The 142,533-nt window shown below is 45.7% G+C and overlaps 12 protein-coding genes and 1 pseudogene across 14 annotated transcripts in view; 8 read left to right on the forward strand and 5 right to left on the reverse strand.

The window, feature by feature from the left end:
* The first annotated feature begins 631 nt into the window (after positions 1-631).
* On the forward strand, positions 632-50,450 carry LOC131281910 (uncharacterized). Its single transcript, XM_058311273.1, has 2 exons — positions 632-1,343; positions 45,577-50,450. Exons 1-2 carry the CDS (start codon positions 632-634, stop codon positions 50,448-50,450), a joined length of 5,586 nt encoding a protein of 1,861 aa, XP_058167256.1.
* Positions 50,451-53,965: 3,515 nt separating this feature from the next.
* Positions 53,966-56,204, forward strand: LOC131287236 (eEF1A lysine and N-terminal methyltransferase homolog). Its single transcript, XM_058316272.1, has 3 exons — positions 53,966-54,086; positions 54,161-54,283; positions 54,347-56,204. Exons 1-3 carry the CDS (start codon positions 53,995-53,997, stop codon positions 56,202-56,204), a joined length of 2,073 nt encoding a protein of 690 aa, XP_058172255.1. The 5' UTR covers positions 53,966-53,994.
* A 327-nt stretch (positions 56,205-56,531) lies between these two features.
* Positions 56,532-76,836, reverse strand: LOC131282261 (uncharacterized). The gene is made up of 7 exons (XM_058311674.1): positions 76,394-76,836; positions 75,658-76,143; positions 62,354-62,710; positions 61,582-62,263; positions 61,290-61,503; positions 60,217-61,226; positions 56,532-59,572 (listed from the first exon to the last, which is right to left on the reverse strand). The coding sequence occupies exons 1-7, from the start codon at positions 76,450-76,452 to the stop codon at positions 57,770-57,772; spliced, it is 4,611 nt and encodes a 1,536-aa protein (XP_058167657.1). The 5' UTR covers positions 76,453-76,836; the 3' UTR covers positions 56,532-57,769.
* Positions 76,837-77,311: 475 nt separating this feature from the next.
* LOC131282444 (calcium and integrin-binding protein 1-like) lies at positions 77,312-78,369 on the forward strand. Its single transcript, XM_058311918.1, has 5 exons — positions 77,312-77,458; positions 77,550-77,797; positions 77,869-77,978; positions 78,037-78,128; positions 78,188-78,369. The coding sequence occupies exons 1-5, from the start codon at positions 77,373-77,375 to the stop codon at positions 78,207-78,209; spliced, it is 558 nt and encodes a 185-aa protein (XP_058167901.1). The 5' UTR covers positions 77,312-77,372; the 3' UTR covers positions 78,210-78,369.
* Positions 78,324-78,976, reverse strand: LOC131282453 (putative oligosaccharyltransferase complex subunit CG9662). Its single transcript, XM_058311929.1, has 2 exons — positions 78,764-78,976; positions 78,324-78,700 (listed from the first exon to the last, which is right to left on the reverse strand). Exons 1-2 carry the CDS (start codon positions 78,903-78,905, stop codon positions 78,390-78,392), a joined length of 453 nt encoding a protein of 150 aa, XP_058167912.1. The 5' UTR covers positions 78,906-78,976; the 3' UTR covers positions 78,324-78,389.
* Positions 78,977-81,526: 2,550 nt separating this feature from the next.
* On the forward strand, positions 81,527-87,560 carry LOC131294839 (casein kinase I). Of its 3 annotated transcripts, none has more exons than XM_058322887.1 (2): positions 81,527-81,921; positions 84,638-87,560. In XM_058322887.1, exon 2 carries the CDS (start codon positions 84,921-84,923, stop codon positions 86,508-86,510), a length of 1,590 nt encoding a protein of 529 aa, XP_058178870.1. In that variant the 5' UTR covers positions 81,527-81,921; positions 84,638-84,920; the 3' UTR covers positions 86,511-87,560. The 3 variants fall into 3 exon arrangements, with proteins under 3 accessions (XP_058178870.1, XP_058178871.1, XP_058178872.1); XM_058322888.1 differs by having other exon boundaries at positions 84,641-87,560; XM_058322889.1 differs by having other exon boundaries at positions 81,527-81,798; positions 84,641-87,560.
* A 4,295-nt stretch (positions 87,561-91,855) lies between these two features.
* On the reverse strand, positions 91,856-92,481 carry LOC131293429 (uncharacterized). Its single transcript, XM_058321507.1, has 2 exons — positions 92,476-92,481; positions 91,856-92,416 (listed from the first exon to the last, which is right to left on the reverse strand). The coding sequence occupies exons 1-2, from the start codon at positions 92,479-92,481 to the stop codon at positions 91,856-91,858; spliced, it is 567 nt and encodes a 188-aa protein (XP_058177490.1).
* Positions 92,482-92,775: 294 nt separating this feature from the next.
* LOC131293430 (shematrin-like protein 1) lies at positions 92,776-96,719 on the forward strand. Its single transcript, XM_058321508.1, has 3 exons — positions 92,776-92,781; positions 92,852-93,272; positions 96,208-96,719. Exons 1-3 carry the CDS (start codon positions 92,776-92,778, stop codon positions 96,717-96,719), a joined length of 939 nt encoding a protein of 312 aa, XP_058177491.1.
* Positions 96,720-97,572: 853 nt separating this feature from the next.
* On the reverse strand, positions 97,573-98,409 carry LOC131293431 (adult cuticle protein 1-like). Its single transcript, XM_058321509.1, has 2 exons — positions 98,405-98,409; positions 97,573-98,053 (listed from the first exon to the last, which is right to left on the reverse strand). Exons 1-2 carry the CDS (start codon positions 98,407-98,409, stop codon positions 97,573-97,575), a joined length of 486 nt encoding a protein of 161 aa, XP_058177492.1.
* A 32-nt stretch (positions 98,410-98,441) lies between these two features.
* Positions 98,442-99,388, reverse strand: LOC131293432 (uncharacterized; annotated as a pseudogene).
* Positions 99,387-100,044, forward strand: LOC131293433 (glycine-rich protein-like). The gene is made up of 3 exons (XM_058321510.1): positions 99,387-99,392; positions 99,460-99,762; positions 99,847-100,044. The coding sequence occupies exons 1-3, from the start codon at positions 99,387-99,389 to the stop codon at positions 100,042-100,044; spliced, it is 507 nt and encodes a 168-aa protein (XP_058177493.1).
* A 1,649-nt stretch (positions 100,045-101,693) lies between these two features.
* On the forward strand, positions 101,694-103,444 carry LOC131293434 (ribonuclease P protein subunit p30). Its single transcript, XM_058321511.1, has 5 exons — positions 101,694-101,943; positions 102,002-102,108; positions 102,167-102,591; positions 102,661-102,957; positions 103,420-103,444. Exons 1-5 carry the CDS (start codon positions 101,856-101,858, stop codon positions 103,442-103,444), a joined length of 942 nt encoding a protein of 313 aa, XP_058177494.1. The 5' UTR covers positions 101,694-101,855.
* A 28,164-nt stretch (positions 103,445-131,608) lies between these two features.
* The window catches only part of LOC131294941 (uncharacterized), a 29,359-nt gene continuing 18,434 nt past the window's right edge, over positions 131,609-142,533 (forward strand). The window contains exons 1-4 of the mRNA XM_058322996.1: positions 131,609-131,829; positions 132,386-132,721; positions 132,982-139,207; positions 139,599-142,533. The exon at positions 139,599-142,533 is cut by the window's right edge and continues 490 nt beyond it. Of these exons, the coding sequence (XP_058178979.1) occupies positions 131,828-131,829; positions 132,386-132,721; positions 132,982-139,207; positions 139,599-142,533 (9,499 nt within the window). The 5' untranslated portion in view covers positions 131,609-131,827. The remainder of the gene's footprint in view (positions 131,830-132,385; positions 132,722-132,981; positions 139,208-139,598) is intronic.

A 142,533-nucleotide genomic window follows, 5' to 3' on the forward strand; every position in this document is an offset into this window, starting at 1 on the left:
AGGGGTGTTCTTTTTTTTTCTTTTCGATTCGCGCGTCTTCGACGGCACGACAAGAAAAGCGAACGAGGAGTTCCGCCGGGGCTGGCAAGCGAACCGCGGTTCCGATAGTCTGTCGCGAGATGGTCCTCCGTGCGGCAGGACACGACGAGGACATCGCACTGGCCGGCGGCTCCAGCAACGCCAACAAGCAGGTCAACCCGGACGGTGTTTTTGTTTTCGGCAACGTTCGTTAGATTAGCTTCCGTTTTGCGAAATTCGAACCAAATGGGAAATCAGGTTTCCCTTTTTTGGACGGTAGATAAAGTCAAAGATACGTTTCAATTTACCGCGTAAGATGTGCTCTCAAAATATTAACCGTTTTAGATGTAGGATTAGAGTCGGAGAAGCGAAAATTCTTCAGTGATTATGTAAATTCTGATAACAAAAACCAAAGCTAGAATCGTAGTGAAGTGAAGTGGTAAAAAATCAAAACTAGTTCAAGTAACAAAACAAGTATTCAACTCCACTGGATCCTCGAGGGGAAGTAGCGCCCAACGCCATGGCATTACGAGACCGCAGGCAGCCACCTGAGGGGCTCACACTGATACTCTAGATGGCGGCACCGGAAGTGCCGGCCAGTGCCGGTGCCAGCATGCTGTTCGAGGCCGTCCAGAGCGGCGACCTCGACCGGGTGCGCCAGCTGCTGGACGGCGGAGCGGACGTGAACGCGCGCGACGACAAGTTCTTCAACACGGCGCTCCACCGGGCGGTGTTCGCTCGCCAGCACCGGCTTCCCCTCATCGAGCTGCTGGTGGCCCGCGGTGCCGACTGCGATGCGCTCAACAAGAAGCGCCAGACGGCGGCCGAACTCGCCCTCGCCAACGGGCTCGAGGAGGTGGCCAAGCAGCTGGTGCGCTGCGAAACCGAACCGCTCGACGACCACCGGGCGTACTATCGGCTGATCCGGCGCGGCAACCTGCAGCTGTTCGAGTACCTGATCTCGCTCAAGCGGCTCCGGTACGAGGACGAGATCCTGATCATTGCCCGCGCGTACGGCGAGCTGCGGCTGAAGAACGTGCCGCTCGACGAGCCGATGGAGTCGTATCTGACCGAGATCCTGATCAACCACGACTACTGGCTGCGCAACGACGGTGCGACGCGGGCGGACGTCCGGCGGGAGAATGTGCGTCGCCTGCGGGCTATCGTCGAGAACGTGCAGGAGCTGTGCCGGGCCTACACCGGCCACAATCTGATGGACGTCGACAGCCTGTTCCTGCTGCGACTGTCCTACATCCTCGAGAATCTGTTCTTCGTGCGAAACCACTACAAACAGTTGCCCCTGCATCACATGGAATTCTGTATCGGTGAGTTAAACGTTTCCTAAATCTTCAAAACTTTAAATGATCTGGAAAAAATGGCTACCATGCTCATACTTTGTTGTACAGCCGTGCGTTAGAAACTCGACATAACAGTCCCGAGTTCAATTTCAGCTAATCCTACCACGAAAATGAGCTGGTTTTATTTATGTCATTTTAAAAAGCTACCCCTCGAAAGCTTTTCGTTAATTTTAAATTTTTCACAATTCTCTGTAAATAAGATACGAAAGTTTGAGAGATTGTTAAAAAATCGAATGCAAATATTTTACGTACCCAATGCCTGAATATGAACAATATTACTTCAATCAAGGCAGCATAAAGTTGGCTTTCCAAATCGCATAGTTTAAAATGTATTTTTCTACAATGATTGCTCTTGTGTGAAACACTAAATGTAAAATACTGAAAAAAAACGTGAGAAATAACTCGTAGAAGTATTGTCTCTTCTCACTTAAAAATGTTTTTTTTACTAATTTTTATGTTGATACAGATATAAAGGGATAGATTAAAAGATGCTTTAAAAGAAAACACCGTGACGCTTGTGACATGTAAACCTCCATGATATCTGAACTACTTTTTCCAATTCTTTCCATAGTCGTTTTGGGTATGTGAAAAATCTGGTCTTGCTCTATGGTATTTCTTAAGAAATATATCCATTAATAAAATGCTTAAATTAAATGTCAAAGCAAAAGAAATCAAACGTCGTTTATCGAAAACCTATTAAATTTTCTTTTCCGTCACTCATGTATGCTAAAATGTAAAAATGTCCCAGGCTTCCAAAACTGCGTGTACATGTGAAAACTACCATGTTCTTGAATAATTCATACGCCACGGATCGATTAATTGAAAATTCTAGAACTGTTCAACCCCACCCTCGGCCGAGCTGCCTCAGCCCCCGCGGACTGCGGGGAAATGAAACTAATTTTTTCCCCCTACGCACTGCGCAAAGTCATTCGAAGCGCGAGCACCGCGAGGAATTAGAGTTTTAGAGTAGTATCGGCCGTTATATTGCCCTCTTTCGTCCCGTGGTTTGGGCTCTTATTTAAACAACTTTCGCTGCCTCGAACGCCAAGAAAGGGTGGGAAGCACAGAATCGTCATCATCGCTAGCGCCATCGTCATCATCATCATTATCCATCAAAAGTTATGGCAGTTACAGACCTCCACAATCTCGCACTCACCTTTTCTTTCGGCACGCGATCGACGGCTTTTCTTGCGTTCGTTTCTTACCCGGGAGAAGAATGCTTCCTGCCAAGCTTCAATTGGGGTTATGTATTTCTTCTCGGAATGTGTATGGCATATCTTGAATCTCTCTTATCCTAGGAGGCTTATTTAAAAACCGAATGGGGGAAATTCTAAAAATTATTGTTCCATATCTATTTTTGAGCAATTGTTCAAAAGCGACCCCATGCCAATGGAACTATAATTTTTTTCCCTTTTTAATCAACAAAGTTGTTTCAAATGGGGACTTTTGAATACCAACTTGTTTGATAATTTTAAAGAAACTTAATGATTTTAATTTTAATTTTACCTGTGGTCTATTGCTCAAGAACCATATGCACGGTTTAAAATATCTAACAAGATGGTTACTCACGTTCGGCTGCCTGCCAGTATGCAGTTCGTTTGTTTTACTTCTAAGACACTTGCCTTTCCTTTCGAGCATTTTTCGTTTCGTTTATCACCCTCAGAAGCCCGGTGCTGTGCATCACACTGCGTTAAACAACCTCCGCGAGATTTTTAAAAAATCCTTCCATCCCGTCGTGGGACGCGAAACTGACTCGCGCTCACTCGCGCCATCTCACTCATACACCCGAGAGCAGTCCCCTGGCATCCTCGGTCCCGGATGCGAACAAGGAACTATTCTATTTCCCAGCAGCCGGGGGCTGGGCCTTTGCGCGTCCCGGTTCCGTTTACAAAGGCGAGGCTGGTGGCAAGCTCCTTTTTTTCTCCCCCCTTCCTTTCCTTCCACCGACGTGGAGGAACAAGTGCAAAGGGTTTATTTTATACGGCACGTGTACTGCTATCGGAAACTAGTTTCCTTTACTTACCTCTTTCTAATGTGGAAAGCCTCAATTGATGGAAATTTCTGATTAAATACAAGCTAATTCGTGCATTCGTTTGTCGTACATGATTAGTAAACCGAACACGCTTCACGCTTAGTTTTTAAGTTATTTATGTTTATGTATCACAGTTAAATCTACAATTTAACTTGTTTTAGTTCGTTTGTTTCATTCAATTTCTTTTCCAAACTTGGCTTACACAGAGCATCTAAACCCATTCCTAGATACCCCAAATGATACCATTTTAAAAATGTCCGTACCGGAATGAGTCAGGCGGTGTATAAAAATACCATTGATCACAGAACCCGGGGTGGGACGTCCCGACACTACAACACTCCATCGTTCCCGTCCCAAACAAACGAACGGAGCGAGTTAGTATTTTCTGCGGTCCCTTCAGTCGTCGTACGGTGCATATGCAATTGCATTACACATTCCAACTACCCCTCCGACGAATCCATTTCCCTGCGGACAAATGCAGAAGACGACGACCTCTCCCAATGGGTGAAGTAACGTCGGACGTTATCTTGGCGAATGTATCGAACGGTGAAAGATAATCTTGTTCAGGTAGATTGTTTTTCCAACTTAACTAGATTAAAATTCGTTTCGCCAAATAAATCAATGGTACGGTGACGTTACGGCACGCCTCAGTGTAACATTATTTTTGGGCAATTACTTCAATTGAAATCCAACCCGATACGGAGGGTCGCCGATTGACGAATGATAATTAACATAAACAGCTGACGAAATGGAACGTATTTTTCGTAATCATGAATATGAAACAGCAATCCATTCACGGGTGAAAAAAAGAACTCCGATGAAAACCTGCACCCCTAGAGTATGTAATTGACTCTCCCCAAGCATGCATACGTTTAACAGGAAAAAAAAAATGAAACATACACAAACAGATCGCTAAAAAATACTCGCACGTGTGCCCTTTTTTCGCAACAAAATAAAAAACAACACGAATCATTCATTGATGACAGTGTGGCAAAAAGATAAAATAAAAATATGCACCCAGCGTCGGGACGAATCCGACCCCGCCCCGTGCTCCGAGCAACAATTTTGCTTGCCGGCTTGCGGATGGTCAGTTTTGTTTGGAACCGATGCCCACGATGGGACACGATGATGGCCCCCTTTCCCTCCGGCAGTAACTTTTTCACCCTCCCAATCTCCGCCTCACATCTCGCACTCTGTCGGCCGCACAGCACACACAAATCATTCAACTTTTCCCGAACCGAAACAGCTGTTCCGGGTGCCGGCAGGTTGGACCCCGTTCTTCCCCCGTGCGATCCGGACCTAACGGAAGGTTAGGGATGGGAAAGGGTTGAAAAACATGAACCAAACAAAAAAAATTGAAACCTGAAATCATTGGAAGGTTCATCGTCCTTTAGTGTGGAACCCTTCCCACGGCCCGCTAAAGGACCGTGTTTTCCCTCGGCTTTCCGACCGCACCCCGGCTGCCACGGGAGTTTCCGGGACAGTAATCAGATTACCGATTTTTCCGGCCCGAAAAATGGTCAAAACATAATCTGTTGCAACGAATGGCGGGTTCGGGCGTGGGGAGGGGGAGCACAAATTTGGGGTTGATTTGGTGGTTAACCCCGTTAACCGTGAGACATCCTTCGCCGAATCGCATCCCAACCTCGGACGGATGGCCACCCGGCGTGGCGTGGTCGTTCACTCCTTCCATGAACGGACAGCTGTCCGGCGCAAAACGGCGAAAAATCCCTGGGAAATAGGGGGAACCCCTTTTTGGCTCGTCCTTTTTTCGGCAGGTTCCCCGCAATCCCTTAGGTTGCTCCTCCCCCGAGCCCTGTCCAGCATCGGTTGTTGTTGTTGTTGTTGATGGTAGCAGGCATAAAGATGAAAGAAAGCGTAACGGGATTTTGGGGAAGGTTGGACAGTTGGTTCATCCTGGCCGGCTCAATCTGGCACCACGAGTGCCGAAAGGAACCCCTTTCCGTCAGCTTCGAACTGAAAAAGGGATCATGGGCGGTTTCGTCGCTGTCAGTTTGGGTAGCGGGGAGGGGATTTAATTGACTCGCTTCCCGGTCGGCTAAATGACCAGCGCAGGAAACGTTTTCGGGGATTGCTTACTAATTGGTGCATGACGCATGTGATGCGATGTAGTGCCGAAATGAGGTGTGAAGCACACTTCAAGTGCTGAGGGGAGCGGTTGCTCTTAATAAAGTGATTATGTGTTTCTGGGTGAGAAGGTGAATTTCACCTCAATTATCGGTCCTTTATGATGTTGACTATCGTAAGGTTTTCATCTTACTTTTAACGCACGAGCATCGGGCATTTGTATTATATACATTTAGTTTGTAACGCACGATGCCTTTAATCAAGCTAAATTTAAAATATTGTCGTAAATTAAATATTAAACACTTATATGAGAAACGATCAATGTTAATATCAATTGACAATATTATTCCCTATAGAGTTGATGCAAAAAACCTCTTATTTGAAACATAAACCTTAACCGATTTAGTAGGTTGAATAAGTATGATCGGTAATTTAAAAAAAACTCCGTTATACACAGAGGCAGATTAAGCATACTAGAGGCCCCAAACACCTTTAATTTGAAGCCTCTGAAACATACACAATACAACATTTTGAAAAAGAAAAAAAATCAAATTTTAAGCATCATTTCTATTTTTTAAATGTGCTACTACTTTCGCTAATCCATATACATTGAGTGTAATGTTTGTTCATTGTACTCAAGTTATTCTGAAATATTATACTTCGCAGTATTATGAAACTAATCACTCAAATATACGTTAGTGAATCAGTCTTTTCATTTTAACCCCAACAAAACAAAGAGAAGGCGATGTTTGGTAACCTTTTCTTCATTACAACTCAATTCTGAAAGTTCATTTGCATCATTCTCATCTTTTCATATTCTTTTTTTATTTTCATTCGGAAGATAATCCAAAAACTCGTCACGCTTTTGATAAGACAAGCATTTGTTTGGTAAAATAATTCCAACACTAAAATTTGAAAAAAATATGGACAAAAATTACGGGTCCCCCAACAGCTCGGGTCCCAAGCAGCTGCTTAGTTTGCTTAGCCTTTGATCCGCATCTGGTTATACATTTTAATCTTTTTTTGAAAATCAAAAGAGTTGTATAAACCTTTCCGAAATATTGCAACATATTTGATTTTCTTTTGGATTTGAAGCAATCAATAGATTTGTATAATTATTTCCAAATCTCACCCTCCATAAGGAAAATATAAAAATGATACTTTGTTGTGTTCTGCTATCAAGAAATTGAGGCACGAAACAATGGATTCACATCTGCGCTTTACTTTTGCCTTATCTTATAACGACTCTGGCAAAGATTACGGTACATTTTTGCTTTCTTTTTTCGCTTTCCTACCTACCCCTTGTGTAGGTCATCAGCATCCGTGCGCGCCTGAGACGGTGTGTGTGTGTATCAACATCTCCCTACGCGTACCATAATTCACACTCTTCCAACCCCTTTCTCCCACCGGCCACCGAAGGCCAGTAGGTGTGGGAAAAATAATATCAGTAAGAAAAAACCTACAGATATATTCACAAACCAACCGTTCGAATAAAACAAAAGCAAAAATCAACCTCACAAGATAGAGAGGCCCGGAGTACGGGAGTAAAAGTGCATCAGACAGTTGCATCTCGACTGGACGCGTATGCGTATGTGCAATGAATGAAAAATAAAATAAACAAAAGCGGAGCACGAGAAGACAACACAACCGGGTAGCCAAAAAGAAAAGGAAGAGAAAATCGCATACGCGCAAATCGACTCTAAATGCATCCGCCAACAAAACGGCTTCGCGAGCTACGACGACAACAACAACAACACACAGACAGAGGACCATCGGCGGATCGGCGTGGCTGGATGCAGACGCAGAAATGACGGCCACGTCTTAAACCGCCGCAACACATGACTTTTTTTCCACCACTCTACGTCGCGGCCATCGTAATCCGTAAGCAAATTTGCGAACCGAACGACATAAAAAGTGCATTGCTGCAATTGCACTGTTTGCTGAAGCTATGAAAGTGGAAAAGAGATGGAATCAAAGATAGAGAGAGAAAGAGAAAATTGTGTGTACGGTAAAGTGCAATATTTTTATAAGTTTTTTCTTATTTTGTTTCTCGTTTCAATTCGCAGCTGCTCTATCATTTTGCCGTCAGTAAACTCTTCTCTTTGCGATCTTCTCTCTTTCACTCTGTCTTACTTTTTTTTTACCACACACACACACGCTGGGTCGCTAGTTGAGATTGGTCATGAGGAAAAAAAAGTAATTTAACTCCAAGGAAGGCAGTTCACGGGCCGAAGCGTCAAGCGAGCAATGTAACGAATGGAAAACAATAAAATAAAACAAACCCGGGAGAGATGCACCGAAGAGGAGGAAACAAAACGAAACCCACACACAAACGCACACAAAACCATCCTGCGGTAACGCATCCAACGTGTTCAACGTGCATCTTGCTCGAATGCGGCTGCAAAACTGCAACCGAATGTGGCTGTTCGAGCAAGCAATTGGATGCATTCTGTGACCCAAGAGATGCAGTTGCACTTTGGTTGCCTTTTGCTTGGTCATCGCAGGGCGCACGAAAGGGGTTGGGGGATGGGGAGCAAATGTAGCAAAAATCATATATAAAAATAGTCACCGGCGCATGTAGTTCAAGCAAAGGCAAGCCTAGAAAGGCAAAATTATAAGCAGAAAAAAAACACGTGTCTTAGAGGTGACTTATGTTTCTTTGTTCCCGTTTCAGATTTAAGGAAGATGTTTGCTATGAGCTGTTGCTTCGTTTTTTATTTCTTACAGCTTTTCAAGGCAGTTAAATCTACAAACTATTTGCTATTGTTTTGCAAATAACAAAAGTGTAAATTTAGTTTTTTTTTTTAAACTAACCTTTTGCTAACTAAATTTGAACCATTTTAATAAAAAACGAATGAACCTTTTCCTGGACAAGGGATGGTAAACGAGACACAAAACTATTCTCCATTCGGCATCACTTGCACCAGAGCGGGCTGGCGTGTGTTAGATAAAATAAATAAAAAAAAGACAGGAAAACTTACCTCACCACGGCGTGAAATGCACACTATTCGCGCCATGTAGAGCGAAAGCCGGAGCCGACTGCAGAAAGATAGATAAACAAATGGGTAGCCGCCGTGCAGTATTATATTCTCGCCCGTTGGAAGATCTTCAAAGGTGCCCAGCTTGGAGCAGCTAGAAGGGAAAGACATGGGGCGGAAAAATGGGACCAGTCAAAGGATTGGTGTTGTAGAATCAACGCTGTTGATGAATAAAAAGTAGGTAAAAGTCGTGGAAAATCTACCTCCATACAGCTCTATGGTGGTGGTTGCATTTGGACGCTGAAGCAAAACTGAATATGTTACTCACACATTGCATAAAGGGAAAAAATCTTTCACACCCAAATCAAACACGGCTAGGATTATGCCGGTGCTATTTAAAAGTACTGGAGAGAAAGAAGTGAAAGCAAACTGGTTTGCTCGCGAAAAACTAGAAATCAGGGTGCAAGAATTAAAAATAAACATGCGCCATCATTGTTTCCAATGCATCGCACTGACTGCAGCAATTGGTGCATTGCGCATTCTTTATCTGGGCGATTTAAGTCCCGCTGGAAGACAGCGTTAATCAGCAGTAACCATGATATGCCTTGCTTACGGTTTAATATAGAATATCGGTAAGCCCCTTTAAAACCACAACAGGTCAGTGGGTCTATTCTAACTTAGTCGTTTTTGGAACTTATGAGTCAAAATAGGTGTGATTATAGTTTGCTAATTTTCCGTTATTGTCTTAGGGCTACCAAGGCGCTTCTGACGTCTTCTTGGCGGACGCTGGTGTTTATTCCCGCTTTTTATGAGATGCTCATTTTTCAGTTGTGTTTATTTTCTCCCATCCATTGCATTATTTTTGCAGCACTCCCTGCTGGTATGCAGCACATTCGCAACGAGCGCAATTGGCTCGGTACGTGTCTAACGTTAGCCGTTGCAATTTATAACGATTTGATTTTCCGGAAAACTGTTCCTCCACAATGTAACAGTTGAGACAGGAGGAAAAAAGAACAAATCTCCCACTGCATATCGGAGAAGAAATGTTCATTTCGAATGGGGGTTTTTCTTAATTTGAATAATCATGATTACTTTTGGAAAAAATGGGTCTTTTTAAAGTAAGATAAAGGATTGAAGATTTAGCATAAGCTGAATGTGGAGAAAAGTTGCTGGTCCAATTCCGTTTCACGACTTTTCTTGCGACTCCGTTTACGCCATTTTTCCACCTCCTTCCTCAATTTATAATTTTTCAATTTCCACCTCAATTGCTTCACACATACGACGCCAAAAATCCTCCTGAGCATCTTCCTCTCGAGCACGGCTATAAGGGTCTCGTCAGATCTGGACAGAGTTCATGTCTCGGAGGCGTATGTGAGCACATGTCCGGTATAGTCTCAGCTTCAATTGTCTTGTAATATGATCCGTTAGCTGCCAGCGCCCAAGCGCGAATTTCTTCTTCAATATTGTTGTCGTCGGTACTGACCTTCGACCCAAGATAGGTGGAGTTCGAGTTTATTCATTGCTTACACAATCCTTCGGTATGCTTATGAAACATAGGAGAGTCTTCTACCAATAATATCAATATCATCATTTCACATTAAAAATACTTAACATTACTTACATCAGAAATTACAAATGAGTGAATTGAATATGCCTAGATATTCAACCGTAAAGTAAATTGCCCATTAAGTTTTAATTTATAAACGACAGTTTTCATAAGATCGAAATTGAACATTTCAACGGTGAAGCATTTCAATATGCTACAATTTAATTTTGTAATACGATACAATCGCTTTGGGCAAGCCGAGAGAAGAAAATTAAATTCATTCCGCAGTCGTTCAGCGCTATATCTCCAATTAGCAAACGGATCAAGCCATCATCATCGCCATGGCGGGACATACCTCCGGGACATAATTAACGACTTCGATCGATGGGTCGTTCAAATCCCGCTTCCCGCCACCGGGCAATGTTTACTCAACACATCTCGTGGCAGGCATTCGGACGCTTTTCCCGGGATCTGTGTTGTTTAATGAGATGTCCGACCGAAGAGCTGAAGAAAAAGCTCTCGGTGGGTTGTGTTTTACAATACACTAATTTGCACCAATACTTGCCCGGCAAAACTCGGCCTATCGAGCCCAAGCTTAATCCTGTCTAAATCCGTATGCCCGCATAAGCCCACATCTTCCCTACCCCCAGTGTCTTTTGAAGGTGGAATTTTCTTCGAGTTCCTCTCCCACTGATCGATATCCAATTTGGGACATAAAATGCAACCTAATCCTTCGGTTCAAATTTTAATGCCTTCGGCCCCGAGGTCCTTTCCGTTTACTTTTGCTCACCCCCCTCCCCCGTTCGCTTTGCCGACCAAGTCATCCGATTATTTTCTTACGCTAAGAATATGCGCGTCTTCGAAGCCTATCTCGCCTAAGAAATCTGGAAATGGAGATGAAAAGACAAAATTTAAAAAAAAAATTCCCCCCCCACACACACACACACTCACCCCCTCCGAACGTGTTTGAACGTCCGCATGCATTATGCACAAAACCCATCGCCCGGCCAGTGCGCACACGTGCCAGCTACACGGCCCACATACACACCGGCACAAATACACCATCAACTTTCGATAATCTCGACCCGGGTACGACCCGGGTGCGAGGCGTAGCGAATTGCACTGAAATATGCACGCGTTTCGAAATCGTCACCAACCAAAGCCCCCATCCTTGGGATGTAAGTGTGCGTTGTGCGTCTTTGCGCCGGTGTGTACGTGTGCCTCGTATGTGGCTAGTTTGTGCCAAAGATTTCCTTAAGAAAACCTACCCACCCTCCGTGCGAGAGAGCGTCTTAGCTTGCCTGTCCTGTCTCCTCCACCCCCCCCCCCCCCCCCCCACCGCCGTTTCCCGTTCCATGTGTGGGTGCGTGTATGTGTGTATATGACATGTGCTTATGTGCTCCGGTGGGAGTCGATCCGAAAAAGGGAAGCCCCCGGGAGCCAAGAAAACGATTGTGTCCAAGAAAGCAGGACCTCCACATTTCTTATCGCTCGGTAGTGTTTTATATTTGCATAAGACAACCGAACCCAGGCCTTCCCTACCCCCCGTTCCCTATTGCCGTTTCACAAACAATTCGGAACCATTTTCCATTGCTCCCTTTGCAAAGAGGATAGAGGAAGGGAGTAGTGTGAGTTCCGCTGGTGAAGGTGGTTGAGCAAAGAAAACGCCATTCTTCTCACACCCCGGTGCACCTTTGCCTCCGGCACACATACAAAACTACACCTACAGCCAGGCCCCACACACGGACACACACGTGTTGCGGTGGCATCTTAATAAAGGATCTCGAGTCCTTTTTCTCATTATTCGTCCGTTGCGTCCCCAAGCGCTTCGTTGTACATTATTAGCACACGTTCCGTTCGTTCGTTCGTTCGTTCGTTCGTTCGTTCGTAGCGTAACAGTTCCTTCCAAGTTTTGACCCTCCACCGCTAGCACTACCTCCATCTTCCTTGCGAAGACGAGCTTCATTATCCCTCAACCTCAAGGATTATGGCCGACCAGAGGAGGGACGGAAGCGGGAAAAGGGAAACGGGGATCGTCTCTGGTGCGAGATTTTCCTCGTGGTTTTGTGGAGGCCACTCGGAAACAATTTCGACTTTCGAATCTCGACCCCGGGTCGAACCTGCCTTTTGTAGGTGTATGTGTTTGTGTGCTACTCGGTGTATGTGTGTGTGGGTAGGTGGGTGGACTGTACGTGTGTCAGCCCGGCCGTTACCACCCACTCTTGCCGTATGTGAAATGCATGCATTAAAGATAAGACGTGTACACACACATAAAATGTCTAAGAAAATGTTAAGACACAACCCCTCCGCTCTCTGCCTTTCTGTTCGTGCTCCTCAGACACATGAATATGTGGATAAATATGTATTCCAGCACACTTACGCGCACACACACATACAGCATACTGGCGCGCTCTTCGTGGCTGCTGGACAGCCGCCCGGGAAACATTCTGCACCTTTGTTTCCTTGACCATGGAGCATGACGGGTGTGTGGGTGGAGTGCTTTTGTGCTTTTGTCGAAAATATACCCTACATCCTTCTCTTTCTCCCCTCGCCTTAAGCAAAGTGGATTCAATGTTTAACCTTAAAGTTTGCAATTTCGGAGAATCGAAGTTTAAAAAATTATACAAAAAAACTTTAATGTGTTCTTTTTTATTTTTTTATAATAAATTAGTTTACGAGAAAAACTTCAATTAGTTTTCTTATGTGTCACTTAAAATTTAAAATTCAACAACTTGAAAACTAAAATGGCCAAATAGCAACGCTAGTAAGCCCACTGTGTGCCAGGTTTGGATTGGTATGTACCGGTCAGAAAGGGCACTCAGTCCGAGGAGGGGGAGAGGGAGAAGTCCTTCGCAAAATTTCCCGAACCCTTTCGAGATGGGGGAAGAAAGCAACGCACCCTCCCAAAGGGGTGCTTATCTCGGTGTATCACACTCCGAGGAGGTGGAATGTTCCATGTGCTCCCCTTTCCCGGGCAGCCACGCTCAGAGTGGACCTTACGCAACCCGCCATATCCACCCACCGGTTGAACCATCCAAGGAACAATAAAGATTTTGGAAATCCTTGCGCAAGGAGAGAATTGTGCGAAGAAAGTAGCTGGGCGGCACAGGGAAAGATTTTCATCCGGTGGAAAGTGGAGGAAAAAAGAAAAGAGAAAAGCAGTTGATGATGAGTAGAAAGGGACGCAAGAAATCGTTTCGCGCAGCACATATGGATGGGGTGTTGGATGTGCAACGTCTTAAACAACCGTCCCACCGTAACGCTGGGGTTGTGCTACCCATTTGAAGTCTTTCTCAAGACCTGCGCCAACCCGGTGGACTCCCCCCGAGGGGGTTGTTGCCATGGAAAATCTGCTATAATGAGAAAATAAGGGGTGGCAGTGGGTGGCTTGGGAAGGTTTTTCTGCCCTGAGAGGGGAAAGCAACGACCCAGCGAAGGCGACTCGGCTCGGCCACCCGAGTGGGAGTGGGACCGGCTCTGGCTTCCTGCTCGGTCCAGCAAAACCATCCATCGTCCCAGCCCAGCCACCCTCGAACGAAACCACCCGGCAATCGAAATCTCCCCCTCTCGAGGGTGGTTGGAGCAGAGGATTCGATTTGAAATTCAAAACCGCTCACAAACATTACCTTCATCATGGCAGGTTTCCGATACCTGCTGTTGCTTTCCATACCGTCGGCCATCCATCGGCCGTCGAGAGTCCGACCGACGGACGAGAGAGGGGAGGGTAGGAGTTTCCGAAGCAGGACAACCGGAAGGGTATATTATGTGCAGTGAAAAGGGTTCTCAAGGAACACCAGTTTGTTGTCTCGGAGCATGTTCGTAAGACGCTCGGCCCCGCTTTCTAAGACGTTCCACCCAAGACGCCGCTTGGATCCGTCCCACCAGCCTCGGTCCGGGGTGGGCCTCCCAGGGCCTGTTTTTCCACCTCGTTTGGCTTTCTCGAACGTCCGTCGCAGGCCGGCGGTCCCTTTTCACCCGCTCCGAGTGAACCGAACCGTGTCCCGGACCCGGTCTCCGATGGCGTCAGCAAAACAAAGCACTATTTCCTTGGTCGTGTATGGGAGGGATAAAGGGGGGTGGCCAGGGTGTTGCCAAGAAAACCCATTCCAGCACGACACGATGGAGGCGCATGGTGGCTGTTGTTGTTGCTGCTACTGCCTGGTCTCGCCGGAGCTCGGAGAAGAAATTGTGCGAACGCAAGGAAAAACGCAATGTGCAGTGGCAGCAGAAGTGTTTTTAATGGCCGCAAGCTCGGAAAGCCGGCGTCATCGGAGGGCACCGTTATGTTGGAGCCCATTTTCTGCCCAGTTCCGGAGACCGCCCTCGAGGAAGCGGCAAGGAAGCGGCAACGCTTTCATTTCCCTCGTGAGTGAGTTCCCTCTACAACCGGTGAGTGCCCGTATATTGCTGGCTGGCGGTAGCTTGATGTCCATCGGATCGACATCTCGAGCCGCCGAGGCAATGACGCACGATGAACCGGCGAGCCTTGATGTGCATGTACTTATACGAACTGGGAATAATAATTATGCTCCATCCTTCCCGCTTTGCAAAGTGGGGATTTCCTGCCACCCACCGAAACGCACGCACACAGAAGCCTACCGGTGTGTGGAAATGGCAGAACTCGATAACTGAGCACGCACACTTCACTAGCGTCGAGAGGAGGAGGGAATTTAGGAAAATGGAGGAATTTATGTAAAGGGGGCGCCATAATAGTTCATTTAAAGATTTCTGGGGGAAGAGGTTTTAGATATAATTGATATTACAGACCTAACATTCAACTCTTCACCGCAATCAGAGTCAAATAATTTAGTAAAAGGAATTTAGTTTTAAAGGAAATTATTAGGAGAAAGGTAACGGAATGTTTTTGTGTTTAAATTGCATACATTCGGGCGCATTAAATATAAGCATAGCACAAGTGTAAATTATTGTCTTTCCTAAATTTGTATTCCTCAGAATAAAAAGTGATCAATTAAAAATTGTCAACTGTTTACATTCATCTTGTGGTAACCTCCCAAAATATGTATGAATTTTTAGCAACATTAAATATTTTCCAATTGTAAATTATGCCCTTTTTTCTGCTATTGCCACTAGCCACTCCTGATAACATATGCAACGATTAGCTGCAGTCCCACAAATCTTCTGCTAAGCCTTTCCAACAGAATGTTACCGTTACAAACTCCGTCCACCCTTCCTTCACGGTCACCGTGCTTCTGGCAGGCCTAAGGCCCTAGGTTAGTAGTTATGTTTGATTTACAACGTTACTTACAGACGTTCTGTCCGGTTTCAATCCAAACCGTTGGAGGGCGGTGTGTCCCAGGAACACCTCCCTCCGTCGGCCAAGAAGGCCGCTTTCGCTTGCCCTCTTGCACACCACAACAATGTTGCAAACGCATGCTAAAGCTTGCCGTCTTTGCTCTGCTTTGCGAGCTGTACGGACAAATTTCCTTCCCAACCGCACGCTGAAAAAATAAAGGATGGTAAAGCACACCACCACCACCACCACCAACGTTATGCATCATAAAAGGTTGGCCGCCTTTTCGGAACGTCAATGACAAACCCCCCCCCCCCCCCCGATACGCTACGGCGACGGTCGGGTTGAGGCAGAAAAGGTCCTGAGCGCCTCGGAACACTCGGAAGGGTTTTGGGATGAGCCCTCGGTGGATAATAAAACGCACATCGAGTTTGATTTAATGCCATAAAGGGAGGGATGGAATAAGGGGGGGAGGGGGGAGGTCAACCGGGGTCGGGTGGACGAGCTGCGTACATGTATCTTCGTTTTGCCCTTTTATGACCCCTCGGGCCAGGAACGGGGAACGGGAAAATCACCATTGCAATCGTCCATCTTCGACCCGCCCCAAGGAGGAGGTGCGGGAGTTTTGTTTTGTCGATTTTAACTTCTTTGACCTCGCGAATGGTGGACAGGTAGGGAGTGGAAGAGGCCAAGGAAAGATAAATGATAAACTTTGTAACTTATGTAAACTGTTACCCTTTTTTATGTGTATTATTAAAAGAGAGGGACCCATTTTTTTCGTTACCCTGAGACACCTTAACAACATCTTTTATTATCTAAACAAGTGCGTCTCCGAACGATAGAAACTGCTTGATAATTGAAATACAAAAACTGGTTTAAAGTGACTTGTATAACTTCAAAATTTTTGTCTTTTATATTTACTAAAAATTGTTTGTATTTTACATACCAAAAATGATAAAATTATCGTTTTGAACATTTGCAGTTCCAAGATTTATTCATTCAGAATAATTTATTATAACCGGCACAAATTTTTATAGTTATGAAATAAGTTAAGAAATTAAGTGGTTCATTCATTTATTCAATAAAATGTACCAATGTTTGTATGAAATTGCAGGATTTTAGTTACAAAAAAATTGGTTCATTTTGTAGTGAACGTTTCTCTATCAACATTGAGTAAAACACAATTTGAGATATTTGATTAAAACTATCCCTTTAAATGTTTAACACCAATAGCTTTAATTCTAAAATTTACCAAGTCTTCCATTTAAATTGTTCACTATATTGTAATGCCGCCGCTGTTTTTGCTTTCCTTTAAGGGTTAAGGATGAAATGAACAATGAACCAGTGCAAACATTGTTACAGGCTAACAACACACCGTATCTTCACCGAAGTAAACAATCTTGAGTATCGTAAAACACAACACCACATGGAACCGATGGATCGTTCTCATGTACTTTTGTTTGCCTGAGGTTATAAGACTCTGCTTTATCACCCGGAGCTGGTTACCGTATCTCGTCATCGATAGGCCGAAGCGACGCCATCGCGGTCTTCCAGCCCACCGCCCTCCTCTCCTCGCACCCAAACTCATTAGTCATCCTTAGGAGGTTAAGTTAACACACCCCAAGTGGACGTTCGACCGGTTCGTTACATCGGCTCGGGATAGTCTCGTGACGATTGCTGTGCTGTGCCTTCTTCGAAGGGATATTGCGAACGCTGAGAAAAGCGGCTCGTCCCGGCGTCGACTTCGGAACACGTTTGGACACCTTGCAGCCCGTACAGCCCGTCTCACAGGTGAGCGACACGGTCTGGGTCGACGCTCCAAGTTCAATCTCCCAACTGTTGGACCGTTGCCGTCCCTGGGAAATCTCTTTCCCGGCCACACCACGCAACTTGCCCCACCGTCTGGTGGTCTGGTGAACGCGCCCACCGAACGTCAGCCGGCACTAGATCGACCTCGACCTCGGAACGCTCGGGCCCCGACAAGGTGCTTCTCCGGGGTTCCATTTTCCACGTGCCAGATAGCGAAACTGTGCCATCCGACACACGCGGTCGCTTTCCCGCGACACCGCCGCCTCCAACAGCCTCCCTCAATGAATGGCCCGCGATGCTCCGAAGGGAGCATCATTGGCAAATAATACCGGGACCGACCCGAGGAGCAATCCGTCCCATTGGGCACCAACGCTATCGTCGTCGTCGTCGTCGACGACGTTATGCGAAGATGTTCTCGGGCGTCTACCTCCTTGCCACCGTTTTGGTCGACCGTGGAACCCATAATGTATGTGTGTTTGTGAGTGTTTTTGTGTGTTTGCGTGCTGCTTTAATGAAGTGCTGAAACGATAATCCAATCCCCCGGAACGGCCGATTTCGGTTTCAGCATCCCCCGGAGCGCTCCTGCCACGCTCCAGTAAGGGAGGGAAATTCTTGGCAATTCATCAAATCGCAGTGAAAGTGATCCGTAGCGATCCAACCGAATTTGCGCCGCACAAGATGATGATACACCCGTTCTTCGCCGACGACCGCCATTAAGCTTTCCTTGCTCTCGGTGGGAAGAACGGGCGATCAAAATTAAACGATTTTCGGAAAGCGTCAGCCCCACGCCATTTTCGGTGAGCTGGTAATCGATACCGGGTGGCAAAGTTTTTAAATGTTGTTGGATGAACGGAAAAGTTTCCGCAAAGAAATGCCACATGCCTTAGCACATTTGTAAACAGCATGTAAATTTTCTTCAATAGACCATTTTTAAAAGCTACGTTTCCTTTTGTTTTAACACCAAAAATTAAACGAGTGTGTTCAATTTATTTCTCCACTCCAGTGGTAAGCAATTTGTTTGAAGGCACTCCAATTACACCCAACTAGCGTTTAGGTTTTCCGCTCGACCGAAGGGCTGATGCAGCTGTCCGGACGCGTTAGTTCGAACGCCAAGAGCCACCGGGAAATGTGTGGACTGTTCCTTTCCGACCACAGAGCGCTGTGTAAATATGATATCGATCGGCGCCACACGTCACAGATGGTCGCTCTCGAGGGTGGAAAATTGCATTTCTAACCTTGTGCATGTCCAAACTGTGCACATTCACTTCGGTGTTCGGTAATATAAACTCCACTCTCAAATGATATCCTTTTCAGACGAGACTGAGAAGTTCATTTTGTTGGATTGCAGTAATTTTTCTTGCTGTTTTAAAATGATTGTAATCGAAGTAAAAACCAACACATTTTCATTGAGGGGAAAATATAGGATTAAAAAATGGCGTCACCGTTTCTTGGTAGGGAAACTCACTGAGCCATGAACCACGTCCATTTCCACGATTTCCCGACACAAGGCGGAAAACGGTATGAGCAAGAAAAATCTGAACATTCGACCGAAGAGAAGCGGGAACGCAAAGGCAGTGGAAATTCTCACTCCGTAAGGATTCATTTCACCCGATCTCTCTTTCCTTCGTCCCTCCCAAAAAAGAACACAGACTAGGAGCTCGAAAAAATCTTGCCAACTCAGTATATTTTTAACCCGTGTGGAGCAACGATTTTTTTACCGTTCCAAACGGGGACGCCATACTGACTTCTTTACCGACGCTATGTTCGAGCACAATCGTGATTCACATTCTCCCGTTATGTGTGTATCCTTTTTGCATGTCCTACCCGGGTTTGCAAGAAAGAAAAAAAACCTTTCACAGGTAACGGTGAGGATGTTTTTTCTTCCCCGGTTCAACCATGGACAGCAAACTGCGGAAACCGTCCATCCTGCAGCCGGTTGGCGTAATGGTGGAGTTGCCCTTGTTTTCGCTCCTTCTTTCCTTCAGTCGGTTGGTGGTAGGATTTTTATATGCTTCCTTGCTGCACATACTGTCTGCCACACCGCAGACAGCGCTGGGGATGAGTTCCCGATGGCCTACTACCGCTCTGCTCACATTCGACCACCCATACAGGCTCGAGGCACATATCGTACCGTCCGGCACATACCAGCAATAAAGTGTGCTGAACTTCTTTGCCACCATCCTTGCGGAAGTCTTGCGACCTTTGCAAAAAATAAGTTGAAAGAACGGGAAGGAGTTAAAGAAGAAAATGTTACTTTGCAGTTTTATGTAGCATGGAAAAAAATACTCATCTTGCATTATTTTTTAAGTAAAGTTACATAAACAATATAAACATATTGCTAAAATTTGTGTATAAAAAAACGCTCGATACGACACTTACAACAATAGAAGTCGACCTGTAAAATTCAACATGGAGCAGGTTAAGTTACATGAGTTTCCTATGGGTGAGTTTCCACCCCTCCCACCCCTTAAGCTTCCCACTTAACACCATCTTGGTGTGGCTCTGTTGTTTCGTGCTTTTCTTTTCCTATTTCACGCCATTTTCTTTGCTTTTTCTTCGCACCACATCAACACATTACTTGTTAACACACACCGCAACCGTAGCTCACGCGCAAGGCGCTAACAATGTTGTACCAACGGCCGTTTGCTTTCTTTTCCCTTTTTTTATATTTTCCCATCCTACGGGGGGGCAAACTGGGGTGAGAGTGAAATGTGTATGTAGGAAAAAAACAACGAATCAAACGGTCCACACACGGTTCCACCCTTACGAAACCAACACAGACAGCAATACGAAACGGCTCGGCTCGGGTAAGGCTGATATAATTCCCTGATACACTACAACGACCGCAATATACTCTATTTTTTCTCTCCACCTTCTTTGTTGGCCACTATATCTTGGGTTTCATTTTTTTTCCTTTCCTTGCCTTTTCTCCCCCCCTTGGGTGGCGCGTCCACAGACGCGCGCGCACGTCCTTTCCATGTTCCTGCCCCGGGAGTGGTTCAAAGCCGAGCGAGGAGAAGACCTTTGGAGATCCTTCTGGTTTTTTTTTTATTTCCTCCCCGTCCAAGTCTCTTTGCCCATTTGCTGCTTTTACTGCTGCTCGAATGCGGTCGACTTTTGGTCGGAATGTACCGGTGTGGGTATTTCCCTTCTTTCTGCGCCAATTTTGTTATCCTTGTCTTGTCGGGAGGATTTTTTTGCGCTCCGTAACATACTGCTATCCTTTTTTTCGTTATCGATCCATTTTTTTTATTTTGTATTTGTGGTCCATTGGACGTTTTATAACAATTGCTGTCCCTTTATTTAAAAAAAAGAGACGTATATATAACATGTTATTTGTGGAAAGTTATTTTGAGAGGATAGCAGAACGTCCTTAAATTACACTCAATTAAAGTCTTAATTTTTTAAGCTTGTCATCCACTATTAAATTTATATTTTATACAAGTCTCCCATACCAGCGTTAAGAAAGACTAGGATTTATTCCTACATGTTACTTCTTCTTTTCAATTCGAATTAGAAAAAGCCAACAGCATTGTAATATGCTGCTGACACGTCAGTAAAACCAGAATTTCAAACTTTATATTTATAAATTCAAAGTCTTCCTAGTAGAGTTATGGAGGAAAAAGTAATCAACAGAATTCCACACTGCACATCGCAGGACTATTTCGCTAAACAAACGATACAAAAAACGCCCGAAATGCAGCAGAGCGCTGTGAAGCTGTCGGGAAATTTATAGAATATCGGAAAAAGCACTAACCCCCTATCGTACTGTCTTTCCCCCCTCCCCCACATCGCTTGGTTACTCAGTTTGGTGTTGCGCTTTTTCACGGCTCTACCCCCATCTCGGTTTCCTATTTCTCTTTTTTCCAAACATTTCCTTTTGGGAAAACCCAACCGGGATGAGATTTAATGAGAACAAACAGTCCGTATCCTTTCTACGTTATGCTGCTTACAATATCCTCCTTGGAGCGAAAGGGGATTCGGTTTGGTGTTCGGACGCATTTTTCAACAACCCCTTCTTTCCTCTGCTCTACACTCGCCGGTAAAAGGATCACCGGGCAAGGACCCGGGATGGGAGCTGGCGTCTCTTTTTTCCATGGAAATCGAATACCTTTTTTAAGCTCGCCATTGCTCCACAGCTGAACCACTGCACGGGGCGAGAGGAAAGGAGTGGAAATATCACATGGAGGAAAAAAGAACCATTGCGAAGCCAATACGCTCTCCATCTCATCCTTTCCCACAGCTTCCCTTCGTGGGAGTTCGTACCGCAAATCTCGCCAGAAATAAAATTCGAAATGAAGCACCTTTCTACCGAAATAAAAAATAAAACAAAGGACGAAGAAAGGACCAACGGGCCACTGCCAGACGGTTGCGGTTCAAAAAACCCTCCCCCTCCTCTTTCTAGGGGTGGGTGGGCAAAGTCAGCTCGGTACGCCATGCCACCGATGTTAGCTTCGGTGTGTATAATTTGAAAAATAACTGCTTATTTTTTACGTCAGCAAGCGCCATCGTCGTCGTCTTCGTTCTGTGGCGTCCCGTGGACACATCGACGATCCATGTGTTGTCCTGCATTGTTGGCGCGTTCCCTCGGCAGAAGAAAGAAAGAAAGACAAAAGTTTTCCCACCACCGAAATAATACAGAATGGCAACGAAGGCGGTTGAGTTAGAACGAAGGAGCGACTGAAGTTACGTGAAAATTTCCAGTTTTCCCTCAAGCCAGCTCAAGCACAACTCGAAACCGCTTTCATTCGGGAGGGAAAGTGTTTTCTCACCTTTTCCTCCCACCTCTTCTCTCCGCCCCCTCCTTTGCGAAAAAGTCACTTTGTCTTGGCTGTGAAGGGTTGATTCATATCATGCGCTCTGCGGGATCAAATGACAGCGATTCATGATAGCGAAAGTCAGGACAAGCGAAAAATGGGAAAATGTATGTTTATAAAAGAGAAATTACAGACACACGGGAGTTGGGCCGCGGGAAGACGTTGTTCGTTTACCCGTTGGAAGGATTTTATTTTCGCATGCATACCCGTCATGATTTATTGCAACTCTTGACACGTGCCTGTGCGTTCTCTCACCATTCCTAGGCTCTTGTGTTTGCAGTGGAGGTTTCTTTTTCGGTTACATTTTAATTGATCAACTTGTATCCTTCTTTTATCGCATGGTTGAGATAATCAGATGCTCTCTTTATTTTTATTCAAAGCTTTATGTAACCAGGTGTCGATGTCAAATCGAGCATCTTGAAAAGCGAAATGAAGAAAATTATTCCGAAAGGGTAATGGTTTTCTTTGACTTGAACGTTGGTTCATTTCGTCATAACTTAAAATAAGCTTGAATATTGTCTAAGTTAGACCATCTAATTGATCGTTTCTTGCTTAATTTATGTAATGAGTTCCCTCGTCGCTAAAACTGTAAACTTATTTGAATGTTTCCACATTTTGGTAACCTTCCCCCCATCCACCCCACCATCAACCATGAACTGTCTGCACGTCTGACTATTTAACTCGCTTTTTGAACCGTCTAGCCGCAAACAACCCCTAATTTCCATTCATCACGCCCAACATTATTCCTATTCATCACTTTCGAACCCGTCCGAAACTGCAGCGTTTTTGCACCGAGCCAAAACGCTGTGAAATCTCACCAGGTGCCATTAATCACAAGGTTGTTGGTTGTTTTTACTAAGATGTGCTGCGTCCGTTCAACGTTCGCAACTTTCGACCACAACCGGTTCTCATGATTGGTGGCCGGACTGCGCCAAAACTCATTAGATGAACCGAAGGCCCGAAGGACCACCGACGGGCGACAAAAAAAAGTCTAAGCATTGCGACGACTAATGCTGACCAGCAGTGCAACCCATCGTGCATCGTCATAAAAGGAGTCCCGAGTAAAACTTTTACTTCGACCAAGGTTGTGCTCAGGTTGGAGATAAAAAGTTGAACTCACCTCACTTAAACTGGACGAGTTGATTCGGTCATTTTCACATGCCATGGATTCGAATCCATATCCTTCGGTAGGATAAAATATATTCGAATTTAAATTGTTTGCCGAAGAATTCACTTAACTTGCCTGCTCTTGAGTGGAATATTGTGTACCTTTTTAACCTTTTCTTTGCTATTTGAAAAAAAAATTGTGACACTAAAAAGATGGCAAAAGTCTCATGTTAGCTGTCTGAGTAATATTAAACGACTTATTTTTGCTGTGTGAGAAGAGATAAAAAAAATTAAAATAAATAGTTAATAAAAATCTTTTCTCAGGATTAATGATAATGTTTTACATAATGATTTCAAGTAAAACTTTTCATTAAAAATGTATGTAATTCTATTTACTTAAAGCGACTCGGTTTCGTTTGAAAACTATACGGTGGAAAACGATAATCATTATTTTGGAACCCATATTTTTCTATACCAGTAAATTTATGTATTCTGTTCCATGAAGCGAAAATGCACAAAATGGTGCGTGGTTCGTCTTCATTTTCCCCATTTATTTATCGCAATACGGGCGCAAAAACCTCCGAGTCACGTTAGGTCAAAGGAAGGACGCCCACTTCTTTGTAATGTCTGGCTAGGAGAAGGAGTTTTTATATCATTTTCTTGCCTCAAGCCACCGCTTTCTTTCCCTCCCCAGCCATTTCCACCCGTTATCGAAACGCAGCGAGCCTTCCTGAGAAGTCCTGATGGTCCTTTTTTGGGAGAGGTTGGGAGAAGTCGGAGCGAAGGAATAGAACAAAAAAGAAACGGCCATTACGCTGTGGAATGGAAAAGCAACCCACCCGTTCCCCATTGGTCCATTCGATGGCTTCAGCATAATGGTGGAGGTGGTGGTGGCCATCAGTGGCGCAAGGGAAGCTTCCACAGGGGTTTTCCACCGAGGCAGGGCAACGGGCAGAGAGAAAACCCCTAACGAAGCACCACAAACAAAGCCCTTTGATGGATGGACACAGCAGTAGCAGAAGTAATACGGAAAAAGGCACCGAGTATTTCGAAAGGAAAAGAAAAACACCTCCTCGCTCCGGCACGACATGCGGGTGGAAAATGCGACGCGAACGAGGGGTGGCAAAAATGACCGAGAGCAGAAAAGGCGGGAAACAGCCAACTGGCAGGCGTGGAATGGCCAGGGTTGGGGCTTGTCAGTTGAGACATAAAATGCGACGGCGAGAGGGCCTGGAGCCTGGGATGAAAAACTGCGGGGAGGGTGGTTTGAAAAAAAAAAAATAATCGGAAGCTACAAAAGAGAGCTACGGGCTTTTTATGATTCGGAACAATTTCTGTTTCTGTCTTGCATTTTTTCTCCGATTTGTTTGGCTCGTCCCGAACCCGGACTTCCTTCCCCCCTGGCAGATCCTTCACTTTGGGCAGCGCTTTTTCCTCCTACAAAGGCGTTGCTGGTTTGCTTCTTGAGTGTTCAGTTTGCCAGCGAACCGGGGCTCCATTACTCGAGCTTTTTGCCGACTGATGAAGCCAGCCGAGCGTAATGGAAGGCTGTTTCTTGCGACTTGCCAAGCTCAAACCAAACACCAAAGATGCCTGCCCCCCGCCGGCCGGAGAATGATTATTATTCCATACATTTTTTACCCCACCCTCGCCTCCATCCGGTCTCGGTCCCCCCCACACCGGCATTTGTTGTAAGATGATTCATACTTTTATTTACATTTCTTCACGAGAAACAACCCGTTAGACAACGTCCCGTTTGATTAATTAGCGCCAGGCTGCGGAACCGTTCCACTGTCTCCGCCGGTCTGTCGTCGCCCGGAGCAACCGAATGGATGCTTTACGGTGCAATATTTTGTGATTTTATATGCTTTTCGTGGCCGGGGGTCGGGGAATAAATTAAATTAAATGCTTCATCCAGCCCTGCGAAGACGCCGTGCGATTGTGAATAAATTTCATAAAAACCAACCAAACATCTCGGAACTTGTGTCCGGCAACGGTGCGCAAAACCGTGTACATTGTATGCATGTTGCATTGTCCACAGTTTCACGTTTATATAAAAGTTTAAACAGAACAGAGTAGGAAGCAAAAATAAAAGTTGGACCTCTTCCCAGATTGGAAGTGATTTTGTTGCGCACCGGGAGAGGAGCAAAAAATCGTTATTTTTAATTACGAAAACCACCTCCACTCGCCCACAACAATGCTCGCAACGTTCTACCAATGCGTCAGGTCCAGACTTGGAAAAACCCGAACCGACCGGCATGGTTTGCCCGCACCGACACCGATTTTTACGCCTCCGAACGCCCACTTGAGCTCGTTTGGGTGCTCGCTTTTTTTACCGCTTTCGTTACGAAAGAAAGTGAGTTTTTCAAACAATATAAAAAAGGGCATCTCCCGCCCAGAGTCGCTCGACTCAACCATCGACATCTTCGTCCTTCCGGTCGACGACATCCTTCTTCCGGCAGAGAGACCGGCGAGCACCCAGCACTGAAGCAGGATTCGAGGCCAAATGGCGACGATGGACGCCGCAACGGAAAGTCTTGCGCGGACAAACGTTTTAATTTTTTGCCTAATTAAAAAATAACACAATTAAAACCTCATCATCGTCGTCGTTTGTCCATCGGAAAGGGATGGTGGACAGGGTGGGGCGGGATGACCGGGAGGGCAGGACACCGGTCGGTGCTCTTGGGCTGGTGAGCAAAACCCTCAATTCCACGCCCGACTGGTTCGGTGTACGGAAATCAACGGAAAATAATTAGAGACCAGAAGAACTGAAGGAGGAAATACTGTAATTTTTTAAAGAAACGAAAAAAAATCTTCCGTTTGTACCAAAGCTTAGAGTCAAAAATATTGAAAACGTGTACTGAACACATTTATTTATGTTTTTCTTCACGATTTTCTAAATTAATTATTACTGACACGTAAAAATCGTTTCGTAATTGAGTAAATCTTGCAATCAATTTGAGATAATTTCAAAAAAACCCAATCCAACGAGCAAAAACGTTAAAGATTCTTATTAAAATGACGTTCATTAGTCCAATCATCAAATCGTATTCGTAAGACGTTACCTAGCGCCTCCAAAACCGTCCACTTGATTTTTTGTTCTAATTGTGCGGGAGTAAGAGAAACACTTGAGAAAAATCACCAAAAAATGCTATTAGGGTAACGTAATTACGCGGACGAACAGGCAAAAAAACAACGCATCAACCCAACATTGCGCGAAGTTGAATTTAATTGAAGGAAAGATAATTAATTCATGGCGCGTCGAGCGTCCAGAACCGAACTGGACCGGAATTGATGCCACCGAAAGTGGGCATGATGGGGAAATGCACAATTTCCCGCACGGAGCGCAAGTGTCTTGTCCACTGCAAAATGCCATTACCCGATTAACGATGGGGAAATGTAGCGCTAGTTCGGTTTTATTTCGTCCCCTAATGACAACGTGCCATGGCCGAAGAGTATTTTTCTTTCGGCAGAATGGCCGCAATTAATGAAGGCGTAACAAGTTTATACTTGCACGAATCACATAAGAAAACGGGTATTTTACGAGTGGAAACGCAAGGATTGAGCAACGTTTAAGGAGATGAACATCTTAAATGTCTACGTCTCGTTAAACACCTTGAGAATTTTTAATCGATTAAAACACTCACAAAGTGAGGGTTAAGAGCTGCTAATGGACGCACGTTTATTCTCTGAGGACTCTTGGCCAACAGGTGAACACTTTCTGAGCGGGTTTGAAACCGATACGGGCACTACCAATTGCATCACCTTTGTATCAACGACGATCTAAAACTCAATGCGCACCGAAGGCCATTTCCCATAAGGACGCCAGTTTTAAACCCGGAAGCTCCGACTCGAGCAACGTGAGAAAAAGTGAACGAAGATTGAAAGGCGTGTTTTGTTGAACGTTAAAAGAGTTTATGTGTTCACAGCAGTGCTCGGGTTGCCGTTCCCCACACCGATGTGCCCCGGCCAGGGTTATCTTTTTCCCAAGCCGAAGCTGCCGTTGCAAAAATCTCCCTCCCTTCCCGGCAGCCAGGAAGTGAGCTGACCCGTTTAGAGGGTGCAGAGATGAAACCTTTTTAATATTCAACCAACTTTAATTTATACTTACTTCCCCCGGCCTCGCTGGCTCCTCGATCCTGGCGACCTAGATGTCCGTTCGTTCCTTAGTTTTTAAGCGAATGCCCGGTAGTTCCTTTTTTGTACGTTTGCGTTAATGTTTGTTCTTTTTTCCACCCATACCCATGCCGCAACTCTCCGTTCCGGCAAAGTGCAAGTGAGTGACAGCGGAAACATTCACCGAGAAAAAAAAACCTTCCTCCGGTAGAAAAAGGACAACAACGGACGGGAAAAGTTTGCTTCTGGTCCATCCGAGGACGATAGTGTTCCCCCCCCCCCCTCCACATCCTCTCCCCATACCCTGCGTTTTCCTTTATGTTGGAAAATAGAATGGGAAAATCGAGAAAACGTTAGATTGGATGGAACCTCGGTCCGCGGACGGCTCAAGGTGTTCCTCGTCTCATCAAATGCTTGCTTTTTCTCCCCCCCCCCCCCCCCTCTCTCGCTTTCTCTCTCCTCCCATCATCAAGGCCCACCTTTGACCATTCTGATTTCATCCTCCCACCCGAATTCCGCTCATCGTTCGGTCGCCCACACTGAAGTTATTCCCGGCGCGGAACTTTTGCTTGGGAGAGGTCGGAAAAACCCCACCACCACCAACGACGACGCTCGGCGAGCTTTTTTCGTTCAGTTTTTCCCATTTTGTTTGTTGTTTTTTTTCTCAATTTTTGTTTCACTCAGCGAGAAATAAATTAATTTTTCTCTTTTCTTTCACTTTTCGCTGACTCGCCCTGCTCGTCTGCACTTGGATGGATTTTATCCCATCATTTCCACTTCTTAGATGTTCCACCCTCGGGTCCTCTAGCCTTTATCTCGGACTTCCCGCTTCCCACGGTGGAAAGGGGTAGAAAATGCAAATGGTAAATGAAAATGTGAAAATTAATACAAACTGTCGGACCACCCAAAACAGCACCAACCCCGAGTACTCTGTGGAGTGTACTGGAAAAAAAAGAAACCAATAGTGGGGACCGGGGAAAGAAAATGGAAAATCGGTACACTAGTGGGAAATGGGAGCCTGCAATTGGAGCGGAGAGCGAAAAATAGCTTTGAGGAAAAATGATCCGCTGCACACTGTTGTGAACCCATCGTCGTCAATGGTCGCTAAACCAACGTCATCATCGCCATCATCATCATCATCATCGTCGTCTCCCTCTTCAGCCATCGTCAATGCAATCATCAACTCTTTCTTCGTCGCAAGACCAACAGCACAAGACCCGATGAAAGGTTTCTTTCAACCGATCGGACCCGATAACCCACACCTGAGGCCGCCTCAGCGCCCCGTCCCGCCCCCCGGGGCGACGAGTGACAAAGTGAACGAAATGGAAAAATGGAAAACTCAACCGCCCAACCAGCCCCCAAACCTTGGGCAGGTTCTTTTGTTTCTTCCCCGCGCCGGCGTAAGCAGAGCACAGTCTCGGACGACATCAACATCAACTCCACTGTCATTATCGTATTTTCATTGCTCAACTCTCGAGCTGAGTCTCCTTTCCTGTGCTGTGCTTTGTGTCCACGGCGGGGATATTTATTGCTAAAATAACATTTCACCACCCTCCAAAAGGGGTTCTTTGGGGTGGGGGTTTCGGGTGTCGCTTGAGACACGGTCCGAGAACGAGAGTAATAGAATATTTTCATTTGAAAAATGTCACCGCCCGACCGGGAGGGAAGCTTTTTACGCAAAATGCTCCGCAAACTGTAAAGCAAAGGCGCCCTCGCCCTGGACGAAGAGCGTGCCGATGTTTCGCTTTCGCAGAGTTGCTAAATCATAAAAGTGTACTCTGCTTTGAAATGTGAAAAATTGACGAGCGCAACCGAGGGAGGTTTCCATGATGAGGATTAATTTAGTATGAGTCGCGTCCATTTCACGGAGTGGGTTTATGGAAGTGTACGAAAAATCACTCCGAAAGCTCTATATTTTGTCTGGGAATTTGCGGTGTCAGATAAATTAGATTATTTAAATTTTACAGTATTTAAAATAAATGGCATTTCACGAATTTTCATGCTGAGCACATATTTTCATGGTACAGTTTTATTAAGTTCCGTAAAAAATATTTTGCTGGTCAAAATGATAAAAATATCAACCAGCACCAAAAAATGTAAATGGAATGAAAACTACATTATCCGTTTTCGTTGCATATTTTTCACAATGTTCCAACCTTATCGCGTTCTTATGATTTAGGGTTTTCCTCTCGTCAGCGGAAGTATTTCGGTTCAAAAAAAACCCCCGTTCGTCGGTAAAAAAAAGTGAACCAAAACGCTACGAAACCGGAATGGAAGCTTCGAGTCTGGAGTGGCGATTTCGGGATGCTGCACCAAACGATAAACGATGTCGGAGCAGCAGCTTTTTTCCCCCCTTTCCTATTCCGGTCGTTCGTATGTCCGGAAAAAACTGTGTGGAATAACTTGCAAAAAAAATAACAGGAAGCAGTATATAAAGAATATTTCTCTTTCAGCACCTCAACCTGCTTCGGAGCGGTTTTCATTGTATGTACTTACACTTTTTTGCTGCTCCGGTTTCGGACTTGCTTGGATTTAGCTCCACTTCGTCTGGGATTCGCTCTAGGATGTAGGAAATATCATGGTGAGGGAGTGGGAGGGAAACTTCGTCTGCTTTTGAATCCCATTCCGGCACTGGCATTATCATTGTATGCCATATTTTTCCACCACGAACCTTCCGCTGAACACTCTGTCCAGCAAACTATGGTTTAGAATAAGTATGTATGTGTGTGTGTGTGCGTGTGAGCCACATATGGTCATCTTCAATTAAAATAAATAATTCATCAAACTCTTTTTACTTGCACAGGCATTAAAAGGATGGGAAAACGGAGTAGATCGACGCTGCCCGTTTTCCGTGTATCGAAAAATTTTAAATTGTTTTCAAACTTTATTACTCTATGGCCCTTGCTTAACTTCGGCAGGATTCATTTTTTCTGCTAACAACCCCATCTATGTACCACCAAGCACAAGCTTGAAGCAAGCGCGAGGAAAGAGAGTCACACCGAGCGAGTTCTTTTCTATTTTTATTTCATCCTCCCGTTTCCCTTGTCCGGTCCGACTTGGAAGAATAACTTTTTCGCCAGTAATTGAAAGCTCGACAAGGGAGAGTCTGGATTAAGGTTATAACACTACGGAAGTCGCCATAAACCCACTCCCGTGCAACCCACCCACCCTTCTCTCCTCCTTTTTGGTTGCAGTTTAAAGTTTCTTTCTGCATTTTCCACCTCCAGCTGCTTTTCCATCACAGCAGCGCCGAGGGGACAACACTTTTTATTATTCTCTTTTCCTCCTTACATTCGCAAATACACACATTATATACGGCTCTTTTTTGTATGGCTTAGCTATGGTGTCCTGCTCATTATCCGTTTCGCTTCACCCGGTTATAGGCAAAAAAAAACCCAAGAGTTGTCTGTCCCTAGTTATAACGTTTTAAGCGACGTAAAGTTATTTTATGGTACCAACCCAAAAGGATGGAGCCGTGGAGGTGTGTCGTTTTGCTCTCCTTTTTTCTTTTGGTGCCATTGTTACACTCCACAGTAAAAATTTTCTCGCTTACCTTTTTCCATCTGCCAACATTGTCGCCAAAATCGTCAATGGTTTTAATATTTTCCAGCCATTCTCTTGCCAAACGGTTTTAAGCTCCATATTTTTACGTCTCATATTATTCGTTCTTCCATCGATTTATTTACTTTGTTAGCTGGAGCATATTTTACCTCTGAGTAGGCATGAAAAACGACCAGTTCGAAGGAAAAACCGAACGCCGTGAGATAAAGGTGGCACAATATTAAAAACTTCCTCGCCCATGCGTTTTCCTTTGTCATGACATCCTTTCGGTTCAGCTTGCTTCGATTCGGGAAACAAGAACAAATGATGCCTGTTTTATTTTTGTCATTTTCCTCGAAGCCCATCTGCCTTACAGAGTATATAAAAATCCACAACCCCGGATGGTCGAGCGTCAAATAGGGATGCAAAATGGGGGAAATATATAAGGAAGGCAAGTTTTTCCCAACGAAAACTAACAAGAAAACACGAACAGATAAATTGAAAAGGAGGAGAAAAAATCCATACTCGTGAAAGAACCAAACTCACAGAAAATCCTTGTACTGGACTGGAAATGGTAAGGCAAAGAAAACCCCTCCTGCTGGTGTTTGTTTCGATAGGCTTCTTTGGAGCGAAACAGATAAAAAGTGAGACACTAGCGTGGACACAAACAAAAACATGAGCTCAGTGTTTGAAACAGCTCAAGCTATAGAACTGACTCCAAACAGCAAGAATCCGATGGGGAAGAGAGAGGAAGAAAATATCGTACACTTTTGTTATTTAAACACCTTTTTTTATCTGACAGCATGCTCGCAACGAAGCTCTTGATGCTGTTGTGGATGTTGGTATTTTTGCTGTTTTTCCCTTTTATCCTTGCGCCGTTCTAAGAGCTTCTAAGGGTCTCTTCGCCAACGGCCAAGAAAACTCCCTACTTTTTTTGTGCCCGTCCCTCAATGAAGATGGTTTTTCATTTTCTGATATCCTTAACATTCTTTCCGATTCATTTTCTCGCTTACTCTTTTACGTTCTATCCTTCTTCCATCACGTTTTGGCCCCGCAAAGAATGTCCTGCTGGGTTGTGTGTGTTTTGAGATGGTCTGTACAATTTTTTTATCTGGTACTCTGTTTCCATCCTTCCGCTCGAATCAGGTTGAACTTTTTCCGCGCCTGGCATTCATTTTGCTATCGCAGCTTCTGTTTTTTTTGCCGACATTTTTTGTGTAAGTTTAACTTGGACGGTTTGAGTATTTTCCATGGCAAAAGGGAAATAGAAACGAAAAATAAACACCCAGCTAGTGCAAGCGTTCCGATCTCTCTTTCTTGTTCCACCCGCCTCAAACCTCAGGTGGTTCCCAGGAGTTTTCATTTTAAGAACAAATTTTCACCATCGAAACGGAAACGAACAAACAAAATGGAGATGAACGCCGAAACCTTTCGCACTCGCCAACGGATCGTGGAAAAACAAACGTCCCGGCCAGTAGTCCCCTGGTCGTACCCTTCCCCCCCTGCCGCTCGCACCTATCGGTGTACGTAATTGTATCCGTGGCAAACGAGCTATGTATACGTCTGGGTTTGGCCTTTTATTTTTTGCTCTTCACCGCTCCTTTTCTTCCTCGAGCAGAGCTTCATTCAATTTGCCTTCGCTCCGCTGGCGAATGATGGGTGGAAATTATAGCTTTGGAATATTTTAAAATTTTCTTAATTACGGGATGCACACTCTCGGGTCGGCGTTGGCAGCAGGACTCGTTTTTCCTAACCGGCGACCGGTGGGTACGGAAGGAAATCGCCATGGAGGGAAAAAGTATCTCGCGCTTCTACGGGCCGTGCTGATAATGTCAGTTAAAGAAGTACATTTTTGGCGTCCGACAAAATAGAAATAACCATCCTGCCAAGAAGTGGGAAAGTACAGTTGACAAATATATTTGAATTATTGAAACACTTGTTTCATATTAAAATAACTCATAAAACATAGTTTTCTCCACAAAAATGTTTTTAAAACAAGCATTTCTTCCTCTTCCAATACAATAATTAATTATTTGGGAATAACTAAGCTCAACCACCGGGCGTCTCCATTGGATAAAATGAATACACCATGCGCCTCCATCAGTGCATGCCAAGCTCGTGTTTCAATTAAAAGTATTTTTCAGCGGGTTTCAATATGTATGATATTTTAGCTCCCAACGGCAACGGGTACTACTTTCGATTCATGTCGCCAATTTTGCGATAGTGATTACCCGACCCCGGAAGAGACCTAACAAATCCCCCGGTGCGTTGATGTGGGATTGGTGTATGTGTTTATTTTTTCTCCACTCCGCTCCCTTTCTCTTTCTGGTAACTAAAACGAAACACGACATCGCACAGCTGTATCTTTTTCTATTTTCTCAAAACACCCTTTTGATGTGCCGTTCGATGCAGTGGCGTTAATTTTTGCATCCAACATTTATGTGCCCGCCTCACTGAGCAGGACCATTTTTCACTTGCATCCTCGTCGTCGCAGTTCCACCCTCTTGCCGCCACGGTAAACACACGTATTCCCGACGCACTGTGTGGCTTGTTTGCCCGGCCGTTACCGCTTAGTAGGCAAATTTCGATTTTTCCTATTGATTAGAATTAGCGGCAGAAAAACCGCGCCAACCTCAGACCACCGGCCGCGCGTAAAACGCACGAACCGCCCGGGCTACCCCCATTCCCTCAGCTCTCACCACCCTCTGTCCCTCGTGACCGCGGGCAAACGAAAACAATTAGACAGGGCCTCTGTATGTCTGTGTGCATGCACGCACCGTCCTGCGTCTGGGCTTGGATCCGAGTGCCTTGCCTATTGTTGGGTTGGTGGCCTTTCCGTCGAATGACACACGCAACCCCCATCCCTCGCTTACCCCACCAAGACCCCTTCTTCCCGGGATGAGAGCTAACGCTGCGAGCCAGTGTGTTTTATGAGCTTTCCCCAAGCCCCCAACACTGTTCCCCACTACTGGCCAAAGGGAAAATAATTTTACAGATGAAACGCACGAGCGGCACAAAAAAAAGGAAATAAAAGCATACAAAATACTAACTCCATCTATTTCAACACCAACAAACGCGACCAGGCCGAGTCGAGAGAGCTCAACAGAGCAAAGAACAAAAACAGTAAAACAAAAAAGGCGGGTTGGGGTGGGAAACACATACGCACCCCCCCCCGGGGATGAGTCCCGGTGGACAGACAAACGGACGGTGGAGGGGGTTTCTAAACGATGCGCATCGCACGATAGTGTGCACCGACCGGGCACATCGCGACCGGACACCTCCCAGATAAACGAGGATATACATGGACCCACCCTTCACTCGATGACACGAAAGAAAACTCCAGCGATGCAGCTGGACGGGCGCAGTCATGCAGTTTTTCTGGGAAGAAGAGAGGGGGGGTAAACGGGATGCTTGCAATATAGATTTTATTTATATTAATTCTCGCGATAAATAATGGATTTTGCCTCAGGTTTTTCTCGAGTCCAACCGCCGCAACCGCCGCCCGGATGTGCAGCCCGGACATACACCAACGCACATAATTTAATAGAGATCAATGGGCTTAAGGAAAGGTGGTTGGTGGTAGAACTAAGCAGCGATAAAAGAGGGTAAGGTAATTTTTAAAACATACATGGGGAAAATAATTGCATCCCACCGTAACTCTAATGCACGCATGGAAAACAAGCTCCCAAACAGGAAAATTAAGCATTTCAAAAGTAGCAGAGAAAAGTTTAACTTAACCGTCCCTTTTAGTTGAGAGAAAAATGTACCAATCAATGGGGAGATTTTGTCGCCAGCGAGGAAAAGTCCAGCAGGTGGATGTTGTACAACCCTCCAGAGATCCCGACTCCATTCGTTCCCGCGCGAACATAGATAATGATTTCGGTCCAGTGGAAAAGACCACTTTACACCCGTAACCCCCCTCGAGGTGGGAGTAGTGCACATTTTCCTGACGCTATTTTAATTTTCCCCACTTCTTTTTCCCGAGCGTCCAAGAGCTCACCAAAGCCGGGAGTGACGGTTCACTTGAACCTGGAAATTATTTCAGTTTCTAAACTAACTGGAATGGAGGAAAGGGAGATGGTTGGAAAAATAACGAGCAGGGAGGTGGCTGACACACGGTACTGGGGAAATCCTTTCCGGGGCTAGTAGGAAGCGGTCTCCCGGACGAATTGTTTGTTCGGAGCTGTTATTATTTTCTATGCTTCCCGGGCCACATTTTTTTATGTGTTTGTCTGTTTGCCTCCTGTTGTTGTTATTCTTGTCTGCCGTTAAAACTATCCTCACTTCACCCCCAAACACACAAAAAACGCACACATACACACACCCTCCCACTCACCCTTCGGTTGGCCGGAAGGGAATGTTAGAAATATGTATAGTTTCTGCTTTTTAATGAAAGGCAACACCGCCGCCAAGGCTCGCGAAAAAAAGAGACCGAGACAATGGGTGATGGAATGGGCAAAAACCGAGCATGGGAGGACGTGCGTGTATGTATGTGTTTATGTGTGCTACTAGCCCTGCGTTCGGTTCACAATGGGGACGTGATGATGATTATGGGGCACAATGATAGTGATGGTAATGGGCTCGCAAAATCTCGCGAATCTGCATGCGACCAATGTATCTACGAGCCTTACGCATGTGTATGCACATGTGTGGGTGTGTATGTGTGTGGGTGGTATATTTTTTAGTGCGTGTGGCGGTGCGTATTTATATTAGTGAAAGTGGGAGAACACATGCAATAGATCTAAAACTAACCACCCTTCGGAATCGTAGTCGCTTTATGTTCCCTCAACCACAAATTCTAAACAAGCAGCGCCCGCCCGGTGGGTGTTGTTCGCTATGTGCTTGCTGAAGGAGGAGGAGGGAGAGAGCTGGTGTGAAGGGAGCTCGGGGGGTTGACGGGAATGTTAAAGGGCGCGAGGTTTTCCGGTAGAAACCGTCGCTGCGTTCGCTCATTAGCACACAAACTCTAAACCTCTAAACAGCAGCAGCAGTAGCACACGCACACCCGATGGAAGCATACATACAAACGCACACATCTTTGCACGGTTTATCCCCATACTCCGTTGCAAAACTTTTCCTGTTTACCGCCGAGCCATCAAACTACACGCACCCACACACACACACGCACGCAGGAAGCACTCATGACGATATTTGAAATGATACTCGATTAAAACGTGAGTGAGCTGGTTTACGGTAAAGTGTAGGTGGACGGAGGCGGGAAGAAAGACTCCTTCACCAACACCCCAACCTCGACACATACACTCGGTATACACACATATCCTTTCGATCGCAACAATCGAACCCGCCGGGACTCGAGTGAAGCCGGACCGAAACCGTTTTCCGGAGTGGTCCGACGTGCCCTGTCCACTGGCTCAACTCGACGCACTGTACCGCACGTCATCCAGGAGTCACACCAAACCGTCATCTTTTTGATTTCAATGCGTTTTCGCATGCCAAATGGGGGGAACATTTTGCCCTCGCCCTTTTTTATCGCACGATTTGCTCATTCTGCTGTGCATTCTGAGTGGAAAGGAATAGCATTTCGACGTCGAGTGTCATGGTTTGAAGAAGTATTTTAATCCTTTTGACGACTTCATTACTTATTTAGCTAAAAAAAGATAAAAATCAAAAACAAAAAGCAAATGATTGTTTGTTTTCCCCAGAACGTCAATAGATGTGAATCACCAACATTTGCAACATTTTTTTTATCAGGATCTCACTGTTGAAACTAAGGTGTTTTCAATTGTCATGAAATTTTTAAAATTGTTTTCCTCTTTTATATTCTCAGCGTTTGTGCATTTTTCGCTTTGTAATGATAGAAAAAATGACAAAAAAGCAATGCACTCTTCATTATATTTGTGTTTTGAAAGGACATCAGTTTACAATTAATATTGAATAGTATAAAAACCAACATTCATGTTACAAATCTATTGACACTTAATATTAAATTTTGGGTTAAACTAAACTCTCAACTTTTTAAGTTGCTGTGACCAGCATAAGTTAGAAAATGTTGAGTTAAAGTTAAAAAAACCTTATTATGTCGATGTTTATTTCATAAAGTTTATCAAAAAAATTCTGTGTTACCTTTATTGTAAATACACCTTATCATATTATGTAGTTTAAATTAGAAAATTAAATGTGCTTTACCATCACTTCCACTTGCATCGCTAGTATCACACCATATGGTAAAAAAACGGGGGGTAAAATGAAACCACATCGTTGCAAACCGAGACTCACTGTAACACATGTTGATCGAATTTCGCTTACGCACCTTCACCAGGTCGGGGAAGCGGGAGAAAGTTGCAACATGGGCAACATCCCATGCTGCTCCAGTTCGCCCCCATGCCATCCAGCATCCTTTCCATGACGGCGCGGCGCGAACACCGTTCTCCTGCCTAACACATAGAAACAACCGCCGAACAGAATAGTAAACCGCGCCAGCCCGTCAATTCCACCGTGTTTCGTAAAGCAATGCTCAGATGCTTAGAAAGAGAGATGGGAAAAGAGAACTAAAAGAGAAAGAGAATAAAAGAAGGAGAAAGATAGACGGGAAGAGAGAGAGAGAGAACAAAAGAGAAACAGATAGTGGGAGAGGGAGAGCAGACGATAAAGTGAGCTAAAAAGGAAAGAACAGGAAAGAGTAACACATAAAGTCAGCTAGTTCCACACCGAACTAACCCCAGGACTTTTACCGCCCGGCCATCAAATCCTCCTGCTCCTTGCCAGCATCCCTTCCATCCTTTCTCCTCCTCTTCCTCACCCCTTTCCAGCTTAAAGAATGGCCACCAACGTGGTGATGTATGGCACGTGGAGAAGCGCCCATCCTCCGGCGGCGATGACGTCGACGGTATTTATTATTATTTTAAGGGAAGAGAAGCTTCGCCAGCAGCTGAGGGGTGGTTGGGAGGGCCGACTAGCTTCTAAACTACCATCGACACTCACACACACACATACAACCCACCTACACCAGGAAGGCGCGGACGATGGCAAAACTATCTACAGAAACACGCGCGCGCGATGCCTCGACGCCTCGAAGTGTTGGTGTACGTGTGCCACCTCCGTCGGAATGTGGGAAAAGACGATGGGGTTGGGTAAGAAGATTGCCACCGCACTCCACCCTCCCACCCCCATAGCCATCTTCCTTCGCGCGCCCATTTGAGCCCGCCGTCGTCGCGCTTCTCGGCGCGCGGTTTTGAAGCAATTGAAAGTTGTTTAAAAAAGGTTGTTTAAAAAAAGGCCACACCAGTGCCAGCGAGAAAAGGTTGTTTAAAAAAGACGCTTTCCCTCATCTTCTTCCATCTTCCACCCACCAAGGAAGGGTGGGATGGGGGGAGGCAAAGTTCGCGGAACCACCGGCGGAAGTCCTGGCTGGCGGTGGCTTTAACGAGCGAACCGACCGAACCGTGACCGAAACCCGGGGATCAATTGGGAAAGGGCTGGGAAATCTCCTTCCGAGCGATGCATCGGGAAACACGTACACGATCTGAACCGACGGTCGGCCGGTTTGGTGCTGGGAAGAAAGTAACCAGACGTCCTTTTTTTAATTCACCATTCAGCAGATGTTTGTTGAACGGTTGTTTGTTCGTAGGGAAATTGAGAAGAAGGAAAAAAGGCCCTCTTCCCGATGAAAGGTAAATTCTTCAAGTGAATGCTCCTTGATTGCTTCCTCGTACCGATGTCCCGTTACACGGGGTGTGGAGCAGTAAAATCCGGCTTCCTGTGTGAGTACAACCCCCACCGGGAGCGGAATGTGTGCCATCTGGAACGAGAAACGGAAGTAAAACGGGGAACCGAAAAAAAATTCCTCTGAAGGACCTTCCGGTTCACTCGACCGTGTGCCGTTTGGTCGGCGACCGAATGTGGGTCTCTCCGATTTTGAAGGTCTCCTGCACGCTTCATCCAACGGTACCATTTCCCTCCCTGTGTGTGTGTGTGTGTTTGTGTGCATTTCTCTTCAACCATCGCACGTTTCGATTGTCTATAGCCCCGTTTAAAGAAAGGACCATCGGGACGAGCCTTTCCCGCTCCCAATGGCCCATCGGCACTCGCTGAGCCTTCTGCAACATCGTAGGCAACCGAGGACGATGTCCGGCAATGTTCGGCAAACGTGCCAGACTTTAGGGAAAGCGGTTCGACGTTCGAAGTACGGGAAGTGCGGACCTGGTCGGTATCCTTTGCAGCAATACCACCGGTAGTCTGGGGCGTTAGAGGACGCGTTCTCCGGCACACGAGTGTGCATCTTTGTGTACGTGTGTATGCCTGTGTGGTACACCAGGATTCAGTCGACGCAACAACAAAGCCTAGCGAAAGGGAAAGCTAAGCCGGTTGGTTTGAGGCCAGTACTACGTTAAAAGTCAAACTGAGGCGAAAGGAATCCGGTACACTTTTTAAGGTCGCCGAAGGAGACGGGCCTCCATCGAGGGAACAGTGTTTAACCAACTAATTGCAGCAGTCTGTTTGATATGGGAATCCCGGCATAGAATTTTGGATTGCTGTTGTTTTAAATATTTTCAATATAAACGAGATTACCTAAAGTAACATATCGAATAGGTATTTGTTGTTCAAAGTTGACAAGATAGTGGGTTTTCTTTTCAAAACTTTTACTTTGAACTTGACTTTTATGTGATATCTTTTATTTTCTGAGTATTAAGCTCTTTATTTGGGTTAATGACATGAAATAATTGTTTTTTATTATTTGCCATCTTATTTGTTAAACAACTCTGCATTTGATTCATTTTTTATGTTCGGATAATCGGCCTTTAGTAAAAAATTTACCAATTGTATATCTGACCATTTTCCAACAGTATGCACCTTAATGATTATGTGGGTCATATATCGTATGAAATAAAAATCGTTGAACTAAAGCTTCAACTTTAACTTTTTTGGTCGAGTTCGAAAAAAAAAATCTCCGTTAATCGAAATCTTGCAAATCGAATAACGTTCATCGATCAGAGAGAAAAAAAAATCCTTTGAACAAATGCAGCCTAGAATGTTTTTGTTAATTGCATTCCCAACGCCGGTATTTTCTACTTTTATCCACTGCAATGTATTTAAAATGCATCCAACACTGTAACGAGCGGAACGATTGCATTCAAAGAAAACGGGTTGCTTGCTGGGAAATGTAATCATTCCTGCTCCAACTTATAGCCGGGAAAGAAGTGCCGATTAATGCGAGGAAGCTGGACCAACCCTAGCCCTTCCCCCTGAGGTTGAATCGACCACTTAACACTTGCATACTTTGCTCGAGGGCCATTTTGTTTCCCCGCCCCAAACCCCAGCGTTTCGCCGATGATGGACTGCCATCGACACCTCCAAGCGCCGGCAACTCCGGCAGGAAAGGAATCGTATTCGGGGAAGCCAACCTTGATTCGAAAATGTTATATACTTTGAAGAGAATATTCTTTTTTTCTACTGCTTGTTTACCTTAAACAGGTTCATTTCTATCGGTTCCCCGCCAGGATAACGGTCAGCCAATCGGGGGACTTGGTTGATATTTAAAACAAAAAAATAAAAACCGGAAACAAACTCGTGGTCGAACGTGTTAACGGGAGGAAAAAAAATTAACAACACAGGGGCAAAAGTGGGGAAAAAAAACTTCCAAATTACGCTGAACAGCGATGAAATATCGCGCAAGACCACGCGAGCCCGTTTTTTTCATTCCTCCTCATTTACTACCGTCATAGCAACCGTGAAAACACTGACAGAGAATGTTTAAAAAAAACAAGGATCCAAGCACACAAAGGAAAAAAGAAGTATTTCTCTAGGTGTTTCCGATACGTGTGTGTCTGTGCGCTACGATATAAGAGAGCCGTGGTCAGCTAAAATCGAGGTTGGCGGAGCGAGAAAAATCGCTGCGAAAAAACGAGACGCACAATAAAAGGAAAATGTCGGAAGGGGTGGGAGGTGAGCTGGGTGGGTAAAAAAACATCCCTCTCGCCATCGGTGTACAGATAACGGCCAGCCGATGATAGGAAACGGCCACCCCACAGACAAACACACACACACGCACGCACACTCGGTGGTGCTCGTTGCATCGTTGTTGCGTAGCGATTTGGAAAAAAAATACGGGCAGGATGAAAAGGACGAAACCGTTACGTATTGGACGGAGGATAGAAAAAAAAGGTCACGGGTCCGTGGTGAAAAGTGGGCGTATTTTTTTTTTTTGCTTTCACTTTTGCTCCGTTCTGTTTCGAATCGCTACTGGCTTTTTTTTGTTCCAGGCGGTTCCCGGTGGTCCCGGAGAGTAAACCGTATTCCGGATGGCGAATGTCCTGGCCATCATCGCCGTCGTCGTCGTCGTCGTCGTTGTCGTCGTTGGCGCGCGCGTCCTTCGCTCCATCCTTTTCATATTCGCGATGCAACACGACGGACGGTCACGCACTTGCTGTATTTTTACTGACCGTTTGCTGCCCCACCCTCCCCTGAGGCTGGGTATGGTGGGTTGGGGCGAGTTCGTTTTTCCTTTTTTCGAGGAAAGCGCCCGTTCCCGGGGATGGCTCCGATTCCGACGAATCAGAGGACGTGCCCGCGGACGTGGCATTCGTTGGGTGTTCGGTGTGCGTCTGCGAGACAGAGTGGGTTTGTGTTTCGTTTCGAGATCGAGAGTTCTTTCCTGCCGAACGCCCGACGCGCCAGGGCCTGTTTTTTTCTTCCCTCGCATGCGTGAAAGAGCACCGCGTCGTTGGCCGAATGTGTGTGGTACGATTGAAAAACCGGGCCCACCTATGCGTGTGGAGCCCTGGGGAGAGGGAGCGGGGTGGGAGGGTTGCATGCGGTGGACACGCACTTTTCGCACGGCGCGATTCGTGCGTCCCTTCGCCGCGCGGTTGCTATATGGCAACGGCGACCGCCATCATCGGGAGGAAAAATGAACAAGAAAAAAAAACAAGGAAAAAGCTACACTGATGCTTTCCTCCTCCATCGAGAGTGGGGAGAAAAAAGACAACAGAGGGAGAATTGAAAAAAATACATATGCACACACATACCCAGACGCACGCACGGAAGGCAACAGCGACCATCGTCATGAATATAAATCGAGCACTTTCTCCACAAACAGCGCCAACGGGGCAGGCACACGGGAGTGGGCAGGAACCCGGGGAGGGAACTGCCACGGAAGGCTGGAACATATTACCATAAACGGACGGCACAATATTGACGGATATTTTTCCACCCACGCGCCAACGATGATTTTCCATTTCCATTGAACTGCAATAGTGGTGCTGGGCGATTTTGCTGAAAAATTGCCGATACGGCCCCCGATTACTCAAACTGCCGGCCCTGGCGAATGCATTATGTACTTTCCGCTTGGGAAAACCGTACGCGCAGTGTGGGGCTGGAGCCAGCCGGATGCATTTTGCTCCTTCCGTGCGCGCCGAGGGAGTGGTTTAGCGAACCCAGGGTATGTGTTTGATGATTTGTCCGTTTCTTTTTTTTTTTGTTTTTTGTTCCATCCACCCCCTGTGAACGTTATGCCTGAGGTTTTTTTCAATTTTCCCTTTTTTGGACGCCTTTATCTCCTGCCGATCGGTAATGAGCGCACCTATCAGCGATAAGGAAGTAGACAAGCACGTGCGAGTTTCAAAATGGCGATGAGTTCAACTTTTTTTGGCAACGAAAAGTTTTTTTACGATTATATTTCTAACATCATTTAGCTTCCAATTGAATGGTTTCTGTTAAAAATAAACAAAAATGTGAAAAATTTAACGAGAAATCTAATTGATGAACACAACCGTAAAGATTACCGATAAAATATTTTACTTAAATACTGAACAGTGATATTTATTGTTTCGAAATATTTTTTCTCAATCTTATCAAAATGATACCGAAGCCGAAATACAAAACCTTGCTCGTCCTTTATTCATGAAGTTTCCCGTAATAAAATTGACTTAAATCTATGCTTCAGGGATGTAGTAATTTAAAATCTATTTCGGGATAAAGTTCAAAACCAAATTTGTATTCAGCTAAGCTATCTTTGATGTGATATGAAAAACTACACAAATATATGAAACATGTTGAAACAGTTATTTCGTTCCCTTGAGGAGCAAAAAAAGGTGCTCGCATTGTAAATATATAATAAAAGAGCACGCTTTTTTCCCAGGAATCAATAAAAAACGCCGCTAAGACACCAGTAAAAACCGTTGTAAAGTAGTTGCAAAATTCTGCTAAAATATTTAAAACAAAAGCCGAGCAATGTTTCCTCATTGTTAATCCATTGTTTGCATCCGTGCCAGCAAAAATGGAAGAAGACTGGAAAGCATGATAACGCCGTACGAAAGGGCTAGAAAAAACGCGGGAAACGTTTGAAAAACTTCGCAACAAACTTTGTAAAATCATCCCAGCGTTCATTTTTTTTCCTCATCTCTCTTTATCGTTTTTCATTTCACCCATAAGCCCCTTTGCTTCTTGGCGCAAACGGCGCTCGAAATGCTGCGTCTTGGCCCCGAAACGGCATTCTTTTGGCCATTTGTTTGTTTCGGTTTCATTTCTTGTTTTTCCTTTCGGCCCAACAAAAAAAGGACCAAAGCTTAACAACAACAAAAGAATGTGCACAACGATGTACAACACAAAAAGCCCTCTCAATCTTGTCGGAACAAAGCGTTGCGAAAGTCATTGCAAAACCCCGAAAAAGAAATAGAAATAAAGCTGGAGGATACTTTGGCAGAAAATCCGGCATCTTTTCTTCGGGCTTTTGATTTCTGCTGGGCGCACAAAAGTGCACAATCCGAAAGGCACCACCTGAGGTCGATTTTGTGCCAAGAAAAAGTCCAGCCGAATGCTCCAAGCTTCCAATCCGTTCCTCGGATGTGGAGAAAGGGAGGAAGTTTTCAACGAACGCTGGAAAAAGGTATGCCATTTGTGCGAATTTACGGCGGTCATTCGATGGGTGCCGAACGGGGGAACCAAGAGCGGGGGGGGGGGGGAAAGATGATGACGATGGCCGAAAGGTAAACTCCTTCGAGAGAGATTTAATCGGTAAAATTTTAAATTATTTTCCATCCCCAGTGGAAGGGAACGGGGGCAGCACACAAAAGAGGAAAAGGAGATCCATTGGGATTTTCTTTTTCTAAAGATAGAAATGAATATCGATGGATGAATCCCCTCCTCTCGCAAGGGAAGCGAAAGGTGTAAGGATGCTGATCCAACAGAACTTTTCTTCTCTTCCATCCCTTCACTGCCGGACTGGGAAAACAAGTTCAGGATGGTGGCAAATGAATTGCTGCAATAGTTTCTCCCACCGTTTGCTCTCCTGCAGCTCACTCGAGATCAGAATGGACACACGAAAAGCTTCGCCCCATTTTCAGGACCCCATTTGGTACACAAAATACCCCGATTTCCATACCCGGTCGAGTCTTCTTTTGGGTTGGGGACAGGACTTTAAAGTTTCCCTGTGCCCATCGAGAAGATAGGTTAAACTCTGTTTTGAAAGAAAGAAATCTTGCTGTTAAATGCGAGGAGGTTTGCAACAATTTAGCAGACAGGGAAGTGAAACGGTTCGTATGCATCCTGATGACGAGCATTAAAACCCCCCATTGGCACACTTCATGCCAAGGGCGCTCCTTTGCCGGAAGGAAAGTGGACGTGTCGAAGTCTTGTTTAGTAAACAGACGGACGATTACCGAGGCACACCAGACTCCGAACGGGGTTTCCGGTATACCTTCCGTCCGGCAATTTGGTTAAGCCGGCCAGGGTGTAGAAAAAGATGCCGGCAGAGTGGATTATCGCCATTTCTTTTCTATCGAAACCAATTCCCTGCGAAAATGTACAAGCTCGTTTGAATACTTATTTAAAGATCGGTTGAAGTTATTTTTGCCATGCCATTTTTGTATGTTATGGATGAGGAAATGAGCTGTCATTCTTGAATTCTTGAAAAGAACAATCTATTGCAAGAAAATTGTTTTGATCGAGTAAAAGCTTTTAAAGTTAAAAGCTTTTTATAAACAAATAAATAAATAAACAAATAACAGCTTTTAACTTGTGGTCCATTCATTGATCCGTTAGTATTCTTACCTAAACACGTTTAAATTGTTATTGTTTTTAATATTGATCTTTATATGGTTTGATTGCGAATAAAATATTCTCTAAAAACCAATGAAACCCCTTTTTTCCAGTGCAAGGTAAAATAGGGCAATATACAGCTAAAAACAATCTTAAACTCTTTTACAGATCAATTCTTTAGCATTTAATCATTAAACAAGCTTATCAAAACAACAGTATTGAAATTGTAACTAACCCCAGGATCTCTCTTCTTCGATTTCAAAAAAAGGTGGATGATTAAAAGAATTTAAAAAAATATATTTCCATCACCAAATAAAAATTTGCTTTATTTCAACGAATTATATTACCAAATAAAATATGTCAAAAAACAATTCATTTGCGAGTTATAAATGTAGAATAGGTACAACCTACAGATTATTTAGTTTAGACATGACCAAATTTAAATTTTTTTAATGCGGATTTTCATGTTACCAACATAAACCGATGCTTATTACTCCAGGATGAAGATGTTTAAGTTTTATTTTGCACAACTAGGATTCTAGAATTGTGAATTCAAATGTTTTTAGAATTATATTTTTCGTTTAATAGCATATTGAGGCACTTTATGGATGTCTTATTTCACATTCCAACACAGCGTACACTACGGTAGTGAAATCTTCCACGGTGTTGAATTTTATGTCGATGCACCAGTGCAATTTGCCCTACATTCTCATATCCTCATTTTTCAATTATTTTATTCCTCTTTTCTTTAAGATGATTTTGAGGAAACTTCAAAAAATTGCAGTCTTAAATGCAAATATGTTCCTTCAAAGATCGTTAAGCCATTAAAGAACGAAAATTGTATCCAACAAATTCCTCCTAAAATAAATTCTATTGAAATAAATATACTAAATTTAGCACCTCTCGTTTCTTTTCGCACAGGTATATTCCTGCACATCTGGAAAAATCCACCCCGGTATGACATCTACAAAATGCTCGTTGACAAGCGGAAGTTGCTCCTTTATCTGAGCGCCGTTGCTGGCGAGCTTAAGAAGATCCTCGCCCTTCCCGGCAACGCGGTTCCCGATGGTGCCATGCGTACGTCCAGCCTTTCGTCGTCATCGGAAGAACGCAGCGGCTCCACTGGAAGCTGCTCGAGCACGACGACAAGTGCGACCAGCGTACCGAAGCAGCGTCCCGGAAAGTTTCGCTGGACGACCGAACGGAACCGTGAGCTCATGTTTTGCCACTACGTAGTCGTTGCTGGCGGTGAGAGTGATGGAAGTTCCGATGGTCAACGATATCGCACGCGATTGCACGAACTCTGGACCGAACGGCAGCGTACGTTGGCCTGCTCAAGCTCGTCCGGCGACGACAGTGCGTTTGATGAGCCCGCCTGCGAGCTGTCCGAGCAGAACCTTCTGACGCAGCAGCGGAAGATCGTGCGCGAACAGCTACTGCCCGAGGACGTGCAGCGGAAGGTAGAGATGGAAGCGGTGGGGTACCGGTATTATCTGCACTCCGCACGCCCGAAGCTGTCCGACAAGCACCGGAAGGTGTTCCGTAAGCTGGCTAAGAGCTATCGGAGAATGAAGGAACTGCACGCCATCAACCGGGCGCTCAGTTACATCGATTCGGTGTTCGACCTCGATTGGGCGTCCGATCGTGAAATCAAAACGCTAGCCATGAAGCGAGTGGTGCAAGTGATCTGCGAGACGTTACGAGGTGGACGTGATACACCAACCATCACGAGGCATGCGGAAAGCTTCATAAACATCGTGACACCACAACGAATCCTTGCCAGTGCGAAGATCCGGGACTATCTGTCCCACTACCGTCGGGGTGGAGATCTACTCTCGCTCCTGCCAACCGGCTGCACCTCAGAACACTCCCCAGAGCAGCTTCACATTAGCGACGACACGCTGGACTACGAGGAGGTGCACCGTAACCTCAAGATCCTACGGTCTCTGTTCCTGTTCGCACAGAACCTGCAGTACATACTCGCAATCAAAACACTCATCAACCGCCTGTACGATAGCAAGAGCCTGCAGGAGATCAAGTCCTACTATGCGTACCTCTTCCGCCATAATTCGTCCGACTATCTGCAGGATCTGGAGTTCGCTCCGTTCACACTGCTCGAGATCGGTACGCTGTTGGACGCGATCGCCGACGAGTACCGCCGGCACGAGCTTCCCCCAAACGAGCGGCTCGAACGGATGCGCACCCGTTTGGCCAACGAAATCGACAGCTACAAGGTGCTGCACCGACAGTTCAGCAACACGATCCTCATGGTGGACTGTCTGATATCGAAGATCAAATCGAACCACAACCACGACAAAATCCGACACACGTTCCGCTCGCACCTACAAGTCTTCCAGCGGAATCAGTCGATCGATCGGCAAGTGTTGGTGCAGTTGCGCAACGCCCTGCTGGGATACTTCTACGAGGATCTACCGGAACTGCGGCGGAGAAGCACCCTCGAGCAACGGCTAGCGCTGCTTGTAGTTCGCGTGTTGTACACAATCGATGCTCAACTGTACAGAAAACTTGCTGACCCTCGAGAACCACCCGTCCTGCAGCTCACGAGCAGTGGGAGCGTCCTGCTGAAGCGACTGGAAGAAACGACCGGCGTTCGCCTACCGGTACCCATCAACGATCCCATCTTCAGCAAGATGCGAGACAACCCGTCAAAGCGGTATGATCTACTAAGGCAACTTCTCCGGAGGCATCGGGTGGCCTACGGTGGTAATCTGCTTGCCGATCTGCGCCGCGAAGAAGAACGTGCGACCGAGGAGAAGGTAGCCCAGCTGCAGAAACTGTTTCTCGATCAAAACATGAACATGAAAACGTTCGACCGCACGGATGAGATCGCGTTCGAGATGCTAATGCTGGAAGCGACGAACGCACTGTCGGGAAAGTTGGCGAACAATCGGGACAGTCTATGCAACTACGTGCCAGTGCTGACGGGGCGCAACCTGCGAAACTACCTCGCGCACGGACACATCACCTACGAGATACTGATACCGAACGTGAGCCCCAAAACGATCATTCTGAATGCGCTCAGCGTGATCAAGCTTTCGAAGAACATCATCTCCGAGATCTACGAGCGGCATCGGTGGAGCTTCGAGGATAAGGTGACCCTGCTGAAGCATCAAGAAACCATCCTGGGAGGTTTCCGGTATCAGAGTTGCAGCGAGGCACGGGCAACGATCCGTGCGGAAGCGTACCTACTGGGACAAAGTCACCTGGGCTACGGGATCATCGATCATCTGATACAGCAGCAGAGCTGCATGCTGCTCGGTCATCTGCTGGACTTTGACCGGGTGGACGAGTTCCTGAAACCGTTGGCCTACCTTATGGAGCCGGTTACTGCCATACCGGGTGGGCGCCCACTGCATAGCGTACTCGGGGATGTGAGGGCACGTCGGGAGTTCTGCTACAACCTAGCGGTGCTGAGTAATGACGAGGACATCCTATCAAAGATCGTAGCCGACTTCGGCTACGGCCAGATCGACGCCATCCCGATGGTGTACAACTTCGACCGATTGTTCGCCAGCTTCCTTGAAACGCACCCCGATTACGACGTGAACGCGGACAGCAACACCGAAATCCTTCACTACGCCGTGCAGTCGGGAAATGTGGAGTTGCTGAACCTCCTGCTCGATCAGTGCCACGATCTGAACTTGCGCGACGCCTTCGGCCAAACCCCGCTCGATGTGGCCTGCAAGCTGAGCAACGTAGAGATGGTGAAAGCGTTGACAAACGCCGGGGCCAAGTGGTACACCAACGGTGAGCACGGCTGCAGTCAGTACTCGTGGATCTTCCTCAACAACGACCAGGACACAATCGTGTTTCTCAAAAACAACGATCTACTCAGTGCGAAGGTGGCGAGTGCGTGCATCGACCTGTTCCTTCAGTACTGCGACGACACGAACGAAGAGATCGTCGAGTTTATGCTGGCCAACAATGGTGTCGAGTATGGCGATCTGTACACCAAAGCGGCCACCTTCCGCCGGTTGCACGTGCTGCAGTTTCTGTTCGAGAGTGATCGCAAGGCAAAGTTCAATGTGAACCGAAAAGATTCGACCGGCCAGGGGATGACACCGTTACACGCCGCTTCAAGCCGAGGGTACGTCGATGTGGTGGAACTACTGCTACGCCATGGGGCCAACGTTCAGGCGAAGGATACGAACGGAAACAGTGCGCTCCACTTTGCGGTGGAGTGTGGAAACGTACGCATAGTGAGGGCACTTTTGCGCCACGGTGCTTCGATCGGTGTACGGAACTCGCTCGGTAAAAGTCCTCTCGAGCTATCACTGGATGGTGCACCGGCACGGCTTACCCGAACGCTTCTCGGCAGTGGACAACCGGTGGAGAATGTTATCCTACCGGAGTACCTCGACAATTGCACCCTGGTGGAGAGGCTTCAGAAGTTAACGGGCAAGTTCGAGTATTGTCTTTCCCCGGCAGACAGTTTTGGCGATAGTTTCACTCCACTCCACCAAGCGTCCAACGAGCGGGTATTCGAAAAGTTCTTAAAGCTATACGACATTGACGTGCCCAGCCCACGGTACGCAACCACTCCGCTTCATCTGGCCTGCCTCTGTAATGAGCTACGGCGTGTGAAACTCCTCCTCAAGCATGGCGCAAACCCTACGCTCGAGAATAGTGAAGGAGTTACACCACTCCAGCTGGCCGTAGGTAACCGCAACACGCCACTGGTGCGGACTCTTCTCGAGCACAATAGCCGCAACGGCAAACTGACCGAAGACCTCGATGTAGTGCTTGCGATCGCCGTCAAGAAGTGTGCCCTCGACATCGCAAACCTATTGCTCCAGAAAGGGGCCTCGATAGAGACGATCGGCAAAACGTTGATCGCACTCTCACCTCCACCTCGGGGCGGTAAGACATCTCTGCAGCAACAACAACAACAACAACTACCATCACAGCATCAGCTTCTCTTTGGGGCCGCCCGTGAAGGCTACAGTCGGATATTGGAGTACTTGCTAGAGAGTGGACTGTTCGATGTCAACAGTAAGGATACAATCGGATCGACACCCTTGTTCCACGCGCTTGCCGGCGCTCCACTAGAAACACTTGACATCCTGCTCCAACATGGCGCCGACGTGGAACATCGGAATCGATTCGGTCACAATGTGCTCTCGATTGCAACGATGGCCGGACGGTTGGATGTGATCCGGTACTGCGTCAACAACTGTCCGGAAGTTGTGCGGTTCGTAGTGGACGCCGAATGCGACACGGACAACACCGTCCTGCACATGGCCGTTCTACGAGGTGCCCTCGACATTGTGCGCTACTGCGTCGACCTGCATCTCGCCAACGGGTACGGATTGAACGCACAAAACCAGGAAGGCTTCACCGCCCTCCACATCAGCGCCCAAACGGGTGCCGAAGCGATCTTTCGTCACCTTCTAGGGGCCGGTGCCGACCCGTCCATTACCTCTGCCAACGGTCAGTCAATCCTACATACAGCGATCTGCAATCAAAACCTCGCGATCGTTTGTGCGATCCTCGGAACGCCGGTGCAACCGATCGAACGAGAACTTCTGCTCGATCTGGAACAACGATCTCCTCTGCACTACGCTGTCTTCTCCCGTAACGTTACGGTCGTACGGGAGATTCTCAAGCTTCCACAACTCCCGCTAAACCACTGCGACGCACGGGGCAACACGGCGCTGCATCTAGCGGCCGAATTTCAAGCCATCGACATCTACAACCTACTCCAGAAACGTGTCGACAACGAGCTGCGCAATGCCAATGGGAAGCGCGCCATCGATATACTGCTACGCAAGTGAAGCTAGCAATAGAGCTCCCCAAAGGAAGTTCCACACTAAGCTTTCGACGATGCTCGTCTGTACATTAACGATGTGTGTGGCGATAAAAGGTAGCAGAGACGAAACGGAAAAAATACTCACACACCGGTGCAATGTTTTTGTTTAAATGTGGAGGAGTGTAAAAATGAGCAGCAAAGTAATTACTAGCTAGTGGCAATCACACGAAGAAAGAAAGCTTTTGGAAAGTTTGTCCAACCACTCGTACCGTGCCAGTCTCGCCAAAATCGCCATGCAGCTGTGACACGAAAGTCTTGAAAATTCGAAAATGAACCCCCGCCACCCGTGGGTGAACCCCCGCCACCCGTTATATGAAAGAGATAAATTCATACCAGAGGACAAACTTACAAAAGCCATTCTTTCAAGGTTTTATTTCTGTTTCCGATGCGATATGCAATGGTTGGCATATCCGCAAAGGTGAACGAAATAAATTCCGCATACCGTCTGCCAAACGAATGCGAGAAGAAGATAGCAAAAATTTTATTGTCTATTAAAAGCTACCCATTATTTGTAAAGAAATCATATATAGTATATTAAAAATATATATATATTCGTGTACGTGTATCTATTCGATGCTGAATGTCGGCCCCAAAGGTCGAGCATGTCCTAGTTAAAGCGGTATAGTAGAACAGCAAAGAATGTTTGTAATGTCCCAGTTTAATTCAATGAAAGGGAAACCCATTTACACGACAACCTTTCCACAAGCAAACGAAAAAAATAAAATAAAACCGGAATAAGTGAAAATTTCAATTTGAGGCGCACACAACTTTGGTCGATCAAACCGGAAACACAACCGACACATATTGTCCACCTTACCGTTTACTACAATCATACCCAGCATACCCCGGGAGGATCAGACTTCCGCCGCAGAGCAAGTGGTACACACCAGGAGCACGCTTCCGTTTGCCATCGGTCGGTAGATAGTAGGCGCAATAGTTCATAAGCTAAACCAACCAATCCGAGCAACAGTTAAGAAAGCGGCGGAACCAGCCCTGCCCCAAGCCAAAACCGGAAACCAGCCACTGCAATAGCACAGAGAGGAAACAGGACGCAGATGCTACAATCTAAACCACAACGCATACTCGCAATAGGAAATAGCTACACACGCGCACACACACATACACACATCCACACAAATACAGCCACCTCGAAGGCCAAAAACGGTGAGACATCGCATTGAAAATCGCCAGTCAAAATCGCAGCACAAATGCGGATGCTCTTCGTTCTAATACCAAAAACACCGTTATCGAAGATGAATGGCCTAAAGATTGAACAGAGAGATAGGGACTAGGTGGGGCGCTAGTTGGCTCGGTCACCGTGTTTGTCCAGTAGTGGTGGAAACCAATAGAACCGGTCTACAATCATATGAAATCGCAGTGGAAACGGAATTCTCTCAGTTGCAGAACTACCCCATTTCTTCTGTTTAAGCAGCTACAAACAACAGATCAACAATTTAATGTCACTTATATAACAATAGCAGCCAATAACAGGATAGTTTACGCACGCATACACATACACACATACACACATGATGGAATACTAGAAGTATGCCACAACTCGCAACCCACAGCTCAAATATAAAACCCGGTAAAACCATAAGCAACATAGTGTAATACCGATCAGATGGCAACGAAGATATTTGTGCAACCACGTACCGCTCGTTCCCCACAGTCTCCAAAACCAATCTCTTACCAATAATGCAGATATGACAGATTTTACAGAATACTAACTGGTGCACACAAATACAATAGAAATGGATACTATAATATACCAAACACCCGCCCACCGGCGAAAGGGGGACTGAAAAGATTAGGTTCCGGGCATGCTTCCGAACAAAGTGTTCCTTCCCGCCTACAGCAGGAGGGCTAGGAAAAGCTGATCGATTACACTTCCGATTGACCTAAACTTTTCACTCCACCACCCGCAGGGGGCACAGCAAGCAGATGAAAACAATAGTTCCGACCGATCGTCATAAGGCCCTCGCATATAATTACTTTCGTTGAGAAGGTAGAGAATCGCGCTTCTTTCACAAACTTAGACAACTCCGTTTGGTTTATACGTCTAGTCATGGGTTTATTTTTTATCTTTTTCAATTAAGAAGCTCATCTAATTTGTTGAGGGGTGGAAACGGAATCAAATTAATTAGACAATTTCCTACATGTGGTTGATTTTTTTCTTTTTGAGTTTTATTGCCATACAAAATGAATCATAAGTTCGATGAATTAAAAAAATTGCAGAACTATGTGTCATTAGAATCGTAAAAAAGGAATGTAGTTTCCGTTTTTAGTTCTTACTCACAACCGATGCGTTGCAAAACGTTCTGTACAAAAAGCAACCGAAAAATGAACATAGCGGCAGTTTGCAGTTTGCAGTTTTTGATACAGATTTGAAAAGATAAATAAATAAAATTAAAATTGAATTCCACATTACACTAGAAGAAACGCATTCAGTCAAGCATTGAAGTATATTGCAAATTTGAGGCAAAATTACATTAAATTACATAACACATTTCGGTGGCGGCTGCAAAGAGTTGGAGTATATTTTATACCTTATATGAAGAATGGAATGGAAGCAAAATCGCAAACAATCAAAGAGAAAATCGTTACTGTTTAGTAGCAACGAAAACGCAAGCGTAAAATGAGGAGACGCTGGTGAAGAATAGACGTGATTACAAAACATCCTTATCAGCGTGAAATGAAATGAAAAGCCAATGAAGGAAACTGAGTAAGATACAATAGGAAGAACGATAGAGTAATTAAAGAGAAAAAGAAGCACAAACACACAGGATGAATGAAAACAGATGTAAACCGATAATCTAAATTCCTACACGCACAGTGAAGAGCGACACGGTGAGGCAGAGCAAAAGTATTTCCAAAAGTAAGTTGTTGAACTACACCTTTGTTAAGATGATATATGTTTGCGTTTCCGATGGTACGAACTATGAAAGTCAGCGAAACGCGTCAAAATTCTTAAATAAACCATAGAACACCTTCTACGGGCACTTTTAGATGTAGCCGAAAGCCTTGGTGTAGCAACGGAGCGAAAAGTAAATCTGATTAGAAAAACAACACAAAAACCACACCCCAAAAACCTCTGTAACCATTGCGAAACATGGTGCACATTTTGGACCCCTTTCGGAGGCCAGTATAAGTCGGTACAGGAAACCGAGGAGCTCAACACGCGAAGAAATGCAAATGAAGATGATTTTTTACATGAAATAAAATATTTTTTTCATTTCAAATGATTAAAAACAAATTTCAACCAGTATTCATTTGTATTTTATTAAGTAGAAAGAAATGTGGAAAATGACCATTCAAATTAAACACGTGTTGCATTATTTTTCCGGCCCATAGTGCAACAAGATACGTTTGTCAAAGTGTCACCTTTTTTCACCGGGCCTTCGAATCTTGACAGTTCCGACCATCGCATGCTTGTTTGTTTATAGTTTCCTTCCTTTCAACAGGCAGCGCCGGTGAATGGCCAGAATAGATTTTACTGTGAAATAACGATGAATTTACTGCCCAAATCGACTGCAGACTTTGGTTCGACAGAATATTGGAATAGTTTCTTTCGCAAGCGAGGAAAACAAGCCTTCGAATGGTGAAAACGCACTTTTGAATTGTTGCAGCTCTTGAAGAACACTTTTCACAGTAACACCTTTGCTACCATTTAAGGTACGGAGAGTATCCGGAACTATGTGGCCAACTGCATAAGTACATTAAACCGAAGGATGAAATCCTTGTAGTAGGCTGCGGTAACTCCAAACTCAGTGTTGACCTTTACGATGTTGGTTTTAAGTGAGTGTATGGCTGGTTAGAAAAGCGTAGAGGTTGTACTAATACCATTTTCGACCGTTTCAGAAAAATTACCAACATTGATATCTCACCGGTGGTCATCAAACAGATGCAGGAAGCGAACCGTAGCCAGCGTCCAGAGATGACATGGTGCCAGATGGACGCAACGGCTATGACACTTCCGGATGAATCCTTCTCCGTCGTGCTGGACAAGGGTACCCTCGACGCGTTGTTCACCGATCAATCCGAAGAGGTTGTCAGTACCGTGCGAAGATACTTCAAGGAGATTGGACGTGTGTTGCGCTCCGGAGGGCGGTATGTCTGCATCTCGCTGCTTCAAGAGCACATCCTACGGGAGGTGGTGGAACATTTCCCCTCTCATCACTTCATGCTGCGCATTGTACGCTGTCCGGATGCCGGGGGTCGCGACACGAGCGAAGCGGCAAATGCTGATGGTTCTTCCTTGGTTGTATTTGCGATCGTGGCAACCAAATTCAAGAATCTTCCGATGCGTGTGCTGGAAATCTGCATGGCAGGTGATCAAATGGAACGGGTACAACAGCCCGAGGAGCTGATCGGGGCAGTAGCTGCAGCACAGAAGGCGGCCATGGTGTGTAACGGACTGGCGCGAGGCAGTATCGCCGGGATGGCCGAAGTATCCATCGATCTGTTCCATCCGAACGAAAAACAAACGCCACGTTACACGATCCACGTCCTCGATCAGGCGCCCAAACGAGGCAGCGGGAAATATGCCGCTTTCATCGTACCACAGGGCCGAGAAACGGAATGGCTTTTTGCCACAACGCAGGGCCGCCAAAAGCTGCAAGTTTCGGCCAACTTTGATCGGCTAGCTGTCGTAACATTACACCGAGGCCACGTGTACACCGACCTGGAGGCGGTTAAGGTGGAACTGGCGGAAAGTGTCAAATCGCTCGCACCCAGTGGACTCCAAGGTGCCTCCATTCCGTACCTTTCCATCGGTGCCGAGGTTGGTCGACGGGAAACGATCCACACCGGACGCTCGGAACATTCAGGCGAGTACCTCGTGGAGGAAATTGTCGGCGATAATGGACGCACCTTCCGTCGCCTCATCTTCCTCGCGAACCAATCGGTGGTGCAGTCGGAGGCCGCGCTTAAAATGGCCCGCGTGCGAGGCTCTCGAGCGCCGCAGAAAGTGGTCGATCCAGGGTACCTTGCTTGCCAGCATCATCTGTTCATGACGGTCGGTGTGCAGCTGGCCACCAGGCTGACGATGGCGCAGAAAACTGCCAATGAAACAAAAACTACCTCCCCACCATCTTCGTCCACCGCCGTTGCGGTAATTGGACTGGGCGGTGGTGGCCTTTGCACGTTCATTCGCGAGTGTCTCAAATCGAGCACGATCACGGCGGTCGAAATCGATCCGGAAATCGAACGAATTGCCGTGAAATATTTTGGCCTAACGCTCGACAACCGCCTCCGTGTGGTCATCGAGGATGGTATACGGTTCCTAGCGGAAGAGGCAACCCGTGGGGCACACTATTCAGCCGTCCTTTTCGACGTAGACAGCAAGGATCCAACGGTTGGCATGAGTTGTCCACCCGCCATTTTTGTCGAACGAAATGTCCTCGCTCACGTGCGGCAACTCGTTGGCGACGAGGGACTTTTTGTGCTCAATCTGGTCTGTCGTAATGATGCGCTTCGGGAAACGACGGTGCAATCGCTAAGGGAAAGCTTTAAATACGTCCTCTCGTACAAACTAGAGGAGGACGTGAACGAAGTGTTCTACTGTACCGACAACGAACGGCTAAAGGATGCCACTAACTGGCAGCAGGAACTGCGTGAATCAGCGAACGACGTGAACAAGTTGGCCAGAAAAGAGAAACTCACGCACGAACAGGAGCTGGTCGATTTAAGTGATTTTGTGAACGCTTTACAAATATAGAAGAAAAGTACGCTTTTTTCATGAGAATTAAATTCAAACCCTTTCAAAATTCCGCGAAAACGAAAGAATTATTATAGGCAAGTATCTATTGGATGAACAAAATAATTTATTATTTCTAACTTGACCCGGACTATATGTAAACTCGTTTTTTTCGTTCAAATTTCCTTGTCTCCATTCTCAATCAATAGAAGCTACTAGACGATTACTGATACGATTATGTTAAACTGCTTTTATTTTATTTATTTTATTGGATTTTGCTACTTCTTTCACTGTAACGTGTTTTTCGCATATGCTAGTACAATTTGTGGTGTTGCTAAACTTGTCTTATTTTCCATTGTTCGGTTCAATGTTTCCCCTTCAGTTTGAAACCCCTTGTTTGTAGGAGAAAAAATTCCCACATACAATTTAGAATCTGTCAACGTGTGTTAACTTATCATCTGATGGCCAATCGCCATTCGCCCCTTGTTTAGTGTATTAACAATTTCGTACATCTAATTTTTGGTTAAACCGAGAATGCCGAATCAAGAACTTCGATGCGTCTGTCTTTAACATTATCCTTTTCGAAATTTCCACCCTTCTACATCAGAACACGAAAACGAAGTTGGCCTTACCCCATCCTAAAGCTGGTTCGTATATTTTTGTCCAATTTACTTTAAAAAACAATTCTTCCCCAATTCGCTCGATCGAACGAGAACAGTTATCTTTGTAACATTAATTTCGAACAATAAACACCTAAGGCAAGGAACAGTCACGAATGCACATTCAAAGATCTACCCTAGTTAATCTAGCTTCATTATACCGAAAACTATTTGTTTGCTGGAAACGGTGTGAGTTGACCAATAAGCCAGCCCATTTTAAACCGAAGCAACATTCACCTAACGTTAGCTGACGAACGCTTCAAGAGACTAGTAAACTCAAATTACCATGGCAACGAAACTAGTTACCACTAGTTTCAAAACTAGCGTTAAGTGAAAGGTGCATCGTTTAACTCGGTTTTTAAAAGAGAAACTGCATTTAAAGAGTGGTTTAGCTTGCTAGTTGAATGAACGAAAACAAGACACGAAACTTTTTTTGAAAACAATAATCATTGCACAATTTGTTTGCTTCTAGCGGGTACAATTTGTTACAACAGCTACTAGCAGTTTATCACTAATTTGGGTTTAACTTGATTTTCTTTACAATTTATCTTACCACATTCCTACAGCTTGTGACTAACGAATACACACTTACGATATACATAACTTAACTAGGACAAAGATGACAAAATAAAGCATACAAAAGGGAACGGCGTAATAGATATATGTATAAGAAAGGGAGAAAAGGTATAGGAATTCCTCGCTTCGTCTAGTACTCCGGTTCAAAAAGGGTTTACAGGTGGTTGGGAAATTAGTAAATTTGGGTTAGTGGCTTTCAACAAAGATTATCACTTTCTTCCTTCTTTGCTACGAGCATGATCACGTTATGGAAAAGGGGGTTCTTCATCGAGGGGGAGGGGTTCAGTCTATACGGTTTTTGTTTAATTAATATCGACGCGGCTACAACACCGGTTGCTTCTTGTGCACCTGCTAAAACACCTTCCGGAACAACCGTCTGATGCTACCCCGGCTGCCGCCGGTTGTCTTCCGTTCCAGCCCACCTCCGTTGCTACCTCCGCCGTTGGTCGGTAGATCGCCATTGAACGAAACGGAAAGCTTCACCGGAGTTGGCTGTTCCTCTATCAGCGAACCACCGGTCACTGCGGGAGGACTTTCCGACTTTGCCTTCAGCCGCTCCCGCCGGGCCTGGTGCTTAGAGGACAACGACGAGGAGGAGAAAGTGGACGCATCCTGCTGACTAGATGATGCGGTCGATGGTGACGGACCTTGCTTACGGTTTTCCGACCACCACCGGTACCAGCTGTCTTTTCTGTCGCCGTCACCGCTGTCCGCTCCTGCCGACGGTGCGCCATTGGCCACGGTGGAATGCTGCCCAGCGCTGGAACTGCCGCTTATGTTAGAACTATTACTGCTATTACTACTAGTGTTGCTGCTATTGCTGCTACTGCTACCCCCGGGAGCATTGATATCCCCGTTGGAGGAGCCTTTCTTCGACGATCGTCTTTTCGAACCGAGACTCGATCGTAAGAGTGACGTTTTAAAGAAAGCCGGCGACGAAAGGCGACGAGATGAAGATTTTTTCGTTTGTTGCACCACGCTATTGTTCGCGGAGTCCGTCGGTAGTGGTGAAACGTCCTCGGTAGTTTCACTTCCATTAGTCAAGCGACCACTACCGTCCACCATTTCTTCCCGTAACGCAGCAATCGCTCCCGACGATACGGTCGAACCGGGCATAAACTCATCGTACGAAAGGTCGCTCGCCGTGGGAATGATAAACTCATCGTTATCCTCCAGATATGGTAGCTCATCGATTCGATTGCTATGGTCCGGCGTTTGGGACGCGTGCCCCCCACCATCGGAGGAACCAGTTCCATTCACCAACCGGAACCGTTGCTCTTGGGGTTCAATCATCGACGTAGAACGTTTTGGGAGCTCGTATCGTGGTCCCCCAGACACGGCCGAATTTGCCGATGGAGTAGACGTTGCCACATTCCCCACCGTGACTATCATCGATGGGGCGGACACTTTCCGGTGTTTATGTTTCGATTTTTTCCGCTCCACTGTCATCGGACCAATGGGACGTGGTTCCTTAACGCCCTCACTACCATCATCTATGAGAAGGTTCATGTAAGTTCCACTGATGTTGAGTGCCTCCTCACTTGGTCGCTTTATACGCAACCGCGCGGGAGACATCGATGAACCACCGGTGGATGGTTCGGCCGTCGCAATAATGACTCCAGAGGAACTGCTTACACAACTGATGGATCCATCACCCGCACCACCACCGGTAACATTCCCTCCTCCTCCCGCCACCGGCATGCCATCGATCGACTTACGACGCAACATTCGACCACGGATTGGCCTCGCATCCGAGCCAACCTGTGCCAACTCACGATCAATAACGCTCTGTGGGAGCGGAGCCGGTCGCTGGCTGCTCGCTCCAACCGATGTACTTGCCCTTCGCCCACTCGACGCCAACACGGAACGTACGAACAGGATAAGAGTGAGAAGCAACACCACGACGACACCGAGCACCGCTAGTACCACGTTGCGCCAGTCGACCACCATCGTCTGGAACTCGAACAGATCGCGCCGCAACTGATCGTTCACCTCTCGCAGCGATGTTTCGCTTTCGCGCATCTTCCGGTTCTGCTCCTCAATCTCATGCAGCGTCTTGGCATACGAATGTTGCAGTTCTTCCACCTGCTTCCGGTAACGGCGACTAAGCTCCTCCAGGTACTGCCCTGAGAGGCTCATATTTCTTTCGAGGGCCTACAACGAAAAACAATGGAAAACAACAGGACACTATTAGCACAATTCCAACGGTTATGGAACGGAGAAAAAGCAGATGGAAGGTAATGTATGCTAAAGTCGTGTTTATAGACGTGTGTTTACTTGGCTAGGTCACATGCTCATTGCACCGAGCTTAATGGTTTAATTGGAGGGCATTTTATGTTTCAAATGGAAGAATTTTAATCAAACTAGCTTACATGGGCTGCAGACTGCAGTATACATTTTATATTTCATTTTTTTCATGTACCCATCCAAGTGTGCTAGTTACTATAGCAATCAATGCTATGCAATTGGGTACGCTGTTTGAAAATGTTTTCCAAAGTTGTGTTTCACAGTGAAACTTTCACTACAGTGGACAATCGTTCATAGTAAATCCGAGCTCACAAAATAAGAACGAAACGCATCATGTCGGACGGTGGAGGGCTAAATTCTTTTACACAATTCACTAAGATAGAAAAGATACAGATCGATATATAGTTTAATAAGAAACAAGGATGAGCAAAAGTCGGAAACAAACGTTAATCTGTTCAACGCGAAACGCGGTACAAGGAAGGAATATTCCCTTCACCTTATTATGTTTGTGATGGATCTGCAATGTGTTGAGCAAAAGTGCCTGGACTTACCTTTATGCGATTGGAAAGCCGAAGGAAAACACTTTCCGGTTGCACTTTTTGTGTATTCGATGTCGTTCCGTGACCGTTGTTCGATCCCGTGCCAACCATTGATCCACCGGCTCCAGACGGTGCACCAATACCACCTCCAATAGGGATTCCCTCGGTTTCGTCGATCGTTTCCCAGTGTTGATGATGATGATCTTCTTTTTCTCGTTCCTGCTGTTGCTGCTGCTGCTGGTCTTGATGTTGTCCTGTTGTCGCAGTAGCTGATGGCAAATTCTGACCCGGTTCATCACCTCCTCCTGCCCCATCTAACGAGGGAGGAGGTTCGGTCGCAACATTAAACATATTCACGTCTTCCTTCGGAGGGAGCGTATTCTGTGACGGACTACTATCATCCGGATCTACTGTCTCTCCCTCGAAGGAAATTTCCCCTCGCTGTTCCTGTTGCTCCTGCTGTCCTACTTGTCGTCCATTATCGTTCGAATGTTGTGGTGGAATGTCTCTCCCAGCGGTTTCTCTTTCACCGACTGGCAACTCCCGATGAGCCTGATGTTCTTCTCCTTGCGATCCTCCTCCGTCGCCTTTTACATCCGGCGACGTTCTTGGGTTCGCCGGTATCAACTTCAGATTGTAGGCAACCACGTTGCAAAGCCCAGCGACCAGCTCGTCCGGTAGCAGATTGAGCACACTGTAGCGCATATTTAAGCACACTGCCGGTTCCCCCTCATCACCGGCACCGGTGTAGTCGGTTTTTCGCGGCAAGTTAAACCCTAACACGTTGGCACATAGAAAATGCTGGGCGGAATCGAACGACCGTCCGATTCGCACGATCCCTAGTAGACTAGTGAGAAGATTGTGTTTGCAATTCATCGTGGACTCGAGCCGAGCCCGGAAACGGTCGGTACAATTAACGCAACGTATCGTATAAGCTAGTGTAACGCAGGACATCGTTGTCGACGGCGATGATGATGATGATAAAGATGTTGGTGGTGATGATGTTGTTGTTGTTGGGGATGCTCCCGGCTGTAGAACTGTGCCACGAGCGAACGAAAGGTCACTACCACCGCCTTCCGCCGTACCGTTCGATAAGTCATTGCTATCGTTGCCGGTTTTCCCGAGCGCTTCGGCCGCCTTCTTTACCATGCTCATCACTACCTCGCCGGCTGATTTGAGGAGATTATTTGGGTGTTTACCTCCCGTTTTCTTTCCATTGCCATCCACCGGTCCACCGGTACCCGGTTCAGTCAGCAACAGATCATCGTCACGAAGGGAACCCTCGATTCCAACTTCATTCTTCATCGGCAACGGTTCCTTGTGTTCACTTTGGAATCCGTCAAGTATAATTTCCCTGTCTACTAATGGAGCCATCGCTTCATCCTCTTCATCATCATCATCATCATCTGGCTGCAGGGGAGTGTTGTCCGTTTCGAACGCCTCAAACTCAGACGTACCATACACACGGAACAGCGATACCGGACAAAAATGCTCCTGATTGTAGTGCGAAAGGATCTCGACGCGAACGAACTTTCCGAACAGATGGGGATGGAGCATGAAACTCTGTACGTCCCGTTCATCCTTCGCAGTAAACTGACCCACGTTGGCCCAGTCCCGCGTAGGGAATCGATTGCTAACCGACACGCTAAACTCCTTCGGAGACGACGAGAACAGTTCGAAGTTTGCCAGCTCGATGCGTTCGGCCTGGACCGGTTCACACAGTTCCACCACGAACCAAATCTTGCTGGTGCACGGATTAAGCAGATACTCGTCCTTCGGTGCCGTCAGCACAGAGCCCGTGCTCTGTGCTTCCGGGTTCGATGCGATGATCTTTGCGCCACACTCGGGTGCTGCGTAGTTTTTCGCGCGAAGCTTCATCGGGCCACCGGTCTTGCTGCCGGCCGGTTTGGTTCCTTTCTTCATCGCCGACGCGTTCACAACCTCGCCCAGCTTCTTCTCCGCCTCGGCCATCTGCTTTTGGGCCCATTCGCTAAACACCGGCATCGGGTTCTCTTCGGTAAGATTCACCTCCAGTGGCTTCAGTTCCACCGTATTGCTGCTTCCGCCGTCACCGCCTGTGGGTCCCTGTCCGTGGGTAGTCTGCTTTCCATCGTCCATCGGGACCATCACCAGGGACGGTTGCTCGTGCTCTTCCGGGATGGCGGAAGGTTGAATCTCACGATGGAACGTAGCGCTATCCTCCGCCTCGGCCGTTCCATTGTAGCTGCCATCCTGTTCGTCCCGATCGGTGGCATCGATGATGGTGCTGCTATCTGGCTGTTGTTGTTGTTGTTGTTGTTGTTGTGGTTGTTGCTTTTGCCGCGCCTGTTCATCGTCTGCTTGTAACGAAATTCCCCCCGGTGGGACGTTGAGAACGTTGTTGTGGGAAAGATTCTTCAGCGTAGCCTCTAGGTTCTCCTCCAGTTTGCTCTCGATGTTGTTCAGCTCGCGGTGCTGGTTGTCCACCAGCGTTATGACCGACGGTGGACCTGGAATGTCTTGTAACCTAAAACGATCAAGAGGGAGCGAAACAAACGTACATGAGTTGAATTGTATTGCACGATCGAAGTGAGAAATAAAAGTTATTAATTGAAAAATAGGTAAAATTAATATTTTAATTGCACGTAATACAAGAATATGTGAAACATCAATTTTTTCAAACAACGGCTCCGGCGTCCAGGAAGCTGATCACCAGTTTCTCATTCTTCTCCCCAATTCGTCAAATGTCAATAATTCTTGTTCCGCTAGACTCCGTTGAGCTTCTCTCGCCAAGGAGATGCAATCGGATACAACGACAGGAACTACCGGTGCGTAAAGGAATGCAAATGAACGAAATCGAAAGCCACCTATTCCTTCCGCCAACACACGTGCGATGACACGCGATAAGCTGCGCTAAACCTAGCGAAGGGACGAGTGTGGTGTTTACTATCAAGCACGATCTATTGACGAAGCGTAACCTTCCCAACAGTGCAATGCCATTCCAGGGACACCGAGATAATAATATCCACCGTGGGTGTTAAGCGGAGAAAACTGGCGCTTTCGTGAGCATCCAACCAAACAACCAACCAATACTTCCTGCTCGGTTTGTTTCACTCGGACCGAATACTATTTTTAATCATTCCGTTACTAAACAACTGCCCCCTCTTCCCTCCCTCTGCCAACGGTCATAATGACCATAACTGTCACCGCTGTCAGGGAAAATAATATGTTACCCGAAGACACTGAAACACGCGGAATATGCGTTTGAATGTCTATCTCATCCATCATAGGAAAGTGAAACAAAATGTGTAAAGGAGGTGTGGAAAGTATGTTCACATTTTCGCAGTATTACACTGCCGTTCAAGTGCAAGGTTGGCCATCCGGGCACCGGTGCCGGTAAGTATACGGAAAGTATTTCGCCGGAGCCATTTAACATTGAGGTTTGCGTACAGTAAAACTTTATTTTCATTCTATATTTCAAATCATAACTATATCGATAGACTTCAGATTATCAAGATTGACTATACGTGGTCGTTTTAGCTTTATTTTTTGCCTGTTTTTCTGTCCTACAGCCATGTAGTGGCTCGATTATGAATCACAAATCATAATATATCACTTCCGTAAGCTCTATGCTTTCCTATTGCAACTTCAGTACCTTCCCAATCAGCCTTACACAAAAACAAATTAAAAGTGCGTCTATGTACGATGTTTTTTAACAAACTTCTTTGCCAGTATCAATTTGAGCAGTTTTGTTAAACTTATGCAAATTTTTCGGATTATCACGTTTACCGTGGATAATCGGAAAGCTGCAGTAACTAAACACAGTAATAAAAACCAATGTATGCTCGTTTCTGCATAATTTAATTATAAACATGTTCTTCTACATCGTATCGTAAATACGTAAATGTCGTAAATTTAGTCCTGAGCCTAGCAGCTACTCTGCTTTTTTAAAACCTTCGAAAACTGTACAACAATAGCTGGGATGTAAGCTTGTAATTCTTATGTTTTACACTTCGTGCTTTTGTGCTTTACCTCTTTATGGGTTGAGCTTATTATATTGCTTCTTCTTCTCTTGGTCATGCCTGCCTGTTAAGGGCTTACGAGACTTGTTTCCCTGTTGTACGTGGATAGTCAGTCCTCTCGTACAGGGGAGGGTCCGGTTTCGGTTGGGATTCGAACCCTATTGTATTGCTCTACACATTGAATATGATTCCTATTACGGGATTCTATTATTTCCTGTTTTTTGTTGCTTCCCTTAAGCACTTACCCATCGTGGTAGAGACTGGAGATGGCCAATATCTGCGAGAACAGGGCAACCCAGCAGACCGTCAGCAGCACGGTCAGCTTGCGCATTCTGCTAACATGCCCACAGATTGCGCACACCAGCTTCATCGAGAGCTGCCATTTGATGTAGCAAAACGCGACCACGTACAGATTGACCACCATGTACACATCGACCGACGGCCACTGGGGCATCGATGGGGGCAGCGTGAAGGTTCGTCCAGGTACCCTCACAGTGAGATGCGAAAGTTTAGTCCGAGAAAAAATAGTGGCACACATACGCACACAAATCGGCACACAAACGCTTTGGAGACGATCCGATCCCTTTGGAGTCTCTCTTAACGGGGCATCATTGTAGCCGACAGGGAGCAAAGTGGCGCTCTGCTAATAAACTGGTGTCCTGTGTCCCGGTGTTTTGCTTCTCACAAAATATCACCACCGATCGTTCATGATAACGAGCACTTTTCATAATCCATCACAGCCGGAAAAAGAAAAGTCTGCCATTCTTCGGTAGCTGCCAATTTGTGGCTTACTGACGCACGATGAAAGCGAAGGATCCTCGCGTCGGATGCAACTGGAAGATGACGCTTGTTGTGCAAAACTGAGGGAAACCAAAATGACGTGCCTGTGTGCTAAACCTTCGAGTACGTTCGCGACCTTCCCGCGCTATCATCGCACAGCAAACCGCCTGGAAATGAATTTTTAAATGAGTAAAAAATAAACAAAGCACTTCGAATGCCTCCTCGGTTAAACCGGAGCTCGCGGTTCAGTGGAACGGAACTCTGGTGTGCTCCGGCGCGTAACCGGTGTGTGTAAATGATAACGATTGTCCCCGCCGGGACGCGAGTTGAAAGTGTTCCTAAGCGTCACGCGGTTAGTTGTTTTCCTTTTCTTTGCACCGCACACAAAATTTCACAACAGCTTGTTCTAGTTTATCGCAAAATTACCATACACAACAGGAAAGTAAAGGTACATCTCGAAAAAAAACAACAGTCCCCTGATAATGACGACGATTTATGGTGGAAACGCTCACCGGAAAATGTGTACTATTTCCATAAAATTGCCACGTGATTTGCAGGAAATGCGAGTGCATCGACGATACGGACGTGTGAAACGTTCCGGATGGAGCTTTTGGAGCTCGGTAACATTAAACCACTAACGTATGTGCCTAATCTCTAAAAAAAAGTGACTATCATATGCCCCTATCTTCGGTAGAATGAGCTCATGTAACCTAGGTTACATTCTTTCCCAGCACCGCACGCGATCTGCACGATCTTCCCCGGTCAGGCCCGCGGCCATAATTAAGAGACAGTTGAAGTGGTTGTAAAACGTGCCCAACGTGTCGCGATAATTCGATATTTACCTTCTCCACCCTGACGTATCCTATGACGGGCACAATTTTCAAACAATTAACTTTCTGACCAAACGTTTTGCCGGACCGGTGAGGAACGCGGAACGCTGGTTGGTTGAAAAAATTATCTCTCCAGCCGGCAGCGCCATGCACTTCAAAAGGAAACGTGCAATAGAGGGATTTTATTACAGACTAGACCAAACCACCGCAACAACAATCTTTGTCGTATGGGAATCAGATAACGTGGCCCAGGTTTCCTATTTCAGGAAGTGGCATTGGAATATACTGACGTCAATTTCCGCGAGAGCTTTGCCCTGGAAACGGTATACCGCCAAGTGCTAATCGCTCCAATCGACGATGTTTTGTTTGATCGAGCAAAATGTCAGTATGCAAAATACGTAACAAAATAGGGCAGTATAGATGTTTAAGAAAACGTTCAGGATACAGTTCTACTGAACAGGAAGCACTTGCTCGCTTTGTCAATCGATGCATTAGATCAGGGTTCGGCAAAGTCCGGCCCGTAAGAAAATTTCATCTCAATTCTTGTCGAATTTGTTCACAATATCACTTAAGTTTTTTCTTGAGGAAACGTAAATTAAAAATTTAAACAATATCAGACGCCCTTCGCGTCTATTTTTAATACACTTTTCCGATCGCATCTTTATAATTGGACGCGCTTAAATTACCTAACCTTGTAAATCTCGTCCAGAATCCAACGTGTTTCATTGAAAAAAACGCTTAATATCCCTTTTGAAAAGTTTACTACATCGTTCAATTTATGACCCCTTTCGGGAAACGTATGCTTAACCCCTGTATTAGATGGCATAATCCTTTTTAACTTTTTTTTCCTTTTTTTTGATAAGGTAAAACATAAATAAGTTGTTCCACTTTCTCTACTCAGTTGTATTTCATGATACTGTACGTGAACACGCCCCGTAATAGAACAGAAAGCGGAGCACTTTCTCCTTCAGCAAACACTGAAGAGAAAAAAAAAGATCAACATTTCTTCCTCGTTGCGAACGGAAGTGGGTGGTTGCTAGAACTGATTAAACTGAAAACAAAACATCACCACATGGCCATCCCGAGACTGTCGCGAGGGAACATTGTGGATGTGGTAAATAAATTCTACCGAGAGCGAAAGAAAGCTGACGACCAGTCAAAGCCAGTTAAGCTTAACATGTGTTAATTTAAACGAGCGCCAACATTCTTGGCAGCGTCCACTTGTTCATTTGACGCGCGTGAAACGCAGGGAATTGTGGTCAATTGTTTTCCTTTTTACTTCCACGGTAGTAAATAAAATGCAAACACAAGGTACTTCGAGAAACAAGTTATTCCTGAACGTTCTATTCCTCTTGCAGGCTTTGTGATAAGCCCAGCAATACATTCCACACAGCCACCATTCGCCAAACAAAACTGCAAACATACAAACAAGCAGCATCCAATAACCCTTCACTAAATCCAAAAACCAACCGCATGGCTCACGCGACCGCGAAAAAGCGCAAAGCCACGCGGACAAGCGCGATTCGACCACGTAATTTTGTTGTTTACCGGCGCGCGGCACGGTTTTTGCTTACGGCAACGTGTGAGCCACGACAACAACAAACACAAACTCCCAATGACGGTGTGTCCAACACAAAGCCACTGGGTAGAAATTCCAACCCCAACCCGATCCGGGGCAACCCTCCGTCATCGCGCGGGTGGGGTGGTTTGAATAAAACAAGGGATCGATGTGATAAGAAACTTAATGGTATTTCGATTGCGGGAAACGGGAGTATAGCAATGGCTATGTTTAACACTTTAGCTTTGTCGGTCCCGTGGGGCCAACAGCGTTCTTTCCCGTATGCCGGCGTCGGTCTGCTCGGACCGACAGAGCCCGTTGGGTAGGCCGGCGTTTCTACGCATCCCAGGCAGAACGGAAAGCAGCGCGATTTGCGCATCGAGCTTAACGTGTTAAGAAATGACTACCTTTCATCGATCATTCTTATTACGTTCTATCGAAATTTTTCGAGGCAATACCCAATGTTTTTCTACCATTTAAAAAAATAACACGTAACCATTTTGAAGGTACACGAAATACGTGCCCAGTGTACGACGTCACTTTTCGGTGCCCAACTGAACCGAGCAGCCTTGACTGGCTGTCCAAAAAAACAAAAAAAAAATAAACAAACAAATCGTCTAGGGGTCACAAGCAACTAATCCCGGCATGAGGAAGTATGACCTACCACCACGCACCGAAAAATGAAATACGCTGATTAGATTTCAGCGCAAGACCCGCATAGCACGCAGAGAGCTCTGTTTGGCCACGTTGGCTGGTGGGTTCCGCAACAATCGTATTCAACGAGAATGGTCGCGGACACGGGAGACGAACTCTTGCGACGCAATTTTTCTCGGTGGTCATGGTAATCTCCCCACCGTACGGCCAGTGGTGACGAACCTGAACGATCATGCACAACGTAGATCAGTAAAGCAAGTAATAATGGTGGTTTGTTTTCTCAATTCTAGCTGAAAAAAAGTAACCGTAAACAAATTAGTAATGCTTTGTGCAAACGCATCGCATGAACTGAGCAAACGTCTAGCGACCAAAACATGGCACAAACAAGCTGAACACACTTTTTACTGTGTGTGGGTGGAAAATATATTTACTACTGTATTTAAAAGAATCATCTCTGCTACATAGCAACAGTATGGGGCACTATGGTTTAAAAAAAAAACTTCACCAAATCGTATAGTTTATTTTTATGGTTTTTTAAGTAGTCTTGAACGGGGAAAACTTAATCTGTTTTATCAAAAAAATCTTCGCTTGAAACATATTTATTTAAATTTATTTTTATCGATTGTCCACAACAATACAAATATTGTTGATAAGTGAGGTATGGAGCTACAAAGAGTAAGGAACAGCAAACGGTCATTTGTTCGTCACTCCTGACCCTGTGTCCCTGTGAGCATAGCGACACCGTGGAGCCACCGTAGTAAACGAACTATCAGCGCCTTTCGTCCGAAACAGCACCGCGACAGCGATCGATTGGTTTTTTGTTCAGAACCAATGTCAAAGTAAAGGGTGAATCAAAAAAGTAAAAAAGGAAAAATGCTCGCCAATTGTGGGCGCCACAACAAAACAGAAGGGATCTTTTACGTCGAAGGGCGAAGGCAAACGACGATATGGTCAAGTAAGTAATGCACCAAGTGCTTAAATTATTCAGCAGCACTTCATTCGATTAGGCGAGACACATTACTGTGGCGCGATAAAGGTACATGAGAAAAATACGTTGTAATCGATGGACCCTTAAATGGTCCATCCATTTGTTTACCCTTTGAACTTGAAAAAAGAAGCTTCACTTCAGTAGCTTTTTAGGCACATGGGTGGTTTCTTCGTCCTACGTTTTTCTGAGTCATCCACTTGGATCAAGAAACATTTGGGTACACAGCCAAACCTAGGCAATATGAAACCATTTCTGTTTTACAACATATTTCACAATATCCCGCGGTGTACTAATCACATTATTAAGTTCTGTTTACGAGCGTTTAAATAAAATTCTTTATTAAAAAATTAAGTCATATTACTCAACGTCTCATTTGGAATGCTGGATAAAGTAGCTGCGCTGAAAAAGCACAGTTGCAATATTTGTATAAAAGAACCATGTGTGCTATACGTACTGCAGGTTACCAATCTCGTAAAACGGTTTACTTTTCCAGTTCCAGTTCGAACCTGAACTAAATGTGTACAACTTTTCAAGAAAACCAAAAACCATGAATGTAAAACATTTAGTGAAGGGATAGAATATCGGTAAATACTGCATCGACCTCATTGTAGATTAAGTTTCTTGCAATAAACTCGCCTTATCGATAGGTTGTATCAGTTAACCTTGAGGACGTGGCACGATTGTGGCGACCCGCACAAACCGCAAGTGAATGTTCTACCATACGAGGTAACTTTAATGTCAACCTTTCTGTTAAGTAACAAACAACCAGACGAAAAAACCTTCGCCAACGCTAGATTGTATAAGAAAACCAGAATAAATACAGTCTAACCAAAAAGACGCCGCGGTTGGGTTGCAAATTTGGAGCGAAAATATGCTAAAATCAAGCAAAATTTGCATACCCCAAACGTGTTTTTCCAGTTTCATCTGTTGTCATTAGATTCGATGGGATAGCAAAAAAAAAGAATTTAGACGACTATCGTCGTTCGTTACCACCAAGACGAGATATGGCGAGGTACAGACACTCGTCGTGCGTTACGAAAGAGAAGATTCCACCGAGGTCAGGTTGAACTGGCGTAATCTTTGTGCAACCGTCATAGCGGGAGCATATATCTAACCATTCTTCTTTGATCTGCTTTCTTCTCCTTTCCATCTTCACATGCTGTTCACTTTCACTGCACGCGGCTAATGCAATAATGCTCCATAACGCACCTAGGAAATGCAATTAATGGGGGTCCGCCTTTTCTTTTTTTCCTTTTCACTTTTCACAGATCTTTATTCGAATCAATGCACCGCTGGCGAACTCTTGCTTTACGATTGTCAGCCACGGTCTGCGCGCGGCTTTCTTGCTTTTTCCCTCGGTCCGATTTAACCGGTTCCTGTTCCCAGGAACCTAAGACGTACCGCAGTTACGACCGCATTGCGTCAGGAAATGCTACTCGTGGCCAAAAAACTCCGTGGGCTCCAAAGGCTCGCAAGGGAGCCGCTTTAGATTGGACACTTTCACTAAGCCGGTGAATTGAAACATGATTTAGGGTTGGACGTTGCAAGAAGAAAAACGGGAAAATTGTGCACCTCTGAGATGGCGGCCTGTGGAGCACTGAAGTACAGCAACATATTTGTTTGATTTGCCATATGTACTAACGTACACCGCACCGCAAATCTTGCAAACGAATTGTCTACGGTACATTTGCCCCTCCGCAGATTATGCCATACTGCCAACAAGGCCAGCAAAAATCTAAATTCCAGATGAAAAAACATTCTGTAACAGCGAAACAAAAAAACACCCACCAAGAGCGTACGTATTTGCAATGCTACATCTGTGCAGAACGACTTTATTTCCTTTGCGGGATATCTGTTACTTTCAACCACAAGAGAAACAAGGGCAATGTGGGGGACAAAGCAGTGGCCCATATTTAGCACTACTCGGTGCGAACCCTCTTCGTTGTTGTTCACCCACTTAGCCCGTTCCACAATTGCGCCGGCCGTGTTACCATCGAATGGTACATGGATGTTCCATTTGGTAGAATGTTCCAGTCCAAACCCCACAATGTGGCGCCAGACGCGCCTCTAAATCCTATCGAGCTCGCACTTCACAAATTCCACAGTCGTGGTTGATTTCTTATCTCGCCTCGATTGGTTGACAAGTTTTACGAACGTGCTAAATGATCGTGTCTGTCTCATTCCATGCTCACGCTATGGTCTGACTTCATATTTATCGAGACAAAATATGTAAAATTTAACTCAACCAAAGTCACGAATTGAATTTCTAATTGTGATAGGCTGCTTTTTTATTTACGTTTAATAATATGACTCAGAGCGGCCATAGCTGGGCAAACATTGTTTAATCAGAACAGAATAAGGCGGGGTAAATAATATAGTCTGGAATTCCCTATACAGAATCGACTGTACATTCGAGCTCGTCGGATGTATTTCTGCATCGTTTGAATTACATGTGACCGTGTCTGTTAAACGACCACTCGTCTCTCACTAGCACCATCCCGAGCCCAGTGGAAAGAACCTTTTACTTGCTTATTTCTTTCTAAACACCCTAACGACCCTTTCTTTTAGACACGAGCAAAACACTTTGCCTTTTTCCTCTGGGTAACGGAATCACACGAATCCCGTTGCAATCATTTACATGAACTTCATCTTCTTCGTTGGATGAGAAAACATCTCATTTTTCTTATCGCATTCACATTTGGCCCGAAGTCAAGGCGAAAGAAAACTGTCGCAAGTTAGTATTCAAGCTGCTTGGATCGGATGCTTTGTGCTTGAAGCTTTCGACGACACACGCTTGACACGTTGCTATCACACGATGCACACAACAATCATCGTCGGTATGACAAATTGCATAATAGGTTGCATCGGTGCCAACAAAGAAGAGGAGTTCTACCATCTTGCTTGCTTCACCACAAAACACACCGATCATTGAAGGCGGTGCACACACTACTTCACACCAGAACAGAACATTCCTAAGTCAGCTGAGGAACGCCGGAAAAAGGGGCTGCAGTCGTCGTTGGGTATGATTCACTTGTGAAACGAGTGGGCCGAGCACTAGGAAGCTGGGTGGGGACAAGATTCACTTTAAAGACATTAGCCACTTCATTCACATTTTTCCCTAGCTGGCACGGTCGGTCAATGTCAATGCGGTTCGCGGATGCTGTCTTCGTTCCGTGGCCATATCCTTTGGCACGAGATGGCGTACAGATCGCTATCCGTTGCTTCGCGGGACACTGCAGTGACATAATATCGACCCGGCATTTTCACCTACATCCCGACACGACATATTGGGTGGTACCGCACCCTTTCTTTAGGAGATAGTGAATTATTCTCATCTGTTTTAGTAATTGATGTTAATTTTTTTTTCTCATCGTCACCATCACTTGATTTTTAAACTACAAATGTTGACAACAGTCGGCTGACTGCTTGAAACTGCGGATGAACATACACCTTTTCCCTTCCTCAAAGGAAGACCTCACTTCACAATGCAAACACAACACGTTCACTGATAAAAGGCGAGGAAAACCTTGCCGACAAGCCGCCTGGATGGACATAGGGGTAACCTTTACCTAAAGCGAACGAACTAAACGTACAATGAACAACCAAGGCGACCACAACCGGTGCCCGCTCGATACCAAACTAAAGCAACGGACGAACGCCCAGACGAACGAACGAACGTACGAACGGACAACTCAATTGACACTGAACCTACACTGAAATAGTACACTCGACCGCTGCGCGGCTGGCTGGCTCCACCACACAAACCAAGCGATAATCATGACGAAGGCGCCACCGTCAACGATGACGGAGGCAAAGTTTGCCGCGACATCATCCAGCCAACATCCCGCGGATGTGTGCAGCAGTAGTCGTTGGTAAGCGTTGCGTAGTCGTAGTGGGCCTGCACAAACAACCAAAGCAAACCGACAAGCACCAAACGTCATCCTACGCGAGATGAAGTCGAGCCGCATCGCAGCAGCCAACCACGATCTTGCTCTCAATGTTTCATGCTGGCATAGGGATGTTGAAATTATTTGTATTTTGCTTTTCTCATATTACCTTTCTCTTTTCGTTTAAGACACCGCAAAAGATGTGCATTTTTGTGCATTGCACGTTTGGTGTTATACTCCAGCAGCCTGAGAGCTTTGATGTTGATGATCTCCGATTTTAGTTCCCTCTCTCGCCAATCCCAACTTCATCAGAAACGACGTGGAAGAAAACACTGTTCAGGCGCTAAAAGATTTCGTGTTGGCCAACGAACCAAAACAAATACTATATGGCTTCATCAAAGAGTTTGAAACCTGCTTTTGGACGGACACTTCCTGCAGGTGTGCCTACACACCACCTTCCGTTAGGAACCGGTTGAAGGCACCTTATTTGGGCTTCATGAAAATGCCGCTCCTTGGCGACAAATAGCAAAGGCCAGATTCGATCCAACTTCGATTAACTTTGCAGCAACCATTTTCAAACAAGACAGCCTTTTTGAAGCATAGTACACTTTTCTACGGCATTGCTCCATCGAGCATGCTGTTGACCTCCCGGGCAGCGAATGCGTTCTACGCGGAAGCATGTATCAAAGCGCTATAAATCCAAACAAGGTGTCAAAGGAACTTAATTAAAACCAATAATGGCCACCACTGCGACATGTAAGATTAGATAAAGCGCAAATAATGACAGGGCTAGAGGGTTCATCAACGTGGTACTGATAAAGCCTCATGAAATTCCTTAGCATTTCTTTTACCACACCAAATAACTTAACGGTGACGTGTTGGTGATAAAAAACTATACTTCCGCACAAAAAAAAAGGATTTCATGATCGACATTATGGAAAGAACAAATTATCAACATAAACATTCAACTGTAGTTCTCACATTCCTGAGACGAGTCTAAGCCCTACGTCATGGATCAGGAACTTAATTATACGTGAACAAAGGACTTCGACAATCTTTCGTTATGCAACTTTCACGTTTTGCTCGACGTCATTGTCTGCTGTGGGCACCCTTTCTATGCCATTCCCACCTGTCTTTACATCAACAGGAAGAAAGTAAACCGACAGATGAGAAACCGGTTCGTTGTGACCACCAAAAAAGTCACAACATTACAGTGCAAGAAAACTATTCAAAAACATGTTTGCACGGTAAAGCACCACATTGAGGCGTAACCTTGACGTCAGCCCACCGTAAAACCGATGACTGGGGCATTTTGTACGGGCCTAAGTAAAACATCCGTCGCCACTCGTTACTGAGCCCACTGCTTAACATGTTGTGCATAGTGGACACTTCAGTAGAATAACTCGGCAACACACAACATGTAGGAAAAAAAAGTAAAACATTTTTTCAACGTAACATTCGGCAAAATGCATTCAAAAGTGCATGGTAGAGTGTTCGATTAATGGCGCAACTGAGAAATTGAAGTAACGTAACCCGCTTCCGACGAGTCTTAAATAATCAGCCAGTTACATTACGGAGATTCATTTTAACCGATCCAAATTCCCTCCTTAACGACATATTTACAACCGATGGTAGACGTAACAACGGACACTAAATCCAAGCGCGAACGCACTCGCCAAGGTCGATTTAATTTTATTTTCGATCCCGTTCAACCGACACAATCTCACCTACGCTACTACGGAACAGGGAGTGGGCCTACCGTGTCGTTGACTGCCATCGAATGCGGCACTGGAAGACGAATGTTGCATTTCTATTTCGTTCATTAAACTCTTCGTAACCAACGTGTGGTGGGGTTGGTTGAAGTGATATGAAACCAAGAGAAAATAAATAAAGCCCGTCTCACAACCCACATCCTTCTTGATTTGTACAACATCGTATCGGACTCCTTCATGTGGAAAATGAAGTCTATTTTTTGCTTCGTGTCTACTTCCTTCGTAGCATTGCACTTTTGCCGTCCTCAATTTTCTCGTTTTCACCAGCTCCACGTTTTTGCGAAGAGGAAAATCATCCGAGAAACATCACAAAGCGATGTGACCATTTTGGCTACCAGTAAGTGGCAAAAGCCTCTTATTTAATTATTAGAGCATAAAGCTCACGCGAATCGTGGAACGACCATTCCTATCACTTGATCGTAAAAGCAATGGCAAGAAGCCACACATCTTCACAACACAAGATGCAGCCGATGTGAACGCCAAGGAATGTGACTTGTACGATTTCTTGGTATGCACCAAAAGTAACAGCACGCGTACTTCACACGTGAATTCTGAAAGGTTAGTCCTCCTCCAAATGGCGCACGTGGTAACGAGACGCGTACGAACCAACCTTGAAGAAGTTAATCTTCTCGTAATGTTTCCACACTGCTTGCCAATCCATTTCTGGATGACCTTCAACGGTGGTCTAGTTAAAATGTCAATAGCCATGATTGGGAAATCATTTCACATTTCTTTGCTAAAAATAAACTAAATGTGGTATTACATTGATCGGCTTCCAAAAGTATTCGTAGCACTTTATGATGATGCGTTTAAAAAAAAATATGGTGTGCTTAGTTGGCATAAAATTTCATCAGTCAATTTCTACCTTCCTATCAGCGCATCCACCTCATGTTGTCTTATCATTTGTACAAAGAAGACGGATGTTATTCGTCGACCGATTAGAGTAGTAGTCTACCCTCGGGGTTTGAGTTTGAATCACTTACCCGCTGTTTGTGACGCCAACGTTTTTGGAGATGGTATCAAGAAATATAACATCCTTCAGATCCGGAGGCTCTTCGGGTTGTGGACTAGGTTTTTCGGTGAGAATGTCCTTCTTGGAGGTGATTTTCCCACCCGGAGAGGGCCTCTTCAGCGGTCGCACATTAGCACGGCTGTTTGGTGGCTCCCCAGAATGACTCTCGACTTGTTGGCGACTTTGGCCCTTTTCACGAAGCACTCCATCTGCTAAACTGTTATGGTTGGTATTCCCCTCATACTCAGCACTGCCGTCGCGTAACAGATCACTTCCCGCGCGCTGCTTAGCACCAACGGTGAGGGATCCGTCCGGTATTCGGGCCGGATGTGGCATCGACGGAGCACCATGATGTTGTTCTTGATGTTTATGATGATTATGGTGATGTAGATGCTGCGAATGGTCATCAGCGGTAGGCTTCAGCGTTTCTGAGGCCACTATGATAAACAACGTGCAACTGTGAATGAGGAGCAAAAGAAAAACGACACCGAATGAAATGGATGCACGTCGTCGCCATGACAGCACGATGAAAATGGGACTTGGTGGCGCTTGGCTGCAACGTAGCCGCATTGATGTTCAGCTGACGATTGCATCACAGTTCTGTCGGGCGCCCGCCACTCGTCAACCACCGGCCCTTTTCGTTATTGAAGGCCGTCGAAGGCCATTAACGCCTACAAACGCTGCAGCCGGATAGAAAGGAAACTCACCTGGACACCAAAAATACCAGTAACAGGGTGCAGTAGGTATAGCGTAAGCTAGGTTTCATTATTATTCTACCACTCCGGAACACATTGACAAAAGGTCGATTGAAGAAAGGAATTCGCTAAAACAGAATTTGTACAACTGCACCACGGGAAACTCACATACAAAACTCTCCTTTTCGCTCTTGCTCTCGCACTATGGCTACTGATTGGAGGTAAATTTTATTGAGGAACAAAATTTTCCAACAGTCGCACGACCCACACAAAATCGCGTATTGACGCTGGTAGTAATTAACATTCGCGAACGTGATATAAAACGGTAGACAGCTCCGTTCACTAACCGAAACGCGGCACGCTAAATGCTGGCACTCGAATTAGAAACCAAAATACGACTCGCGAAGCCAATCAAATACTTGTGCTGTACACTTTGTATCATCGAGAACGGGAGAATTTTGTTGGAGCATCTGCTCACTGCGCGGGTGTCGTGTGATTTCACTTTTTTATCATTGCACCTCCGCACCGATTTCTCAACACAAAACAACACAGGCATCTATCGTGAACGACGAGCAAATCTGCAGAATCTCTCGCTTTGCGACAATGTCAACTGACAGTTCTGACGTGTTTTTCAAATCTCAGTGAAAATGAGGCGTGTATATGACACACTCCAACGGCAATTACTTAAATTAATTATTCGCTTAGCAGCTCATCCTGAAAAGCATTAAAACTCCATTCACCGCTGGCACATTAAAGGGTTCTTCGTTTTTTGTTCTCCATTAAAAAAAAACCAACAAATATATTGCGCAAAAAATAATCCTTTCTCAACATTGCATATTTATTTTCACCCGGTGCCTTGTTTACTAAATGTCAATCTCAACAAAGTATCTCTGACCAAAACAACTTTTCCATTGTAATTTTATCGAAAAAAACACTTCTCTAGAGGATTTAACTATTCTTACCCTCAAAAAACGGTCGCAATCCCATTACAATGGGGCAAGTAAAGAGCCAGTTCAGTGAAGACGAGCTTCAAGACTACGAAGACCTGACATACTTTACGAAGAAAGAGATTCTCTAGTAAGTGCTGTTGTGTTGCAGACATTTAAGAACTGTTCGTATAACTTTCCTTTTCTTCCTTTTCTATACCACTTGGAATCTTCGTGGACAGTGCTCATAAGAAGTTTAAAAATCTTGCCCCAGAGAAAGTTGGACACAACAAAAATGCGAAGCTGTCTATGAGTAAAGTCCTTGAGTACCCGGAGCTGAAGGCCAATCCCTTCGGTGATCGCATCTGCAAAGTGTTTAGTTCCAGTAACGATGGGGACATTACTTTCGAAGATTTTCTCGACATGATGTCCGTCTTTTCCGATGCTGCGCCGAAATCGGTTAAAGCAGAACACGCCTTCCGGATTTACGGTAAGTGGAGTAGTGGAGTATTAACTTCGTGCATTGTTCTCGCTCAATCTGAACAGTATATTTGTTTTCAGATTTCGATGGAGATGATATGATTGGGAGAAACGACCTGAAACAAGTCATACAACGGCTGGTGGCTTACAATTCAGACCTTGGGCACAACGACATCGACCAACTCATAAACGTAAGCTAAAAAGTCTACTCAAATGCCTTGTACGTTTCTCATATGCTTGATTTCTCAGAATATTCTCGAGGAGGCGGATTTGGATGATGATGGAGCTTTGTCGTTTGCTGAATTTGAACATATCATCGATAAATCGTCGGATTTCATTAAGTAAGCTAAGCATTATCTTTCACGAGTCCAAAACTTACTGTTACCTTTTTTGCTTACAGCTCCTTCCGCATTCGACTGTAGGTTGTAAGAAAACGAAGAGGAAAAATCTCCAACCATCCGTATTATCCAAAAACGCAACTAGAAAAAATCGATTAACCCAACTCGTGATGTAATTTAAGTTTTCGAGCGCATCATTTCATAATAAAATTGTATTTATTATTTCGAAGCACGACTAGCGTACGAATTACAGGATTGAGTTGTTTATGGCTGCAAGTAACCAGGCAGCTTCATGCGCATGAAAATCCACGTCGTGAAAAAGGACACCGTAATGAAGATAAAGCCCATAGCGATGAGGAGAATCTTATTCAGCTTCGGTTTTCCCGGCGTGTGTGTCTGATCCATGATGATAAATCCTAGGCTTCCGATAGTGAACAGGAAACTGCTCGCCAGACCTTCCATGATGTACTGTCCGTTCACCCGGTATGGCATGAAAGCAACCGGCCGCGAATGGCCATGCTCGTCGGTTGTGGATCCAACACTCGGTGGCTCGACAATAACATCATAAATAATACCTACAAAAAAAATACACATCAATCAATTTCGCCGGCGGAATCATTCGTAGCTAGAAAACAAACCTCCGGTAACGAGGAAATACGAGAGTAACACAAATGAAAACACAGTCATTGCCGAGGGCTGTTGTAGCCATGTTGGTCGTTTGAGTTTGAGGTTCGGTACCTCGAACAGGTAGAACGGTATACTGTACAGAGTTTCAATCATTTTTCACGAAATTAAATCTCCTCTAAAGGTCTTTTGCTGAACTTGGGTTGTTGATGCGACTGGTGATGCTACACCTCTTTGCTGTACTGTCAACAAGAGCTGTCAGACCACGACAGCAATGCAAGTTTTGAAGAAAGCAAAAGCGATCAAAGACACCCGGTTGACAAAAATTCAAATTTTTTGCAGCTGTCATGTAGTACCAGCAACCCACTAGTCAATTTAGCCGTTACCATACAAGTTTTCCCACCCCCGATCCCTCTTGGCCCATACTTCGGTCTTTGCACACAAGATGTCGAGTATGCCATCTCTTTTTAGCGTGTAGCTCGTCATCGTCTGTCCCGCTCATCTGTATAAATCAACGTTCTGTTGGATCCAACCCGGGTGGTATAAAGGTAAGTTCCCGTGTTTGGACACAGCGATTCAAAAATTTCTCTGTGTTAGTGGAACCGTGCGTGGAAAGAAAGTCAGTGAGCAAATGACAAGTTCGAGAAGCCGGATCAGTATCACAACAAGAAGTGAGTTGAACACACGCGAACGCAAATCTAATCGTGGTAATTGTTTTAGTTTCTCCTGGTCTTTAATTTCTCTTAGTGATTCCAGAACATTGTTATCTTCGGCTCGATGGATGGACACTCAACAGAAAAAGTAAGGAATAAAGCAGTATCTCAGGAAGCCAACAAAGCGACCGGGGAAACTACATCCGAAGCAGTAAAGTCGGAGTCGGAAGTTCCGGCTGTCGCCAATCCTGGCCTTGTTAAAAAGGGTAAGCACAAGCATGCCGATATTCATTTCGTACCAGTTGCAGCGTAATGAAATCTCACTCCAGTTTTAGACGATTACAATCAAATCGACCCGCCGGATAGACGAGTGCTTGTTTGCGATGGCTTATTGTGTCCGGAAGTTTCATACACCCGAAACGATAAGCAGTTCCCGTGAATTCTTCTACTTCCTAGAGAATTATACGTGAGTATTTGTAAAAAGTGTTTAAAACATTTTTTGAGTGTAAAATAAATATTTCATAATTTTTCCAATTTGAGCCTGACATTTTTATTTTGCGAAATCAAGCGAAAGAAACCATTTATCACTACTACATACATACATTCCATGGTTCGCACCAACACATGCATAGATCTGAGCTGTACGTTCTCACTCACACACGCTCATAAGCCCGTGGCTCAAACTCCTCAAAACTCCTCAAAACTCCTCAATTTTGTATGGGCAAAATCGAGGTGACACAAAATTAGGAGTTAGCATGCAAGTTTTTGCCTAGTGGGAAGTTTTCCATGGCAGATTGCTGGGACTCTTGCTGGAACTACATAGTACCAGCAACAATTTCAATTTCTGTCAACCGGGCAATTAACATACAGGTCGGGTCAAAGCTGTTTTTTGCTCCGCCATATTTGTGACAGTTGGTTAAAAAAGTGTTTACAAAAATTTCCAGCATACTTATGGGAGATCTCCGGTAAAATCTTCGCGAAATAGGTAGTTGGTAATTCTAGATCACAGTATCCATGGACCTGCGGATAGAAACTGCTCTTCTGTGTGAAATCATGTGATATAGATCCTTTTGCTCGCTGTGATTGCCGAAATGAAGTGTGTCCGCGTGACTACATTAGGCAAAAGGGATTCGAACCATACCAAAAACTTGGTACGGTCGAGCTCCAGCGTACCATACCAAATGCAACCCAGCACTTCTGGGTTGGCTGGTTTGACACTTGGAGCGTACCAGTTTTTTGGTATGGTACGCCTAATGTAGTCACGCGGTGTTGGTCTGCCTTATACCCAGTCTTCCTCCAGAACATATTTCGAACGCCTCAACTCTTTGTTCTGTTGATGGAACATACCAAATTTGCAGTTTTCTTCTTCTTCTTCTTCGTCGAGGATTTACACCAGTAGGGCTATTGAATCCAGCTTCCTGGGCGTTCGCAAGCTAATCTGGTGACATAGACCTCTATTAATGTTAAAGGACCGGCTGCTAAGGCCATATATCCTTTTTTCTGTGTGGTAACTTATTGTGTTTGTGCTCATCTATAGAATGTCACTTGTGGCTTATCATTTTGTTAACTTCACCTTCTAATTTATACACCTTGATATTCATCACTGTTTGTGTTTTCTGCATTTGCAGTTTTACCCCACTTTCTTCGCTGTTCGTGAGAAGTAAACAAAATTTTAACCAACTGTCAACAATTTTCCCACGGCTTTCGGCTCGTTACATGGTATGCTGCGACCTGTCTGATAATTGTCTTTGAGCTTTATTCTAGTGGTGGGTAAACCGAATCCCCAAATCCGAATCCCAATCCAAGAAACAGTCGTTTCGAATCAAATCGAGTCCCAAAAAAATCAAAACAGATTCGAGTCCTAAACAAATCAAATCAGATTCGAATCCCAAACAAATCAAAACAGATTCGAATCCCAAACAAATCAAATCTGATTCGAGTCCCAATCGAATCAAATCTTTAGAATCCGTCAAAAGGGATTCGAATCTTTAGAATCCGTCAAATGGGATTCGAATCTGTCAAAAGGGATTCGAATCTTTAGAATCCATCTAGGGATCGAATCTTCGAATCTTCCGAGTCCCGATTCTGCCAACTACTACGTATTAGTAGCATTTCAGCTCAGCCTGCGGTCCGATTTCCGTTGTGAGTTGCTGTTGTGTGGTGAGCATAAAGTGAAGCACGGGCACGAAAGAATTACCAAGAATGGTGGTCTCACCATCGTCATCACATATCCATCATCGCTGAACGCACTTTTTCGCCGTGGCGAGTGTTTCTTTCCGTCTCCGTCTTGGTCGCATAGCTCGAGGGAAAAATGGTGGTAACCTTGTGTCAGATACGCTGATGAACCACGCGAAAATTGGAAGGACAAACGAGTAGCAAAGTGGAGGACCGAGAGTGTACGTGATTTTACGGAGCGGAATATAGTCGCCAGCCTGCCGCCTCGCTGTTTTTTCGCATTTATTGAATCTGAACAAGTTTGCCTAGCGACGGCCATCAATTGACAAGCAGCAAAAGTGGAGGTGAACAAAATGCCAGCTAACACAAAATCTTTCCTTCGGTCCAAGTGAACTCTGCATTAGGTTTCTTTTTCGCGTAAAATTGTGTGTTAAATTCCGTGCAATGAAGCAAAAGATTCTCTTTCCGCCTTTGCCTCGTTGTTTTTTTGCCCTTTTGCACCATCGTGGTGCTTCTGCTGATTCACACCGATCGTCGTGTGTGGTAGTCATGCACAATAGGCGACAGAACAATCGCAAAGTTGTGTTCGTCCGTTTTCCTGCGTGTTAGGCAATCATCATCAGAGCGGCCATGTCCAGAACCTTTGCGCTGGAAACGTGTTTGTGTTGCCATTTGCCATGACTTTTTACAGTTGCTTGCACTTGTCGGCTGTCCTCGTCCTTTCCGGGAACGGGCATTTACCTAAAGAAGTTTCTTCCTCCTTTGTTACGGTGCTCGCCATTTGGAAGTTATGCTTTCAGCTCCGGGCGCACAAAAGGAAGCCAATCGTTTCGTCCGAAGAGCTTGTGTCCTGTGGAAAATTATTTCTATATTCGCACTTTTTTCCCTTCCTGTAAAGCTGCTGCGGCGAAAGGTTACGAAAAGCAATCTGTGAACTGTGTTGCATCGTTAACCTTTTTCCCAACCAACTGAACGATAAAAAACAGTGTTTTGGAAAGCAAGGAACAAGAGGGTTAGATGTAAAAGAAAAAACAACAAAAAAGCATATTGTTGATTCCTCTGAACCGTAACCAAAGAGAAGTTACGTACCGGAATGTGTGCTCCTATCGTTGCGTGTGTTGGTGCTGTACACCCCGTGTCAAGTTACCCCGCACGTTTGTGGCAAGGTGCAGAAGAAACGGGCATCGCGAGAAGTTATTAGGGACTGATTGATTCATCTGCCTGCGCGTTCTTAAGGTGCCCTGGTGGCGGTCGAATAACTTCCCCGTTCCCCGCGAACGTCCACAACTAACTGGTTTTTTGTGTAGCAATTGTGCGAGTGTGTGTGAGCGTGTGCTTGTGATGCAGGAAGAAATTCAAAGGGTTTCCGGGTGTTGTTGCTCTCCCATACCACCACCAATCACCCACAACCTGGGTACAACAAACAATAGCAAACATAGTTTGTGGTTTGTTTCTGTTGCACTAAAGTTTCCATCTGAACGATTCTCTCCAGGGTGACGAAACGAAGAAAGAAATTTGCCCTGCGTGATGCCATGCTGATATTGAGTCAATTTGTTCCATCTTTTCGTCCTAAGCCCTTTTCGGAAAGCAGTCTAGCCCAAAAGTTTACTAAATGTGTGACGTTTATTAAGGTTGAGTGTGAGGTTAGGTCGTGTAATTCAGGTGCGCTTAGGAGAAGAAAAACGGAACCATCTACCAGTAATTAGTGGTATCATTTAATTGAAAAGATTTTTATTGCAGCCAATGTATTCCAATGGATATAGGAAGCTCCCCCCGCCCCCTCCCACCATCTCCTCTGCCATACAGGATGGTAGTGATTGCATGTATGATAACGCAAGTCCTGTCGCACACTACCACACTCAGAGGAAATCCCCATGCACTTACGCATTATTCACGCATTCGTCGCAATGTGCATGGGAAGATTGTGTAAAATCCGTCCCATGGTTTCCTTGAGACACGTTTGCTTTATGTTATTCAGCTACAATTCTCACATACACACACACACACAAACGCTCACCCCGTGAGTCAGGGTTCGGGGTTGAAATGTGTGTTGTCTCGTACTTTACAGTTTTCATCCGTTAGTTTCTGCTATGGTGCAAAATTCACATATAAAGAAAAAAAAATGCCTTTGATCTTCTTTCTTTCCATAACACATTGCCAAGATCCGAGGGAAGGTAAAAGAGAGCTTGCAAGTGTACCATGAAATCGAGCGAGATAAGCACTGCAAGTAATAACACCAGTGTATTTACCATCTGTTATACATTGTGCTCTGGCTCGTGGAAAACTTATTCTATGTGGAACATGTTTTTCTCGCCCATTCGCACACGTCTCGTAACGCAAACGGTGATGTTGTAGAAAGAGGGAGAGAAGAAGGGAAAACGCTGGAGACAAGGCCAATATAGTGTAGGAGCAGAGGAGGGGCTCTATGATCCGCACGTGTGTTGAGATTGTGGCGTTTATGCAGTTTTCAATCGTATTGCAATGACACGACGATGCTGTGGCGAAGAATGTGTGCCAAAGCAATGTGCTGCCTGTGCTGGGTTGTTTTGCCATGGAGGTCGTCCTCCCCCCACACAAACACAGTGCAGGGGAAAGAAAATTCACCGTCTTCACCCAGTTACAAATTACCATCTGCCTGCCCAGCTTGATGTGTCTGGCAAATAGCAACCCCCTAAGCTCCATCGTCTTCCAATCGCCAGCTGAAGAAATGCAGCATCGAATATACACTGCTCCATAGCAGGCGCACACCATCATTGTTGCCATGGTAACGATGGTTCTGTCGTCCTAGCCTTACTTCTCCGTTGCATAAATTGCTCCGCCAACAACATACACGCTCACGCACATTAGTCAAGTACAAACTACGCCAAAGTCCAATATGTAAGAGGGAGAGAAATTTTGGAAATGTAGTTTTCCTCACTAGGTCAATCGTTCGTCCGTGTGGTTGTCTCCTGCTCGAAAATCGCGCAAATATGATCTAATTTTCATATTTATGTTTCTTTCTTTTTCGGTTTATGCTGGCAACTCATCTGGTGTGTGAACTCTTGGGTGGACCAACATTAGCAGCAGTGACAGAAGAGACCCGTCCATCGTGTGGCAGGTAGACGAGAAGTGATAGGACGCTTGAGGTGGTGCAGTACGAAGGAGGGAACGGCCAATCGCTACGAAGAACGGAGGAGGAGGTGTTGGTGGCGGAGGTGGACGAAGACGTCGTCGGCAGGAGCAAACTGTCGGAGGGACTAGCTGACGAAAGTAAGAGAGACGGACAGTTTGTGTAGCAGCTCGAGGTGAAGGAGGACATCTAGCGTCGTCGTTGTCGTCGTGTCCCACACAAAAACGCCACACGATGGAGTTACGCGTTGGCAACAAATACCGACTTGGGCGGAAGATTGGTTCCGGTTCTTTCGGTGACATCTATTTGGGCACGAACATTTCCACCGGCGAGGAGGTTGCGATCAAGCTGGAGTGCATCAAAACCAAGCACCCGCAGCTGCACATCGAGAGCAAGTTCTACAAAATGCTCCAGGGGGCGGTCGGCATCCCGACGATCAAGTGGTGCGGCTCGGAGGGTGACTATAACGTGATGGTGATGGAGCTACTGGGACCGTCGCTGGAGGACTTGTTCAACTTTTGCTCGCGCCGCTTCACGCTGAAAACGGTGTTGCTGCTGGCCGACCAGATGATTTCCCGCATCGATTTCATACACTCGCGCAGCTTCATCCACCGCGACATCAAGCCGGACAACTTTCTGATGGGTCTGGGCAAAAAGGGCAACCTGGTGTACATCATCGACTTTGGGCTGGCGAAGAAGTACAAAGATTCGCGCAGCATGTCGCACATACCGTACCGGGAAAACAAAAACCTCACTGGCACGGCCCGGTACGCGTCGATCAACACACATCTCGGCATCGAGCAGTCTCGCCGGGACGACCTCGAGTCGCTCGGGTACGTGCTGATGTACTTCAATCTCGGCACGCTGCCGTGGCAGGGCCTGAAGGCGGCGAACAAGCGCCAGAAGTACGAGCGCATTTCGGAGAAGAAGCTGTCCACGCCCGTCGAGGAGCTGTGCAAGGGCTTCCCGCGCGAATTCAGCCTCTACCTCGCGTACTGTCGCCACATGGACTTTATTCAGCGACCGGACTACTGCTACCTGCGCAAACTGTTCCGCACGCTCTTCCACCGGCAGGGCTTCGTCTATGACTATGTGTTCGACTGGAATATGCTCAAGTTTGGACGGCCGAACCTGAACGCGTTCACCAGCATGAAGCGCGGTCAGAGCCGAACGCCCAGCGCGACCCAAAACGAGCAGCAGCAGCAACAGCAGCAACAGAATCAGCAGCAAGCAGTCGGACAACCGCAACAGCAGAAAGCGATCACAAATACGGCCTCGGTAACGACACCATCTAAGGGGGGAGCCGGTGGTGGCGGCGTCGGTTCGATCGTGCCCGGTGGAATGAATAATGCCAACAATGCCAACAACAGCAGCGGCATGGGAGGAGTCGCAGTCGGTGTCGGTTCGATGCCGGGTGGTGGTGGACCAGCCCTCGTTGGCAGTCATCCCGGATCCGCCGCCAATAGTGCCGCAGCGGCTGCGGCAGCGGCAGCAGCGGCCGCCGCTGACAAAAACAAGGAAATGTCACCCCAGACCCGCCATCTGCTGCAACATTTCATTCGGACAGAGCTGCAAAAGGGACAACCGCCGCCGCCGGGCGCTGGAGGAAGTGTACAACAGCAACAGCAGCAGCAGGGTGGAGGCATGATGGTCGGTGGGGGAGGCCCGCCGCCAACCATGGGCGGTCAACCGTCGGCTCACAACAACAACAACGATAACACGGACCCGGTGGTAGCTGCTTCCTTCTCGCGGCACGATACACCCGAACGCAGATCGTCGATCCGTCTGCGTGGACAAAATTTGGACGCCCGAAACGCGGAATAATATTAAATTGTCTCTTTAGTTTTCTATCACACATTCTTTTTTTCGTTTTTCCACATTACTCATAGTTCAAACACCACCACACATACACAGAAACGCACGCTATATCTTTTTGTTTAGTTGTGAATTACGAAATCTATCTTACCGCGGCACTCCGCTCATTTTTTAAATCTTTATGAGTGAGGAATTTCCAATCAACACACACACACATACTGTCCATTAAACTATAAGTAGCCAAAACGGGCCACATCGAAAAAGGGAACCAGTAGATAGATCGCGTTTAGCAGAAAAAAAGGACTTGTGGATGTGGTCATCTATCGTTCGAGCATGCGTGTGGTTTAGTTGTTAGGCTAGATGGATGGTGGACTTGACTTTGGACGGCCGGCAATATCGCCGGAAAAGGGGAAAGGTTAGAGACAACCATTTTGTAACGACCAACGAATGCAGTTTTGTGTTTCGTTTTGTTTTGTTAGATTCCTGCTCCTGCTCCTCCGAGATACGAAACGGAAATTAGGAAAGGAATGTACCGAGCGCACGGAGTATGGTAGAACGCAGTAGATTTATAGTATATATAGTAGTTATAAAGTAATAGCTATGTATGCATAAACGCGTGTGCTTGCAGAAACGGAAAGACGGAAGACGCGAATATCATCTCGGCCGTGTCGCAACATTCTCCGATCTCCTATCCGTAAAACGTACAGGATATACGTAGGTGACGTTTAGTAATGATTCAACTCAAGTGCGTTACCGCCGGCGATAGTAAAACGTTTCTAAAATGTTTGTTAATCGGGGGGAAACATCGATAGATCGATCAACTTGAAGGAAAAAAAGAACTCGTTCGCATGAGAAAACATCAATTTTTGTTTTGTACTATGTCTATGTGTGGTGGGTTTGTGTGTGTATGTATATTTGTCTGGATGTGTGTTCCTATGCTGTATGTGTCGATTTCAGCATCCTTGTGTAAGGAACACCATGTTAGCGTTAGTCGCGTCTGCTCGCGCTCAGAGTGGAAAAAAGGAAATTTGAAACGATTCCCCTCAAACTGTCGCAACCATTCTTCCATGTAAGATTTGTTGTAGGAGGATCGGATTTTAAAAGAACTAATTTAAATCAACCTTTTGTAATGCTGACGATAGACGAACTGTGGCGGAGGCATATCCCTTCTCTTATATCTTCTTTATTTTTTTTTTATAATTATCCATTACAACTCTCAAACAGTGCCTCTGGGTGTGTGAGCGCGTGCACGGGTTTGTGCAAATCGAAGCACACCAGAGCTGCGGGGGCAGACTTCGTACGGCATGTGCGTGGTTGAAGTATGAACATCCCCCAAAACCCCCTTCGCTGCAGGAAAAGGGAACATAGTTAGGCAAATATGATATGAGTGATGAATTAGTAGTGGGTCAAACAACACAGGCAGTAATATTGTCTTTGTAGAAATATAAGGATACAAGGAAAAGCGACACAACAATTATCGACCATCGTACAGTAATAGGAAGAAACTAGTTAAAATGATGCAATGGGTAGCGACATGATTTCGAAGGATTAACCTGGAAGCGCATGGTATGGTGTTTGTGTATGTGTGTGTGTGTGTGTGTGTGTGTGTATTGAAAGTTCTTAAAGAACTTGGTAGTTGGGAAGAGAGTAACGTACGTACACATACACATTCATACACACACCCGTGCCAGCTCCTTTTTCCGGTCCTTATCGATAACTAGTAATGATAGTTTACACTTCATATATAAGTGGTGGAAAACCAGGTAATGTAGAGAGTGTGTTTTTTCTGCTTTGAAGAATCGATTGAAGAGAAAGTGCTTAGAATTTAGTGCAAAAAGAGGGCGCGTGATAAGATACACAACAAGGGCAAATGCAACTAAATAAAATCGACTAACCTAGAAGATATATGACACGTAATTGCATCTCGTTTAACATTTGACTAAAAAAATGGAAAAGAATAAAAAAACGAGGATCATCAACACCACTACTCGCCAATTCCCATAAGCCAAACGGCGGTGGTAAAGGGTTCCGTGCAGATCATTGATTGGCTTTAGCGATGATAAGAAACGAGCAATGGAAAGCGTAGGCGGCTATAATGAGCATTGGGTGGCACATTTAATCTGTCTGTCCGGGAGCGAAAAATGGGTATTGGACGAATTTGTAGCAAAGCAGTGGCATACTAGCTGCATTTTTTTGAACCTTTCTTTCATTCATCTATAATTTGTCTAGTTTTAAATGCCGATACAACAAAAACAGCTAGAGCATGATGAATGTGAAAAAATGAAAAATAACAGAGGTGAGAGGTGAGAGGAAAAAATGCAAATTGATTTGAAATCGCAAGAAGTTGTACTGTAAAAAAGGAGGGTAAACACAAAAATACAATGAAAGCGGAAGGGGAAATATGGATTACACACTAGAACTATTCAGCTAAAACGTAATATAGTATCGTACTGAATAACTATTACTACTACAACAACTACTATTATTGCAAAACAACTATTACTACTACAGAATTTTGAATGATTGTTCCCTCGTGTCGAGTTGCAATGCAATCAAGCAGGCGGAAAATGTTTGGAATAGAAGAAGGGAGCATAGCGTATTGTGAAACAGAAAAGATCTATGAAAAAACCGACACACTTGGATGGGGATATTGCAACCAACGAGGATCATAAAAGTTTTTTTTATGTTTTTGTGAGCTCCTGTCACGCACGCATGGCGGAAGTTTTCGCGGGTACGTTAAGTAGCATATATAGGTATGGTGGGAGCGAAAAAGATAGAATAACATTTGAAACAAAAATCAATGCTACTAAACAATGGATTAATTCGCGGCGGCACAGGACTAACATAATATGATTAAAACATATAAAGTAATGAGTAGGCAGAAGAACGTTGGAGTGAACAAAACGAAGCAAACAAATAGCAGCAGCAAACAAACAAGCAACAATGAGCAGTTAAATGAGCTGGAAAAAGCGAGGAAAAACAATTGCAACAGAAATAGACAAAACCCTTTAATGCTAAACAAAACACAAATATGTAACACTACACTGTGCGACAGAGCGAACGACAGAGTGAATGTGCAATGACTTAAGCGAGGGAAGAATGTATGTCTGTATGTGTGCCTGCATGCTAATGTGTGTGAGTGTGTGTGTGCGTGTCTTGTATGTGCGAAAACCGAAATGAACGAGCTATCGAGTGTTTGAGTGATCACATCCTCTCCTCCCATCCTACCATATGATCAAGATTGGCGGGAAAGGGGGAGGACATGTGTGTGAACATGCGATCAGGACGGGGGCAGAAGAATAACGACATTTAAGAATATTAGTAATTAGTAATCATCGTGAAATACAAAACAAATGGGACAGATCCTTGAATATTGCGCTTTTGGGGCAATAGCAAAAACAAAACAAAAAAAAATGGGACCGGCTTATGAATGCAAAGAAAAGGAGATGTATCAAAAATACTACTCCGTGGTTGGAAAGGGATGCAAAGGAACGATACAGAGAGAGTAGGAGAGCGATGGAAGAAGGAAAATAACAAAACTAAAAACGGTGCAGGATGTTCAAGTTCGTCGTGTAAACATCACATCCCTGCTGCCTACGGCCGCCCGTGTTGGGGGGCAAAGGCTCTGTGGAAGAAGGACTTGGAAGGAATGAGAGCAACTAATGCGCAGATGGAAACACAGAATGGAAGTTATGCTAAAAATGAATGAACGGAATAAACTATGAAAAACGGAAATCCATGACAATTGTTTATGTTTTATTTTTCTTTTGATTTTTTGTTTATGTAGTAGATGGATAGAGCATTTAAAAACCATCACCGAAATAAGGATCATCGGGAGGGAGCTGTGGTGGAAGATTTGGCCAATTAAACTATGTATTCCTACTATCTAATTTAATATCAGATCAACCGGACGATCTACTTGAATGATGGATTATGTCTTTCGAGGTGTGGTTGTTCTCTATTTCTTTACCCAGCTGCTTTACTATTTTCTTTGTTCGACTTTCTTGCAATTTTTGTTATGACGTACTTCTTGTTGCATATGCCAAAAATTAGGAAAAGATCAAGGAAGAACCACTTACATTTAATCAAATATTATCATCACAGCAGTAAGCACTGTACAGCGAACGAAAACCTCTAGTGCTAAGCCAGCTTCGGATTCCTGACCAGATAACTATTGCGAATCCTGATACATTCTTATTGGGTGGATCACAAACAAAACTGCATAGTCGAAATAAACCGTGATAACACCGTAAACAACAAATGTTTCAATTGGATTCCTAATATTGCTAGCTATTGCACAGTAAGGAACAAAAAGCTGCATATTAAAACATAGATATGAAAATGGTTCAATATAACATATTTCAGAGGCAAATGTGTGATATTCAGGTACTTATAACATTCGTTGTTCATTTCAAGGCAAGCGAAAAACTCTTCATTTAGGTTCTCACTTTACTCCCACGTGATTCACGAAATTGAATATAATATTATATTTCTTTATAAGCATATGGTTGACACAAACCTTCTCTTCTGATGGCGACGTATGATAAAAAATTATACTTATATAAAAAGAACAGTGTAAGTAAATTTAATATAAAAACGTTATGATAGAATAATAAAAGCGTTACAAAAGGGAAATTAACGTACTTGTCCGACAAAAAAGCATAGCAGTTATTAAAAGAAACCTTCATTACGAATATTACCGCACAGAACTGGCATATACTAAGAATGAATATGAGATATGATCAAAACAACTTATGAGATGTAACTATTAGGGCAAGCGAGTAGATTTAAAAAGCTTATCGGAAAATACATAGTCGAAGCATGGTCAGTATTATGGGCAGCCCTGCAATTTAACGTAGCCATTCGAACCTTCTAAAACGTCGATCATCCAGCACACCAGGATACACTTTTTCATCAATTCTTCGATGTAAAAAATAACGAGTAAGTGTTCATAAAAAAAGATTGGGGTCTGGAAATTTTCCAAGAGAACGTGAATTTAGTTGCTGAATTAATAAAAAAACATTAATCAAGTAAAAGTACGTTTGACCTATAGTCTGATCCCATTTCTGCGTAAGACCATGTCCTATTTCCACAAAGGTAATGCGAATCTTAGCCAAACGAACCCAATGCGCTATGGTACAACATGTAGGAACTATAAATTTATATCTTATAGCACAAAGATCATAAGCCCTGCGGTCAGTTATGACATGAAAAGAATACTATGGTTTATTTAATTTCAGTTTATATACAAGTAAATAAAACCAGAAAAAATGAAAGAGATAAAGAATAAAAGTTCATGCATTCGATGTCTATCCGTTGGAGTATCACAAGATTTAGTAAAACGAAGTTCAAAATTACACAACGTACTTAGTTGCTGGAAGATACTTGTTGTATCCCAGTCCGTAGCCTCCGTAGTTCAACAGTCCATCATCGACGAGTTTGGTGGCAACAACTGGAGCCACCAGCTTGTTGTATCCCAGGCCATAGTTGTTATATCCCAGAGCATAGTTGTTGTATCCCAGGTCATAGCTGTTATCAACAACCTTTGTGGCCACTACTGGAGCAACCAGCTTATTGTATCCCAGGGCGTAGCTGTTGTCAACAACCTTCGTGGCCACTACTGGAGCCACCAGCTTGTTGTATCCCAGGGCATAGCTGTTGTCAACAACCTTGGAGGTAAGGACTGGGGCGACTGATGGGTATCCGACGACCTGCTTCACTGCTGGGTAAGATCCGTACACTGATGGATAGGAGTACTTGTCCACTACTGCTGGAAGACCGTACGATTGATCGACAACGACCTTGGAAAGAGGGAGTCCAGAACTGTATCGCTGGTAGGATAGGACATCGTTGTATGGAAGATAGGACGCCTGGGAAACCGCGGCGAAGGCCAGGCCAATTATTGCAACGAAAAGCTGAAAAAGGAGCTTCATAAAATAACCTGCAAAAGTTTTAGCTGAATTTAAAATGTTACCTTCATTCTGAACTAAAGCACAATTTGTTGTTATACGATATCAAGCACGAAGAGTACACTGAAGATTAGTTGCCATCTAATGCCACCTTTTATACCGACAATTATCTACGGCAGTGTCCAGCGAAGTGGTTATGTATTTTTTTAAGTGAAAGACCAATCTAATCCATCAAGGATTTCCTGGTAGCACGCTCTATTTTTGTGGCTTATAAAAGCCGGTGATCGTGCAATCGAAAGACACAGTTCCAGCGGTGCTTCAGTCGTGAAATAATTGCAAACGGTTTAATTCATTCAACCATAACCATGAAGGTTAGTTTAAGTGATGAGGTTCAGCTTTGCAGGTCAGGTGCTACTTGTCAATTCTTCAAATATTTTTCAGAGTTTCGTCGCAATCGTCACTATGGCTCTGGTGGCCTACTGTAACGGATCGTATCTTCCCGCCGTCCAGTCAGTCCTTCCGTACTCCTACAACACGGGACTCTATGGCCTGAACGGTTACGATGCACTTGGCCACTACTCTCCCTTAAGTGGATTGGGATACTCCTCGGAACTGGATCATGGATTATCGTACCCGTACTCGGCCGCCCTTCCTTACTCTGCCTACAATAACGGCCTTCTCGGATATTACGGATCGAAGTACGCTCCCACTGTCGTCCAGGCCAATGTGAACACTCTGAAAACCGTAAACTCGCTGGGTCTGTACGGAGGATATGGACTCGGTCATGCCCCAACTGTCGTCCAGGCCAACGTCGCCAGCTCTCTGAAGACGGTCAACCCTCTGGGTCTGTATGGCGGATACGGTCTTGGACACGGATACGGATTGGGCCATGCATACGGATACGGATATAACAACTACCTCCCGGTTCAGGCTCATGCTGCGAAGTATGTTGCCGCGAACCCGGGAGCCGTCCATGTGGCGCCACTGCCAGGCCATCTTGTCAACCAGAAATCGATTGTGGCTTAACCCATTGTGCCTTGAAAAATGTGATATTGTGGAAATAGAAAGGTGTTCAAAACTGCAAACATATCAATGGATATCTTATTTGAGAACTGTTATTTCAATAACTATCTTTACGTTGTGAAAAAGGTTTCGACTATATAAAAATATCATTCAAACTCTATCGAGTACAAGAAGTGTCAACACAATCAAATATAAAAAAGAAACACAAATATTGTGCTTTTTTATACCCTTTTATATACATCTTTAACTTTCACCCCGTCTTCTTTTATTTTGTTTGTATCAAAAACATAGCGAAATAATATGTATGAATTCGTCCCAACATGCGTTCGAAGTATACATCAATAAGAAATTGTGTAGTACTGCTATCTGCAGCTAAACCCAAGAATAAGACGTTTAGTACGATTCGTTTTCACGCTATGAGTTTATTGAGCCCAAACACACCCTATTTTCTAGCAGCCTCCAAAGGACGACCTCTAAGGTCATCGATCCTTTCGCCGAATTCTCTTTTTCGTTTATTCCTGTCGTTAAGCAATCCTTTCTGAGCTGATTTGACAGCTGACGTCAGGAAACAAAAGTGTTTCTAACACAATTATTTCCAAATACAAGACTTAAGGCCCCTATCGATCGCCAAACGGACAAATAGTGAATGGGTTAATTAACATACGAATTTTGATTTGAATTTCAAATCAAATAAGTAAAGACAAATTTAGAAAACAAATAAAATTAAGGCACGATAAATTAAGTTTTGTAAAAATCAATTCTATTGAGAAAGTATGTACACCAGGGGGAAAGCGACATGAAGATCACAATTTAAAGCGTTCCGGGAGCAGCCTCAACGTTCAGGGACTTCTGGTTGACGGCGTGTCCTGCAAGAGGAGCAACATGGACGGCTCCACGGGTGGCAGCGACGTAAGAGGCCTCCTTCTGGACCGGGGCGTACACCTGTGGCACGTACTGGGCCTGCTCATAGGCATAGGCGGTCGGAGCGGCGTAAGCGACCGGGGCGGCATAAGCGACCGGGGCAGCATAGGAGGCTGGGGCAACATAGGACACCGGAGCAGAGACATGGCTGGCGTACGAGACGTCCGGGGCGACGGCGTGGCTGGTGTAGGTGACGGCCGGGGCAGAGTAGGCAGTGACGTACTTCGGCACGATGTTCTGCTGGACCACGGTAGTCTGCGGCACGGTGTAGGCCGAGGGGTAGACAGCGCCACCCTGCACCGAGGCGACCAGAGCAACAATGACTACAGCTGCGATGCACTGTTCAGGAATAGAGAGTCCAATTGAATAACCTATCCTGGAAAACGTTTGTCGTGAGAAAAAGGAATAATCTTTCTTACCTTCATGATTGCGGTTTGGGATTCGTTTTGGGGGTTGATGGTCTGATCTAGTGGAGGATCGTTCTTATTCTGATTGATTCACGAGCCTTGCAACCTTTTTATATCAACCCAAATGAAGCAAACGATTTTTAAATGTGGAAACACCATCGTTTGAATAAGACACACAAGACAACGGAAGAAGAAACCGCAAGCGATCGCATTCACTTCGGACGCCTTTCCAAAAACCTCGCGACGAATGAACGGACAAAGAAAATAAGAGAGCTAAAGGAGATTCGAAACGATTACGTATTTGGTTAGAAGCAATACATCATAATTCGGGTCAGTTTATTAGAAGAAAATAATTTTACAAAACGTATTTGGCAACTGGAGCAGACGACAGGTACTTGTTGTATCCCAGCCCGTAGCCTCCGTAGTTCAACAGTCCATCATCGACGACCTTGGTGGCGACAACCGGAGCCACCAGCTTGTTGTATCCCAGACCGTACTGGTTGGCGACGACTGGGGACACCAGCTTGTTGTATCCCAGGCCATAGTTGTTATATCCCAGAGCATAATTGTTGTATCCCAGGTCATAGCTGTTATCAACAACCTTTGTGGCCACTACTGGAGCAACCAGCTTATTGTATCCCAGGGCGTAGCTGTTGTCAACAACCTTCGTGGCCACTACTGGAGCCACCAGCTTGTTGTATCCCAGAGCATAGCTGTTGTCAACAACCTTGGAGGTAAGGACTGGGGCGACTGATGGGTATCCGACGACCTGCTTCACTGCTGGGTAAGATCCGTACACTGATGGATAGGAGTACTTGTCCACTACTGCTGGAAGACCGTACGATTGATCGACAACGACCTTGGAAAGAGGGAGTCCAGAACTGTATCGCTGGTAGGATAGGACATCGTTGTATGGAAGATAGGACGCCTGGGAGACAGCGACGAAAGCCAGGGCAATGATTGCGACGAAGAACTAAAACACATCAATGTGGGTTCATTAGAAATTGAGCGATCACTTCTTTTTGAAAATATTTACCTTCATTTTTTAACTAGATCTAAAACAATGATGTGACAATGGAAGCTACGAATAGAAACTGATGGTGACCGGATTGATGAACGCGTCTTTTATAGTACCTGCTCACGGAAGTGTAAAGCGAAAGAAAAACTTTATCGCCAAGGACTCTCAAAACGATGTCACGTACGGTTCGTTATAAAAGCAGACGATCCACGGGTCAAAATCACAGTTCACTAGCAGCTTTCCGCGGTCAAAAGCAATCGATCGGTTCACTCTACTGGAAACATGAAGGTAAGGTTCGAAAAAGAAATTTTGCGTATGGATTAAATGATAGTCATGTTATAAAATTGCTGTTTAGGCATTTGTCGCAATTGCTGTCCTGGCTCTGGCCGCCCTCTCCAATGGATCGTATCTTCCCGCCGTCCAGACAGTCCTTCCGTACTCCTACAACACGGGACTCTATGGCCTGAACGGTTACGATACACTTGGCCACTACTCTCCCTTGAGTGGATTGGGATACTCCTCGGAACTGGATCATGGATTATCGTACCCGTATTCGGCAGCCCTTCCTTACTCTGCCTACAATAACGGCCTTCTAGGATATTACGGATCGAAGTACGCTCCCACCGTCGTTCAGGCCAATGTGAACACTCTGAAAACCGTAAACTCGTTGGGTCTGTACGGAGGATATGGACTCGGTCATGCCCCAACTGTCGTCCAGGCCAACGTCGCCAACTCTCTGAAGACGCTCAACCCGCTGGGTCTGTATGGCGGATACGGTCTTGGACACGGATACGGTTTGGGCCAGGCATACGGATACGGATACAACAACTACCTCCCGGTTCAGGCTCATGCTGCGAAGTATGTTGCCGCGAACCCGGGAGCCGTCCATGTGGCGCCTCTCCCAGGCCATCTTGTCAACCAGAAATCGGTTGTGGCTTAATCCATTTTGTCTTGAAAAATGTGATATTGTGTAAATAAACGGGTGTTCAAAACTGCAAACAAATCAATGGAAATATTATTTGAGAACTGTTATTTCAATAACTATCTTTACGTTGTGAAAAAGGTTTCGACAATATAAAAATATCATTCAAACTCTATCGAGTACAAGAAGTGTCAACACAATCAAATATAAAAAAGAAACACAAATATTGTACTTTTTTATACCCTTTTATATACATCTTTAACTTTCACCCCGTCTTCTTTTATTTTGTTTGTATCAAAAACATAGTGAAATAATATAAATGAATTCGTCCCAACATGCGCTCGAAGTATATATCAATAAGAAATTGTGTAGTTCTGCTATCTGCAGCTAAACCCAAGAATAAGACTTTTACTACGACCCATTTTCAATAATAAGTTCCCGCTATGAGCTTATTGAGCCCAAACACACCCTATTTCCAAGCAGCCTTCAAAGGACGACCTCTAAGGTCATCGATCCTTTCGCCGAATTCTCTTTTTCATTTATTGCTGTCGTTAAGATATCCTTTCTGAGCTGATTTGACAGCTGACGTCAGGAAACAAACGTATCTAACACAATTATTTCCAAAATACAAGACTTAAGCCCCTTACCGATCGCCAAACGGACAAATAGTGAAAGGGTTAATTAACATACGAATTTTGATTTATGTTTCAAATCAACTAAGTAAAGACAAATTTAGAAAACAAATAAAATTAAGGCATGATAAATTATAAGTTTTGTAAAAAAAAATTATATTTTCCTTCGACTATCCATCACGATCAATTCTATTGAGAAAGTATGTACACCAGGAGGAAAGCGACATGAAGATCACAATTTACAGCGTTCCGGGAGCAGCCTCGACGTTCAGAGACTTCTGGTTGACGGCGTGTCCAGCCAGAGGAGCAACATGGACGGCTCCACGGGTGGCAGCGACGTACGAGGCCTCCTTCTGGACCGGGGCGTACACCTGTGGCACGTACTGGGCCTGCTCATAGGCATAGGCGGTCGGAGCGGCGTAAGCGACCGGGGCGGCATAAGCGACCGGGGCAGCATAGGAGGCTGGGGCAACATAGGACACCGGAGCAGAGACATGGCTGGCGTACGAGACGCCCGGGGCGACGGCGTGGCTGGCGTAGGTGACGGCCGGGTAGGCAGTGACGTACTTCGGCACGACGTTCTGCTGGACCACGGTAGTCTGCGGCACGGTGTAGACCGAGGGGTAGACAGCGCCAGCCTGCACCGAGGCGACCAGAGCAACAATGACTACAGCTGCGATGCACTGTTTGGGAATAGAGAGTCCAATTGAATAAACTATCCTGGAAAACGTTTGTCGTGAGAAACAGGAATAATCTTGCTTACCTTCATGATTACGGGTTGGGATTTGTTTTGGGGCTCGCTGGTGTGTGATCGAGTGGAGGATCGTTCTTATTCTGATTGATTCACGAGCCTTGCAGCCTTTTTATATCTACCCAAATGAAGCAAACGATTTTTAAATGTGGAAACACCATCGTTTGAATGAGATACAAAAGACAACGGAAGAAGAAACCGCAAGCGATCGCATTCACTTCGGACGCCTTTCCAAAAACCTCGCGACGAATGAACGGACAAAGAAAATAAGAGAGCTAAAGGAGATTCGAAACGATTACGTATTTGGTTAGAAGCAATACATCATAATTCGGGCCAGTTTATTAGAAGAAAATAATTTTACAAAACGTATTTGGCAAATGGAGCAGACGACAGGTACTTGTTGTATCCCAGCCCGTAGCCTCCGTAGTTCAACAGTGCATCATCGACAACTTTGGTGGCGACAACCGGAGCCACCAGCTTGTTGTATCCCAAACCGTACTGGTTGGCGACGACTGGGGATACCAGCTTGTTGTATCCCAGGCCATAGTTGTTATATCCCAGAGCATAGCTGTTGTATCCCAGGTCATAGCTGTTATCAACAACCTTTGCGGCCACTACTGGAGCAACCAGCTTATTGTATCCCAGGGCGTAGCTGTTGTCAACAACCTTCGTGGCCACTACTGGAGCAACCAACTTGTTGTATCCCAGAGCATAGCTGTTGTCAACGACCTTGGAGGTAAGGACTGGGGTGACTGATGGGTATCCGACGACCTGCTTCACTGCTGGGTAAGATCCGTACACCGATGGATAGGAGTACTTGTCTGTTACTGTTGGAACACCGTACGATTGATCGACGACGACCTTGGAAAGAGGCAGTCCAGAACTGTATCCCTGGTAGGAAAGGACATCGTTGTATGGAAGGTAGGACGCCTGGGAGATAGCGACGAAAGCCAGGGCAATGATTGCGACGAAGAACTAAAACACATCAATGTGGGTTCATTAGAAATTGAGCGATCACTTCTTTTTGAAAATATTTACCTTCATTTTTGAACTAGATCTAAAACAATGATGTGACAATGGAAGCTACGAATAGAAACTGATGGTGACCGGATTGATGAACGCGTCTTTTATAGTACCTGCTCACGGAAGTGTAAAGCGAAAGAAAAACTTTATCGCCAAGGACTCTCAAAACGATGTCACGTACGGTTCGTTATAAAAGCAGACGATCCACGGGTCAAAATCACAGTTCACTAGCAGCTTTCCGCGGTCAAAAGCAATCAATCGGTTCACTCTACTGGAAACATGAAGGTAAGGTTCGAAAAAGAAATTTTGCGTATGGATTAAATGATAGTCACGTTATAAAATTGCTGTTTAGGCATTTGTCGCAATTGCTGTCCTGGCTCTGGCCGCCCTCTCCAATGGATCGTATCTTCCCGCCGTCCAGTCAGTCCTTCCGTACTCCTACAACACGGGACTCTATGGCCTGAACGGTTACGATGCACTTGGCCACTACTCTCCCTTGAGTGGATTGGGATACTCCTCGGAACTGGATCATGGATTATCGTACCCGTATTCGGCAGCCCTTCCTTACTCTGCCTACAATAACGGTCTTCTCGGATATTACGGATCGAAGTATGCTCCCACCGTCGTCCAGGCCAATGTGAACACTCTGAAAACCGTAAACTCGCTGGGTCTGTACGGAGGATATGGATTCGGTCATGCCCCAACTGTTGTCCAGGCCAACGTCGCCAACTCTTTGAAGACGGTCAACCCTCTGGGTCTGTATGGCGGATACGGTCTTGGACACGGATACGGATTGGGCCATGCATACGGATACGGACATAACAACTACCTCCCGGTTCAGGCTCATGCTGCGAAGTATGTTGCAGCGAACCCGGGAGCCGTTCATGTGGCGCCACTACCAGGTCATCTTGTCAACCAGAAATCGGTTGTGGCTTAATTGTTGTGTTGGTAAACATAATTATTAAATACAATAGCAAAAAGTCATCTGCCTCTGTTGTGTAATTTTCTAATGATTGCAGGTTGAAGCTATGCTAAACTACATTTTTGAGCATTTTAAACATGGTTTTAGTTGTAATAAAGGTAAAAGGGTAGTAAAAGAGTAAATGAGGCCCGGTAGCTACACTCTCTGCAGGCGTTTCGGCGTTTCAAATTCATTTCTTCGTTTAAACTTATTTTTTCCTGCTGTCCATCGTGAGTAGTATAATTTAATCAATGTGTAAAAGTATATTATCCTGGATTCAGCCTTCACTGCATGATTAGTTTAAACCGTTATGTTTAAGCTAGCCGATAGCGTTCAATTATTCGAAAAAATGCATGCGTCGCGCTTTGCATAGCTTCAGGTGTAAAGTGAACCAGAAATCAAACTGCTAGCGCTCTCTAGTGGTGTTTGCTAGCGTCATCTAGTGAGCTATCTCGGAATCAATCCTTTCAAATTCGTCATAGAAATCCTCGGATCTTCCGATTCTGCCAACTAGTGGTGGAGAAACTGAACATTCTGAGATCCGGATCTATGATTCCGTACCCTAATCCGATATATCATGCGTGTTTACCAAACTTACCGAATTTTCATATTATTTGTTACTTTAACAATTGTACAATCAATGGATGAATTGATCTTCTTCTTCTTGGCGTAACGACCTCTTGGTCATGCCTGCCCGTTAAGGGCTTACGAGACATGTTTCTCTGTTGTACGTGGATAGTCAGTCCTCTCGTACAGGGGAGGGTCCGGTCTCGATTGGGATTCGAACCCACGCCGTCGAGGTGGTGAGCTCCGGCGCTCATGGGCCGATTTTCTAACCGGCGCTACCGCTCGGCTGTCGCGGACCCCCTTGAATTGATCCATAGGCTAAATCGATCCTGTGAATGGTCCCCAGGACCATCAGGATCGTTATCGCTATCCGCTCCCAGTGGGAGCTATTTCATTTCAGTTCCGAGGGAACTACCCACCACTGTGCGCCATTTTGAGAAAGAGAATTCTCTCACGAAATTCGCAACTTTTCTTCGAAAGAATTCTATAATTTTTTCTTCTTTTTCTTTTTTAGCGAAAAGATACGTATACATATTATGAAAACGTTATATTTTACTTCAAATGTATCTTATGTATCGGAATTTACTGTTGGAACTCCCGTGAGGTCTCTTCGAATGATCTTTTTGGCACTTTCTGTAGCAATAAGACTTACGGATAAAAATTTGTCGAATACGAGTTCCCGTTCGAGAACCGTAATGGAATTTTCCCAAATTGTTCGACAGATCAATTCGACTCTAACGTTCGAGTTTCGTAATAGGCCCTATTGTCTCTAGATCGACTAGTTATGTGACTAATTCAACTCAAATCATTGTGAGTCGATTCAAACAGTTTGGGATCAAGTCAGAATCGAATCAAATCGAGTCCCAAACCAATCAAATCTGATTCAAATCCTATTCGAATCAATTCTTTAGAATCAAATCAAATGGGATTCGAATCTTTAGAATCCGTCTAGGGATCGAATCTTCGAATCTTCCGAACCCGATTCTGCCAACACTAATCCAAATGACAGTCGACCTCACCACGTGCGTTTGTAAAGTTGTTTATCTTTTCAAAACACGCGAGTTGTAGGTCTTCAAGCTTGGTTAATATTTAATAGAAAACAGTTTCGTTGCTGTCTTAAGTCGTGTGTGCGTGCATACGCTTCATCGCAAGAGTTCAGTTTGTGCCCGAATTGTTTTTGCCGAGCTTGCACTTCGCCAGACTGGCAAACCTGGCCAACCATGAATAATTACACCGGCTTTACAGACCTGTGCATCCCGGTCACCGATACCGATAAATTGGTAGCTATAATCCAAGAGGCAATTGAGTGTGAGTTACAACTTTATTGGCTACTGCAAACATTGCACTAATTTTATACACTTTACAGTAGGATACCGGAATCTAGCAATCGAAAAGAAGTTCAATGCCAGCGCTCAAGACGTTGGTAACAAAAAAGATCCTGTGCCCAAACCAACCCGACTGACCGAGTTGAGAGTGAGTATTGACCTCAGTCTCGCTGATGAAGCAAATCACTAATGTTTCACCACTTTAGGCAAGATTCGGGGGACAAATACGTCTGCTCAACAGGTTGACCGTGATTTTTAGTGAAAATACCATATCCATGGTACTGAACAAGTCGAGCACCATCATCGAGTACGACGTTATTGCTGTACAACCTACTACTGATGATTCTCTGGCGTATGCATGCCAAAATGTTGTTTGTGATATAATCACTTACGAAGTGGATAAAAAAGTTCAGAGCCTGAATGTAAATCGCAAGTTGTACTATATGGCGATAGAGCGAAATGTCGCATTCGAGATCAAATACGCACCGGCAATCGTAAATTCCCTGCATCGGATTGATACTATCGCGCAGGCACATTATTACCATTCCACTGGTAAATCAAAAAATTTGCTTATTTCGAGTGCTGCCACGAACGCCTTCGAGCTACGGAGCCCTTATGACATTGCAAATTTGTAAGCTATAACGTAAACACCAGCTTAAAGAGGTGAGCATTTAATGTATTAATCTCTTTTTTCTTGCAGGGGCCTCATATTTGGATTAAGCGAAGAGCAATCGAAACAAGCTATCCGCGATGTCCCAAATAGATTGCTACATTTGGCTCAGGCACGTCGATTCGGGAAAGCTGGTGTTGACATCTTTCGTCGTAGGCGGAAGGACAATGCCGTTGATAGTGATGATTATTCAGACTCGGAATTGAATGAGGAAATTAGCGACGATGATGATGGTAAAAGCGATAGGGGCAACAGTGAGGGGCTTAACGAGCCGATGGAAGTGACGATGGGCTCTAAGAACGAGGATGTTGATGAATTGATGGAAATGCAACCGGCGAAAAAAATGAAAAAACAGGAAAATAAGGGAAAAAATAAAAAAAATCTGTTGTAGGTTACGTTTGTCGAATTTCTTTACCACTCTTATCGAAGTAAATTCCTACGTTCAACAGTTTTGTTTCCTTTTCTTCAAGGCCACCCTATACAGCGTTATTGCCTTTTGGTGTTGACTTAAATTATAAATTAAGCTTCACTACTCTCAGAAGCTATTGCATTTTAAAAAGCCAAGCCCGTTTTCTTGACAAGATTCATCGAATTGTAGTCAGTTTTTTACTTTTTCTTGCTATTGTAACTCTAATAAATTTGATCCGGTTTGCCAAAGGTATGTATAGGGCGACCACTTCGTCGCGTGCAATTTTATCGCGTCGTCCGATTTGCAACAAATTCCAGCATTTTTAAAACAAATGCTTTAATTCTTAACTTACTTATGTTGGTGAAAATATTTCTCTGTAGGGCCGATTATCCGGGGACCGTCTAGACCTCAAACACCCCAGATAAACGACGTTCTACTTAATTTTCCTGTCTCGAATCAGTTTATAAACACTGATTCAGTGAGTTGATGGTAAATCCGTGAAAGGATCAAATCTTCAAAGTCAGCAAAATCATACTCCCAACAAAGTTGTTCTTATTGAAAAGACCTATTATTTTACGGATGATTTGTCCAAACTAATTCAGGAACTAAAATGATCTCACCAAACACATGATTATTTATGCGATTGAAGTTTGCTCTTCGCTGTCATTCTTTGGCTCAGTGACAGTTTAGCTGCCAAGCCGAACGCATCGGCGACGCCAACGGAAAGTGTTAACTTCGTCGTGCGTGTGGCGTGTGGTCCGGTACGTTTTGCAGCATTAATGCCGGTTCCCAAGTGAAAATACAGAAAATAGAAACATTCAATCGTCTCAAGTACGCAGTGGCTAAGATAATAAGATAGTTGGAAGCTGCGTGCCCAGCATTAAGAACCCAAGCAATGAACAAATGACTGAGGAAAAGCAAGCAAGAAGCAACAACGGGGAAGTGAAGAACAGAAGAGCGGAGGAGCGTGGTGCAGATAAAAATCGTATCGAAGAAACAAAATGGTGTTTTTTAATGGTGCGTAATCGTGAGGGAAGCCGTGTGGTGCGCGCTTTTTGATAGCTTCCTTAAAGAAGTTAAATTGTGTGTGCTGTATCAACAGTGTACTATACTTTCGTTTTATGGGTTTAATTGGTTAATTTTATTTATTTACTGAAACAAGCAAGGCAGCATTCGTTGTGATCTGATCGATTTTTGATTGCGATATGGCGTTTGTGTGAGATGGGTAAGATTTTCTTCAATGGTTGCCGGATATTTGCTGACTACTTAGCAGTGCGGTCATAGCAAACGGAAAAAAAACATCGACATTGGTGTAACAATTGTGTTCCCAGTTCCCAGTGCAGTTGTGTTTTCTGGAAAATCCCGTCTAAGTTTTGTTGCAGAATTCGGGAATAGTAGTGGAAAGGAAGAAAATTGTATTCCATCAATCAGTGTGTGTCGAATTTTGGATCCACTGTATCGAAGGCTTTGTGGCAAAAGAATTTCATTGTGAGGTGAAAATTTGTTGCGGGAAACTTGAGAAGGCGTGTACCTGTGTATGTGAGTTGTGTGTGCGCGCGTACAGTGTAGAAGATTCAATGCGAATGAAGAATGAATGAGAAAATAGAAAGCCCACAAGGCACTTGCAAATAGCGTTAAAAAAATAAATACATTCCTGGGCTACTACATTTAAACAAATCCTTTCACTTTGCAAAGCAATAGACACAACATTTAGGATAGCGATAGTGGAGAGATGGGTTTTTGTAAGATGGCGTCGGTAGGAAAAAATCGTCCAATGTACGATGCTGAGGAAGACGAAACACCCACAAATAGGGGAGTCTAGAAGCACAGAGGTAAAAATGAGAATGAAGCCACGAATTGAATGAATTTATTAGCGAATCGTGCAAGAGTTCCTTTAAGTGTTTGCAGAACTGATTGAGCATGTAAAAAACGGATTTAACTATTAACAAGTCAAGCAGCAACCATTCGGGGAAGAGTTTTGGTTGCATGCAACGTCATATCAGACGGTAGCAAAGATGGAGGATTTTCAGCCTCGGGCGGTCATTCCGGGGTGTGCGAATTAACGTTGTGCTGAGTCGCCGTTAACGCTGGTCAAAGCGGCCGTAGAAACAAATGGGAGCGTGCGAAGATGTGTGAAACGAAAGCACCAAAAGTAACGGTGAAGAAGAGCAACTAGCAGGCAAACAAAAGAATATGCAGAAGAACTCAAGGTGCAAGGAAACGATTGCCACCGTCATCACCAAAACCACCAGCAGCGCAGCGTTCCGGTCTTCTTTGCCCCATTGAATCGTCGGGGCCAACGTCGCACGGGCCACGAGCCCTCCGATTGCGGGAAAGAAAAGCGGTCGAGCCGCAAGCTAGGCTCTATCGATCCTTTTTCTGCTTACTACATAATGGCCCCGCACTCGCTCATTCCCTTGGCAAACGGTCTATTCGCGAGTATCATCATCCCGCAAAGGCTAGCTGACCGAATGTGCTGCAGCGTCGACGCTGCTGGCGACGCGCGGTTCACTGTGGTGAATTTGCGAATTATTCACCTTGCCTATGTGCACAATATGTGCTGCTGCTATCCATGTGCTGTGTACAGTTGCTCCATAAAGCTGTGCTCGTTCCTTGTTTTCTTGACCAGGACCATCGCCCAAACATTTTAAAACCATACCGCGGCCGAATTTTCTTTCTTCTTTCCAATAACAGCTGAACGTTGCCATATTGTCATAGATTTGGACTCTGCTATGCTATGACAGCGAAGCAACCAAAGTATGCTGTGAAAGGCAGCAGAGATATTATCCACTTTTTGCACTCGAAATTATTTGCACTCTGATTTACATTTGCACCTTCTCGGTTTCGCTGTTTCAATTGCCGTTTTCGGACTTACGTTTCACTAAGATGGTGATGGAAGATAATGAAAGTGTTCCTAATAAAACTAATATGACATAGATTTTACAACAAAACAAGATTGTGCATCTATTTTCGGATAGAAGATTTGGGAAAAGAAGTAATCACTTCCTAAAGATGTAATTATCAATTTTTAAATCTTAAAAATGATTATTGGCTTGCCTGTGGGCCAAATCATTCTTCTAGAATCAGGTAATTCAGAATAGTTTAAACAACTATAAGCACTGGTGCCGTTGGTATAGTCAATATGAGTGGAAAACAGAATCGATGATTGCTACATAATGCTGTGTAATCTTGCGCCCCTGTCCGCTTATTGGTGTGGTTTCGTATTGTGAAATTAAAAGGAAGAAGGTATCGTTAGGGGAAAAGCAGAAGAAAACGGAAACGAACAAACGAGACATGTTCATCTAGTTGGTGGTGCTGTTTTTTATGCGTGTGTGTTTGTGATGGAACGAGTGTTCATAAGATTAAAAGTGTCTTTAAAAACCATGGGCAAAAGTTATCCACGAAATCGAACGACATGTCAAAAGACGCAGCAGCAGCTCGATACCTTGGTTCAAGTGCTATTTCTTCTTCATTGATTATGTCTCCATCGTCTTCTTGTTTTGCGAGGCTTATTCCGAAGACTTGAAAAACCGTTTGAACTCGCATAATGATCGACTCGACCTAACAGGATAGTTAATCGAGTACGTGGAACTAGTGATTTTAACATTCATCAGCACCCGGACCAATTCTCTGTCCCATCAGCAGCTACAACAAAACCTGGAGGCATCGCTTTAAAAGGTAGGAAATTGACCATCTTATTTCTTCCAGTGTTTTTCAGATACGTATTCCACTGAATTTTTTAAATTTGTAAGTTTCTTCCAAGCAAAAAATATAAATAGAGTTCTATACAAAGTATTAAATCGTCAAATCCGCGGGATTTCGTGAACTAGAACTTATATTCCAAACTAAAGCTAATGCCCAATCTAGTACTGACCAATTCGATGCCAATACCTAGCAAATTCGTTGCCAAAACATAGCCAATTAAACACTTCTGCAACATTTTATTGTAGATTATCAAGTTGAATTGATGCTGAGATTATAGTAATTTATATTTCCATTTATAAAAACACGTTTTTCATTTCATTTGGTGTTGAGTTTATAGGAATTTTCCGCACTGTAAAAGCAAAAATGGCAGATAACTAAACTAAAAAAATGCACTAAAAGAATACCTCTTCATCCTACAGATCGACTCTGATAGAAGAATAAAGGAATTCAATTAGGTCGCAAATCAAATTCTTCCATTTAACCCTACAAAGGTTTAACTTCCATCAATCGAACGATTTTGTATCAGTCGAACATAGATATCGAAAAAGATTGACCTTCCATTTTTTATAAATTCTTTTTGTTCTGAATCCATCAAAGTCATACTCAGAACGGTATGGATTTGCTTTCAATCGTTTCCTTTTGTTACTTTCAAGCAAAAACTGCTCGCTTTGATGTCCTATGTATTTGTCTGTTTTATCGAACGGTTTTCATAATGTTTCCATTCGCTCGCGTCATCAATTCATGTGTTTCCTTTTGTCTGCCGTGTTCAAACTTGTTTTATCTCTTTTCGACACCGCACCTACTCTTTTTGTCTATAGTTTGTTCGATCTCCATTTGGTCTCGGTAATTCATTTAATTTGCATCAGGTAGAACTGTCTTCAATGATCGCTGCTTCGTTGGGTTTGTTGGTTTGACGCTGTTGGATAAGAAAAACAAAACAAAAAGCAAAAGGAAAGTGACTTTCTTAGGCGCAAACGTGCTTCTTTTAAACGCTTCCCTTTGATACGATATTTGTGCTGCCGGATTCGACCAATATAAGTTCACATGTGTGCCGCACATGAGCATGAATTAAAAACATAAAACATACCAATTTTCTTCAAGAACATTGATAAATTATAGTCTTTTATGTTAATAGTAATGTCGACAGCATTTATATTGAATCCGCTCTGGCTTAAACTTTAAAGCAGTCTTACAGATTCATTATGAAGTAAAAAAAAGGCGATAATCTTATATTTGTAGTAAACATCGTTGGACTGTATAAAACAGAAGGTGAAGCGAACGATCGAAAGTAAAGTGGCTTCATCATTACAGTCTTTGACCCTGAAGGTCGTATCAGCTGGTCAAACACTTTTAAGAGCCATTGAAAAGATGGGCTTTGTTATGTAGAAGGGTTGATCGAAGATATCAAGCTGGAAGGAACAGATCTGGGTTCTGGAGAATAACTTCATTCTAGAAAATTGAAACACCATTACCATTATGAATGTAGTAAGGCAATTTTGACGCTAGAAAGCAATACTGGCAAAAGGAAGCGGGTATTTTATGTCTCCCACGAAGTATAAAAATGTTGACATCAAATATGTGACTCTAGTCTGGTTCTCAAAGGAGGTCTCTTTTGTTTTAAAAAGTTCTCTGGAAGAGATGGCCCTCATGAAGATCAACGCTGTACCCAACGCTACTAATCCTCCCTAGGTTTTGCAATTGCTACCCAATTTAAATATTTGGACAACCCTGAAATGGAGGATATTTTTCAATCATGGTTTATGTTCGCTTTCACTTAACTATAGACAAAATTACAAACCAAATAGCATTGAGCTTTTATAAAATTTTGCCCTTTCGTGATTATGCGTCGACTGACCGATGTTTGCTACGAGGACGCGTCGCATAATCGTTGCCAAATACACATGCACAAACGAACAAACACACTCTCACCAGGTGTGTACACCGTACTAATCTTTCAAGTTGCGAGCATCCGTGTTTCTTTCTCGCTCCCTGTGGTTCTTTTGATCTCATTCACTCCCGTTATGTTGTGTACAGTCAGCCGCAAAACATGCTCGCGTGCCATGGTGATGAGATAGACACACCACCTCGCGTCTTTTCTTTGCTAGTCCCGATGGCGAAGTATGGTTTTTGGCCGGAAGAAATTCAGCTCAAAGCAGGGTAGTATAACATCAGAAAAAAAACATAAAAATTATGAAATTTGTTTACAAATCGTCATAAGTTATACTTTTCCCTTATTCGATGATATTAATTTGTTAAGCTGTGTGAGAAATAGACAAATTTGATATATCCTTACAGAAATGTGTTTATTTACCTTTGGAGGCACAGTTTATTGCCATCTGCTTGGGAACGCTCGCCTAGGTATAAAGACGATAGTCCAGACAACGGTCCGTCCTCCTTTGAACTAATGTTTTTTTTTGTCGTCTTTCGTTCTTTTGTCATTCCTCTAAAATTTCTTCGCTAGGTTGGCTGCCATGATTGTGTGTTTGCCTTTTCGACACTGTATGTGGCGTAGCTTTCGGAGTTTCGTTAGCGAATTGAAAGTGTTGTAATTACTACGCGAGTATGACATGGTGTACTGCCCCGCGGGGGGCAGAGTATGGTGTTGTAGGTAGTAAGACGAGCTCTTCTTCTTGGCGTATCTCGTGCATCTCCTTCCATCAGAAAGTGAGCGTGAGCGAGATAGGGTCAAACATTAGACGACATTAGTTTAGTATCATGGGAAAAAAGAAGAAAAACTGCTCTGGCGAGGTCCGATTATATTGGTTTGGTTGTTGCTTTTTAAATCGACATCTACACACATTCACTCGGGAGATAGGCGAGCGAAGAAACGATATAGATGGTACTGCTCCCCGCTGCTGAAGTACTGGCCATTGGTCGCGCTGGCTGGTTGGTTGACTATGCTGCTATGATCTGTCACCTGGAGCATAAAAGAGAGTGTAAAATGTGGGAGATACTACTCTCTACACTGTGCTTAAGACATGAAATCGATCGGTACGCTCATAGAAGATGTTCAACACATTTTTTTGCAGGTTTGCAATTATACAAAACACCAATAACGTTTAATGAATTGCACGATTTGATTTTTCTTGTTACATGTTGGGTAGACGAGCTGTATTTTGTCCCAAAGTGGGAGCAGGAAATGTCATATTCAACATACCGCCGGGTCTCGTCGGTCAATATACCGGCGCGGCGGGTTGAATGGTCGGTGTAAGTCAAGGAAACGTGTGTTTGTACCATCAGCCGAGACGGAAAACATGTTTGCAAAAGTGTATTGGGGCTGTGGGACGTGTTTCTTCTTACCCTTATGTTTGGTAATGTTTCGCGTGAAAGAAGCTGCCAGCACCACTACCACAGTTTTATCTCAGTGTTGTGTGATGCGCGATATCCAGAGAGAAGGGCCGGTATTACACACACACAGCATAACATGCTCGATGCTTTGTGGTACAGGAGCGTCATTTACGCTCGATGATGATTATGCGCGATGCTGTATGTTGAGCTGGCGCTGCTGTGTACGTACGTCTACCACACGGCCGCAGGTTTTTATGTTTTGTTGTACCGGCATGTCGTGTGAACATTTAAGATATCAAATACGAATAAACTTCACATATTGGGTAAACAAAACTTGTCCACTGTTAGTACCATTTCGCAAAGCGAACAATTTTTTCTAATTAGTGTTTACCGACGACAACGATGTCCCGTTGCATTTCGAAAAAAAGTGGATTCAACTAACCATTGTAAACACACGGTAGTAGCTCAGGTGGATTGAGTCTTTGACCGAACGTGTGTTAGTGGCAAACAATCCTTACCACACTACCACAACCAAGCGAATGATGTGTACGTGTGCGTGAATCCGCGAGTCGATGATGATGATGATGATGATGATTTTCATTGGCCTGTGTATGCATGAGTGTGTGTGTCGCGAAGCATGAATCTGCCAGTGTGTAATGTGCACACGATCCACAGTCAGTTCTTCTTGCACGGGTTTGTTGAACGCACGCAAGAGAAATCGCGGAAACTCGGCACGCGATGCGATTTTTATCAATTTCACAGCCAGTGTAATCATCTTCACACACCTCCGCCTGATGTGTGTATAGAGACGCGCGGGTGCGAAATAGTGGAGTCCGTTTCCGTCCCCGATGGTTTCGGATAGTGAAAATCATATCACCGCGGTCTTCGTTACATGCAAAACCGGGTGTATGAATATTGGAAGTGTGTTTTCGGCCCGTGGCAAAGGCGGAAAGTAAGAAAAAGGTACCCGTGTCGTGAAAATGACAAAACAATCGTCGAGCGCTACTTTAATAATGGCGTCGCAGTGATGAAGAACGTAACGCAGCACCCTTTTCCCGTGTCGGGGGTTCGCTTTGCGTCGTCGTGGTGTGTTGGTGGTCGCCTTTTATCCCCTGTTCGATAATATCGGGACGGGAGACGCGTTGCTGGTTGTTCGACCATTTTTTTTTCTTTAACGCTGGTAATTCGTGCTCGTCCCACCAGCGTCTCGGCGTTCCAACGGGTTTCAACCGCGAATCTTTTCGCTTTAACAAAGGTCGTCGCCATTGAAAAGAATTGGAATCGACGAAAAAGTTGTGAGTGTGTAGATGACGGCTGGGGCGGGTGCATGTAATGTCGAAAGTTATTTTCTGTTCAAGTGGAATGTGATGTGTGCGCAACTTGTCAATTCATTTAGGTGTGTATTTGTTAATTAATGGTTCTCAATCGTTTTTTTTTTATGGAGCGTGTTCGGAAATGTGTAACGAATGAAGTTTTGTGTAACGTAGTGCACATCATATACGTCAACGGAATGATTCGCCTTAAAAAAAAGAACTTATTAATCGATCCTCCTCGCATGGCGTATGAAGTTTATCTCAGCCTACCCAAACTGCGAGTTTTGGGGTTTTCTTACTTCATTCAAAGAATTGTGTGTGCTATTATGGTTGCCGTTATTCGTTTGTGAACAGTGTTTGGTTTTTAAATTGTACAGTGTGTGTTTTTCTTCTGATTCGCGAAGGCTAGTTTGGTCAACAAATTTTGCTTATCTTTAGCAATTCTACGTTTTATATTCCTCGAAGTGCGGCACCAGATTTTACCTCGCAATGGCCATTGCGGTGAACTTTGAATCGTGAAAAAATCGAAAAGTGTGTTTTACCTAACCTGCTTCTCATTATCGATGCCTGCCATGATTATTGTGCGGCAGAGAAAAACAACATACCTTTTGCCATACGAGAGCGAGAAATGAGAGCACACTAATATGATTTGGATGGTGGTGATGAGTCGCGAAATCGAATCCAAGATAGTTTCAGCCGATATTTCTCTGCTGTCGTCTTTGAGGTTTTGGATACTTGCCTTCTCTGGTTTAGTTTCGATGATCTGTCTGCCAGTCGGATGGCTACTCATGTTCCAAGGTGCCACCCTCTACGATGGGTGAGATTTAACCCCACACCTACAATGGTGTGGCTTCGTTCTTCTCTCTTACTACACATGTGTATCATCTCTCTCTCTATCTGTAGCACCATTAAATTTTCAAAACTCGACACATCAATTACGTACAATTATGTTATGGGCAAAAGCAAAAAGCACAGTCATTTTATATTCATTCTGTACCTACCCGAAGCCTGCCTTCCGGAGGACGAAGAATTTATCAAATGCTTCCTTACCCGTAAATAAAAAACAATAGGTTTTCGCATTTTCTCTTCTCAGATAGTGTCCGAAGCCTCGCAATGTGGAGCATTTAAGGCGAGAAACACTTTAATGAAAAAAACAAAACACTCCAAAGAACACCAAATGTAACCAACCATGTTCATGGTTCGTGCCCATGCCATGTACACATCGTGCCCTTTGCAATAGCAATTAGCTGCAAAACGAATAATCGATGTAATCCATCCTCCTCTTTTGCGTTGTGTACAGCGACAGGCAATTGTAACATTGGTGTGCTACACGTCAACGTCAATTCAGCATCTAGTGATGCACTACGTTCGCTTCGTGTGTACTCGATGGAGCAACATAACGTCGTTTCCTTTCTCCATCCGGCACTGTAAGAATGAAGTTATAGTTATAGCCGTAAGAAAATGGAAATACCGTGTCTTTGAAAAATTTACACCGGGTCCAACGTTTACCGTTTAGTATATTATTTATAGTACGACTTTATTATAACACGACTGGATGTGTGTGTCTGTTTAAGATTCATGTTTTATTTGAGCTGTTGAGACTCGACTCATTAAACCCTCAGAATTTTTGGTTAAGAACGAGGGTTCGATCAATAGAGAGAAGGAGAGAGCTGCATGGAAAGCAGGCAAGCCAGCGAGAGAAAATAGAAACCTCCCCTAATGGGGTTTCGATTTTAGGGTGAAATCATTCGACACATTGCAGAAATGCAAATCTCGCGAGGGTGAGAAAGATAGAAAAAAAATGTCAAAACTCATCATCCTCCGGCATGGTTTGCTAGGTTTTGCTTGTATGGATGTGTGAATATTTGGAAAAATCGATTGCATTCCCTGCGGCATATGGACATTAACACATACAAAAAGTGGACACGACGAATGGAATTCGTTTTTCCGTATAAATGTTTGCACAGCGTGCCATCTCAACTGCGTTTTTTCCGACTGTGTGAGTCACAACAATGTTACGTTTGAACTGTATCTTTCAAATGATGCCAACTCGTGTATAAGATCGGACTGTCCAGTGAAAAATCGGAGTCCAAACGTGTTCTTCAGTTCACAATTCAGGCCGTTCTACTTATCAATCAATACCAACCTAAGGGAGATGTTTTCACTTCATCCAATTCACCAAACCAGAGATGTTACAGAATAGAAGGTAAGTTGTCGAATGAGAAACCCCAGTACTCGCTTTATTTAAGTAAATGTTCAAGAAGAATGTTTTGAATTGGAATCAAACAGTTTCTATAAACAATAATGGTGCCTCACTTTTTTAAGAACAGTATTATCGCATACAGCTATTTTAAATTAGATGTTCCGTATCACTGGTTTCTATTAACGTTTTTTTATTTGACATACCTTATCTTTAATGTCCAATTCCGACGGGAGATTAAATAAAACAAACACAGATGCTCATTTTTCAAAGGTTTTCATTTTTAATTCGCGAGGTAGTAATGATGGAGAAATGTTGGCTTGTTTGTAATAATTGCCCAACGAATGTATTTTATTTGTCTGGGTAAATCTTTCCTATCGTTGGTCGGTAAATGTATATTGAAAAGACCGATCGAAGAACGAATATTTTCGATTTGAAATTTAGCGTTTGAAGACAGGGCTCGATTGTAGCCTCTGTCTCAGCTAGTGTTTGATGGTAGTGATGCAGGGCAAAAATGACGACGCACGGGAAACGAGTTTATTGGGATGTTGTGCACCACAGTAGAGCCAACATTTCTTTCGATTCGAGGGCGGCATAAGGAATTGATGATGGAGTAGAGGTGGGATGGTGCCTTGAGCACCTATTTGCTGGTACCGTTTGTTGGTTGCTTTAGTTGGCATGTGTGTACACACTCACTCACTACACTCTATTAGAAAGAGTGCGCGTACAAAAATGGCCATCATTCACCAGGAGATGTTGGTCGGTGCAGGTGGTAGTTGTTGGGGATTAGTTTATAAATAGAATACAGCAGTGGAGAAGAAGCATGTTTGGGGGTGCAGAAATCGACAATCTTTCTAATGTATTCCAACGTCGCGGGTATAATGCTCACGTAGGAGAAAATTGTCTTTCCATTTGGAAAATGATTTTCTTCATTCTTCGCTACTTTCTTATACCATACACAATTTGTTTCGAAGAGGAGGATGGAGATTTGTTCCATGGAGTTATATTACTTCATTAAATTAACACCATAAGATTCTTCGGACCTACGATAGTTTATGGTTGAAAACTTTAAAGCGCCTCGAACGATTATCATTCATAGAAGACCGTTTTACCGCTGATCACATATTTGCTTGTCGTCTGAATACAATGGTATTGGTGTCTTCGAGAGAGATAAGACGACGATTGGGAACAACGCAACACCTCGAAATCTTCTTCCACCACGCGGGTGATGAAAAGGGGAGCCGCACGGAGCAGCAGCATGTAAAGACGGCGGTAACACTAACCCGCCCAGCAAAAATATATATGGCAAGTTTGGGGCATCGTGTAACGGCAGTAAAAATAAAGCACAGAAATTGGTGATCGGATGACAACGCGTTCTTCTACTTTTTATTCCTGCGTCTGGGGTGGTGGACGTGGAGAAAAAGGGTATTGTCGTCTTGCCGCTACCACGAGCGAAATTATGAATTGCCTTTCAGTTCGCCCATTGGAAGAAGGCGAGGGTTAAGGGTTCTTCTTTTCCGATTCACCGCATCGTCCGGTGCGAACGGCCATTTTGTTTTGTGTTTCGCTGCGTGTCATTTCCTCCTGTGTTCCTTCCTTTTCTTTCTCGGCGGTGTTATTATTACCGCACGCGAAGCTTTACCAAAGGCTAAGGTTACAGCTATTGGAATGATAATAACTTAACCCTCCCTGTGCACCTTATGCTGTAAGGGTTGATGAGAAGTGCTTTCTTCTTCTGAAGATCGAGCACTTTGCAATCCATGCTTTCGACCGGTCGTCATCGTAATCGATCGGATTTTATTTTGGAACATACAAAATCGAACTCTGACCGCGATTACGAAATCCTATTAATTAGACAGTGGTTGCCAATGATAGTTTCTTTGCGATTTGTCCGTACCTTAAATCTAGTACCCATTGTGCTGAGTTTTGATATACCGCGCTTCTTAATGTGCCTTTGCGCTAATTTAGGCGGAGGCATGATGATGTTGTGTTATGCAAACGTTCATACGCTTGTTCGGTCGGTTTGGTGGATTTGCGCACAGCAGAGAGAGAGGCTGTTCACATTGATCCGTACGCCAATTGCAGGGCCGTACAGCCACTGTGGAGCTGTATTAGTGTGGCTTTCGGCGAGATAAATGATTTACTTATTCTTCCTTTTTTCTTTCTTTTTTCTACCACTGCTGCTCCTACGGGGCGTCGCAATGCTCTGCGGGTATGCTAGTGAACGCTTTCTGGCGCCGTGGATGCGATGTGACGACGGGATATTTATTGAGTGATACGCAAATCGGTACGATGGCGATGAATAATCAAGCACTGTCGAAGGAGGCCGGGAATGTACACGTACATAAGCGCACTTGAATCGAAATAGCCCCGTGGTTGCTCGTAATCAATTTGAGTGTTACATTTACTGGGAACAATTCACTAAATTTTACACTTATTAGTTTGGTTGCAATCTTTTCGTTTCATCATAGTGTAGCGCAAATATGTCTTTTTTATTTGCCCATTTATTATCATATCTCTTTGTGGACCTTGGGTCGTTGAGTGCACGCCATTCATTGGTATTAGTGTCACATCGCACGCTTTTAAAAACAATTTTATATAACCAACTTATCCATGGATATATGCTTCACAAAATATTGTAAGGATATTGTTGCCAACACATATTGTACAGGCCAGGACAAAATATTGTAAGGATGTCGAGCTTCATATCAGGATCATTTTCTTTTTTTAACCATCGGTATGTTCTCAAATCTGGCGAATTAGCGTCCAATTCGATTCGATGGGGCGACTGATTTCGTTGGACAGTCCATCGATCGACGAATGGATTGAGTGGGACTTGGACATCATGGAGATGATAATAACATTATGTGTGTTTGTGTGTTTACGTTTGCTCGTACCATATTACGAAGCATCGGAATGCGCGAATATACACCGTTTTATAAACCGTTCCCATCGGTACTTTGCAAATGGTATGAGAGCGAAAAAATAGACTTGCAAGAACAAAAAAAAGGAAAAACACGCGAGAAAGAGATAATTCGTCGCTGCTTTTGCTGCTGCAAGCAATGTCGCATGTAGCCAAGTGAATAAGTGAGATCGGTGAGAGCAAAACGCGAACGTCACGCTGATGATGACGGTGATGATGGTGATGATGGTTGTGCTGGGTCCATTGTGTGTACTCTACTCCATCTCTCTTCTAGCGATGCGAAGCGCTTTTCGCCGTGTGTCGCGTCGTAAACTTTCATTTCCTCCATTTTAATTTACTTTGCGATCGCATCTACCAATAACCTCTACCAATCGCATCCATACCGATTGGAACCAAAGGTACGCGAACGAGCGGGTTCGTGTGTATGTGTGTTCCATTTTCGGTGGAAACGTGTTTGCGGGGACCCTCTAATGGTCGTTTTTTCCCCATTCAGTCTCTTACTTGCTGCTCGAGCATCGCGAATGGTTCAGCATCAATACACCTTACCGTACCATCCCTAATGGTTCCAACACCTATGCTCTTTTCAGAACGTGTGTGCGGTTGTGTTCGGTTAGATATCACGAAGAGCTGATCTCGCTTTATTCACAAAGCGCGCACCACCTTCGAATCTTGTACTGCATTGCAAGTGCAGTTGAGTAAACTGCTTCTACTGCTACTATAAATGCAAACCTAACCTCAATCACATCTAATTCGACGCCATCCAAAACCGCCTGCCAAATCGCAGCAGGCCGTCGATGACGTCAACGTCAGCTGACGTTTCGTCTGCATTCTACTAACCGCCACTACTCGCTACTACGCCTCCCGTAAATACCCGTCCTGGTTTTATGCTGTCAAACTCCGTACCCTCAGCTACTCGCGCACATTCTGCTTCCCTAGTAGCTGGCCTTGTATGTGTGTGTGTATGTGTGTCGTGTGTGAATGTACGTGCTCGTTCCAACGCTTGCTTTTCTAAAGGCACGCCTCGTGCTGTCAAAGCCCCATTCATCCGTTCATTCACACGGCGCGCCGTCTCGCTGTACGTGTGCCGGTACACCACACCACCACTTTCTGTTGTGCGGATGGGTTGGGATGGAAGAGAGACAGAAGAAGAAGGGAAGGTAAGGATGAATGAAAACAAAACAACAACAACAACAACAAAAAATCCCATCCAACAAATGCTTCTCTTCCGGGCGTGCCCCAGGAATGGAGGAGACAGCAGCCGCCAGCCAACCAGCCAGCCAACCAGCCAGCCGCACGCTCAGTCAAAAGGGGATCGACCTAAAACGACCTTGACCTCACTTCGCCTGTAGGTAGTGCGTCTTATATATTTGTGGCCGCGCGTGTGTGTGTGTATGAGTTTGTGATGCAAGAGCACTTTTTTTACTATCCCTGTGGAAGATGGTGTGCGGGGTTTGCAGGGAGGGTGTGGGGATAGGTGGTTGGGAACAAAAAGAGCTCCCCCTGTTCCCACAGGGAAGTTCCGCAACAAAAACTGTCAAGAAGAAGCTCTATTTTTGGTCGTCCTGTCAAACACCCAAACTTGCTTCTGCTGCTGCCTGTTGTATGCGGTTCTTCCACTGGGGTAGAGGGCGAGGGGGGGCGGGGGTTGGATGCTCCCCACAGGTCCCATTCCTGCCTGCGACACCCGATCCACCAGACTCTGGCACTGCTCCTGCATGTGGTGGATTCTACTCCAGTCTTGTTTGCCGGCGTTTGCACAAGCACCGAATATCAACGTCATCCTAAAGAGAGCATCAGGAATATTGTACAAAAAAAGTTTCGGTAGACCGAGTGAGTGGTACAGGGGAAGGAGAGGGCCAAGAGGGCACGCGCTCCTAAGGGTTTCCCATCGAACTTGCCGGCGGAACGGAAGATGTTTTCTGAGGCAAAAACCACCAGACTCATCCAACTGCTGCCAGCCCCGGCGGCAGCGTTCGGTCCTTACGCTATATTAGCCGCCGGTTGGCGGTGGGGGCCCTCTGCTCGTGATTCTGTCAAATCGTTTATACGGCGTGCTTGGGATGCTCAACGGTTGGCAGCCGCTTGCGGCGGAACCACGCCGGGAATTCCGAGACAGCGCCGTCACGAGGCGTTGTTTTTGTGCTTCTTTCCTTCGCAGTCGACCGGTGGAGAGATGTTGCGGACGGAGGAGGTGTACAAATACAGAGAGAGAGAGAAAGAGAGTTTGTGTGTTTATGTGAAAGATAGATTGAGAGAGGGAGAGAGAAAATAATGTAAGATTTAAAAAAAATGTTCAACGATCGATGGGTTGTGTGACTCTGGAGCGCGTGTGGAGGCGCCATCCTAACTCAACAACGGCACAGACAGACTGCGTGCTTTCTCTGCGAGAGCGGAGTAGTATGTCCACGGGCTCCTCGAGCTTGAGCTTGGTGCTGTTGTTTCGTGTATCTTTTTTTCTGTTTGTGGTAGCCTCCGCTACGCGTGCCACACACCAATGACGAACGATGATGATGATAATGATGATGGCGCTACAACATTGAAGTTATGGTCGATGCTTTTGGGTTGGTGTGTGGCAAAGTACACCAACTCGTGAGGGGATGGCACAATGGTGGTGTGGTATGCTGGAAGCTGCCGCGCTGTAGCTCCCCCTCCTGATGCCAGCACAAACCACGGGGCTTTGTGATAACCAGCTGTCGGAAGAAAGGAACACCGACGATGGTACAATAGAGCACCGACTACTCCTCACGGGTGGCGGCCGGCCCCCTTTTTGTTATTAGTTCTTGAAGAAATTGTCTTTAAGCAACTGTGAGAAATGGTCTTTAAATTTGTACTTTGGCCTTTCAAAAGAATGGACAAATCAGCAGTTCCACTCTAAATTACTGAGTTCGATGTAATTTGTGCTATTAACTGAACTATCAAACGAAATAGGTTCGATACACAGCATCAACACAAGCAATTTGAAACGGTAAACCTTATCGTTTGCACATTCATTTGCTATCGTTGTTTTATTGTTTATTTTTGTTTTGTACAATTAGTTTTCAATTGGTTGTTTTTCACATCAGCCGATACGTTTAGGGATGGTTCTTTCCCTAGCTATTTGTTAGGTGCCTCTGTGTTAAAATATAGTTTCGTATGTGTATAACACATTTTTAAAATGCATAAAAAATGTTTGTGAAGGTGGTGGATACGAATGAAGGAAGTGGTTGAGGATGACGTGCTATGTGTAAGTAAATAATGAGCCACCTGATCCGAGTGAAATGCGGTGAGGGGAATGTATCCGGGCACAGGAAAAGTTGGGAAGCCATTTTTTTCGTTGAGAACTGTCACGACGGGGATGAAATAAAAAATGCAAGAATGATGATCGTTGTTCCACCGATCGTACTAAGTCGTGCGAATAGCAGACGTTCGTGACTTTTTTATTGGGCATTTAAACACGAGGGGGATTGTATAGCTGGGAAGGTGGGGAGGGTAGGGGCACACCCCCGTTGGTTGGTGTCTGTCAAAGAAGTGGTACGATCGGAGAAGACCCCCCACACGGGGTAGAGCTCTGACGAGTGCAGAAGCAAAACAAAAACAAAGCCGTGCCCGCTCGAGAGGGAATGGCGGGCAGGCGGGCGAAGCCGTGGGGACGATCGAGTGCTGGCAAGGACGTTGGCAATGAGTTGCCTTTGCTGGTTTGGCTCGGCACTGGCATAGAGGGCGCTGTTTGCGTGCAAAAACAGTTGTGAAGAGTGAGGGTTGGAAGTGGCCAAGTGTGAAAAGCAAAAAAAAAAAAAATGCTAAGACAGATGTTCATTGGTAACGATGACGATAATGATGGTTGAGAGGACATTATTAGAACGCAAAAGAGAGGGAATTGATGATGAAAGAAGGAGCATGATATACCCAAAGAAAGGTTGTGAAGTAGGTTTTTCAGGTTCCACAAGACCGCCAACACGAACGTGTGCTGCCATTCCGGGGCCTTCCAAGGATGGGGGAAGGGCGAATGAAACGCTGGGCTTAGCCAGCGTCACGTGACGTCATAGGAAAGCATAGCCAAGAAGAGATAGAGATCGCATCCTTTAGAAGAAAGCACGCGAACTGCAACGAGCGAAGGGTCGAATGTAAAGCAGGAGAGCATAAACAGAAGTCTTGACTGTTTCGGCGTTACTTTTTTGACTCTCCGAGCCGTAAGATGACTCTTGTGATGGCTAATGGAGTTCACTCCTGAGATCCTTCGGAGGACTTTAAGAGCAGATAATTCCTGTGGCATTCAAGATTCAAGCGTCTTTAGGCTAAAAGTTCTTCGAAGAGTCTTCGAAGAAGTCTTTTAGGCTAGAAGGTCTTCGATGAGATGACCCTACGATTAGATTTTATGAATTTATCTTGCTGTTTAGCATTTTTTGTTCAATGTTTTTTTATGTTGAAGTAATTATCCTTGCTGTTGTAATTAATTGGTTTTGGATAAAGAAGTCGATTGTATGTTTTCTGTTCCGATTTTGCATTCGATCGTTCGTCGACAAAACGGCACACAATTTCTCGAGGGCGACATTTTGTTTCGCTCATCATCGTCGTCGTCGGCCTCCCCGTTGATATGACGCTCGATAGTTGACGTCTGGGCCAGCGACGTGACCGACGTGGATTCCTCCACCAACTCTCCTTCGCACCAGCCAGCAGTAGTGGGAAAGGGCGTATCTATCTGCTCTCCCGTCGGTGGTCTCATGGGTAGCGGTCGGGGGGAGGCACGGTCGTCGTTGAATTAATCTCCAACCGTACAGCGAAGCGAAGGTACGTCCAATACAAACGTACTGCTTTTCCCTATGCTCTGCTCGGATGTTGCTTTCCGAACATGCGCAAGTTGACGCAAGTCTCACATTTTCGGAAATGGCCACCATAGACCAACGCCGGGCAGGCAGAGGATGATTCTTTTCGCGACTGGTGTGTCGATGTCGTTGTTGTTGTTGTTGTTGGTGCGCTTTTCTATCGATGTGTGATAGCAAGCGACTAAAGCGACGTTTTTCACAATAAAAATAAATTTTTCAACCAAAGTCCTATACTAACTTTGTTATTTGAATAATGGTGGTGCTTTGGGGTAGTGGTGGTTGGGTTTGAGCGGTTGTTAGAGAAAAAAAGCTTGCTCTCTCAGGACTTTGAATTCTTTTTCGTAGCGAGTTATTTGCTTCTTTGTACGCTGCAACATGAGTAGCACTTAGAGGTAGCATCTTTTTCTGGAATATCCTTATTCTCCTTCGTGCACCTTTACACTGTGTGGTTCAATTTGGAGCGAGCAGTTTTTTTTCCTTGTTTAATATAACACAACATCTAACTCAGCATAAAGATACACAAACACCATTACACAATCGCCAGCATATGCAATTCAACTCTATCTGCAGTACAGTGGCGATATGTTGATGAGCCTTCTTTTTGCCGTCCGTATCGTGTCTCGTGTTCAAGATGGCAGCAATGACCGTTTTTTTTTTCGTCCGTTGTTTGCTGTGTGCGTCAAGCTCCTCTAATCTTTCGGGCATTTTTTTTTATATGGCACCGTCTCCTTGCTCTGCCTGCCACACACACCCGACCGTACATATGTGAAGGGCCCCAAGCAGCAGAAAACAATGTGACCAAGAAGGAGCCTGATTAAGCGAATCCGTCAACATCTGTCCAGGAGGAGGGCAAACGGTGTGCTTTGGAAGCCGCACACTCGGAAGTAAATCTCTCACCCCTCGACGACCCGACCGCTAACGATCCTGTGCGCTTGTTGATGATGGCGCACTAGCCTGGGTCCTAATCTTCCTTTCCCTGGTGCTACGGTACCAAACAGCAGCTTGTGTGTAATGTGTGGGTTTTATTTCGTTTGTCGTTTCCAACATACACAAACACAACAGCATGACGATTCCGATGGTAACACGATGTCTGTGCACGGATGAAGCTCAGGTTACAAGAAACTGGAACGTAAAAGGATATGTTCCTCCTTTTTGCGGTCGTGTTCGGCCTTTGAAACGAGGGACCCATATCCAGCCTCGGATGATGGCCACTACTGTGTGGTTATTTTTCTTCTACTTCACGCCGTAGATGTGCTCGAGAATACGAGGCCTTATGTGTGTTTCATCAAGGGTCTCAAGGGTTAACCTAGGAAAAGCTACATCGAAACAACATCGTTTATTTTATTTCCAAAACTGTCATCCATAAATCTAACCTCTTTTTTTCTCGTTGTTTCTTTACAGGTAAAAACAGGCATGAGATGTCAAAGCAACAATTTGAAATATCCTTAACCTACTCCCGATTAACTAGTTTACAGGTATGACTATATCTTTATACAACAGGTCCAGGACCGTTACATAAAATGACCCTGACAGTGATGAACCAAAGGCGAATCTAAATCTCCTCCAACTACGCACTAGATGAGTACAACCGATGGGAATGTCATGTTCGAGCTTTCTTGCTTTGAGAATTGAGGATTCACGATAGTGTCGCTCTTCGCCTTGCAGAAAACTTAACATCGCATAACTTTCCTCGGTATTGTATTCTCGGTTCGTAGGAGTTGAGTTTATGTAGACCGCATTCAAAAAATCTGACTATCTTTGTGAAAAAAAAACAAACGATAATATTAAATGTTACCAAACTACTGCATTTACGAAATCACAGACTGAGGGTTAGCTCATTAAATTATATAATGAAATCGCAAAATGTCTCCGATTGTATTCATAATTGTTAAAAGCTCCTAATGTAACCGCCTTTATATATGCTCTCTCGCGTACCATCCCCCTGATCTGGAGAAAATCCCACTAGAATTTCGAACCATCGAGAAGTACACGTTGAGGGCACCCCGTACTCCCAGCCTTTGGAAAGTTCAATTCCGCTAGAGGGGGGAGGGAGTGGAAGCCTAATGGAAAATTCGTAATCACAATTATTGCTCATGCAAACAGCGAGATACAATGCCTGTTTCTTTGGCTTGGTATTTCATCTTTCTTGCTCATTTGTTGGTCGCTATCTTGTTGTTCTTTTTACGAAAAATCGAAACTTAAATAAGTACAGGCTATGCTCATCCCCAGTTCGATGGGTTGTGGGGAGTAGTCCTCCTTAATCGAGGGCTAGGGGGTAGTTATGGATCAGAACAGAGGGTGGATTGGAAATGTACGCCAATTTAAGTTGATCGAATCCTTCCTTCCCTCGTCAGCCCGATGGAAAACTGAGCTTGGTTTAGGTGGCTTGGAAAATTTCCCTCGATCCGGGAATGTGTGATATGTGCGAGGACCGGAAGGATTGTCTGGAAAATGGAAAATTTCATTTCATTTCATTTGTCTCACTGTGTGTGGCTCTTCGGTGTGGTGGCTGCGATTTGATGGGTCGATTTTCCGAAGTCTTGCAATTTAAGAGAGAGAGAGAGAGCGAGCGAGATGGTGAAAGCAAAGCAATGCGAAGGAGTGTATTTGTCCATCCATTCGTAACCATTTATGTGCCGACCTTCTCACGTGGGGGGGTATACGCCGGCATAGCTGCCTCCCTGCCGCGAGCCCCCGCCAGGCCCTACTCTCCACGTAAGGGATATCGCTTGTATTTGTGTGCTTTCTGTACGTGTGCCACACATCTTCCCATGGGGAGGAGGAAGCAAGAGAGTGAATTTATTTAAGCACAAACGTACATCTTCCTACCCCCTGGAAACCGAATGCCAGAGCGAAAAGGGAGCTGAATTATGGTTTTGCTAATTTTGAAGCATGCGCATCACAGCCGCCGCCTTCTTCATCGGTTCTGTGTGTTCTTTCCGACCACTTCGGCAGCTCTCTACTCTGGTCATCATCATCGTCATCGGCTTGCCTAACGCTGCCTTTCGCGACCTCCTTCCATTGTGGGACGCAATCCCGCTCCCCCCCTCAAACTTCCCACGCTCTCCCCCGAAATGGTAATATTGCCTTTCCTTTTTTTATGTTGTACAATACCGCAGTTCTCGACTTTTCTTAAATAAACCCTTTTCCATTAATTCCGCTTCTTACACAGGCGACCCCCGTTTTATAAGCAAGATAACATTGATGGCACTTCTATTGCATCCTGCCCTGGCCGGAAACGCCGCGTCGGAAGGGAGGGAGCGGGGAGGAAGCCGGGAACAATCTAGCATCCGGACCAAATTGGGACGCACTGATGGAAAGTGATTGTTTTCGGTCGATATGACGCCGCGACGGCATGACGCGTGGGGGTAGCATATATCCTTGCCTAAAGAAGGAACGGTCTAATATTCTTCGACACAAGGATTTGAGTGTTTGCTGAGAAGAAGCTTTTCTCAAAAAAAAAAAAAAATGTTTTCGTTAATTTTAATTCAATTCGTTGAAATCCAACGTGAAAAACGCGTATAGCTGCAATTACATATAATGGTGAAGTTGGTGCGCATGTGAAATTTTGTTCATTTTTTCCCCATTTTCCTCCCAGATAGTGGTGGGATGTTGAAGGTAGCTGTGGCAGGTGTAGATACCGAAAGAAAACATTCGAAGGGACAACGCGGGCAACACGGAACAGTCGAAAAAGAGCCGATCGATTGTTTGCTTAATCCTCCCGCCCGCCCGTTCGTCCTGTGTTTTTCCGACGTCCGCTCGCGTGGAAGTATGCTGCATCAGTGTGTATGTTTAATATCGGTTTTGCATCCACGCCACGGAAATGACATTTTCGCTTGGGTAGCTTGTGTGGATGTGTGCGAGGGGTGGTGGTACGGCATTTTTTTCCCCTTCGTGGCCGAAATGTACCTCGAGAGGAAAAGGACATTCTTTCGAGGAATTCATGGTGGTCTTGCAGTTAGCTTCGGTAGTGCCTCACTGTATATGTATGATAGCTAATATAAACTAGAGCTTTTTCCTGTATCGCGTGCCAACATTTGTTTTTTTCTTATTCTGCGGGAAAATCACTCCTACCCGATGGTTAACCGTAACAGAAACTCAGAAAGAGATTCAAATTTTCGATTATCCCTTCCCGTTGACGCTTCTGTATGTAGGATTTTCGTTACAAATGGAAATTGGGGGGTTTGACTTTTTTCAGATTCTCTGAATCAATTTATAGATTTCCTCTACATCGAGCGCTTTGCTGGGGGTTAGTAAAATGACGAATGCTGCGACAACGCCCTAGGAACAACGCAACAGAAATTAAATGCTTCGCCGAAAGATAACAGTTTGTTTGTTGTTGGTTATAAGATGATTCATGCTTGGAATGGTGTACTCTTTCATCTGAAGTCGATTTAGTGTAGCATCATATTTTCCGTTATTTTTATTTTCGAACCATTCGAACCACTACCGGATAAAAAAGTTTGTCTTGAACGTCAACCAATTTGTATCTAACCGTCAGGTGGTTTCATCCAACTTTTGAGGTTACATCAACCAATGTATTTTTGATAACATCATCCCTTTCCTTAGCGCGGGGGAAGTGGCTTTCATTACGGATTAGTTTGGAATGTAGTGGAATTGATGCGGGAGAACGAAATTTAAGAAAAGGTATTGCGAGACCTGTTGCAATCGGAACTAACGAAGGAATAGATTGAAGGAAAGACAGAAACTACTGTAGCAGCGCGGTTTTCTTTAGTATGATGGTACTTGACTCGATCGCGGTTTAGATGAACTCCTCTTTTGTGTGTGGAGGGTTGTAAAATCCGATCGCGTTTTACCCTTCTCCCAATGCGAAAGTTTATTCACCTTCACCAAAGCCAAAAAGCTACCGAGACAGAAGAGAGGCAGAGAACAAGAGGAGAATCAGTTGTTAGATTCAGCGGATGGTTTGGTTGGTGATCGTTAGGTTAGGTTCGGTTGTGGAGGAATAATGAGGCTTGTGCGATCGAGCGCGCGCGCGCGCGTTCAGCTTCGGCGTCATCGTTCATCTCGCGGAGTCAGAGAGCAGCCGCCGGCCGGCTTGGCAGGCCAGCCGTCATCATCATGACGGGTCGCGCCGCCATCATCTCACATACACCATGACGATCGCTAGAAGCATTCACTCTCCGCCGATTGTGCCGCGCGGCGCCGCACACCTTCGCGAGGTAGATGTGGACCGCGCGCGTCGTCACGTAAAAAAAAACCATCTAAAAACTGCCCATCTCGTACCGACAGCTCCGACTTCAGGGCCCTAATTCACCGTCAATATGTGCGCGTCCCCTCGCGCAGTTGTGTTCCGCAGCAGCACGCTCGAGCCGCGAATCTCGTCGGTCTCCTCTTGCTGCCGTGTGAAGAAAGAAATGGATTTGATGCAGTATAATTTATTGACCGGGCTTTGAACCTGGCCCTCCAATCGGACGGTGTGTTTGACCTGGCCCGATCGATGGAGTTCAAAATACTCTTTTTAGCTTTGCGCTTTCTTCTTCCCTGTCTTCCTGGGTAATGGAACGATGGAACCACTTTACTTTCGAAATGATGGAATGGTACAGGTACTTATGGAATGAAACCATCGAACACAGTGGACATACGGTGGAGGTTTGGGTAAAATTATGAAAAAGGTAGAAATATTTCATCTTCTAAAGTTTCATGCATTCAAAGGTGTTGCTTTAGGCATTTGTTGTATAGCATGTTTGAATGTAAGTCACATTTACATAATTTCTCCGGATGTTCTCAATGCAATTTAGCTCAGATATACCTTATGTTAAATTGAAGTCTAATGCGAATTCCGAGTCCTTCTCATTGGCCCACTGTGCAGTAATTGTTTGTTAGGATGTCAGACTTTCGTGGCAAGATTATGGTGAAAACGCATAAACAAAATCTAATCCTTGTGCTCGATAACGTTCGAAAAGTGATGGCGGTGGAATATCCTTCCCTATAGCAAAAAAAAAACATGCAAACGAAAAACGAAACTGGTCAAACGTGTACCATGTTAGAAATGAGTTAGAATGGTGCCGGGTGTTCGAGAGAAGACATCAGGAAGCGCGCAGAAAAGAGGGGAAGATTGAACTCCATTTGTGGCTGAAATGGTACAATTATCAAACATGGCGTCCGACAAACGCAAATACCATCCTCTTCTTATTGATGGTGACGACGACGACGACGATGACGAGGACGAAGACGACAGAGGCGGCGGCGGTGGGTAGTGATACCCGTTCGACGTTGTCGTTGCGCGCGGCTGCTGCGTGGTAGTATTGGTAGCGGCGTGTTTATTCTAGGGGGACACATCTTAAGCGTTGGCAGCCGCACCAGCAGGCATTGGTGGACAAGAAGCAAAGTAGCATTTATGCCTAAGGGCTTCCACGGAACGGAAACGCCGTTACTCTAAGCGCACACCTCCATTCGACCACCCCATCCCGCCCTCCCTCCTCCTGTGCTCGGGGGCCCGTCGTTGTTGGCTGCTGCTGCTGGCTGCATTCCGGGTAGCTTCGGGTTTCTTATGTGTCATTTCCCAAGAGCCATTTCGGTGGTGCCTCCGACTATCATATCGGCCGCCCGGTAGTTCTCGTCGGTTTTACGGCTTTCCCATCCATATCCCCGAGCACGGCGCAAGGCGAGCAAACCAAACCAATACACAAGCGCGCATTATACTGTCTCCGGTAAAATACGGGCCCGCGAAACCTTCACCACATTTCACAACTGTCCACATTTAATGAAGCCCAGCTTACAAAGAAAAAAGAACACATTAGTTACAAACCGGATCAGGGGTCGTCGTGCCTTCTTCCTGTTGTTGTTTGTTGTTTTGTGCGCTCTCATACAGGTCTAAATGTAAAAAAATATTTCACCATCATCTTTCGCTGGTCATACCTGTGCCTGTGTGTCGCATTTTAGGGTATTCGTTATTTAATACATATTTCGTTATCACTTCCTCTAACTTTTGCTTCAATCCAGTATGTCGTTTGATTTTGTCTCACATTTTCTTATTTACAAAAACTCATATTTACATATTTATTCCACTTACCCTCGGTGTGTGGATCACAACAGAGATGAAGTAACTGTGAGTTTTTCCACCACAGATTCGCCATCTTTCCAAGGCCGTAAATTTTCAACTTCGCAAAGAGGACACATCTAAAACGGTGCCTAAACGGTGGTTGGCTTTTGCCATAATAACTACCGCACTGGTTAACTGTTTGAGTGATGTACCCTTCATCCTCCCTGCCTAGGGCATTTGCCCTCCCATTTGTTTGCAACACTGTTAATTTTACCCTCACATAATCACGCCACCATTTTGATTCTCGCCAGTGCCAGTAAATGTTGAAAATTTGTACCAATATCTGTTACCTTACCCTCAAGTGGCGCGGGCTAGTGCTTTTTTCTCACTCCGTAATAATTAGATGGTGTTAGTTTGTGTATTCCTCTCCTTCAAACCTTCACCCCTATTTAGTCCTAAGGAATATATTATCCAATGCAAATGGTGCTGCTCGAAAAAGCATTCGATTATGCTGTTGTGAATGTGTGTCCATGCCAAATTTATCGCCACGAAACGGGACTCATTCCGGACGGGGGAAGCTGTGCGCTCTATGTGACAGATTTTAAATCCATAAGCGTATAGCTTTTCCCATTTGGCGTGTGTCGCTTGACAACAGAATGTGAAATTACGGGCCATAACATAGCATAACGTCTAATCAATGCTTAGAGAGAAGAGGAATCAAATGTGTACGAATCGATCGGCTGTGAAATGATTGGTCTTTCCGGCAAATGGTTGTGTTCTTTTTTCTTCTAAAGATCTTTGTCGCATTGCCGATCGAAACCCCCCTTCGCCCCCTCCCTGTAGAGCCAAGAGGTGCCACATTTGTGTGACGTCCATCTGCAACAACGATGCTGCCCGACGAATACACATAAACGCACGCTCTCGGCACGGTCGCATTTTTGTCGCAGCACAGACTTTAAAAAATCGATACCAATCGGAGACGGCCATAGGACGGCGCGGGAAGGACACGGCCCCGTCATCCGGAAGGTGGAAATGTAGCAACCGCCTTTCCATTTCCACCCCTTTCTTGGCTTGGAAGCTCTTTTTTCATTAGCTTAAAAGAGGTTGTGCCGCTCGAAACTACCTTCCCCACACCGTGTTCGACCAAACGAATGACAAGTAGCAACAGCAGCAGCAGCAGAAGGAGTAACCAAACCATAGCTGTCCGTCCATTAGCCAGCCGGATTTGTTTCCTACCTCTTCGCCGCACTGGACAGGACACTCTGCGTGTAGCACATTTCCACAAACAGGATCCGCTCGCTCGTTGGTATGTGTGTTGTGCCATGGTACGAGAAAAAGCGACCTGTGAGCGACCGAAAATTGCAAATCAAATGTATATGCTGTTCACTTTTGGGATTCATTTCCTCCCGGTGTCCCACGATGGGATGAGATTGTTGTTTGCCTTGAGAGGTTTCGAATAGATTCCCGTTCGTTCATTCTCTGGATTCTTATCGTACTGCATCACCATCAGAAAAGGATTTTGCCCATTTTATTTCCATCTTTAAGCCTGATGTCCTATGTATATTTTTACGAACAATGTTTTAACTCACACATGCACAATTGCATCCCTCTGGCATGGGATGTTCTCTGGAGAATCTCATAATTCTGCTGTAAAATTTAATCGATTTGTTGAACACATACGCAGAATTAACCTACATCGGTCGCCAACGTTAGATCATTCCAAAGGTACGAGTAAACTAAATTGAACGAATTGAGAATTTTCACAGCTCACTGTCTCATTTCCAATCGTGCATACATATTTTCATTCTGCACCAAAAAGGATATCTTTGTTCGAAGAATGCGTATGAAAGTACAGGCGAGCACTTATGTGGTGCCACCGTACATTGCGACCAGACTTCATGTGCAAAGATTGTTTTATATATAGTTTTATAGTCGTTTAAAAATAAACATTACATCAGCTCACCGGAAGCACGCTTGTAAACCGTTGAGTCAGAAATTGACGAGCAATATAGGACAAACGGTTTCGAGGAGGAGTGCGATGGTCGCCTCTGGAATCATACTGCAATATCTTAATTTTAACCATATGGTGGTGCCGTACCTCGTACCAATCGCTTGAGAAGAAAGAGTGCATGTATTTTCAACTTATTTCCGATCCTGTTGAAAATGAAACGATATATACGTTGCACTTTCGTATTCATTCCTATTTTCGTATTCCGATTTTTTATTTGTTTGCAGATGGCACCTCTTTGTCTGAACGTTGTCGGTTGTCGGTACCTATTTACTGGACACACATCTTCTCTGGAACAAATGTTAGAACTCGGGGAATGATAGAGTGCAGTTTATTCATTATATTTTGTGTTAATTTATTCAATCGCCTATTAAGCTCCTGACATTCAATACTAATATTTATTTTGTTTTATTTTTTTCTTATTTCAGATCACAATGGATGAAAATACAAATCATTGAACCAAAACACCCATACGCCAATTGACTCACGAACGCCGCTATGAGTGATACCCAGTGGATAGAAATAAGATTGTAGTGCAAAATTTATCCGTTTGGATATCATTTTAATTGTGAAGAAATGTGAGGGCTTTGTTTTCTTCACTTTTAAAATGATATTGGTCGTGTTTTCTAACCCTTTTGTCCCACCATGAGCTCACCAGAGCATGATTTTTTAACGTTATGCCGGTTTTCTCTCCAACCTCTCCAGCAGCAAAACGACGCACCAGACACACTGCAAATGAAGAACCAACTAGAGAACGGTGCAAGTGAACCGGACGAAAACGTTAGCATTTTATTAGGAAATCGCTAAAGAAGAAGTTCGTAACAGTTTTCGTTTCGTTTGTTTTTGTTTTTGTTCACTTCCAAACGAAGAACAAACGCCGAGAGAAGGGATTAGAACAAGAGATTGTATTTCCTTGTGGCTGCCAGTCTTATTATTCTCTCTCTCTCTCTATCTCTGTCTATACATATATATCTCTCTCTCTTCCCTTAAGTTATATTTGTAAGTAAGGCGCCACTATTCTCCTTTCGGGGACTAAATTATCACATTAAAAGAAAAGAATGAAAATTTATCCGGGCTCTGGCCGTTAACGAAGCTATGTTAAGAACACAGTATCGCGCCACAATCCTATCGTGATCCCGCGCGGGTCCAGAAGTGACGAGTAAGGGACCGAAAAGCGCACCCTTCTCCGCTCCTTCATGCAAACGGCAAGAAAACGTACCCTCAGACGCACACTCACAACACTTGCTGGAAAGTAAGAGTAAACACAGCTGGAAAAACGGAACAAGCAAGCAAAGTCGTGTGAGGAAACGCGTGAAAACGTCCCGGTTAAGAGGGCAGCAACATCCTTTGGAAGGTGGCGCGAACGTAACGTTTAGAGTTAAAAGTGTGTACAGTCCGAAGGGAAACCGAGAGGGAGAGAACGGAATCTTAACTTTGCAAGAAGAACACACACAAACGGTATATATGACAAACAACAGTGCGTCTAATCATACAACGATAGAGCCAAGGGTCCACCGGTTTATTTTTTATATAAGAAATTAAAATGTAAGTATCAAATCTCTATACATATTAATACGGGCGTGAAAGGCTCAAAAATATTTTGTTTGCAAAGTCAGAGTCGGCTAGCATATGACACATTTATGGTACGATTGCTTCGAACCGTTTTGCTTAGGTGTTTGCACTCTTTTGGAATGTAGGACTTCAATTCTTCGCGATTTATTTCTATTATTTAAATTCCTTTAACCTACGGGTATTCACTGATCGTATGACGCCGTATGATCATGAAGGTATGCTATTTTTAGCGGTGCATAGCGATCCGGTGTTACATTTATTAAACGGCTTTTGTAACGGCAATTGAATGCCAAGGAAAGAGGTGAGCCATCAGTCCATGCACAGGCCACGCACGAATTTGCGAATGCCAGAAATAGAATCGAATCGGTAATGACGTTTTGTTGCTTTTCTGTTCACCTTTCGTTCACCTTTTCCCTTGCTCCCCGGCTCTGACTCGTAAACAACGTAGCCTTGGAAGCTGCTCTTAAGATGTGTCACCGCCTACTAGGTTAATGTAAACTAAATTCCATCGTTCACTTATGGCTTACAGGGATGCCTACTATCGATACGATCCCACTGCCCCGCGGGGCATGGGTCCACCGGGCGGCCAGGCTGGAGGTCCGTACGCGCGGCATCGAGCCCCACACCCGATGCAGCAGCAGCAGCCTCCGCCCCAGACCCAGTATTCCTCGTACCATCAACCTGGCGCCACCGACTCGATGTACTCGATGCCGGATCACAGTGCCGCCGGGATGGCCGGTATGGGGGACGTGTGGGGGGCGCAGCCGCCACCACCACCGCAAGCGAACCCGTATGCGTCGCCCATGGGCTACGGTCTCCCACAAGGACCGCCCCAAGGTCCGGCGCAGCGTCAGACTCCAGCAGGGTAAGCATTATGAGAAATGGTGCGAGACAAAACTGTACAATCCATCCACAACGTTGTTTAGTTTACTACTTGCTTTAAAGTCATTTTTTTCTTAAAAAGAGACATTTACATTTCATTTTTGCTTTTATTAAAAAACCTAATTTTTTATTGTTTGTAATTTTCAAAAACGTTCTCAATGAATCTGGATGGACTGTGCAAGAAGGGGTTTGATTATGCCAGCATTACGTTAACATCTTGTGTCTTTTATCTTCTATGAACAGTTATCGACAGCACATGGGAGGTTATCCGCAGCAGGACCCACAAAAGCTGCAATACCCAACGCAGCAGTCGATGATGGGTGGCATGATGCCACCTCAGCAGGGTTACGGATCGCTCGGTCAACCGCAGCAGCAGCAACAGCAGCCTCCGCAGCAGCAGCAGCAACCCCAGCAGCAGCAACAGCAGCAGCAGGCTCAGCAGCAGCAGCGAGTTTCGCAGCACTACCCGCAGCCGGGGCACTCCATGTATCCGGGAGCTCCGTCGGCGGCGCAGTCTGCGTACGGTGCGTACGGGCCGGCGGCGGCCGCCATGCAACAGCATGCGGCACGGTCGGCCCAGCACGTGTACAATCAGCACCAGCTGGATCCGAGCGGGGGCTATGGGCAACATCTCGTCGGTAGCGGTCAGGTTCCCACAAGCCTGCACCAGCTCGGCGCACCCCAGCAGCAACCGCCCGGTGGAGGGGGTGGAGTGGTTCCGGGAGGTTTAGCTCCGACGCATCCGTCGCAGCAGCCCTCCCATCTGCCCCCGCAGTCCCAGCAGCAACAACAGCAGCAACAGCAGCAGCAGCAGCTGCACCAGACTCATAGTGGTGGAGGCCAACCGCAGCAGCATCCACATCCCGTACTGGGAGGCATGGGTGGGCCGCAGTCATCGCAGCAGCAGGGAGGACATCCGGGAATGCCGCATCACCCGGGGCCGCAACAACCCAATCCGGCCACGGCGGGTCTACACGGGCTCGGCGGGCCGCTCGGCGGTGGCCAGCAGCACCCGATGACGCACGGTTCGGCAATGCCGGGCGTTCCCGGTGGAGGAGGCGGCGGTGGTTCAGCTGGAGGGGGAGGTGGTGGCGGTGGATACGGTACCGGTGCGCCACAGCAACAGTCGTACCTGCCGAACGCCACAACCAAGCAGCAACCGACGCAGCATGGTGGCAGTCCGCAGTATCGGGCGCCCTTCCCTCAGCTGTCCCCCCAAATGTCACCTAGGCCACCGCAGATGTCACCCCATACGCAGATGTCTCCCCGTCCGGTGATGTCACCTGCAAAACCGCCCGGTCCGCCGGTGGTTACTTCGCAATCCCCGCAAGCACCGATCACATCGACTCACTCACCCCATCCAGTGCACCTTGGAGGGGCGGGATCGGGTGTGGCCGGTGGCATGCAAAGTCCTCGACCGCAAGCTGGCACGAAGCTAACGGCATCCAGTGCGGGTGGTAGCGTCGTCAGTGGACCCGGAGGTGGTGTAAATACGACCTTGCAAGCGCTGGAGCAGATGGTGATGCCACCCGGTGCCGGCGTTGGCTCGGGAATGGAATACGCTCAGGCGGCGGCGGCGGCAGCGGCTGCAGCAGCAGCAGCCGCGTCCTACCGAGGCGGACCCCCGGGTCACCAGCAACAGATGGGCAACAATCCACTGTCACCACTCGGTCCCCGCTTACCTATGTCGCCGCAGCATCAGCAACATCCGCACCAGCAGCAACAGCAGCAGTGGCCACCGATGTCGGCCGTCCAGCAGCAGCAGCGACCGGGCAGTGGCGGCATAAATGGTAGCGCCCATCACGGTATGGGTGCCGTTCCGCCGCCCGTCGGTCACATGCCACCGATGCATTCGGCACACGCGTCCCATCTGCACCCGGGGGCGCACGGACCGCCACCGGGTGGTCCGCACGGGCAACAGCAGCAGCAGATAAGCCAGCTGAACGACATTTCCAGCCTGATTCCTCCCGTGTCGCAACCCACCATGCCTGTGATACCACCCTCGTCGGCAACGGGACCACCCGGGCCTCCGCAGCCATATGGCAGCATGGATGATAAGACGGGTGCTGGTGGTGGTGGGATCGATGTGGCCACTTCGGTCGCACAGCAGCAGCAAAATGTACATAGCCTTCACCAGCCGCATCTTTCGCAGCCATCGGCGGCCTCTCAGCCTTCGGCCCAGCAGCAGCAACCTCCTCCACAGCAAATGTCGTCCATGCAGCAGCAGCAGCAACAAATGCAGCAACAGGCCATGCTGACCCAGTTACAACCGGGAGGACATCTACCGCCGCCCACCTCACAACATCACACTCCCGGTCAGCACCAGCAGCCCTCGATGCACCACGCGACGCTCGCATCGATGCAGCCGTCCAGTGGCGGCAGCGGCGGCCTGTCGCATTCGATCTCGCAGCAGCTCCACTCGCCGTCATTTAATGACGAGATGCTGATGTCGCCAAGCGGCCCCAATCAGCATCTGCAGAGTGTGAACAACCTTTCGCAGCAGCAATCTCAGCAACAACAGCAACAATTGCACCAGCCAAAACAAGCCCAGCAGCAGCAGCAGCAGCAGCAGGGACAGGGTTTGATTCCACCACCAGGTTCGCAGATGAATGATCTTCCTTCGCTGCACAGCGGTAGCTCCGTTGGGCCGCTAGTAGACCATCAGCAGCAGCATCCACACCAACAGCAGCACCAGCAGCAGCAACAACAGGGCGTCGTGGAACTGCCGCCAATTTCGTCCATTACGGACCAACAACAGCAGCATCATATGCACCACCACATGCATCATCATCATCAGCATCAACAGCAGCAGCAGCAGCAACAACAGCAGCAGCAACACCATCACCATCACCACCATCAACAACAACAGCAGCATCAACTGCAATCCCCGTCGCAGCATCTCCAATCAGCAGGTGGAATGGTGGAACCAGTTTCCGAGCAAGCACAGCACCATCACTCACAGCATCAGCAGATGCAACATCATCAGCAGCAACATCATCAACAGCAACAACAGCAACATCATCAACAGCAGCAGTTGCAACAACAGAAGCAACAGCACCATCAACAACAACACCGGAATCAGCAGCAACAGCAGCAGCAACAGCAGCAACAGCAGCAACAGCAACAGCAGCAACAGCAGCAACAAGTTCCAGTGCCACCGACTTCCGATTTCAGTCTAATCGATAGTTTGGCTTCGAGCAATGCAAATGAGGCTCCGTCTAGCATGGGACAAACAATGGTACCAAGCGCAGGTCCGGTGTATGGTCATGATTCGCTGACCCCGTTGTCCGCGACTGGTGTCGATGTTAGCAGCGACCAACGTCAGCAGCAGCAACATCAGCAGCAGCAGCAACAGCAGCAACAACAACAGCAGCAGCACCAGCAGCAGCAGCCTCAGCAACAACAGCATGTCCTTTCTGCCGAGCAGACAACGACTGGAAGTAGCAGCAGTAACGAGGAATCTCGTGACAGCATCGTGCCTGCACCGGCCGAATCGAACACGGACGAGTCGAAATCGTCCAACTCGCTCATGTCGGGCACAGACTTCGAGGCACTCCATCATCAACATCAGCAGCAGCAACAACACCACCAGCACTCAACTGGCACAGGAATGCTACAGCTCGGGCAGGATAATCTCGTCGACGAAGCGATGAAGGATGCCACCTCGGTGAGCCTTGGCGATCAGTCACTGTTGGATGCGAAGCAGGCGGGTGAGGATACACTCGGAGGCTATCACTCCGATGGAAGTGGTCTTATGCAGACTGGGAACAGTCTATCCGGACCAACTGCTGCTACCGCTGTTGAATCGTCCACACTGGAGCAGCAGCAGTCACAGATGCAGTTGGATTCGATGGCAACGGAGCTAACGGACCTACAGGCGCCGGAAGTGACGACCGCCACGAAGAGTCCCGATCAAACGCTGGTGCCAACATCGACGACATCGGCGGTTAACGATAGCAGTACAATATCACCCGGTGGAGAACCAATTATTTCCACCAGCGCTGTCGCCGGACAGCCGGGCCATCCGCATGCGGCAACCTATGCCCAGGCGTTGAGTGGGCAAATGCCACAAACGATCGGTGCGACAACCGGTCCGACGGGACCGGTGGGTCTTTACGGAACAGTGATGAGCCAACAGCAGCAGCAAGGTGGAATTATTCCACCACCACCCGGAGGACAAACGGCGATGGGTGGTGGAGGAGCGGGTGACATGATGGTACCTCCACCGCCACCACCGTATCAGGCGATGTCGCACGCCCAGGAGCGGACGGCTTTGCAGCAGCAAATGCAGGAAATGTACAAGCTACCGATGGCCGACAACCAAGAGAAGATAATGCGCCTTCAGGAACGGATCGCGATACTGCAGCAGCACGAAACCACCGATGGTTGTCAAGGGCTCGGACCACAGCCATGTCTACTGCTACAATCGTCGATGCCACCTATGTACGGTGCGCCACCGTCGGCGGCAGCTGCAGCCGCGGCGGCCGCAGCGGCAGCCATGATCGATAGTCCGCAAGTGACAAGTACGACGGGCCGCGGCCGTGGTCGCACACAGTCCGCCAAACCACGCAAACCGAGGGCGAAGAAGTCGGAAAAACTGGCCCAACAGGAGGCGGCCGCAGCAGCGACTATCGTTCCAGGCCAGACGGCGTCACCAATCGCACCATTGGTTGGTGGTCCGATGAGTGGCGGTGGACTCATTACGTCCGGCGATGAAGCATCGATGCCGAATGTTATTGCTCCTGCGCTTGCCGGGGTGACGACTGGCGCTCCGATGACGACGTTACTACCCGTTTCGGAGGACTCGGTGACGGCTGGAACCGGTTTGCCGGAGGTCAGCTCGGACGGTGGTTTCCACGATCTGATGACGCTGGAAGGAAGCGGCATGGCGGGTGGTGATCTTTCGCAAGACAATTTGTCCTGCAGTGGCGGTGATCTAGACACCTCGACCGATGCTAGCGGAAAGAAGATAAAGAAACCACGTAAGCCACGCGAGCCGAAGAAACCATCCACCAAAGGTGGAGCGGCGGGTGCCGATGGCAAGGAATCGACGACGACTCCGTCGAAGAAGGAGAGCAAAAAGAAGGAGTCGAAAGATAAAAAGAAAAAGAATCGCAAGAGTGTCAACTCGAGCGATGGCGACAATTCGATGTCGATGGAAGACGAACTGGCGGACGTTGGCTCTGGCGATCAAGAGCTCTCGAAGGCGGGTACGACGATGAGCGAAAACGAGGAAAATCAATCGTTGGCCTCATTGATGAACGCGCAAAACTCGAACGATGCCAACCCGGCACCGAGTAGTGGTGGTGGTGTTGGAGAAGAAATCGCGGAAGAGAAAGAGCCCGCGGGTGGAACACAGTCGTCAACGGCCGCGGATGGTGGCGAAGCGCCGGAAACTGCAACAACATCGTCTTCCGCCATCGGCGAGGAGGAAGAAGGTGGCGCATCGGATGGTACGACGAGTGCCACGGTGGCGACGAGTGAGAACACGACGCCAGTTAGCGGGGGTGATACGAAGGACGGTATCGAGGGAGTCACCGATGGCGAGGAACAACTAAAGGACACAATTACTACTACCAGCGGTGAAGGAGGAGAGGTCAAGGCCGAGGCCGATGGTCCCACTCCAATGGACGAAGTGACAGACTTTGATGATATTCCGGTGTCGAAGATTAACAAGAGTGACTTGGCGGACCCGGATGGTAAACCGTCGGAACAAGCGGAAGGGAGTGCTACCGCTGGTGAGACGGAAACGCCCACCAAGAGTAAGAGCAAGAAGAGTAGTAAGAAAAGCAAGGAAGGTGGTGGTGAAGGAGGTGGTAGCAGCAGTAGCCGGAACCGCAGTCGCCCTAGTGGCGGAGGTTCATCTTCGCGGCGCAGCGGTGGAGGCAGTAAATCGAGTGGCGGTGGATCGAAAAGTCGTTCCCGTCGAAGCCGTATGATCGTGGAGGAGTCGGATGGCGAGGGAGACGATCTATTGAGCACACCGCCACCCTCACCGCCCCCAGACATGGAAGCGGATAGTTCGAAGCGTCGTTCGGCAAGAAACACACAGCGAAAGAAGTACGTGGATGACGTAATGCTTCGCTTCTCCGACGACGAGTCCGGCCTTATCTCGCCATCATCAGGCTCGGGCAGGAAGGACCGGCGATCGGATGGAGCGGGGGCGGCGGAGCGAAAGGATACTACCGACGGTGCAATCGGTGTCGCGGCCGGTGAAGTTGCAGGTGGTGCTGTTGGTGAACCCGGCACTGTTGCACCGGATGGTTCCGTAGTCCCTGGCGTTGCTGGAGTGGATGCCGCCGGTGTGTCGCTCGGAACGCCAGTTGAAGGAGAAGAAAGCAAAGTGTCCACCACGGAGGCTGTGAAGGGTGCAGTAGGTGACTTGGATGCAGATGGAAATCTGTTAGACAACGCGAACAAGCCGAATGCAAATTACGTTTACGTTAACACGGCGGAGGAAGATTCTATGGTAAGTTAATAATAGTAGGCCATTTTTTAAATAACTTTCGACAGTTAGTTTATTAGTTGGTAATGGAGGTATAATTTGCTTAAAGTCAGAGACTTGCAAAAGTCAGAGAAAATATTATCCTGTACGAAATGTCCACGATCGTCAAAAATGTGTCGCAGTTGTTTTAACAACATCACTCGGATTGGAAGTGAAAAATATCTTTGAACAAACATACATTTACTTTGCTTTGCTGTGACGTGGTACGGAACGTGTTATGAATCATGCAATTCATTGATCTCAAATCTAAGTGTTCATATATTTGTCCATTGAGTTCTGGAACTTATTTCGCTGCATGAATTTGTGAAATCAACTACCGGTAATAACAAAACTTTTCTCATATCTTCAACTGTAGGTTGTGCAATTTGTGCTCGCCGTGCGCAGGGGTAGACGAGAGCTCAAGCCAGACCCGCCGCCACCTCCTCCGAAGGAGAAAACTCCGGAACCTGCTGAATCCACGGGCGAGGTAAAAACTGAACCTAAAGAGGGAGATGAAACTACAACCGCAGCCGGTGCTACTGAAGAGGGCGCTGTAAAAGTTGAACCTGAAGAGAAGCCGGTCGTTGACGGAGTGGCAGAAGATAAGAAGAGCGAAGACGACAAAACTGCCAACGATCAGGTGGTAAAGACGGATGAAACTGTAGCGCCAAAACCGGCTGAGGAAAACAATGGCGAGAAGAAGTGTACGGACGAGGAAAAGGAAACGCCCGTTGAAACCGCTGCTGAGAAGGATGCGTGTTCCGAGGAAAAAATGGAAACGGACGAGAAGGCCGACTTGCCTTTGAAGGATGATGCGGAAAAGACGCAATCGGAGGACACAGCAACGGAGAAAGTCGTTGGCGCTGCCGTTGCGTCAACCGAACCAGCTACGGAAAAAATGGAAACTGATGAGGAAAAGGCTTCGTCAGCTACTAACTCCACTGCTGAAAAGACCGATGAAAAATCGAGTGTTGAAGAACCTAAGCAGGCCACCGATGTTGATGACAGCAAGAAGAAGGACGGCGAAGAGGAAGCGGGCAAGGAAAAGGAGTCCGACTCCGCAGCGTCCGAAAAGATGGAGGTCGATGAAGCGGCGGAAGATTCTAAAGTGAAGGACGCTCAAAAACAGTCCGATGCAGAAACGGCCGTGAAGAGTGAAGTCGCTTGCACCGAGGATAGTGGTGAAAAGAAGGTGTGTGATGAAGAAATAGCTGCTGAAGGAAGTAAAGAGGTGAAAAAGGAAGAACAGGATGCGGTCGAAGAAGAAGAAAAGAAACCGGAACCGGTGTATATCGATGTAGAAGAGTACTTTGTAAAGTATCGCAACTTTTCCTACCTTCACTGCGATTGGCGCACGGAGGACGAGTTGCTGAAGGGCGACAAGCGGGTCGGTAATAAGATCAAGCGGTTCCTCATGAAGCAACAGCAACAACTAAACATTTTCGAGAGTCTGGACGAGGAGCCATTCAATCCCGATTTTGTCGAAGTCGACCGGGTGCTGGACGTGTCGGAGCTCGTCGACGATGAGGGCAAGACGGTGAAACACTATTTCGTGAAGTGGAAGTCTTTGCCATACGAGGACAGTACCTGGGAGTTGGAGGATGACGTGGACCAGCCAAAAATCGAGCAGTACTATCGATTTAACAAGATACCCCCGAAGAGCGAGTGGAAGACGAAGAAAAGGCCGCATCCGGACCAATGGAAAGCGCTTACTGAGTCTCCGGTATTCAAGGGTGGTAACAAGTTGCGTCCGTACCAGTTGGAAGGTTTGAACTGGTTGCGCTACTCATGGTACAAGGGAAACAATTGCATCCTAGCGGATGAGATGGGTCTAGGAAAGACGATCCAATCGCTCACGTTTGTGAACTCGGTGTACGAGTATGGCATCCGGGGACCGTTCCTTGTCATTGCACCACTCTCGACCATTCCCAATTGGCAGCGTGAGTTCGAAGGCTGGACCGAGATGAACGTGATCGTTTACCACGGTTCGGCGAACAGTCGCCAGATGATTCAGGACTACGAGGTACACTACCGCACCGAGACGGGTAAGCTGATCCGAGACATCACCAAGTTCAATGTGCTGATCACGACGTTCGAGATGATCGTAACCGACTACCAGGACCTTAAAAGTTTCAACTGGCGAGCGTGCGTCATCGATGAGGCACATCGACTGAAGAACCGCAACTGTAAGCTGCTCGAGGGTCTGCGGCAGCTGAACCTCGAACATCGGGTGCTCCTTTCCGGTACGCCGCTGCAGAACAACGTGAACGAGCTGTTCTCGTTGCTGAACTTCCTCGAGCCGAGTCAGTTTGCGTGCAGTGAGGATTTCTTGCGCGAGTTTGGTAGTTTGAAGACGGAAAGCGAAGTGCTGAAACTGCAGGCACTGTTGAAACCGATGATGTTGCGCCGGTTGAAGGATGATGTGGAGAAATCACTCGCCCCGAAGGAGGAAACTATCGTCGAGGTGGAGCTGACCAATATCCAAAAGAAGTACTACCGTGGTATTCTGGAACAAAACTTCTCCTTCCTCATGAAGGGCACCACGTCGGCGAACATTCCGAACCTGATGAACACGATGATGGAGCTGCGCAAGTGCTGTATTCATCCGTTCTTGCTGAACGGGGCAGAGGAACAGATTCAGTACGACTACCGGCAGCAGCACGGCGAGGATGCGGAATCGTACTATAAGAATCTGATCGTTTCGTCCGGCAAGATGGTACTGATCGACAAGCTGCTGCCGAAGTTGCGCGCTAACGGTCACCGGGTGCTGATCTTCAGCCAGATGGTTCGCTGCTTGGACATCCTGGAGGACTACCTAATGTACAAGAAGTATCCGTTCGAACGAATCGATGGGCGCATCCGGGGTAACCTGCGACAGGCTGCGATCGATCGCTACTCGAAACCCGACTCCGATCGGTTCGTGTTTCTGCTGTGCACTAAGGCGGGCGGTCTGGGCATCAACTTGACGGCGGCCGACACGGTCATCATCTATGACAGTGATTGGAACCCGCAAAACGATCTGCAGGCGCAGGCTCGCTGCCATCGTATCGGGCAGCAGAAGATGGTCAAAATCTACCGGCTGTTGTGTCGCAACACGTACGAGCGCGAAATGTTCGATAAGGCATCGCTCAAGCTCGGCCTCGACAAGGCGGTCCTGCAGAGCATGAACACGGGCCAGAACAAGGACGGCACCCAGCGGCAGCTGTCGAAGAAGGAGATCGAGGACCTGCTGAAGAAGGGCGCGTACGGTGCCGTGATGGACGACGACGCGGGCGATAAGTTCTGCGAGGAGGACATCGATTCGATCCTGC

The sequence above is a fragment of the Anopheles ziemanni genome, chromosome 2 (assembly GCF_943734765.1).
Source record: "Anopheles ziemanni chromosome 2, idAnoZiCoDA_A2_x.2, whole genome shotgun sequence".
NCBI classification, from domain to species: Eukaryota; Metazoa; Arthropoda; class Insecta; order Diptera; family Culicidae; genus Anopheles; species Anopheles ziemanni.

Bases quoted from the DNA above. Each gene is read 5' to 3' on its own strand.
- LOC131281910 (XM_058311273.1), top strand. From the start codon at position 632: ATGCTGTTCGAGGCCGTCCAGAGCGGCGACCTCGACCGGGTGCGCCAG. The intron at 1,344-45,576 runs GTGAGTTAAACG...CTTTTCGCACAG, and splicing joins TCACATGGAATTCTGTATCG to GTATATTCCTGCACATCTGG.
- LOC131287236 (XM_058316272.1), top strand. From the start codon at position 53,995: ATGAATTTACTGCCCAAATCGACTGCAGACTTTGGTTCGACAGAATAT. The intron at 54,087-54,160 runs GTGAAAACGCAC...CTACCATTTAAG, and splicing joins GGAAAACAAGCCTTCGAATG to GTACGGAGAGTATCCGGAAC. The intron at 54,284-54,346 runs GTGAGTGTATGG...CGACCGTTTCAG, and splicing joins CTTTACGATGTTGGTTTTAA to AAAAATTACCAACATTGATA.
- LOC131282261 (XM_058311674.1), bottom strand. From the start codon at position 76,452: ATGAAACCTAGCTTACGCTATACCTACTGCACCCTGTTACTGGTATTT. The intron at 62,711-75,657 runs GTAAGTGATTCA...TGATCGTTTTAG, and splicing joins GTTGGCGTCACAAACAGCGG to GTTACAAGACATTCCAGGTC. The intron at 59,573-60,216 runs GTAAGTCCAGGC...TTTTCGTTGTAG, and splicing joins GGCTTTCCAATCGCATAAAG to GCCCTCGAAAGAAATATGAG.
- LOC131282444 (XM_058311918.1), top strand. From the start codon at position 77,373: ATGGGGCAAGTAAAGAGCCAGTTCAGTGAAGACGAGCTTCAAGACTAC. The intron at 77,459-77,549 runs GTAAGTGCTGTT...CTTCGTGGACAG, and splicing joins ACGAAGAAAGAGATTCTCTA to TGCTCATAAGAAGTTTAAAA. The intron at 77,798-77,868 runs GTAAGTGGAGTA...ATTTGTTTTCAG, and splicing joins ACACGCCTTCCGGATTTACG to ATTTCGATGGAGATGATATG.
- LOC131282453 (XM_058311929.1), bottom strand. From the start codon at position 78,905: ATGATTGAAACTCTGTACAGTATACCGTTCTACCTGTTCGAGGTACCG. The intron at 78,701-78,763 runs GTTTGTTTTCTA...TTTTTTTTGTAG, and splicing joins GTATTTCCTCGTTACCGGAG to GTATTATTTATGATGTTATT.
- LOC131294839 (XM_058322887.1), top strand. From the start codon at position 84,921: ATGGAGTTACGCGTTGGCAACAAATACCGACTTGGGCGGAAGATTGGT.
- LOC131293430 (XM_058321508.1), top strand. The intron at 93,273-96,207 runs GTCTTGGACACG...CCGTCCAGACAG, and splicing joins GGGTCTGTATGGCGGATACG to TCCTTCCGTACTCCTACAAC.
- LOC131293433 (XM_058321510.1), top strand. The intron at 99,763-99,846 runs GTAAACTCGCTG...AACTCTTTGAAG, and splicing joins ATGTGAACACTCTGAAAACC to ACGGTCAACCCTCTGGGTCT.
- LOC131293434 (XM_058321511.1), top strand. From the start codon at position 101,856: ATGAATAATTACACCGGCTTTACAGACCTGTGCATCCCGGTCACCGAT. The intron at 101,944-102,001 runs GTGAGTTACAAC...TACACTTTACAG, and splicing joins AATCCAAGAGGCAATTGAGT to TAGGATACCGGAATCTAGCA. The intron at 102,592-102,660 runs GTAAGCTATAAC...TTTTTCTTGCAG, and splicing joins CCTTATGACATTGCAAATTT to GGGCCTCATATTTGGATTAA.